The 144,179-nt window shown below is 43.0% G+C and overlaps 3 protein-coding genes and 1 long non-coding RNA gene across 11 annotated transcripts; 2 read left to right on the top strand and 2 right to left on the bottom strand.

The window, feature by feature from the left end:
• Nucleotides 1–9,334: 9,334 nt before the first annotated feature.
• On the top strand, nucleotides 9,335–33,461 carry LOC143767178 (uncharacterized). 2 transcript variants are annotated; one of them, XM_077255274.1, is made up of 5 exons: nucleotides 9,335–10,171; nucleotides 10,306–10,451; nucleotides 12,455–12,552; nucleotides 19,298–19,406; nucleotides 27,602–33,461. In XM_077255274.1, the coding sequence occupies exons 2-5, from the start codon at nucleotides 10,340–10,342 to the stop codon at nucleotides 28,714–28,716; spliced, it is 1,434 nt and encodes a 477-aa protein (XP_077111389.1). In that variant the 5' UTR covers nucleotides 9,335–10,171; nucleotides 10,306–10,339; the 3' UTR covers nucleotides 28,717–33,461. The 2 variants fall into 2 exon arrangements, with proteins under 2 accessions (XP_077111389.1, XP_077111390.1); XM_077255275.1 differs by having other exon boundaries at nucleotides 9,348–9,462.
• A 29,413-nt stretch (nucleotides 33,462–62,874) lies between these two features.
• On the bottom strand, nucleotides 62,875–95,790 carry LOC143767158 (uncharacterized). Of its 4 annotated transcripts, none has more exons than XM_077255216.1 (9): nucleotides 95,743–95,790; nucleotides 70,085–70,208; nucleotides 69,514–69,699; nucleotides 69,315–69,438; nucleotides 69,132–69,208; nucleotides 68,906–69,014; nucleotides 65,880–65,974; nucleotides 65,623–65,731; nucleotides 62,875–64,512 (listed from the first exon to the last, which is right to left on the bottom strand). In XM_077255216.1, exons 2-9 carry the CDS (start codon nucleotides 70,190–70,192, stop codon nucleotides 63,500–63,502), a joined length of 1,821 nt encoding a protein of 606 aa, XP_077111331.1. In that variant the 5' UTR covers nucleotides 70,193–70,208; nucleotides 95,743–95,790; the 3' UTR covers nucleotides 62,875–63,499. The 4 variants fall into 4 exon arrangements, with proteins under 4 accessions (XP_077111331.1, XP_077111330.1, XP_077111332.1 ...); XM_077255215.1 differs by having other exon boundaries at nucleotides 95,753–95,776; XM_077255217.1 differs by having other exon boundaries at nucleotides 62,875–64,509; nucleotides 95,753–95,776.
• A 2,744-nt stretch (nucleotides 95,791–98,534) lies between these two features.
• Nucleotides 98,535–137,864, bottom strand: LOC143767193 (uncharacterized). Of its 2 annotated transcripts, XR_013213682.1 has the most exons (4): nucleotides 134,432–137,864; nucleotides 133,928–133,988; nucleotides 98,944–99,099; nucleotides 98,535–98,838 (listed from the first exon to the last, which is right to left on the bottom strand). It is a non-coding gene; the product is annotated as an uncharacterized LOC143767193 (long non-coding RNA). The 2 variants fall into 2 exon arrangements; XR_013213681.1 differs by having other exon boundaries at nucleotides 133,928–137,864.
• On the top strand, nucleotides 100,329–125,067 carry LOC143767166 (uncharacterized). 3 transcript variants are annotated; one of them, XM_077255245.1, is made up of 6 exons: nucleotides 100,329–100,435; nucleotides 102,632–102,782; nucleotides 102,860–103,042; nucleotides 103,128–103,248; nucleotides 117,339–118,502; nucleotides 121,809–125,067. In XM_077255245.1, the coding sequence occupies exons 2-6, from the start codon at nucleotides 102,705–102,707 to the stop codon at nucleotides 121,823–121,825; spliced, it is 1,563 nt and encodes a 520-aa protein (XP_077111360.1). In that variant the 5' UTR covers nucleotides 100,329–100,435; nucleotides 102,632–102,704; the 3' UTR covers nucleotides 121,826–125,067. The 3 variants fall into 3 exon arrangements, with proteins under 3 accessions (XP_077111360.1, XP_077111357.1, XP_077111358.1); XM_077255242.1 differs by lacking the exon at nucleotides 121,809–125,067 and having other exon boundaries at nucleotides 117,339–121,799; XM_077255243.1 differs by lacking the exon at nucleotides 121,809–125,067 and having other exon boundaries at nucleotides 100,331–100,435; nucleotides 102,668–102,782; nucleotides 117,339–121,799.
• Nucleotides 137,865–144,179: the final 6,315 nt, after the last annotated feature.

The following is a 144,179-nucleotide window of genomic DNA, read 5'->3' as shown; positions in this document are numbered from 1 at the left end:
TGCTGACTGACTAAATACTTTTTTGCCCCACTGTATAATGCTGCATAAAAGTTGATCATTGCCCCATAAGATACTCCATAGAAACATTTGCCACATATAATGCTGCATATAGGTTGATTATGGCACCATAAGATGCTCCATAGAAAATATGCCACGTTATGCTGCATAAAAGTTGATTACGGCCCCATAAGATGCTCCATAGAAAATTTGCCCCATATAATGCTGCATAAAAGTTGATTATGGCCCCACATAAGATGCTCCATAGAAAATATGCCACATATAATGCCCATCATATCAGTCTAGTTTATGCTGATATGATTGCCATACTGTATATCTGCTGCAATAAAAAAAATGACATACTCACCTCTCATCGCTGTCCGCTGCTCCTCAGCGTTGCCGTCTCTCTGCAGTGACTGTTCCGGCAGAGGGCGCACACTAACCACGTTATCGCGTCCTCTGGCTGTAACGTTCAGGTCAGACGGCGTGATAACGTGGTTAGGGGTGATCAGGGCGGCGGTGGAATGGGGACAGGTGAATCGCAAGTGCCGGGCACAGGCACATGGCCCACATAGCGCGCCGGTGTCCTCGCCTGCTCAGGACCCCGACACTTGTCCCGGAGCCAACGCCGACTGCGAGCCCTGTCAGCAGCCACCGGAATACTTACCAAGGCTGCAGGGGAGCGTGGACATGTTCCAGAGATGCCGGGGACCTCCGCACTGGGACCGTGACTCGTGTACAAGACGAGGGGGTCTTTTTCAGCCTAAAAAAGGTGCTGAAAAACTCTGCTTATACACAAGTATATACAGTAATTTAAAAAAAACGTGTGGGGTCCCCCCATTATTGACAACCAGCCTTGCTAAAGCTCACAGCTGGGGTCTGGTATTCTCAGGCTGGTAAGGGGCCATTGATATACACTGTGTGCAGAATTATTAGGCAAATTGTATTTTGATCACATGATACTTTTTATACATGTTGTCCTACGCCAAGCTGTTCAGGGTTGAGAGCCAACTACCAATTAAGTAAGTAAATCATGTGATGTGCATCTCTGTAATAAGGAGGGGCGTTGTCTAATGACATCAAAACCCTATATAAGGTGTGCTTAATTATTAGGCAACTTCCTTTCCTTTGGCAAAATGGGTCAGAAGAGAGATTTGACGTGCTCTGAAAAGTTCAAAATTGTGAGATGTCTTGCAGAGGGATGCAGCAGTCTTGAAATTGTCAAACTTTTGAAGCGTGATCACCGAACAATCAAGCGCTTCATGGCAAATAGCGAACAGGGTCGCAAGAAGCGTGTTGGGCAAAAACGGCGCAAAATAACTGTCCATGAATTGAGGAAAATCAAGCGTGAAGCTGCCAAGATGCCATTTGCCACCAGTTTTGCCATATTTCAGAGCTGCAACGTTACTGGAGTAATAAAAAGGACAAGGTGTGTGATACTCAGGATTATGGCCAAGGTAAGAAAGGCTGAAAAACTACCACATTTGAACAAGAAACACAAGATAAAATGTCAAGACTGGGCCAAGAAATATCTTAAGACTGACTTTTCAAAGGTTTTGTGGACTGATGAAACGAGAGTGACTGTTGATGGGCCAGAGGCTGGATCAGTAAAGGGCAGAGAGCTCCACTCCGACTCAGAAGGTGGAGGTGGGGTACTGGTATGGACTGGTATCATCAAAGATGAACTTGTGGGACCTTTTCGGGTTGAGGATGCAGTGAAGCTCAACTCCCAGACCTACTGCCAGTTTCTGGAAGACAACTTCTTCAAGCAGTGGTACAGGAAGAAGTCAGTATCGTTCAAGAAAAACATGATTTTCATGCAGGACAATGCTCCATCACATGCCTCCAACTACTCCACAGCATGGCTGGCCAGTGAAGGTCTCAAAGAAGATAAAATAATGACATGGCACCTTTGTTCACCTGATCTGAACCCCATAGAGAACATGTTGTCCCTCATAAAATGTGAGATCTACAGGGAGGGAAAACAGTCCACCTCTCGGAACAGTGTCTGGGAGGCTGTGGTGGCTGCTGCACGCAATGTTGATCGTAAACAGATCAAGCAACTGACAGAATCTATGGATGGAAGGCTGTTGAGTGTCATCCTAAAGAAAGGTGGCAATACTGATCACTAATTTTTGTTTTGTTTTGTTTTTGCATGTCAGAAATGTTTATTTCTAAATTTTGTGCAGTTATATTGGTTTACCTGGTGAAAATAAACAAGTGAGATGGGAATATATTTGTTTTTTATTAAGTTGCCTAATAATTCTGCACAGTAATAGTTACCTGCACAAACAGATATCCTCCTAAGATAGCCAAATCTAAAAAAAAAAACACTCCAACTTCCAAAAATATTAAGCTTTGATATTTATGAGTCTTTTGGGTTGAGTGAGAACATAGTTGTTGATCAATAATAAAATAATCCTCTAAAATACAACTTGCCAAATAATTCTGCACACAGTGTAGGCCCCCCAGCCTAAAAATAGCAGCCTGAAGCTGCCCTGAAATGGCGCATCTATTAGATGCGCCAATTCTGGCGCTCTGCAAGCTGGGTAATTAGAGGTTAATGTCACCTTACTATTGTAAGGTGACATTACGCCGGCTTAGTAATGGAGATGCGTCAATAAGACACCTATCCATTACTAATCTTATAGTAGTTAAAGGGTTAAATAAACACACATGCAGAAAAAAATCTTTAAATAAAACACCACACAGTTTTGCAATCTTTTTATTGTTCTGCCATTCCAAGAGAAGCCATCGATCTTCTGAAATAAAAAGTAAAAGTATACTCCATGACCTGTCATCCAATATAACTAGTGTCACATGCAGTATCTGGGGGAGATAAAGCTTACAACTGGGAGTGCTGCTAATGTGACCACCCCCGGCTGTAAGCGACTGGGGAATGAATAATACGCAGTGGGCGCAGGCTCAGTAACTAGCGGTGACGTCACTGAGCCTGCGCTCCCTCACAACCTGATTTGAGGTAACCTCTGGACTGTGGGAAACTGCCGGGGAAGAGGATACCGCAGCAAGTGTATCTATTCTGTCCATTCTATCAATCTATCTATTCTGTCAATCTATATTCATCATATCTATCTACAGGAAGTTGTTTTTTTTTTCCTCTGTGTGCATTCAACTTTATTGGCATCCACAAAGAGAAAAAAACGCACCAAAAAATGAACCTAAACCTGCGTTTTTGGAGCAGCTTCTCTCCTGCCAAGATGATCAGGGAAGATTGGAGGTGGGTCAGGACTTCGCTCCTGTAACGTTTGCCAGCACTCCTGTCTCATGCTACCTTCACTCCGATCCCATGCTGCAGCGCTGCTCACCGACACATACTGCTTGTCTTGGCTGGATGGAGCAGGGGCACCCCCCTAATCATATATTGGTACTCCGCCTGGACTGAGCTTATTACAGATAGAACGACGTGACACACATCTAGTGGAGTGAAGGAAAGGGACGAGCAGCATAAAGCATGAAAGTGGCAAAAGCAGGTAATATATACATTATATATAACACATTATATTACAAAGCGGTTTATATTAGTTACAGTGAAGGAAATTAGTATTTGATCCCTTGCTGATTTTGTAAGTTTGCCCACTGACAAAGACATGAGCAGTCTATAATTTTAAGGGTAGGTTAATTTTAACATGGAGAGATAGAATATCAAAAATAAAATCCATAAAAGCACATTGTATAAATAATATAAATTTGCATTTTGCAGTGAGAAATAAGTATTTGATCCCTCTGGCAAACAAGACTTAATACTTGGCGGCAAAACCCTTGTTCGCAAACACAGCAGTCAGACGGTTTTTGTAGTCGATGAGGTTTGTGCACGTCAGAGAAATTTTGGTCCACTTCTCTTTGCAGACCATCTCTAAATCATTAAAGGAAATCTGTCACCCCAAATTTGCCTATAAGCTAAGGCCTCCGGCATTATCTACAGCATTCTGTAATAGATAACCTGCAAGATAAAAACGCGTTATATTATACTCACCCAGGGGCGTTCCTGGTTCGGTTCGGGTCTGATGGGTGTCGCGGTCCGGTGCCTCCCATCTTCATACAATGACGTCCTCTTCTTTTCTTCCTGCCGCTGCTGCTGCAAAGGCGTACGTTATCTGTCCTGTTGAGGGCAGAGCAAAGTACTGCAGTGCGCAGGCGTCGGGTCTCTCTGACCTTTCCCGGCACCTGCGCACTGCAGTACTTTGCTTTGTCAGTGGGCAAACTTACAAAATCAGCACGGGATCAAACACTTATTTCCCCTATTGTAGCTAGATTATATGCGACTCCCCTATGCTTTATCAGATAATACGTAGTGATGATTTGCGGCTGTTAGACAACCTGAATACATGTGGGGGTTGCCTGTTTGTTAGGGAATCCCCACATGTATGAAAGCTAACAGCCGCAAATCATGCAGCTGCAATGACACAAACATAATCTCCGAGAACGCCATAAATAATTGGAGACCATCCGAGCGTGCTCAGAAAACCGGAGTAACGAGCACACTCGCTCATCACTAATAGTACGCAATGTGGGGTTAATATCACCACATTCAAATAACCTCTACATCTCTTCTCACTGTGGATTCACACTAGATATAATTGATTATAGTTGAAACGCTAATAGTGTATTAGATAATAAATCTGCAGTGTTAATTAGTGTACACGACACTGAACATGAATGAGCCAGCGGGCAGTGTGAGGCTAATGCCCCAGCTGATTAACAATATATAAGTAACCACGGTCCAGACCTGCTGGACAATTGAATTCAGCAGGTATTAATATATACCGATATTGGCTGGGGGCATTTCCAAAGTATGGGTGCTGCCCCTTTAAGAATCGAGGAGACCGCGTGCACTAGGTGTGCCACCTGGAGACCTGCGCAGGCACAGGAAGCCATGCAAGTGAAACATGGAAAGCGACCACTGGAGTGGCAGGAGAATTAAAGTAAGACCTGTCACCAAGTAACAAGAGTACTTTTTTTTTTTATTGTTCTATTGCTCCTGAGTATGTTTAAAAAACAAAAAAATCTGACAGACACTCTGTTCTAGAGATATGGGCCTTTTATTTAATGCTAATTTGATGGTCTTTTCTAAGGGGTGTTGCTCACAGGACACTCTGGGGGCGTGTCTTTAGGCTCTTCTACATAATTACTCTATTAGCCACACCTCTTTAGAAAAGAGCATAGAAATTACAACTAAATGACAAAGTCTGTATCTCTAGACCTGTTTGGCGGATTAAAAAGAAAATCAAAATACTCAGGGGAGCATCATGGATAAAATAAGAGCAAAAATGGGACACTTTATGACCTGGTGACAAGTGCGTATACTGCATGCTACTACAAGTACCTTCAAATCAGGTGCGCATGTAGTAGACAAAATAGAGCAGAACAGTTTGATATATAGGCGGATGTGATGTAATACTAAATCTACCACTGGGTGGTCTTCAGGATGATTTTCATTCCATATTGATTTTTACTTTATTGAAGAGCAGGTAAAGCTTTATAACATTTTCTTTTATATTTTACTGCTCTTTTAAATGACAGATTGGTGGAGGTGCCAGGCACTGAGACCCCCTCCCTGATTGCGCAAACATCCCTTCATCTCCCTCATGAGGTGCACCATCTTCTATGGATTCAATAGAAAGCACTGACTTTGTAGCCCTTCACTTTCTGTTGAATCTGCACTCTTCTCTGTGTGTATACTCAGGCAGGAGCTTTGCGCTCTTGTTGACTGAGCTGTGCACATCTGGTGGGAAAGGGTCAAGTGATCAGTGAGGGTCACAGTACCCAGCCCCCCACTGACCTGTTTCACTGCATGAGCTTTTGTTTTAGACATTGTGTTATTTTGGTAGCACGGCTATGAGGTACATATAATTTACTCTGTGATTTTATAGATTTTTGTAAGAAAATTTTTTTTTTACAATCCACTACAAATACCCTGATAATTTACCTCTCCAGGTTATCGCCCTCATCTAGACACCTAATATGTATAGGTTTTTGCTTTTTTAAGCATGAAATAAAATGTATTTTTAAAAAACAAAGGGAACACTTAAACAACAAAATACAACTCCAAGTAAATCAAACTTCTGTGAAATCAAACTGTCCACTTAGGAAGCAACACTTATTGACAATCAATGTCACATGCTGTTGTGCAAATGGAATAGACAGCAGATGGAAGTTATTGGCAATTATCAAGACACACTCAATATAGGAGTGGTTCTGCAGGTGGGGACCACAGACCACATATCAGTACCAATGCTTTCTGAGTTTCTGGCTGATGTTTTGGTCACTTTTGAATGTTAGTTGTGCTTTCACATGGTAGCATGAGACGGACTCTACAACCCACACAAGTGGCTCAGGTAGTGCAGCTCATCCAGGATGGCACATCAATGCGAGCTGTGGCAAGGTTTCCTGTGTCTGTCAGCGTAGTGTCCAGAGGCTGGAGGCGCTACCAGGAGACAGGCCAGTACACCAGGAGACATGGAGGGGGCCTTAGGAGGGCAACAACCCAGTGGCAGGACCGCTACTTCAGCCTTTGTGCAAGGAGGAACAGGAGGAGCAATGCCAGAGCCCTGCAAAATGACCTCCAGCAGGCCACAAATGTGCATGTGTCTGCACGAACGGTTAGAAACCGACTCCATGAGGATGGTCTGAAGTACCCGTCGTCCACAGAAGGAGGTTGTGCTCACAGCCCAACACCATGCAGGATGCTTGGCATTTGCCACAGATCACCAGGATTGGAAAATTCACCACTGGCGCCCTGTGCTCTTCACAGATGAACGCAGGTTCACACAGAGCACGTGACAGACGTGACAGAGTCTGGAAATGCCGTGGAGAGCGATTTCCTGCTTGCAACATCCTTCAGCATGACCGCTTTGGCAGTGGGTCAGTAATGGTGTGGGGTGACATTTCTTTGGAGAGCCGCACAGCCCTCCATGTGCTCGCCAGAGGTAGCCTGACTGCCATTAGGTACCGAGATGAGATCCTCAGATCCCTTGTGAGACCATATGCTGGTGCGGTTGGCCCTGGGTTCCTCCTAATGCAGGACAATACCAGACCTCATGTGGCTGGAGTGTCAGCAGTTCCTGCAAGATGAAGGCATTGAAGCTATGGACTGGCCCGCCCGATCCCCAGATCTGAATCCAATTGAGCACATCTGGGACATCATGTCACGTTGCACCACAGACTGTGCAGGAGTTGGCAGATGCTTTAGTCCAGGTCTGGGAGATCCCTCAGGAGACCATCCGTCGCCTCATCAGGAGCATGCCTAGGCATTGTACAGTAGGGCGGACATACAGGCACGTGGAGGCCACACACAATACTGAGCATCTTTTCCTTGTCATGAGGCATTTCCACCGAAGTTGGATCAGCCTGTAATTTGATTTTCCACTTTGATTTTGAGTATCATTCCAACTCCAGACCTCCATGGGATATTCATTTTGATTTACATTGATCATTTTTATGTTATACTGTTCTGAACACATTCCACTATGCAATGAATAAAAATTTGCAACTGGAATATTTCATTCAGAGATATCTAGGATGTGGGATTTTAGTATTCCCTTTATTCCTTTATTTTTTTGAGGTGTGTGTGTGTGTATATATATATATATATATATATATATATATATATAATTTTTTTGTTCCCCAAGAGATCAGTGCACGTTGGATAATCATAAGAGCCTCCGCTACAGTGGAAAGGCAATGGTAGAGCTGATCTGGGTCTGCTAGTACTGAGCAGCTCTGCCATTCTGTAAGGGTATGTTTCCACCGTCAGTATTGGCAGCGCTTTGGATGCAGCTCCGTCCAAAGCGCTGCCGGCTTTTGTACGCGTGGTGATTCTGCATGTGTTCATTGAACCGTGCGGAATCACCGAATCCTATACATTGGGCTGCGAAATTTATGTAGCGGAGTCTGCGCATCTCCGCAAGATAAATTGACATGCTGCAGTCTAGAAAGATGCACCGCATGTGCATATATGCAGGGAAGCCACAGGCGTCACTGCACATATAGCAGAGATGGGATTTCATAAAATCCCCTCCACTATGCTGTAACATCTGGCCACTGCGGATTGGACGCTGCGGCTGTACACAGCATCCAAGCCGCAGCGAATACTGAACGTGGAAACATAGCCTTAGGCACCGGGCGTTCATGTGTTTGCAGCTCTAATGGAAGCACTGGTGGAGCAGAAGCTTCTAGACACTACATAGCACTCATTGATCGCTGTGTAGCTGGCAAAATAGTGTCCCTAAAGTCTGGAAACCTAAGGAATGCTCATTAACTATAATAGAACCACATGTGTACTATATCCAAGGTCGACGGCTTTGTCAGACAGCCATAGAGTGGCCCTGGTCCTGCTAGATTGCAGGAACTTTCACCTTGCACTAGAGATGAGCAGCACGGTGGCTCAGTGGTTAGAACTGCAGCCTTGCAGCGCTGGAATCCTGGGTTCAAATCCCACCAAGGACAACATCTGCAAGCAGTTTGTAAGTTCTCTCGTGTTTGCGTGGGTTTCCTCCCATATTCCGAAGACATACTGATAGGGAATTTAGATTGTGAGCTCCATCGGGGACAGTGATGATAATGTGTGCAAACTGTAAAGCGCTGCGGAATATGTTAGCACTATATAAAAATAAAAATTATTATTAAGCAGATCAATTTGCGGAACTCTGGTCCAGGTCCATGCACATGACGCATAGATGACGTGATTCCTGCATCGGGGACAGTGGAAAACAAGAGATTCGGGGCCTCCTGTGTAGCCGCCAGGCACCACTGTCCTGGACACTGCATCAGCGACTTGCAAATCAATTCACCCTGCAACATAAATTTACAATGGTGCGAGGTTAAAGCTCAGGACCAAGAGTTGAAAACCAATATTAGGCAGGAAAGTACCAATACAGCCATTCTGACATGAATTTGAAAAGTAAATACACTGGTCTCATCAGGTCTACATTGGAAGCACTTTGCATAGTGGAATTCTGGGTTAGACCCTCTGTAACCCCACGGGCACTAAGTATAAACCCTTCTGCTAGTCAACGGATGCTTGGAAACCCCCAATCTGGTAAATGATCCATTAGCATACATTTCTGCAACACTTTTGTTGGGTATCAACTGGATAAATTATGATAATTATAGGATAACTACATCACAGATGTCCATATAGCAAAACCCCATAAGAGGGGCCCCTGAGGTTTCCTGCAACTCTCTTGTCGCACAGGTACCTTTCTCCTAGATACCAATCATTTTTACATGTTGTACATCTAAAAAGTCATGCGTTTCAAAGGGTCCAGAAGCTGCCGCTTGGGACTTCCTGTTTGCGTGTCAAAAGGCGGAAGTGACGTACTACAATGCGACGAAAGCCGAGAGTGTGCGCCGCACTCGGAAGCTGCTCGTTGCTCATGTGATGAGGCTTTCTCGGATCCCTGCTCGTCTCCTGCAGCCGGTGTCCTCCGGTCTGGAGTCGGCTCCGTACGTGACTCCGCCAGCAGCCGCCGAACACGTCACGTCCCTCCTGCACACAGACATCCGCCTCCTTCCTGTGACTCCTCCCTTCAGGGATGCCCACTTCCCCTAGTCATCCTTGTAGGGAGCCACCATTGTCGCCTGACTCCTCGGCGTGCATACATCTGCCATGGGCTATGCCTTGTACTTTCTCCCCCCCATGCTTCACCTGTCAGTGGCTATGGTCAGATGCATGGGTCTATCATATTTCATCTGATGGAGGAGAACCATCCATTACTAATACATGAGCATTAATAAAGGGCCTGTAACACTAAATCCTCGCTGTGTAATGGACTCACTGTTAGGATTTCACGCTGTGTGACAATCCCGCTGCGCGTCACGTGGCTGCTCATGTGCACTCTGCATACAGACAATAGTGCGACAGTCGCTTTTTATTTAATTTCTCTCAATTAACAAATCTGACCAGCACCTCCTATCAGAATGAAGCAAGTGTGAACAGGTGCAACTTCGACATATGCAAACCAAAAAGTGCCGCAACCACTCAGCTAAGATGTAGACAAAGGTTCAGACCACTGAGAGAAGTGGAGGAGAACACGGTCCGTACGTGATCAGCAGTGTGCAGATTGGTTGTGAGCGCCCTGACTGTGAAACATTGGTATCCTAACAGCCAGCACGTAACACTTCGGATTCAGCATGTTATAGTCCCTCAGAAAATGTATGCATGAGCTGGACAATCCATGTAACAATTACCTGTACATACTACCAGGACAGTGATTGGAGCAGATAGGTTTCTCCACTAAAGGTTCTAGAAAAATAACATACTTTCACTCATGTTTGTATCACTTACAGAGACGGAGCCGAGCATTTCTAACAGAAAGTGATAATGGAGAACCAGCGGGGCGAGAACCAGACTGACATCAAACACGAAGAGTTAGAAGATGATGAGATCTGTGTGAAGCTTGTCCAGGAATTTAAAGAAGAGGATCAGTCTTCAGGTATCTGCAGAGGAGTGTTGGTCTCTGTGTAATCTCTGTAATTGGTCTCCTCGAAGAAGTCGTAGCCAAACTATCATATTAGAATCAGTATGTTAGCCACTGAAAGGGGTTGTCCGGGCTTTTTTCCTATTCTGTGTGTGCTGCAGAATGCTGACAGTGTGTAATATACTCCTTGTCAGCATTCTGCACTGTTGCCCAGATACCACACTTCGGGATGTAACCAGGTCTCTCCTGATTCTGGATGAGCTGGTCAAACCCTGTCTACAGTTTTCCTGGCTTGCAGATATATATTATAATTAGTGATGAGTGAGTGTACTCGTTGCTCGGGTGGTCTCCGAGTATTTGTTAGTGCTCGGAGATTTAGTTTTCATCACGGCAGCTGAATGATTTACAGCTATTAGCCAGGCTGAGTACATGTGACGGTTGCCTGTTTGCTAGGTAATCCCCACATGCAATCAAGCTGGATAATAGCTGTAAATCATGCTGCTGAGGCAAAGAAAACTTAATCTCCGAGCAGTCATAAATACTTGGGAGGTCACCCGAGCGTGCTCGGAAAAACCCGAGCAACGAGTACACTCGCTCATCACTAATTATAATGTAATGACGTTACACAAAGGCTTGACACACAAATCTGCAATCATTCTATGTGACTGTAGATTGCCGAATTGTGACAGCGTGCTGTATACAAGCTGTCAGGACTCCCCAGAGTGAACAGGCGTTCACGTGGTCGCATGTATGCAATTTGCATACTTGCAGTTACATTTCATCTAGATGTGCTCAATTTCTCTCAATGGAAGTGTATTGAGAAAAGTTAGGTACATTTATCCAGCACGAGACTGCAAGTATGTACATCGCATACACAGCTCTGGCAAAAATGAAGAGACCACCATATCAATACACTGTCATGGCCAGCCAGCCCAGTCTCCAGACCTGAACCCCATTGAAAGCCTTTGGCTTGTAATCAAGAGGAAGATGGATAGTCACAAGCCATCAAACAAAGAAGAACTGCTTACATTTATGTACCAGGAGTGGCATAAGGTCACCCAAAAGCTGTGTGAAAATATGGTGGAAAGCATGCAAAGACGCATGAAAGCTGTGATTAAAAATCATGGTTATTCCACAAAGTATTGATTTCTGAACTCAAAATAAATGTTTTATTTATTATTACTTTTGTCAGATTCAAGTTATTTCTGTAACCATTGTGGGTTTTTCTGTCATTAAACGAGCGATACCAACAATTTTGACCACGTGTGTATATACTGTAAATGTCTGACATTCATTTTCAGTCCATTTCAGGCTTTGGCTAAGAACGCTGTCACTAAAGCTACAGCATTTTTCCCCAAAACTGTGTGTAGCACCACCTGTAAAATGACTGTCCAGTCCATAGATCAAAATGTATACTAGCTAGTTCAGTGTTTCTCTAACTCCAGTCCTCGCGGACCCCAACAGATCGTGTTTTCAGGATTTCCTTAGCATTACACAGATGATGGAATTATTAATGAGGCATCAGAAACTGCCACAGGTTCTGTCACCTGTACAATACTGAGGGAATCCTGAAAATCTGATGTGTTGGGCTCCGCGAGGACTAGGGTTTGGGAAACACTGAGCTAGCTCCTATATGAAAGCCGGTCTGTTATTTTTTGTTCCTCAGATCTGGCTTCTTTTTTTGCTCTGCTCTGTTGGTTTGAGCTGGGATTTCTGATGCCAGGTTAGATATGGTGTCACTAGGTAGTCTATGGTAGTCTGTAGCACACCTCCTGCCTTACTGTTGGATCAGGCTGCTGCTCCCTTTCTCCTTTCTCTGTAGGGGGGAGTCTGGAGGGGCACTTATTAATTTACAAGGAAAGTGATTTCTAAAACAAACACATTACTATGAACAGTGTTTTCAACTGAAGTTGTCTGTATCAAAATCACTGACCCTCTGACATGTCCGAGCCAAAGTATAACCTGAGAGCAAATATGGTGGTAGCTTTGTTTAGTATCTGTATGTGTGTTCCCTACAGATGGATCCAGTAACAGTGATACACCAGAGAGGTGCTCAAGTCCTAATTATTCCTGGGATAGTCCAGATGAAGATGATGATACCCTACCGGATCCACAGGTAGATGGTACCGAAGTCTTGTAGCAAGTAAAGTAAATTCACCACTCTATTGAAGAGGTATTTGAGTCTTAAAGATATTGTCCACAAGATAGGTGATAACTTGCTGATCGCTGGGACCCACACTGATTGGGGAATTTGCAGTATATCACAAAAGTGAGTACACCCCTCACCTTTTTGTAAACATTTTATTATATCTTTTCATGGGACAACACTGAAGATATGACACTTTGATACAATGTACAGTAGTCAGTGTACAGCTTGTATAACAGTGTAAATGTGGTGCCATGTAAATAACTCAACACACTGCCATTAATGTCTAAACTGCTGGCAACAAAAGTGAGTACACCCCTACATGAGAATGGCCAAATTGGCCATATTCTCTCCCCGGTGTCATGTCACTCATTAGTGTTACAAGGTCTCAGGTGTGAATGGGGAGCAGGTGTGTGAAATTTGGTGTTTTCGCACTCATACTCTCATAATGGTCACAGGAAATTTAACATGGCACCTCATGATAAAGAACTCTCTGAATATCTGAAAAAAATAAATGTTGCTCAGCGTCATATCCAGAGGTTGTCTTTTCAAAATAGACGTATGAGTGCTGCCAGCATTGCTAAAGAGGTTATAGGGGTGGGGGGTCAGCCTGGTAGTGCTCAGACAATATGCCACACACTGCATGAAATTGGTCTGCATGGCTGTCGTCCCAGAAAGAAGCCTCTTCTAAAGATAATGGACAAGAAAGCCCTGTGTCTGATGAGACCAAGATAAAATTATTTGGTTCAGATAGTGTCAAGTGTGCGTGGCAGCAACCAAGTGAGGAGTACAGAGACAAGTGTGTCTCACCTACAGTAAAGCATGGTGGTGGGAGTATCATGGTTTGGGGCTGCATGAGCGCTGCCGGCTGTGGGGAGCTACAGTTCATTGAGGAAACCATGAATGCCAACATGTAGTGTGACATACTGAAGCAGAGCATGATTCCCTCTCTTCAGAAACTTGGCAGTATTCCAAAATGATAATGACCCTAAACTCACCTCCAAGATGACCACTGCCTTGGTAAAGAAACTGATGGTAAAGGTGCTGGATTGGCCAATCATGTCTTCAGACCTGAACACTATTGAGCATCTGTAGGGCATCCTCAAACGTAAGATGGAAGATCGCAAGGTCTCTTGACATCCACCAGCTCCGTGATTTCTTCATGCTGGAGTGGAAGAGGATTCCAGTGAGAACCTGTGAAGCTCTAGTGAACTCCATGCCCAAGAGACTTAAGGCCAAGCTTGAAAATAATGGTGGCCACAAAAACATTGACACTTCAGGCACAGTTTGGCCACTTTCACTTAGGGGTGTACTCACTTTTATTGCCAGCAGTTTAGACATGAATGGCTGTGTGTTGTTATTTAGAGGACACCAAATTTACACTTTTATACAAGCTGCGCACTGACTACTGTGCATTGTGTCAAAGTGTCATCTTTAGTGTTGTCCCATGAAATTATATAATAAAATAGTTTAAAACATGTGAGGGACATACTCACTGTTGTGTGATACTGTATTTCCCTGTTACAAAATGACGCAGCAGGGTAGATACCCAGCTACCGCGCCATTCATTTGGCACCCTCATGTAGAATGAATGGAGCGTAAGCCGCACATGCACATTGCCATTCTAACGGTGATAAAAGTTCCCAGTTCTTCCGTGCAGGTCCCAGTGGTCAGATCTATGGGGGACAGGTGATAACTTGTTGTCACTGTACAACCCCTTTAAGGCCCCAAGACAAATTAGACTAAAGTCTTTGCCATGAGCCGACAATATAATGTGTATGATGGCCTCACAACCCCCCACCAGATGATGTTGGGCAGAGATGGATTGGGCTTGCTTAGTTTCAAAAACCTCAAAAAAATTGATACAAAGTAGGGAAAAATTATAAACTGTGTAACATGTAATCCCCTTAAAAGAATAACTTTTATTGTTGCAAAGACTTTAAAAATACCAATTCCCGGTGAAACAACAGAAAAAAAACACAAAAAAGGATCCAAAATGTGCACCTATTCCTAGCATATATCCCTACGCTTTCTTACTGTCCCTTCCTGGCAGTGGAGGTTGGCACCCTGATAGAAGCGATTTTGGCGCCCCCACTCAACGGCGGCTGACCCTAGCTCACCCTAATGAATGACTAATATACTAAAGGTGGGAAAACAATAAGCGTATAAAAGAAATGAAGTAAAGCATAAAGAAGAGCAGGTTAAGGTGCACAAATAAATCCCAATGTATTGTCCTATATCAAATGATTGTATAGATATTGCACATGAGTACTGTTATAAGCATGTAGCTAATTAGCTCAAAAATTCAAACTACTAATCACAGGTGTAAAAATGTACCCACCCTTATTTGGGACTGCAGATAAATACCAAAAAAAAGGACAATGGTAACACGGGGAGGTAAAAATTACCTACTTATTGAAAGTCTGGTTCAAAAATAGTATTAGACTGTACAGAGTACACGGTACTGACCTGACTGCATTTCAAGAAATAACAGGTTTACAGTACAGTGAAGGCATGGTTATAGCCCAAAGCCATACACTTGAAAGTTAATTACTCAAAATATGGATACCTGATGTCAGGGCACCTGTATCTATACATGACTGGTTCTTACATTGGTGCCTCCTGAGGAACCGTACTTCGGGGAAACGCGTCGAGGCGATGACATGGGAGCTAAGTGTTTTTTTGGGGCCATCACCCTTTCTTTGCTGTCCTTGAAACCTGATATTGATATTTGGACTGTATATTGCTGATATGTGTTATCATGAGGTATCCATATTTTGAGTAATTAACTTTCAAGTGTATGGCTTTGGGCTATAACCATGCCTTCACTGTACTGTAAACCTGTTATTTCTTGAAATGCAGTCAGGTCAGTACCGTGTACTCTGTACAGTCTAATACTATTTTTGAACCAGACTTTCAATAAGTAGGTAATTTTTACCTCCCCGTGTTACCATTGTCCTTTTTGTTTGGTATTTATCTGCAGTCCCAAATAAGGGTGGGTACATTTTTACACCTGTGATTAGTAGTTTGAATTTTTGAGCTAATTAGCTACATGCTTATAACAGTACTCATGTGCAATATCTATACAATCATTTGATATAGGACAATACATTGGGATTTATTTGTGCACCTTAACCTGCTCTTCTTTATGCTTTACTTCATTTCTTTTATACGCTTATTGTTTTCCCACCTTTAGTATATTAGTCATTCATTAGGGTGAGCTAGGGTCAGCCGCCGTTGAGTGGGGGCGCCAAAATCGCTTCTATCAGGGTGCCAACCTCCACTGCCAGGAAGGGACAGTAAGAAAGCGTAGGGATATATGCTAGGAATAGGTGCACATTTTGGATCCTTTTTTGTGTTTTTTTCTGTTGTTTCACCGGGAATTGGTATTTTTAAAGTCTTTGCAACAATAAAAGTTATTCTTTTAAGGGGATTACATGTTACACAGCTTGCTTAGTTTCAGCAGCCTTTTGCTGTCCCTGGAGATAAGCGAGAGAATATAGGAGCCAGGGATTCGGGAGGGTAGTTGTCGCCAAGTGATCTTTCGGCCAGCAGTTATCTAATGTATATGGGGTGTTTAGAGAGGATCTGTTCAAATGAGGGTATTTTACTAATTGCCTGTGATACTAAAACAAAATAAGATGATGGCTAAAAAGCCATGGCCAGCTCACCGATCCTTGCAGGCGCACGGAGCTTCGTCTCGGATCCAGACGAGGGATAATTACAAAGTAGAAACAGAAGGTGCTCCAGCTCCAATAAAAGAGATTCTTTATTAATGGTTAAAATCCAGTGACATAATAAATCCTTGCTGTAATACAAATGTGGGGGTACAGAGCCCATGCAACGTGTTTCGATCGCTGCCGATCTTAATCAATGCATCAATACATTTGTATTACAGCAAGGATTTATTATGTCACTGGATTTTAACCATTAATAAAGAATCTCTTTTATTGGAGCTGGAGCACCTTCTGTTTCTACTTTGTGCCTGTGATACTGTTTGATGGAACAGCTTTCATCAGATGTCACCTTTTTCCGTAGCCCTGTCTGAATTTGTCCTAAGTGAGGTCTCTCTATAAATCAGCGCAATTTATGATGATTGGATGAGAAAGATTATCTGATAAGCTCCATAACTTCTTTTTGAGAAGAAAGTCATGGAGCCTTTAAACTGATCCTTTGACCAGCATTTTTAGAGGATTTTTAACATAGCAGGACTTCTGGAAGCCGTCCAATGGGTTGTGCTGGTGGTATATGCACTAGTTTAAAAAGAATAAAAGGTTTGCTCTACCCAGTTATTTAAAAAAATGGCTTACAGTGGTCTAGAATAACAAGGATTAGCACTCACTTTACCAATCTGCATCCCTGGTCCATCCCCACCCACGTCTTTTTTCACCTGGGCTTAGTGATGTTGTGCCAACTGCTGCTGCCAACATTGGCTGAAGAGCGGCAGGAGATTGGTAAAGTAAGTATTACTCCTTTTGCTATTTGAGACTATTGTATATTGTTTCTTAACCCCTTCATGACATGCGCCGTACTGGTGCTGCGCATGTCATGTCTCCCCGTTTGATGTAGGCTCCGGCGCTGAGCCCACATCAAAGTCGCGACATGTCAGTTTTGTACAGCTGACATGTGCGCGCAATAGCGGCAGGTGGAATTGCGATCCACCCGCCGCTATTAACCTGTTAAATGCCGCTGTCAAATGCTGACAGCGGCATTTAACTACCGCTTCCGGCCATCTGACTGGAAATGAGTGCATCGCCGACCCCCGTCACATGATCGGGGGTCAGCGATGCGTTGGCATGACAACCTGAGGTCTCCTTGAGACCTCTATGGTTGTTAATGTGGGCTTGCTGTCAGCGCCACCTTGTGGTCGGTGCTCATAGCAAGCCTGTAATTCAGCTATATAGGAGCGATCTGTTGAGCCGATTAGGCTATGCCAGCTTCTAGTCTCCCATGGAGGCTATTGAAGCATGGCAAAAGTTTAAAAAAAAGTTTTGAAAAATATAAAAAAAATAATAAAAGTTTAAATCACTCAGCTTTCGCCCCATTCAAAATAAAACAAACAAAAAAAATCAAACCTACACATATTAGGTATCGCTGTGTTCAGAATCGCCCGATCTATCAATTAAAAAAAAGGATTAACCTGATCGCTAAACGGCATAGCGAGAAAAAAAATTGAAACCCCAGAATTACGTTTTTTTGGTCGCCGCGACATTGCATGAACATGCAATAACCGGCGATTAAAAGAGGATATCTGCACAAAAGTGGCATCGTTAAAAACGCGAGCTCGGCGTGCAAAAAATAAGCCCTCATCTGACCCGAGATCCCGAAAAATGGAGACGCTACGGGTATCGGAAAATGGCGCAATTTTTTTTTTCTTAGCAAAGTTTGGAATTTTCTTTCACCACTTAGATAAAAAAATAACCTAAACATGTTAGGTGTCTATGAACTCGTAATGACCTGGAGAATCAATCATAATGGCAGGTCAGTTTCAGCATTAAGTGAACCTAGCAAAAAAGCTAAACAAAAAACAAGTGTGGGATGGCACTTTTTTTTGCAATTTCACCACACTTGGAATTTTTTCCCGTTTTCTAGTACAAGACAAGGTAAATCCAATGATGTTCAAAAGTATAACTCGTCCCGCCAAAAATGGGCCCTCACATGGCCAAATTGATGGAAAAATAAAAAAGTTATGGCTCTGGGAAGGAGGGGAGCGGAAAACAAAAGCGAAAAAGGGCTGCGTCTTGAAGGGGTTAAAGAAAAAAAAAGTTTCTTTATTTTTGATAAACCCCCTTCCTCTTGTATATCAGATGCCACAGTTGTCATCTGTCCAAAACCTCTCACATAACTTAGAGCTCAGAAATTACACCCCCTTCCCCCAACCACATCAGTGTCCAATACAATTGCCAATTTTGCCACATTCATAGAGTTCAAAGAGAACCTGTCAGGAAAATGTTACTGCTCCATCTTGTGGTATGGCTGTGGCTATGTGCACACGTTCAGGATTTTTCGCGTTTTTTCAGCAGTTTTCTGCGGGAAAATTTTTTGTGCACATGATGCGTTTTTCTCCGCGAAAAAAACGCATCGCGGTAAAAAACGCATCATGTTCATTAATTTTGCGGATTTTTTGCGTTTTTTACCACTATTTTATGCATTGGGAAAAAAATGCACAAAAACGCGCAAAAAATGCGTCAAAAACGCCCAAAAAAGTCCGGTTTTGTTCAGGAAAATTCTGCAGAAAATCCTGACGTGTGCACATAGGCTGTGTCGTCCGATGTGCCAGCGCTGAGATGTCAAAGCTTTAAAGCCACATGCACGTTAGTTTGGAAGTGCATTGGGGCATATCTTCAGATTGTTGGACACATCCCTCAAAGCACTTCCAGACTAATTTGTATGTGGATTGAAAGCTTTTATTTTCGCACTACTGACACATTGGAGTATTATAAAAGAGGCGTCATTTTCTATTGCTGTACTAACAGCTGTATAGGCATACCACTAGCTTCAGTACTAAGATCATCCTACCAGAGTATTTGCCCCATAAATGTACATGGGATATCGACAGGCTATGCTATAAAGACTTAATAGCTCTGGGACCCTCACCTATGGAGATAAGCCATAAATGTTGTTTCTGAATACCTATGTTAGCCTTTCGGATTGTGGAACAAATTCTAAGCATGTATTCTAGGACTAATTTTCTGTCGTTTCTGTGTCTTCTTAGGGTGAAGACTTGGTTATTGTTAAAATAGAAAATATAGATGATGATGAAGAATACACAAGGGGAGATCTGTTATGGAATGAAGGAGAAAATCATTCCGATATAAACACAGGTGAGCCAAAGCAAACCGCAGGAAATATCCCTATGTGCATAGATCATACCGATACCGATTTATGAAATACATAATGTTCACCTTCTCTTACAACTGTCATCACTGCACAACATCATACTGTCTTCATAATGATTTGTGGGCTAAACAGTCTTATTTACAGATTGTTCTGATGTCTTTGGCTCAGAGCATTGTCTAGACTACTTAAGCACATCAGCGCTCAAACACTGTAAGGTGTAAGGTCTATTTTTTTCTTTTATAACATTTAGTACATTTCATGTTTTTTTGCAAGCTAGACTTTAAGGGTGATCTCTGGGACTTGGTAAAAAAAATGTACCTAAGCACTAGCAGGCATGTAATTGCAGACAGACCGCTCCTGCTGGCTATTTTGTTGCCTCTGCTAACGTCACTTCCACAGAATGGCGGCTTCTTTTCCTCCCTGTTCTGTCAATGGGTTGGGACTGCCGACGTCATCCTGATGGACAGCCGGCTCCCCCAGTTAAGCAGCAGGGAGTCTGGTCAATCAGAATGACATCAGCAGTCCCACCCTGTCAACAGAGCAGAAAAGAAGCCAGCCCTCTGTCAATGTGACTTCAGCACAGGCAACAAATTCACCAGCAGGAGCGGTCTGTGATGTCTCTGTGCCAGCGAAGAATGCCGCCAGGCACAACAGACAGGTAGGTAGCAAGTACCTGCCTGTTAGTGCTTAGGCACGTTTTGTTTTACAAAGTCCTGGATATCCCCTTTAAGTGTAAAGGGAATGAGTGCAAATCAGGTAATATAGGAAACTGTTTTTTTAGGTGTTTAATCCAACTGGATTCTCCAACACTGCTACAGGAAGGTAAACTAGAAACCGGAATATAGACGGTAGATGCCTAGGACATGCCCAGAGCATATTGATAATGGGAAATAAAGGATCTCATATACGTTAGATAAAAATTTGACAGACCTGCCAATTTAAGCATGTTTATTCTACCATCTAGTGTGTATAGGGGTCTCCTGACTGCCCCCTGATAGTTGGAGGGTTAATAATTATTGGATAGATGGAATTCAGTCCCCTGATTCTTTTATTCGACAGGGAGATAACTTTCTGCTAGATCATCCTGCCAGCTGCTTTCTCATAGAGATCACAGGGACACTTGGCTGAGCATTTCTGTTTTTTGGGACAGTCGGGAGAGATGGCTGCAACTGAATGATGGTTCTTCTGACTGCTAGCTAATGTGTATGGTGGGCTTAAATCCTAACTTGAAGGGATTATTGCACTTGTGTACATGCTCTGATAGAATTTGTTTGCACAGTTATATTCTCCACTGAATTTTGTATGCTTGGGTACAGTAGAGAGTTAATTTACATTTACCGAGGCCCTAATACTATTCATACAACACGAAGCAGTAATATGTTTTCTGGTATTAGACCTGATCCTTATTTTAATCAGCAAAAAGAAAATACCATTTATATTCAAGTATAAGCCGACCCGAGTATAAGCCGACCCCCCTAATTTTGCCACAAAAAACTGTGAAAACTTAATGACTCGAGTATAAGCCTAGAGTGGAAAATGCAGCAGCTACCGGTAAATGTCAAAAATAAAAGTAGATACGGTACCAATAAAAGTAAAATTAATTGAAACATCAGTAGGTTAAGTGTTTTTGAATATCCATATTGAATCAGGAGCCCCATATACAGGTCCTTCTCAAAAAATTAGCATATAGTGTTAAATTTCATTATTTACCATAATGTAATGATTACAATTAAACTTTCATATATTATAGATTCATTATCCACCAACTGAAATTTGTCAGGTCTTTTATTGTTTTAATACTGATGATTTTGGCATACAACTCCTGATAACCCAAAAAACCTGTCTCAATAAATTAGCATATTTGACCCGGCCAATCAAATAAAAGTGTTTTTTAATAACAAACAAAAAAACCATCAAATAATAATGTTCAGTTATGCACTCAATACTTGGTCGGGAATCCTTTGGCAGAAATGACTGCTTCAATGCGGCGTGGCATGGAGGCAATCAGCCTGTGACACTGCTGAGATGTTATGGAGGCCCAGGATGCTTCAATAGCGGCCTTAAGTTCATCCAGAGTGTTGGGTCTTGCGTCTCTCAACTTTCTCTTCACAATATCCCACAGATTCTCTATGGGGTTCAGGTCAGGAGAGTTGGCAGGCCAATTGAGCACAGTAATACCATGGTCAGTAAACCATTTACCAGTGGTTTTGGCACTGTGAGCAGGTGCCAGGTCGTGCTGAAAAATGAAATCTTCATCTCCATAAAGCATTTCAGCCGATGGAAGCATGAAGTGCTCCAAAATCTCCTGATAGCTAGCTGCATTGACCCTGCCCTTGATGAAACACAGTGGACCAACACCAGCAGCTGACATGGCACCCCACACCATCACTGACTGTGGGTACTTGACACTGGACTTCAGGCATTTTGGCATTTCCTTCTCCCCAGTCTTCCTCCAGACTCTGGCACCTTGATTTCCGAATGACATGCAAAATTTGCTTTCATCAGAAAAAAGTACTTGGGACCACTTAGCAACAGTCCAGTGCTGCTTCTCTGTAGCCCAGGTCAGGCGCTTCTGCCGCTGTTTATGGTTCAAAAGTGGCTTTACCTGGGGAATGCGGCACCTGTAGCCCATTTCCTGCACACGCCAGACTCAGTCCACTGCTTCCTCAGGTTCCCCAAGGTCTGGAATCGGTCTTTCTCCACAATCTTCCTCAGGGTCCGGTCACCTCTTCTCGTTGTACAGCGTTTTCTGCCACATTGTTTCCTTCCAACAGACTTACCATTGAGGTGCCTTGATACAGCACTCTGGGAACAGCCTATTTGTTGAGAAATTTCTTTCTGGGTCTTACCCTCTTGCTTGAGGGTGTCAATGATGGCCTTCTTGACATCTGTCAGGTCGCTAGTCTTACCCATGATGGGGGTTTGGAGTAATGAACCAGGCAGGGAGTTTTTAAAAGCCTCAGGTATCTTTTGCATGTGTTTAGAGTTAATTAGTTGATTCAGAAGATTAGGGTAATAGGTCGTTTAGAGAACCTTTTCTTGATATGCTAATTTATTGAGACAGGTTTTTTGGGTTATCAGGAGTTGTATGCCAAAATCATCAGTATTAAAACAATAAAAGACCTGACAAATTTCAGTTGGTGGATAATGAATCTATAATATATGAAAGTTTAATTGTAATCATTACATTATGGTAAATAATGAAATTTAACACTATATGCTAATTTTTTGAGAAGGACCTGTAATGCTCCATACAGTTCATGATGGGCCCATAAGATGCTCCATACAAAATGCGCCCCATATAATGCTCCATATTAAAATATGCCCCATATAATGCTGCACAAAGGTTAATAATGGCCCCATAAGATGCTCCACATATTATGGCCCAATAAGATGCTCCGCACATTATACCCCATGAGATACTCCACACATTATGCCCCATAAGATGCTCCATACATTATGGCCCCATAAGATGCTCCATACATTGAGGCCCCATTAGATGCTTCATACATTGTGGCCCCATAAGATGCTCCACACATTATGGCCCCATGAGATGCTCCATACATTGAGGCCCCATTAGATGCTCCATACAATGTGGCCCCATGAGATGCTCTATACATTGTGGCCCCATACGATGCTCCATACATTATGCCCCATTAGATGCTCCACACATTTGCCCCATTTGCTGTTGCTGCGATTAAAATAAAAAAAATCACATACTCACCTCTCTTTGCTCAGGCCCCCGGCACTTGCGATAGTCACCTTCCTCGTTCCACGCGTCACTCTGTCTTCCATCCTCTGCACTGACTGTTCAGGCAGAGGGCGGCGCACACACTAATCACGTCATCGCGCCCTCTGACCTGAACAGTAAGTGCACAGGATGGAAGACAGAGCAGTGCGCAGCGGTGGAACGAGGAAGGTGACTATCGCGCAATGCTCACCCCCCCATTATACTCACCTGCTCCCGGCGCGGTCCCTGGCAGCGTCTCACTGTCAGATGGTCTCCGGGAGCCGGCGGCATCTTCCTGTGTTCAGCGGTCACGTACCGCTCATTACAGTAATGAATATGCGTGCATATTCATTACTTTAACCCCTTTCTGACCTCGGACGGGATAGTACGTCCGAGATCAGAAGCCCCTCTTTGATGCGGGCTCCGGCGGTGACCCGCATCAAAGCCGGGACATGTCAGCTGTTTTGAACAGCTGACATGTGCCTGCAGTAGGCGCGGGCAGAATCGCGATCTGCCCGCGCCTATTAACTAGTTAAATGCCGCTGTCAAACACAGACAGCGGCCTTTAACTACCGCATCCGGCCGGGCGGCCGGAAATGACGGCATCGCCGACCCCCGTCACATGATCGGAGGTCGGCGATGCTTCAGTATTGTAACCATAGAGGTCCTTAAGACCTCTATGGTTACAGATCCCTGGCAGCTGTGAGCGCCACCCTGTGGTCGGCGCTCACAGCACACCTGATTTTCTGCTACATAGCAGCGAACAGCAAATCGCTGCTATGTAGCAGAGGTGATCGGGTTGTGCCTGCTTCTAGCCTCCCATGGAGGCTATTGAACCATGGCAAAAGTTTAAAAAAAAAGTAAAAAAAATGTGAAAAAAATATAAAACTTTAAATCACCCCCCTTTCGCCCCAATCAAAATAAATCAATAAAAAAAAAAAATCAAACCTACACATATTTGGTATCGCCGCGTTCAGAATCGCCCGATCTATCAATAAAAAAAAGCATTATCCTGATCGCTAAACAGCGTAGCGAGAAAAAAATTAGAAACGCCAGAATTACGTTTTTTTGGTCGCCGCGACATTGCATTAAAATGCAATAATGGGCGATCAAAAGAACGTATCTGCACCAAAATGCTATCATTAAAAACACCAGCTCGGCACGCAAAAAATAAGCCCTCAACTGACCCCAGATCATGAAAAATGGAGACGCTACGAGTATCGGAAAATGGCGCAATTTTTTTTTTTTTTTTTTAGCAAAGTTTGGAATTTTTTTTCACCACTTAGGTAAAAAAGAACCTAGTCATGTTAGGTGTCTATGAACTCGTACTGACCTGGAGAATCATAATGGCAGGTTAGTTTTAGCATTTGGTGAACCTAGCAAAAAAGCCAAACAAAAAACAAGTGTGGGACTGCACTTTTTTTGCAATTTCACCGCACTTGGAATTTTTTTCCTGTTTTCTAGTACACGACATGCTAAAACCAATGATGTCGTTCAAAAGTACAACTCGTCCCGCAAAACATAAGCCTTCACATGGCCAAATTGACGGAATAATAAAAAAGTTATGGCTCTGGGAAGGAGGGGAGTGAAAAACGAACACGGAAAAACGAAAAATCCCAAGGTCATGAAGGGGTTAGTGAGCGCTACCACGTGACCGCTGAACACAGGAAGAGCTGCCCAGAGACCATGGGACATGCAGGGACAGCGCCAGGAGCAGGTAAGTATGTCACCGCGCCGCTCCCCCTCACCCGCCGACCCCCCCCGCCGACACTGACTCGAGTATAAGCCGAGAGGGTCACTTTCAGCCCAAAAAAGTGGGCTGAAAATCTCGGCTTATACTCGAGTATAAACGGTACTTCACAGATAGACCAAAGTATGCATAAAATAACATTTGATTGAATACAATATAAACGCATGATATGTAGTGATGAGCGAATATACTCGTTACTCGAGATTTCCCTAGCAACCAGGCAACCCCCACGTGTACTTATGCTGGCTAACAGATGTAAATCATTCAGCTGCGGCAAGAAAAACTAAAACTCCGAGCACTAAAAAATACTCGGAGGACACCTGAGCGTGCTCGAGAAATCTCGAGTAACGAGTTTATTCGCTCATCACTAATGATATGTATATTAAAAACAAGGCAAGCCACAGATGGAAACCATTGGTGGAAACCCGGACCAGATGACAAATACACAATGTGAGGAGAAAATGGTAAGGGTTCATACTGCGTTTTTGGCGTCTGTTAGACGGACTACGTTACACCGCGGCATAAGGCGGTGTAACGCAGTCCGTTAACGCCGCCATTGAGTCCAATGTCGGACGCATCGCTAGCGCATGCCCAAAATGGGCGTGCGCTAGCGATGTGTTGTCATTGAGTGACGGACCCTGGGACACGGGCTGCAGCGTTTCCGGGTCCGTCACTGCTAGCGCAGATAGAGCATCTGCTAGCTCTATCTGCGCTAGCGCAATGTCATGTTGGTACTTGCGTTAACAGCAGCCCGTTAACGCATGTGTTAGAACGGGCTGCTGTTAACGCAATGTGAACCTAGCCTAAGTAGCAAAAGTAAAAGAGGCAGACAAGATAGCACAATGCACCATATATAGGAAAAGGGGAAATATAATATCTGGTAGATGAAGGAAAACTGGGTATGGGTGAGAAATACAGTTATCAATAATTAAACATAGTGTTTGAACTGCTCAAACATATCCAAGAGTAGTAAGAGGTAGTGGTAGGTAGTAGTAACATAGCTTGACAGCTGCCAAGTGAAGTAGTTTAAATAGACAAAAAGTCACATGTGCCAATAAAGTGCATAGTGCCAAATCAAATACCTTGGGTACAACATAAAGCTCACATATGAGTAGAGCCAACCAATCATAGAGGGAATTGTGTGAGTCCTATTAGGGAAATAAATACCGAATGCCGCCGTAAACATCCCTATGCGGCGGTATCCGGTACTTGATTCTCTAATGGGAATCACACAATTCCCTCTGTGATTGGTTGGCTGTACCTTAAATAGCCACCTGACCAGCGACAAACCTCCCCTAGATGAAGCAGTCATTGCGCAACGTACTTCGGGTGTGGTGAACGCTCGAACTAGTGGCACCTACTTAGGTAACAACTGAGGGATCAGTGACCTGTCAGCAGCCTGCATTATGAATACCTAATCAGAGCACCACATGAAGACCCCCCCACAGGCCGCCCCGGAGCACGAGAATATCATTAACTCAACACTGAAAAAAAAAAGATTACACAACAACCACAAGACGGATTTCATCACCCAAGGTGTCATTGTAATCAGTATGATGGCACCGACCTGACACTGTGTGTAGGTTACTGTGCGCAATCCTGCTGACAAGTTCCCTTTAAGTCTACTTTCACACTAGCGTCGGGCTCGGCCCGTCGCGGTGCGTCGGGCCGAGGTTCCCGACGCTAGCGTTGTCTCCGCCGCACAACGGGGGCAGCGGATGCATTTTTCCAGCGCATCCGCTGCCCCATTGTGAGGTGCGGGGAAGTGCGGGGAAGTGCGGGGAGGTGGGGGCGGAGTTCCGGCCGCGCATGCGCGGTCGGAAAAAGCGGACCGTCAGGAGCAAAAAACGTTACATGTAACGTTTTTTGCTCCCGACAGTCCGCCACAGCACGGCGCAACCGTCGCACGACGGTTGCGACGTGTGTCATTGCGTCGCAAATGCGTCGATAATGTTAGTCAATGCAGAAAAAACGCATCCTGCAAGCACTTTTGCAGGATGCGTTTTTTCGGCAAAACGACGCATTTAATGCAGTTAACGCCAGTGTGAAAGTAGCCTAAGTCAGTTTTTCTGTGTCTGTGGTTTACTGTTGCATATTTTATAGAACATAAACACAGGATCTTATGATTCTGATGATCCACCAAGATGGATATAGTAAACTAGCACACAAACAACTTCTAATCAGTTAAAGGGCTAATCTCAAGTTTGAATCCCCTATCCAAGGAATATGGAATAACTTTGTGATTGCTGCAGGTCCGACCGCTATGGCCTCCACTCGTCCAGAGAACCAAGGCCCTGAAGAGCGCTGACTGGTTGGTGGTTAATCATGCATACTGTCTTTCTATTCTCTATTAATGGGAGTGCTTGAGATAGCTTAGCGTTATCTTTGGCATTCCCATTACAATAAATGTGCATGATCAACCATTGAAGTGAATAGGAGCTGGGCCACAGTCACTGCACAGTTTATTGGGATATACTTTTTTGACTCTGTACAATATTCATCTTTGGCCAATGCTGGATGATCTAATATTGATGACCTAATCTAAGCATAGGTCATCAATATCTAAATACTGAACAATCCCTTTAAATTAACTCTCATCGGGTTTATTTATTGCAGTAGTGATCATAAATGAAAAGTACAAGACATTCTTTCTTTTTGTTATGTTTCTGCCATGTTTTGTGTTTATTTAATATCTTCAGGTGAACATGATGATATCTCCGAACAAAACTCGCGTTTGTATCATGATCCTGAAGATGACGACCTCAGACAATATTCTCCAGTGGAACATTCCTTTATCCATACACCACCAGATCTGAACTTGGATATTATTACATATAACATTGATGATGACAAAATATATCCTTGCTGTGAATGTGGGAAAAGATTCAAGCAGAAATCACACCTTCTCCGCCATCAGTTAATTCACACTGGAGAAAAGCCATTTTCTTGTCCTGATTGTGGAAAATCTTTTCCACAGAAAGCTAAACTTATTTTACATCAGAGAACTCACACAGGGGAGAAGCCTTTCCCTTGTCTTGTGTGCGGGAAATGTTTCACAATTAAGTCCAATCTTGATGCTCATCAGATCGTCCACACAGGAGAAAAGCCTTTCCCTTGTTTAGAATGTGGGAAATGCTTTACTAAGAAGTCCAATCTCATCAGTCACCAGCGGATTCACACGGGTGAGCAGCCATTTTCATGTTCAGAATGCGGGAAAAGTTTTACCCAGAAAACTGCACTTCTCAAACACCAGAGAATCCACACGGGCGAGCTGCCATTCTTCTGTTCTCATTGTGGGAAATATTTCAGAAATAAATCGAATCTTGATAATCACTTGAAGGTGCACACCGGTGAGCACCCTTATTCCTGTTCGGAATGTGGAAAAGGCTTTGTCCAAAGAGCTAAACTTGTCCAACATGTCAGAGTCCACACAGGGGAAAAGCCGTTCACTTGTTTAGTGTGTGGTAAGTGCTTCACAATGAAATCAAGCCTTGATGTGCACCAGGAGGTTCACAATGGTCAAGATACACTGTCTTGTCCTGACTGCGGCAAATATTTCAAACGCAAATCTAACCTTCTAATTCACCAGAGAATGCACACTGGCAAAGAGCTCTTCTCCTGTATGGATTGTGGAAAGGGTTTTACACGCAAAGAGACTCTTGCTAAACATCAAAGGACTCACACAGGCGAGAGGCCGTTTCCTTGCCCAGAATGTGGCCGGTGCTTCACTCAAAAGTCTCACCTCATCAAACATCAGCAACTTCACTTGTATCCAAACACCGGAGAGTCAAGCGAGTCTGCGAGTGAGAAATAGTGTCATCCGCAGATCCATTACTTTGTTCACACCTTCCGCTTTCACCTAGACTCCTTATTGATTTCTCATTTCTTAATGGTGCCATGATATGAGTTGTTTCTTTAATGAAATATACTGTTACTAGTGGGAAGTTCACATGCAACAGATTGACAATTGAATAACTTATATACGCTCACCTTGTGTAGGAGATGATTACAGATTGACTGTCATTTTATTTATTTAAAATTAATAGTACACATGAAAAATAAGAAACTTTGTGCTAATAAGATATATTACAATCTGTTTCTTTCTCTTCCTGAACTGATCATTCATCCTCAATTTACAAGTAAAATCTGTCTTCAGTGAATGCAGACTTTCTATGACGAACTGTAACTATTGTTTCAGGAGAACTTACAGCAGAATGTCTGTGCCTCTACCTCTTCCTCCACCTCTGTCTTCATCTAGCTTCTCCTCCTCTGTGTCTTTAGCTCTGCCTTCATCCTCATCTGTCTGTATCTAGCTTATCCCCCTCCATGTCAGTGTCTACCTCCTCCCCATCTGTCTGCCTGTAGATCCTCCCCATCTGTCTGCCGCTAGTTCCTCCCCGCTTGTATTTGCTTCTAGCTCTCCCCAGCTGTCTCTTCCTCTATCTTGCTGTCTGTCTGTGTCTGCATGCAACTCCTCCTCTGTCGTTCTGCCTCTAGCTCTTCCTCCTCCATGTCAGTGTCTGCCTCTAGCTCCTCCCCTTCCATGTATTTGCCTTTAGCTCCTCCCTGTCTATATCTTTCTTCCTCTAGCTCCCACCCTGTGTGTCTCCCTCTTGCTCCTCCCCTTTTGTGTTTGCCTCTAGTGCCTTCCCTTTTGTATTTGCCTCTGGTTCCTCCCCATCTATGTCTGTGTCTTCCTCTAGCTTCCTCTCTGTGTTTACCTCTAGCTCCTCCCCCTCCATGTCAGTGTTTGCCTCTAGCTCCTCCCTTTCCATGTCTTTGTCTCTAGCTCCTCCCCATCTATATCTTTTTCCTCTAGCTCCCACCCTCTTTGTCTGCCTCTAGCTCCTCACCCTCTGTCTTTCTGCCTCTAGCTCCACTCATCCACGGCAGTGTCTGCCTCTAGCTCCTCCGCTTTGTATTTGTCATCAATCTAGCTCCTCCCTCTTTGTCTTGCACCTTCTGTGGATCTTGTTCCTCCTCCCTCCTTTCTCCATAGCATTTTAAAAGGCAGATTTTATCCATGTATTGAGAATGAAAGATCAGTCCAGATGGAGAAAGAAATAGAATTCTCTGGTAAGAAATATTACAAAGTTTCTTATTTTCTTGTGTATTATTGATTTATGAAATAAAAATTTAAACCGATGGTTACTCTTTAAGTGTATGAAAATAGTTGTCATTACATTTGTGAACACAGGGCAAGATATGTTATGTCATTACAAGAAGAGCTAAGCCAAGCTAGCCTTTCCTTGCTTCTCTGGCTGTTGAGGAGGTAATTGGGAAAAAAGCCAGAGAATATGTGAACATTATATCTTAAAGAACATCTCGAATGTATCCAGAACCTGAGCACAAGCTCAAACACATGTGACGTGAGGAAGGACAAGCCTCAGGCTGTGCGAGAGAACATCTCACAGAGTTCATAAGAGCAGTAGCACATACAGTCTCACGAAGTTAGAATGTCATCAAAAAGTTAATTTATTTCAGTTCTTCAATACAAAAAGTGGAACTCATATATAGAGTCATTACAAACAGGGTGATCTATTTCAGGTGTTTATTTCTGTTAATGTTGATGATTATAGCTTACAGCCAATGAAATCCCAAAAGTCATTATCTCGGTAAATTAGAATGAACTAAAAATACCTGCAAAGGCTTCCTAAGATTTTAAAAAGGTCTCTTAGTCTGTTTCAGTAGGCTCCACAATAATGGGGAAGACTGCTGACATGACAGATGTAATTGACACACTCCACAAGGAGGGTAAGCCACAAAAGGTCATTGCCAAAGAAGCTGGCTGTTCACAGAGTGCTGTATCCAAGCATATTAATGGACATTTGAGTGGAAGGAAAAAGTGTGGTAGAAAAGGTTGCACAAGCAACCTGAATAACTGCAGCCTTGGAAGGATTGTTAAGAAAGGTCCATTCAAAATTTTTGGGGAAATTCACAAGGAGTGGACTGCTGCTGGAGTCATTGCTTTAAGAGCCACCACACACAGACGTGTCCAGGACATGGGCTGCAAGTGTCGCATTCCTTGTGTCAAGCCACTCATGACCAATAGACAGCTCCAGATGCATCTTACCTGGGCCAAGGAGAAAGAGAACTGGACTGTTGCTCAGTGGTCCAAGGTGTTGTTTTTAGATGAAGTAAAATTTGCATTTCGGAAATCAATGTCCCAGAGTCTAGAGGAAGAGTGGAGAGGCACACAATCCAAGCTGCTTGAGGGCTAGTGTTAAGTTTCCACAATCAGTGATGGTTTGGGGAGCCATGACATCTGCTGGTGTAGGTCCACTGTGTTTTATCAAGACCAAAATCAGTGCAGCCGTCTACCAGGAACTTTTAGAGCACTTCATGCTTCCCTCTGCCAACAAGTTTTTTGGAGATGGAAATTTCATTCTCCAGCAGGACTTGACACCTGTTCACACTGCCAAAATTACCAATGCCTGGTTTAAAAACAACAGTGGCCAGAAAACTCGCCTGACCTTAACCCCAAAGAGATTCTATGGGGTATTGTCAAGAGAAAGATGAGAGACACCAGACCCAACAATGCTGACAAGCTGAAGACTGCTATCAAAGTAACCTGGGCTTCCATAACACCTCAGCAGTGCCACAAGCTGATTGCCTCCATGCTACGCTGCATTGATGCAGTAGTTGATGCAAAAGGAGCCCCGACCAAGTATTGAGTGTATTTATTAAACATACATTTCAGTAGGCCAACATTTCGGATTTTAAAATCATTTTCAAGCTGGTGTTATAAAGTATTCTAATTTGCTAAGATAATGACTTTTGGGTTTTCATTGGCTGTAAGTCATAAATAATCATTAACATTAACAGAGATAAACACTTGAAATAGATCACTCTGTTTGTAATGACTCTATATGAGTTTCATATTTTGTATTGAAGAAATTAAATAAATTAACTTTTTGATGATAATCTGATTTTGTGGGAAGCACCTGTACATGCACTCTGACAAAACGACATGTCCCACAGCAGCGTGCGTCTTTTCCCTCCTCACAACTTTGATGTGTTTGCCTCTGCTCTGTTTCTGAATACAGCTATGATGTTATATCGGCCTTGATATAGTAGAAGAAAGTGCAACAAGATAAAAGAGCATGCCAAAGCTCAACACATTTTGAACGTACAGTTTTTTTTTCGTAGTGAGCTGTTTTTTCTCTTTTTCATGTTGGTCATGACATGCACACATTTTCTCCAATCAGGCAGTTTTTTCCATTTACCTTACCTCCCTCATATATAAGCCAAAGGCAAAAGTAGGCCTTGCAAAGGTCCATGGTGGATGGATTCTATATTTACTAATGTGTCAACAACCAATCCTTCACATAAGACAAGCATATATAAATGACTGAAAGTATTTGTCAGCATGTTTTTAATAATGTGTTTTTTTATTTATTTTCCTGAAAACACTTTTCCAGAAAAATTTTAATTTTCAAGGGGTTAACCACAGAATAACTCTCTCTGTACGCTAGAAATGCCCACTCAGACAACATTTGCTAAGTGGACATTTATGGCTATTTAAAAATAATTCTATTCCTGTAGATAAACCCCTATATAAATTTTATTGAAATTTGTATTGTATATACCGTATTTTCAGACTATAAGATGCACCTTACCATAAGACGCACCCAAGGTATAGACAGCAGAAATAGGAAAAACATTTTTCTTATTAGTTAAAACTTCCCTAGCACTGTAAAATAGAGAGGTCATTATAACTAATTTTTAAGCGCTGGGGTAGATTAGGGAAGTAATACATCTATTGTTATTGCCTCACTTCAGTTTGTATTATGCACACATGGCTCTGGTACATATGCATATATAGACGCACAGCTCTGCTACATGCACATTTACAGACACACACAGCTCCGCTACATGTATATTTGCTTACAGATATGTTCGCCGTGCAATGCTCCTCTGGGAAATTAAATATGCAAATTGCCTCTTCTGAGAATTTGCATATTTAATTTCCCAGAGGAGCATTGCACAGCGAATAAGCCTCCTTACCTTGACAAGCCAGATGGTATGTCACTCTCCATAAGGAGAAACGTTACCCCTTAGACCCCAGTCCAGAGCCTCTCACCTAGCCAAATCAGTTCTCATGCTTCGCACTGACGAGGGCCAACAGCCCGAAACACCGTCTCTGCGAATTGAGATACTGATTTGGCTTTTATCCTAAGTCATATTGCACAACTCGTTAAAGGGTTGATTGTGACTTGTAGGATCGCTACTTCCAACAGGTGGCGCTATAGAGTTAAGTCCTCTCTTTCTCAGAAGAGGCAATTTGCATGCTTACAGATAGACACTCACTATACATTACCACTTCTTGCATTTCCTGAACAGAGGCTGCAGAAGGACGCAGCGTCTGCATTCTCCTCCATCACAGGAAGCTGCCTCTAGACTATAAGATGCGTTTTAACAAGAGTTTTTCTTGTTTAAATGTGCATTTTATTGTCTGAAAAATACAATATTTTGTCATATTAGAGATTTATGCCATGTAATTTATATTCTTATTTTTTGTTATTTTGAAAAGGTTAATTAAACTTAAAAATCTGTGGATTTTATTGAATAATTTATTGTATGTGAAAAAATATATTAGAGGTTGAGTCAAGATGTTTTAGTGAAAGTGGTTCTCTGGGAATAGGAAAAAAAATAACTAAAGGAAATGTCATTATAAATAAGTTCCTAAATACATTTAATTAGCAAATCACACTTGTTTTGCCTAAGGAGGTAATCAGTATAGTTATATAATAGCTGCCATCTTGTTAAACTGACAGAAACCTGCCCTACAATGTTCGTACAAGGGCCTGTGAGCATCTGCAGGAAAAGCCCCGCCGCTGTGACATAGAGATACTTACCATATTTTGCGGATTAAGATGCACCGGACTATAAAACGAACCCCAAATTTTGGGGTGGAAAATAGAAAAAAGGTTTTTTTTAAATAAAATAGTGGTGCATCTTATAATCCATTTTAAAGGTAGCTTACTTGAGGGGGCGGCAGAGCACGGTTGTTGCTTTAAGAGGCTGGCTGCAGCAGAAGTGCGGCAATGCTGCAGTGCCTGGGCACTCATTCGATGCTGGCGCCTGTGAGTGGAGTCCCATTTCCCATTCAGTTCCCTGCGGTCGGCTTTGGGCAAATGGCCGCCGGAGCTGGTGCATGCGCAGATTGATGTCTCATTAGGCTGGACTTTACAGGAGCAATAAAAAGGCAGTCATTAAGGCCATCAGCAGCACCACAGCCTGCTAAAAGTACAGGAACCCAAAGTGGAACGTATTCCCCTCCCCTAGTTAGAAAAAGGTGAAGAAAAAAGTGAATCGCACTTGCTTGCATTTTAAAAACGTCATTATTGGGAAAAGAATTTAAAAAATAAAAAAGTATACATTTTACATCATCACTTCCTCAACAATAATACTAACATGTCACATAACCCATAATACCGGTGAGCGGTATAAAAAATAATTGTAATAAAACAGAAAGCCAGAATTGCTGTTTTTCTGGTCAGCTCGCCTTTTAAAAAAATTTGAAAGCTATCAAAACGTCACTTGAAACCCAAAATTATATCAATAAAAGATGCAGTTTGTCACAAAAAAAATGCCCTCACACAGCTCGATCAACAACAAAAAACATTATGGCTTTTAGAATATGGCAACTAAAAAAACAACTTATTTTTTCATAAATGGATTTTACCTTAAATATAAAATAATATATAAATAAACTATACATATCTGGTAGATGTTTGCAATGTCCCAATATACAAAAATAATAAATTACTTATCACGCTCAAGAAAGCCTGAATTGCTGTTTTAGTCACAGTGCCTCACCAAGAAAAAGAAACAGAATAAGTATATGTGCACACATGGAGTATTTGCAGCAGATTTTTCATCCTCCCCCGCCCAGGAGCTGTGGTATGATCAGACCATGTCCCTGTACGTCAGACACAGCCATTACACAGTACACAGCAGGGGCACATTTATAAGATTATCTCAGCACAGGAAAACATTTTAACACATCCAATTGTGCAACTTATTTTTATTTCAAAATCTATTAATTAAAATGTACTTTTGTTCCTGGGACAACCCATTTTAAGACTTGCTTCACATTTATTCTGTGCCGTATGCTGAGCACTTAAATTGGGGTTTATGTTTAAATCTCTGAAAGAAGTGATTCAGGCAGAACTGTTTTTGAGGCAGAATGAAGAAATCAACAACAGTTCAAGAGCTGCTTTCATTTCCTGTTAAATTGTTCTTCATGAGATACACAGTGGTGAGAAAAAGTTTTTGCCCTCTTCCTGATTTCCTATTATTTTGCATGTTTGTCACACTTAATGTTTCAGATCCTTAAACAAATTTAACCCCCAAGGGTGGTTTGCACGTTAATGACCGAGCCAATTTTTACAATTCTGACCACTGTCCCTTTATGAGGTTATAACTCTGGAACGCTTCAACGGATCCTGATGATTCTGACATTGTTTTCTCGGGACATATTGTACTTCATGGTAGTGGTAAAATTTCTTTGCTATTACGTGCGTTTATTTGTGAAAAAAACTGAAATTTGCCCTTAAATCACAGAGATGTCACACAAAATATCTAATAAGTAACATTTCCCACATGTTTACTTTACATCAGCACAATTTTGGAACCAAAATTTTTTTAGTTAGGGAGTTATAAGGATTAAAAGTTGACCAGCAATTTCTCATTTTTACAACACCATATTTTTTTAGGGACCACATCACATTTGAAGTCATTTTGAGGGGTCTATGATAGAAGATACCCAAAAGCAACACTATTCTAAAAACTGCACCCCTCAAGGTGCTTAAAACCACATTCAAGAAGTTTATTAACCCTTCAGGTGTTTCACAGGAATTTTTGGAATGTTTAAAAAAAAAATTAACATTTAACTTTTTTTCACAAAAAATTCACTTCAGATCATAGTAACATTGTTACATAGTTATTAAGGTTGAAGGAAGACTTTAAGTCCATCTAGTTCAACCCATAGCCTAACCTAACATGCCCTAACATATTGATCCAGGGGAAGGCAAAAAAAAACCCCATGTGGCAAAATCTGGCATGTCTGGGGAAAACAGACTAGTTCCCTGGATCAACGCCCTATCAAGGAATCTAGTGTATATACCCTGTAACATTATACTTTTCCAGAAAGGCATCCAGTCCCCTCTTAAATTTAAGTAATGAATCACTCATTACAACATCATACGGCAGAGAGTTCCAAAGTCTCACTGCTCTTACAGTGAAGAATCCGCGTCTGTTATTATGCTTAACCCCTTCACGACCGTGGGATTTTTTGTTTTTCCGTGTTCGTTTTTCACTCCCCTCCTTCCCAGAGCCATAACTTTTTATTTTTCCGTCAATTTGGCCATGTGAGGGCTTATTTTTTGCGGGACGAGTTGTACTTTTGAACAAGATCATTGGTTTTACCATGTCGTGTACTAGAAAACGGGAAAAAAATTCCAAGTGCGGTGAAATTGCAAAAAAAGTGCAATCCCACACTTGTTTTTTGCTTGGCTTTTTTGCTAGGTTCACTAAATGCTAAAACTGACCTGCCATTATGATTCTCCAGGTCAGTACGAGCTCATAGACACCTAACATGACTAGGTTATTTTTTACCTAAGTGGTGAAAAAAATTCCAAACTTTTCTAAAAAAAAAAAAAAAAATTGCACCATTTTCCGATACTCGTAGGGTCTCCATTTTTCATGATCTGGGGTCGGTTGAGGGCTTATTTTTTGCGTGCCGAGCTGGCGTTTTTAATGATTCTAATTCGGTGCAGATACGTTCTTTTGATCGCCCGTTATTGCATTTTAATGCAATGTCGCAGCGACCAAAAAAAACGTAATTCTGGCGTTTCGATTTTTTTCTCGTTACGCCGTTTAGCGATCAGGTTAATGCTTTTTTTTTATTGATAGATCGGGTGATTCTGAACGTGGCGATACCAAATATGTGTAGATTTGATTTTTTTTTATTGATTTATTTTGATTGGGGCGAAAGGGGGGTGATTTAAACTTTTATATTTTTTTCACATTTTTTTAACTTTTGCCATGCTTCAATAGCCTCCATGGGAGGCTAAAAGCAGGCACAGCATGATCGCCTCTGCTACATAGCAGCGATCTGCTGTTCGCTGCTATGTAGTAGAAAATCAGGTGTGCTGTGAGCGCCGACCACAGGGTGGCGCTCACAGCTACCGGCGATCAGTAACCATAGAGGTCTCAAGGAGAGGTCTCAAAGAGGTTACAATGGAGAAGCATCGCCGACCTCCGATCATGTGACGGGGGTCGGCGATGCCGTCATTTCCGGCCGCCCGGCCGGATGCGGTAGTTAAATGCCGCTGTTTGACAGCGGCATTTAACTAGTTAATAGCGGCGGGTGAATCGCGATTTCACCCGCCGCTATTGCGGGCACATGTCAGCTGTTCAAAACAGCTGACATGTCCCGGCTTTGATGCGGGCTCACCGCGGAGCCCTGCATCAAAGCAGGGGAGCTGACATCGGACGTACTATCCCGTCCGATGTCAGTAAGGGGTTAAACCTTTCCTCCAGACGTAGAGGATGCCCCCTTGTCCCTGTCTCAGGTCTATGATTAAAAAGATCATCAGAAAGGTCTTTGTACTGTCCCCTCCTATATTTATACATTAACATAAGATCACTTAATCTTAATTTTTCCAAACTAAATAGCCCCAAGTGTAATAACCTATCTTGGTATTGCAGACCCCCCAGTCCTCTAATAACCTTGGTCGCTCTTCTCTGCACCCGCTCTAGTTCAGCTATGGCTTTCTTATACACCGGAGACCAGAACTGTGCACAGTATTCTAAGTGTGGTCGAACTAGTGACTTGTATAGAGGTAAAATGTTCTCATGTGCATCTATGCCTCTTTTAATGCATCCCATTATTTGCCTTTGTAGCAGCTGCCTGACACTGGCCACTAAATGTGAGTTTGTCATCCACCCATACTCCCAGGTCTTTTTCATTGACGGTTTTGCCCAGAGTTTTAGAATTAAGCACATAGTTATTCATCTTATTACTTCTACCCAAGTGCATGACCTTACATTTATCCTCATTAAAGCTCATTTGCCATTTATCAGCCCAAGCTTCTAGTTTACATAAATCATCCTGTAATATTAAATTGTCCTCCTCTGTATTGATTACCCTGCAGAGTTTAGTGTCATCTGCAAATATTGAAATTCTACTCTGTATGCCCCCTACAAGGTCATCTAATATATAAAGCTGAATGTGTGTGTATGTCTGGGATTGGCATCTGCACCGTCGCAGCTACAGCCACAAAATTTTGCACAGTCACACGTCTGGACCCCGAGAGCGTCATAGGCTATGTTGTGAGGCAAAATTTTAACCCTGCGCGTTCCAATTCACCAAACAATTTTGCCGCTATCTACATAATGGAGAAAAAGTGAAAGGAAAAGTGTTGGAGGCAAATTGACAGCTGCCAGATGTGAACAAGGGGGACTTAAAAGAGTGAGAGCGATGGCGCCAAAGAGTATATACCGTACAGTTGCTAAGGTGGGGCCCCGACATGGGATACTCACCACACACGGGGATATGAACACACATACAAAATGCGCCACACACTACTACGTGCTTGAACACATATACCACCCTCAGCACACATTTCACCACACATACACCAACCTCGCCACATAAAAGTCGAAACACAAAAGTCGCCGCTCAAAACTCGCCACGCGCAAAACTCACCACATGCAAAACTAGGCTCACGCAAAACTCGCCACACGTGCAAAACTCACCGCATGGAAGACTCGCCACACGCAAAATATGCACACGCGGAAAAATTGCCACATGCATAAAAGTTGCAACACATGCACAAAAGTTGCAACACATGCAAAAGTTGCCTCACACAAAACTTGCACATACTCAAAACGCACCACACATAAAACTCGCCACGCGCAAAACTCGCCATGCGCAAAACTTGCTGCACACAACTTGCTATACTAACCTGTCACATGCAACTCGACACACAAAAAGTTGCTACACGCATGTCGCCACACAAAACCCATCTCACAAAAGTCGCTACATGCATGTCGCCACTCAACACACACAACTTGACGCATGAAACTCACCCTAAAACACACACAAGTCTGGTATTATCCTTCAAAAATAAAAATCTGATTAATAAGCAGACAAACTACAAGAGCAACAAATGTACTATATGGGAAATACGGCAGCTGTCAGTCACATGACCTGTCTATTATGTGTGAGCTAATATATACTGCCAGAGGGGAGGGCTTCCTGTTGGCTGGGGATTTATCAGGCTGCCAATTTGGCTTACAAATACTGAGGGAAAAATACTGAGCAAATAACGTGTGAACGAGGTCTAATACAGGAGGAGATGACATACAGGTATATACTATATACAGGAGGAGATGACACAGGTATATACTATATAAAAGAGATGACACATAGGTATATAGAGGAGATGACATACAGCAGGTATATACTATATACAGGGGAGAAGACATACAGGTATATACTATATACAGGAGATGACATACAAGTATATACTATATATAGGAGGAGATGACATACAGGTATATAGTATATACAGAAGAGATGACATACAGGTATATACTATATACAGGAGATGACACAGGTATATACAGGAGATGACATACATCAGGTATATACTATTTACAGGGGAGATGACATACAGGTATATACTATATACAGGATATGACATACAGGTGTATACTATATATAAGAGAGATGACAAACATGTATATACTGGGGAAAATGAGAGGTGTGAAGTGAAAATGAGAGGTGTGAGGGAAAATAGTGGAGTGATCGGAAAATGACAGATGTGAGGTCGAAATGACAAGTGTTGGGGAATGAGAGGAGTGAGGGGGGAATGAGAGGTGTAAGGGAGAAAATGAGAGATGTGAGGGGGAAAATGAGAGGCGTGATGGGAAAATAAGAGAAGTGAGGTGCTATAACTAACCACAGATATTTACTATGCCCAGGCAACGCCGGGCTCTTCAGCTAGTTAATAAATATTTTGAAAAGAGGGCCCAATACTGACCCCTCTGTCCCCTGACAGATCCAATTTGTTTTATTTTACCAAGGGTAACAGGAGAAATTGGACCTCAAAAGTTGTTGTACAATTTGTCTTGAGTACACCAATACCCCATATGTGGGGGTAAGCCACTGTTTGGGCGCATTGCAGAGCTCAGAAAGGAAGGAGCGCCATTTGACTTTTCAATACAAAATTGACTGGAATTGAGAAAGGACCCATGTCTCGTTTGGAGAGCCCCTGATGTGCCTAAACAGTGGAAACCCCCCAAAAGTGACCCCATTTTGGAAAGTAGACCCCCTAAGGAACTTATCTAGATGTGTGGTGAGTACTTTGAACCCCCAAGTGCTTCACAGAAGTTTAAAATGTAGAGCCTTAAAAATAAAAAATCTTATTTTTTTCACAAAAATGATTTTTCGCCCCCAATTTTTCATTTTCCCAAAGGTAACAGGAGAAATTGGACACCAAATGTTGTTGTGCAATTTGTCCTGAGTACTCTGATACCCCATATGTGGGGGTAAGCCACTGTTTGAGCGCATTGCAGAGCTCAGAAGGGAAGGAGCGCCGTTTGACTTTTCAATGCAAAATTGGCTGGAATTGAGATAGGACGCCATGTCTCGTTTGGAGAGCCCCTGATGTGCCTAAACAGTGGAAACCCCACAAAAGTGACTCCACTTTGGAAACTAGACCCCCTAAGGAAATTATCTAGATGTGTGGTGAGCACTTTGAACCCCTAAGTGCTTCACATAAGTTTGTAATGTAGAGCCGTGAAAATTAAAAAAATCATTTTTTTCCACAAAAATGATCTTTTAGCCCCCAATTTTGGATTTTCCAGAATTGGATGGAATTGAGATCGGACGTCATGTTGCGCTTGCAGAGCCCCTGGTGTGCCTAAACAGTGGAAACCTAATTCTAACTCCAACCCTTGTCCCAACACACCCCTAACCCTAATCCCAACCCTAACCACACCCCTAACACCAACACACCCCTAATCCCAACCCTAACCACACCTCTAACCCGAACACACCCCTAATCCCAACCCCAACACACCTCTAACCCCAACACACCCCTAACCCTAATCCCAACCCTAACCATACCCCTAACCCTGACACACCCCTAACCCAACCATAAACGTAATCCAAACCCTATCCCCAACCCTAGCTTTAGCCCCAACCCTAACTTTAGCCCCAACCCTAATGGGAAAATGGAAATAAATACTTTTTTTTATTTTATTATTTTCCTCTAACTAAGGCGGTGATAAAGGGGGGTTTGAGTTACTATTTATAGTGGGTTTTTATGTTTGGCAGCTTTCACACACTAAAAGACGCTTTTTATTGCCAAAGATATTTTTTGCGTTACCACATTCTGAGAGCTATAATTTATCATATTTTGGTCCACAGAGTCATGTGAGGTCTTGTTTTTTGCGGGACGAGTTGACGTTTTTATTGGTACCATTTTTGGGCACATGACTTTTTTTATCACTTTTTATTCCAATTTTTGTTAAGCAGAATGAACAAAAACCAGCAATTCGTGAATTTCTTTTGGGGGGGCGTTTATACCGTTCAGTGTATGGTAAAATTGATAAAGCAGTTTTATTCTTCGGGTCAGTACGATTACAGCGATACCTCATTTATATTTTTTTTATGTTTTGCCGCTTTTATACAATAAAAACTTTTATAGAAAAAAATAATTTGTGGATCGCTTTATTCTGAGGGCTATAACTTTTTTATTTTTTTGCTGATGATGCTGTATGGCGGCTCGTTTTTTGCGGGACAAGATGACGTTTTCGGTGGTTCCATGTTTATTCATATCCGTCTTTTTGATCGCGTGTTATTCCACTTTTTGTTCAGCGGTATGATGATAAAGCATTGTATTTTGCCTTTTTTTTACTGTGTCTACTGAAGGGGTTAAATAGTGGGACAGTTTTATAGGTCGGGTCGTTACGGACGCGGCGATACTAAATATGTGTACTTTTATTGTTTTTTTTTATATTTACATAAAGAAATGTTTTTATTGGAACTATATATATATATATTTTTTTTATTTAGGTTTTTTTTTTTTTTTTACACATGTAAATATTTTTTTTTTAACTTTTTTACTTTGTCCCAGGGGTGGGACATCATGGTATACTGTCAGATCACTGATCTGACACTTTGCACAGCACTGTGTCAGATCAGCGATTTCACAGGCAGTGCTGCAGGTGCTTGCAAGCCACCTCCCTGCAGGAACCGGAAGGCCCCCCGCGACCATCTTGCATCCGGGGCCTGCAGGAAGGAGGATGGAGGCGACGCTTGGAACAACGTAACCACATCGCGTTGTTCCGAGGGTCTCAGGGAAGCACGCAGGGAGCCCCCTCCCTGCACGATGCTTCCCTATGCCGCCAGAACGCTGCGATCATGTTTGATCGCAGTGTTCCGGGGGTTAGTGTGCCAGGAGTGGTCCGTGACCGCTCCTGGCACATAGTGCCGGATGTCAGCTGTAATAATCAGCTGACACCCGGCCGCACTCCCCCCATGAGCGCAGCCGATCACCTATGATGTACTATCCCGTCCCTGGGAATTAAGTCCCAGGTCACCTCTACAGGATAGTACGTCTAATGGCAGAAATGGGTTAAATATTAGACACAGGCAAGACAAGTAAACACAAAATGCAGTTTTTAAATGAAGGTCTTTATTTTTAAGGGAATAAGAAATCCAAACCTATAGAGCCTTGTGTGAAAAAGTGATTGTCCCCCTCCCCCCCTTAAAACATACATTAGCAGTGGTTTATCATATCTTTGGGAAGGTGAATTCAAATTCCCTAGCCTCATTTAGGCCTGATTATTGCCACACCTGTTCTCAATCAAGAAATCACTTAAATATGACCTGCCTGACAGAGTGAAGTAGACCGAAAGATCCTCAAAAGCTAGACATCATGCCGTGACCCAAAGACATTCCGAAACTAATGAGGAACAAAGTTAATTGAGATCTATAAGCCTGGAAAAGGTTATAAAGCCATTTCTAAAGCTTTGGGATGCAAATAAACCACAGTGAGGGCATTATTATTATATACCAGTTTTTATACCAGTTTTATATTTTAGATTTGTTTCTCCAAACAAATAAAGTAATAAACTGGTATATAATATGGAGATCTGTCAATGTCATTTCCTGTTTGAATACTATATAAAACAACACTCTAGGTCTAAGACGCACACCATACTGTGACTTAAAACAAGTAGTTCAAAACACGTCAGTCTGGTGCCTACCCAGGGACATGCAATTTTGGTAGGGAAGATTATGCAATGCTAATCTTCCCTACCAAGCTGTCTTCATTTCCTGCTGCCGACACAGGCCTTCATGTCACTGCACTACCGGAGGACTTCAGTTTATGGGTGAGCTGGATACCCATTTTTTCTATGTGATTACACTTTATGTTGGCAATCATCCAAATTTATTTTTTAAACTAAATATTTAAACAATGTTATAAAAATGGATCCCCCTTTGTCTGGGGAGAAGGACTTTTTCAACTCAAATAATCAAACCAGACTACAAAAAGACGCTAAACTTTTTTCCACTACTGGCATTTATATCCCTAATGACCAACACAATATAAAAGAATCCATGAAGAATCTTGAAAAACAAATGACAATCAGATTAAGAACCTGGTGCGATTCGACAACTTTGCAAACATATATGGATAAATCTATGATCCCACAAGGATTATGTTTAAAAAAAATTACCAACTCTGATATATACTGTAATGATGAATTTCTTACTGAGTGGTATGGAATTCTTAGTGACTGTTCAATTAAACTGATGAATTTGATTGTCAAACATGAGAAATGTAAAATGGAAACTAACATAAAAGAAAAGGAGAGCCATCTTACAGATCATGTCAACTCAGAATTTTATATAGCTTCAAAAATAAGATTAATGAAAACTTGCGCAAGTTAGAAGATATACCGTATATACTCGAGTATAAGCCGACCCGAGTATAAGCCGACCCCCCTAATTTTGCCACAAAAAACTGGGAAAACTTATTGACTCGAGTATAAGCCTAGGGTGGAAAATGCAGCAGCTACCGGTAAATTTCAAAAATAAAAATAGATGCTCCATACCGTTCATTATGGCCCCATAGCTGTGCCATATAGTGCTCTGCACCATTCATTATTGCCCCATAGCTGTATCATAGAAAGCTGTGCCATATAGTGCTCTGCACCGTTCATTATTGCCCCATAGCTGTGCCATATAGTGCTCTGCACCATTCATTATTGCCCCATAGCTGTGCCATATAGTGCTCTGCACCGTTCATTATTGCCCCATAGCTGTGCCATATAGTGCTCTGCACCGTTCATAATTGCCCCATAGCTGTGCCATATAGTGCTCTGCACCGTTCATTATTTCCCCATAGCTGTACCATATAGTGCTCTGCGCCGTTCATTATTTCCCCATAGCTGTGCCATATAGTGCTCTGCACCGTTCATTATTGCCCCATAGCTGTGCCATATAGTGCTCTGCACCGTTCATTATTGCCCCATAGGATGTGCCATAGAAAGCTGTGCTGCTGCTGCTGCAATAAAAATAATAAAACACATACTCACCTCTCTTGCTTGCAGCTCCTCAGCGTCCCGTCCCGGCGTCTCTCCGCACTGACTGATCAGGCAGAGGGCGGCGCGCACACTATATGCGTCATCGCGCCCTCTGACCTGCACAGTCAGTGCGGAGAGAGAGACGCTGGGAAGACAGAGCGGCGCCCGGCGTGTGGAACGCGGACAGGTAAATATGACATACTTACCTGCTCCCGGCGTCCCGCTCCTTCCCCCGGACAGCTGGTCTTCGGTGCTGCAGCCTCTTCCTCTGTCAGCGGTCACCGTTACCGCTGATTAGAGAAATGAATAGGCGGCTCCGCCCCTATGGGAGTGGAGTCCATATTCATTTCTCTAATGAGCGGTCCCACGTGACCGCTGAACAGGGGAAGAGCTGCAGCACCCGGAGACCGTGGGACGGGCAGGGGGAGCGCCAGGAGCCCTGGAAGCAGGTAAGTATACCTCAGCGCCCTCTCCCCCGCCGACCGTGACTCGAGTATAAGCCGAGAGGGGCACTTTCAGCCCCAAAATTTGGGCTGAAAATCTCGGCTTATACTCGAGTATATACGGTAGCATCTATAAAACAAACAAAATTCAAGAGAGATTTGCAAGATTATGCAAACAATGTTGTTTGTAATTGGTACCTATATAAAAAAACCACTGGAAGCCCTAAATCTATTATAAAAAATACAGAAAAAAGTCGATACAAACAAAAACATAATAACTGACGAGTCAGTTTCACGTCTTCAATGGAGTCCACAGATGGCAACATTGATTCATCTGATTGTGAAGTGGAAAGCGTTGTACCACCCACTATAAACTCTACAAAATCAAAAAACGATGCAACTTTTATTCCTCCAAAAATGTCTTAATAACAAAAAAGGTATCAAAGAGAGCAGGGAGAAAGCACAAGAAAACAAACACACAATTACCTAACATGGCAGAAGAAGTAAATCATGAAGATCTTTCTATAGTACATTTCTCAGAAAGCTTTTTAAGCTGGTCAGAGGTTGAAGTCTTAAAAAAAGGATTAAAATTTGCACCCACAAAAAAATTAAACTTAAAAAATTTGAACTACTTCCAACTATAATGGATGTCAACAAATTCGGTTAATTGCTTAAAAACATTTTTTTACACAGTGAAGATTCTGAAAATAAAAATTAAAGTAAAAACTATATACCGTATTTTTTTGACTATAACAGGCACTTTTTTCCTCCACAAATGTAGAGGAAAATGTGGGGTGCGTCCTATAGTCCGGATGTACCTGCTCTGGCTGTGGATAGGGAGGTGGGGGAGCGGGAGCAGCGGGTCACAGGAGGCATGAGCCGATGGCTTCGGCATATTCATGTGCCTGCTGCTAAAGAGAAATTAATATTCACATGGGAGTGGAAAGCAGTGAACATTCATTTTTCTTTAATAGCAGACCAGATACGCTGTTAGCCGCATCAGCCGGCTTCCTGTCGGGCGTTCACGTGTGCCCGCTACTTAAAGAAATGAATATTCACTGCTCTCCACTTCTTTAGGAGTGGAATGTGTCAATATTCATTCCCTTTAATAGTGGGCACACGTGAACGCATGGCAGCTGCAGAAGCCGGCAGCTGCGGCTAACACTGTGCCCGCTATTAAAGAGCAATAAATATTCACTGCTCTCCACGCACATAGTCCCGTAGTATTCTGGCAGCTGTTCTCGGCTTGTAAGGAGCTCATGATGTCACTGTTATGCACTGCTTACAAGCATAAATCAGCTGCTGGCATCCGAAAAGGAAGGTGAGAGGGAGCGCAGGGAAGGTAAGTAGGATGGCTTATGTTTTTTTTTTAAAGTTTTTCTGATGGGGCCATGCATACTAGAATGGGGATGGAGGCCAATCATACCAGGATAAGGATGGAGTCATACATACCAGGACGGAGATGGGGGCATACCGGGTTAGGGATGAGGGGTACCATGCCTACCAGGAAAGGGATGAGGGAACGATGCATACCAGGATATGGATGAGGAGGCCATGCATACTAGGATAGGGTTGAGGAGACCTTGTATACCAGAATACGGTTGAGGGGGCCATGTATGCCAGAATAGGGTTGAGGAGGCCATGTATACCATGATAGGGATGAGGGGGCCATGCATAACAGGATAGCGATGAGGGGGACCAAGCCCACCAGGATAAGGATGAGGGGGACAGTGCCTACCAGGATGGGGACGAGGAGGCCATGCATACCAGGATAGGAATGAGGGGGCCATGCATATTATGATATGATTAAGATAAGAATGAAGAGGCTATGCATACCAGGATTGGGATGAGGCGGCCATGCATACCAGGGTAAGGATGAGGGGGCCATGCATTCCAGGGTAGGGATGAGGGGGCCATGTATTCCAGGGTAGGGATGAGAGGGCCATGGATACCAGGGTTGGGATGAGGGTCCATGAATACCAGGGTAGGGATGAAGGGGGCATGAGTAACAGGATAGGAATGAGGGGACCATATATATCAGGTTAGGGGATATTAGTACAGGATTGACCACATTTTTTGCTTCAATTTTTTTTCTAATTTCCTCCTCTAAAACCTAGGTGTGTCTTACGGTCTGCTGCGACTTATAATACGAAAAATATGGTAAGTGTCATAGTAGACCAGGCCAGAGGTGTATCTAGGGTTTATGGCACCCGGGGCAATAATTCATTTTGGCCCCCCAGGACATATGCCCCCCCAAGGACATATGCCCCCCCCAAGGACATATGCCCCCCGTCAGCACCATCATTGCCCTCTCCTCCCCCACCATCCCCATCATTGCCCTCTCCTCCTCCACCATCCCCATCATTGCCCGCTCCCTGTCAGCCCCATCATTGCCCTCTCCTCCTCCACCATCCGCATCATTGCTCTCTCCCAGTCAGCCCCATCATTGCCCTCTCCTCCTCCACCATCCCCATCATTGCTCTCTCCCAGTCAGCCCCATCATTGCCCTCTCCTCCACCATCCGCATCATTGCTCTCTCCCCGTCAGCCCCATCATTGCCCTCTCCTCCCCCCCACGCACACAACCATTCACTTCTCTGCACATTCCCCTGCAGCGCGATACACACACACATTCACACATACACACACACACACACATTCACACACACACATTCATATACACACACACATTCACACACACACATTCACGTACACACACATTCATACACACATTTACATACACACATTCACATACACACATACATTCACATACACACACACATTCACATACACACACACATTCACATACACACACACACATTCACACACACACACATTCACATACACACACATTCATACACACATTCACATACACACACACATTCACATACATTCATACACACATTCACATACACACATTCACATACACACACACATTCACATACACACACACCTCTCACCTCTCCTCGCGCTGCATCTCATCGCCTTCCTCTGACGCAGCCGGCCGCTGAATGATGACGTCATCCAGCGGCGCGTCTGTGTGAGAGGAAGCAAGATGAAGCAGGAAGACAGATCGCTGGGCAGCGGAGCTGCAGGGATTTCTCCCTGCCCCCCGCAGCCACTCTGCAGGGGCTCCCCTCCACCTCTGCACACGTTGGGAGCCGGCTGTCAGCTTGACACTCGGCACAGAGAACAGCTGACTCCCAGACTGGGGGCGGCAGAATGCAGCCGCCGGGGGAGACACTGCGGACCGCCGAATTAGGCGGCCCGACTGCGCCCCCCTGCCGGCTCCGCCCGGGGCACATGCCCTGGCTGCCCCCCCTGGATACGCCACTGGACCAGGCGCTCCAAGAGTTTAGAGATGAAGGGGAGATGGTCTGTAGTTATTTGTGCAGGATGGGTCAAGAGAGGGGTTTTTTAATAATGGAGTAATGATAGTGTTTGAAGGAGGAGGGCAAGATACCAGAAAAAAGGAGAGATTGAAGATTTTAGTTAGGTGAGTAGTGACGAATAGTGAGAGAAATTGGAGTAGTTGTGAGGGAATGGGGTCAGTAGTGCATGTAGTAGGGCAAGAAGAAGAGAGGAGCCTCTAGACTATATAATGAGCCCTTTATAATGCTCCATACAGTATAGAATGGGCCCCATAGAGTATAATGAGCCTCATATTTTGCTCCATACAGTTTAATGAATCCCATATAATGCTCCATACAGTATATGATGGGTCCCATATATTGCTCCATACAGAATGGGCCCCATATAATGCTCCATACAGAATTAACCCCTTCATGACCTTTGGATTTTCTATTTTTCCGTGTTCGTTTTTCGCTCCCCTCCTTCCCAGAGCCATAACTTTTTTATTTTTCCGTCAATAAGGCTAGGTTCACATTGCGTTAGTGGGTGATCGCTAACGGACAGCGTTGCACGGCGAAAATGTTGCAATTAACGCCGTGCAACGGGTCCGTTAGCGCACCCATTGACAGCAATGTAAATTTCGCCTGCAGCGCATCACTAGCGTGTGCCTTTTTCGGCTCGCGCTAGCGATGTGCCGTTCTTTTGTAGCGCGCCTCGGACGCTGCTTGCAGCGTCCGCGGCGTGCCTGAGGTCCGTTCCCCGCTCTCGCAGATCAGGGATCTGCGAGAGCGGGGACGTTAGCGCGACCCCTAAACGCGGCCCCTACAAAAACATTGCGTTAGCGCAATCCGCTAGCGCTAACGCTAAACGGATTGCCCTAACGCAATGTGAACCTAGCCTATGGCCATGTGAGGGCTTATTTGTTGCGAAACAAGTTGTACTTTTGAACGACATCATTGGTTTTAGCATGTCGTGTACTAGAAAACAGGAAAAAAATTCCAAGTGTGGTGAAATTGCAAAAAAAGTGCAATCCCACACTTGTTTTTTGTTTGGCTTTTTTGCCAGGTTCACTAAAACTGACCTGCCACTATGATTCTTCAGGTCATTACGAGTTCATAGACACCTAACATTACTAGGTTATTTTTTATCTAAGTGGTGAAAAAAAATTCCAAACTTTGCTAAAAAAAAAAAAAAAAATTGCGCCATTTTCCGATACCCGTAGCGTCTCCATTTTTCATGACCTGGGGTCAGTTGAGGGCTTATTTTTTGCGTGCCAAGCTGGCGTTTTTAATGATACCATTTTGTTGCAGATATGTTCTTTTGATCGCCCGTTATTGAATTTTAATGCAATGTTGCGGCGACCAAAAAAACGTAATTCTGGCGTTTCTAATTTTTTTAACGCTACTCTGTTCAGCGATCAGGTTAATGCTTTTTTTTATTGATAGATCGGGCGATTCTGAACGCGGCGATACCAAATATGTGTAGGTTTGATTTTTTTTTATTGATTTATTTTGAATGGGGCGAAAGGGGGGTGATTTAAATTTTTATATTTATTTCATTTTTTTTTTTATTTATTTTATTTTTTCTACTTTTGCCATGCTTCAATAGCCTCCATGGGAGGCTAGATGCTGGCACAACTCGATCGCCTCTGCTACACAGCAGCGATCATCAGATCGCTGCTATGCAGCAGAAATGCAGGGGTGCTATGAGCACTGACCACAGGGTGGCGCTCACAGCTACCGGCGATCAGTAACCATAGAGGTCTCAAGGACCTCTACGGTTACTCTGCAGAAGCATTGCTGACCCCCGATCATGTGACGGGGGTCAGAGATGGGCCGGAAGCGCCGGTTACATGCCGCTGTCAGCGTTTGACAGCGGCATTTAACTAGTTAATAGCGGCGACTGAATCGCGATTTCACCCGCCGCTATTGCGGGCACATGTCAGCTGTTCAAAACAGCTGACATGTCCCGGCTTTGATGCGGGCTCACCGCCGGAGCCCGCATGAAAGAGGGGGATCTGACCTCGGACGTACTATCCCGTCCGAGGTCAGAAAGGGGTTAAAGAACCCCTTTAATTTGATAATGACCAAGCACTTTAAAATTAGCAGCTTTCATAATGGGTTTTTAACCCCATAAATCCAACAAGTGTAAATTTATGTAGTAGAACTAAAGCTCCTGCTACTTAGCAGGAGCAGGTTGGCTTACAGACCCCGAGAGGAGGTGAGTTGTTTATCCCAGCTTCTTTTCTCTCTTTTGATGGAAACATAGCACTTTAAGGGCTTGTGCACATGTTGTAGATTTGGTGTGTTTTTGGTGCTCTGTTGCCTGAAGCAATCCCGATGCCAGCTGTCACGACTCAGTTATCAAGTAACCCAGGACCAGGGGGCTCCTGCCCTGCACCTAATGTTAGGGGGCGCTCTAGCTCACCCTGTTCCTCGCATTACTTCTGAAGGTGAAGACGCTGAGGCCACGTACCTTGTCTTATCTCCTGAATCTGCCCTCCAGCTGTTCCCTTCCCCCACCCAGGGAAGAGGGAACCAGCTATGCACTGCAGTACAACAATCGGACGACAAGGCAACACGAACAAGGGCAACTGAAAGTACCAGGCATACAAATATTCACTCACATATAACAGTGGTGTTCTGCCTTCCTCCACGTAGGATGCTGTGTGGATTCCAACATACGGCTAAACCTTCATCCACATCCCAGTAAACAGACTGTGTTGATGCTTAAGTCTTATTTATTAGGGTGATGATAACATAAACTATAACGTTGAACAACAATGGTGGATAGTATTCATAGTAGATGATCGAATAGTGAATGATGTTGATGTACAAAGTGGATGTTCAGTGAATAATCATAGTGGATGACTGGTGAAAAATGTAAAGAATAACAGCATATCAGTATATGCACATACAGGGTGCAATCACATAAATAACTGGGACACTACAGCAAGAATTATACAGAGTGCAATACACAGTAATTCTAGCAGCACTGCCCTATTCTATACAAAGATGCATCTATCTACATGCAAGCTGCAGAGCATAAATTTGCCTAACTACATCAGACTATAGGAGCTGCATTGCATAAGGCTCAGATACTAACACAAACATAAGATGCATTTAACCCTTTATAAACGTACCGAGATCCGTTAGGACAGGGGTAGGAAAGTGAGACAGGAGCACGTGTGCCTCCCTTCAGACCTGAGGAGAAATGGCTACTGAAGCTTGTCTTCCACAAGAAGAATGAGGGCGGAACTTACCCAGAAGACATTGCTCTTCTGAGGGAAGAGTTGGTAAACAACATGAAAAGTAGGCAACTGATGACCTCCAGTGGCCACAACTTGAATAACATGATAATTAACTTTCTGCACATTAAGATGGGCAGAACACTCCCCGCTTGGTGTCAACAGATGCCACAATTAGGTTCTTTTGGGGAAAATAATAATACAAGCTCGGTAACGGGCCTGAGGAACAGTTTGTTCTCCCCAAGCTTGCACACTCTGACCTCTACTTTCCGCACTTTCCCATCTTTGCTGGGAAGGGTCTTGACGACTAGGCCGAGTGGCCACTCGTTCCGATGCGACTGACTGTCTTTGACGAGTACAACATCGCCAGATTGAATATTTGGGCGGTCTTTCTGCCACTTTGTCCTGGTTTGCAGAGTGGAGAGATACTGTTTCCTCCATCTATCCCAGAAGACGTTGGACACGCTTTGTACTTGCCTCCATTGACGTCTGTAGAGGTCTTTGTCATTGAACTCTCCGAGTGGAGCTTTCGGGACACAGGTTTTCTGTGTGAGTAACATTGCAGGAGTAAGGATGGATGGATCTCCAGAATCACTAGAAAGTGCTGTCAGTGGCCTGGCATTCATGATGGCTGAGACCTCTGCCAAGAACGTGGTTAAACTCTCTTGTGTAAGTCTGGTGTTAGCTTGCAAGAAGATAGAGTCTAGTATTTTGCTTGCTATCCCTATCATCCTTTCCCACGCACCTCCCATGTGCGAAGAGTGTGGTAGATTGAAAGTCCAGGTACATCCTTGCTCGCCTAGATACCTTTCCACATTAGCGATGTCCAGATTGGAAGGGATTTGGAGTTCTCTTGCCGCTCCGACGAAATTCGTACCTCGGTCAGAACGAATATGCTTCACAGGGCCTCTGATTGCGATGAAGCGTCGAAGTGCGTTTATAAAACTTGATGTGTCCATCGATGGATTCGATTACCTCGATATGAACGGCTCTGATGGACAGACACGTGAATAGAACTGCCCAACACTTTGCTTCTGTAAGTATTTTCCTAGTCCGTCGTGTAGCCACAGACCAAGGACCGAATACATCTAGTCCAACGTTGGTGAAGGGGGGTTCAGTACTGAGTCTGTCGGGTGGAAGATTGGCCATCTTCGGATTTTGGAATGTACCCCGGAGTTTGCGACACGTAACACAGTCGTAGATGAGTTTGCTCACTTTCTCTTTGCTCCAACTATCCATAGTCCAGCCGCCCGTAGGTTTCCTTCAGTAAACAAACGGCCTTGGTGTCTCACTAAGACATGATGATGTTGAATTAGCAGGGTTGTTACGTGATGACGTCCAGGAATTATTACCGGGTGCTTCTCTGAAACTTCTACGGCCACCGACTCTCAGCAGCCCATCCTGATCGACAATCGGATCGAGCTTCCTCAGCCCACTGACTTCAGGAATGGGTTGTCCCTTGTTGAGGTTGTCTATTTCTCTGCCATAGGTTTCTCTTTGTACAACACGAAGTATTATAACCTTGGCTCTTTCCAGGTCGGGAGCAGTAAACGCAAACCTGCAGTGATGCCAACCTTTACAAGGTCTCGGGCTATCAGGTAGTGTTGACTTGTAGGACTGGGTTACATGAAATAGACAAGCTATATCTCGAACAAGTGTCTTCCAGGTGGAGAACCTGCTGAACCGGTGAGATTCGAGGTGACAGCTTGAAGTCTCTGTATGTAGAGCAGACACTTGAGGTCGGATCTCTTCATCGGTGTCTGGACCCACTAGTTCGAAAGTATCAGGCCTGCTGATGTGGGGCATCGAACGGTACAAAGAGGGAGGACCTGTGAACCATGTAGTGTCCTTCAGATAACTGGGTGCAACGGATCTAGTCGCGTGGTCCGCAGGATTGTGGTGATTGTGTAGTGCCACTGATTAGGGCCGGTGGATCTTCTTATCCGAAGTACCCGGTTGCTGACATAGACGTAGAAGCGTCGTGTCTCGTTACAGATGTACCCCAGTACCACCTTGCTATCGGTGTAGAACTCTGCATCCTTGATCTTCAGACTCATCGCATCCGAGATCAGTTCGGCCAACTCAACTGCAAGGACAGCAGCACAGAGTTCCAGTCTGGGTATCGTGTGTTCACGAAGTTGCGCCAATTTTGTCCGGCTCATAACGAACCCGATATGGCACTGTCCACTTACGTCTATGGTTTTGAGGTATGCTACTGCTGCAATCGCTTTGACTGATGCATCACAGAAAATACAAAGTCTTTGCATTTTGACCTCTGTGGATGGCACAGGAGCATACGGTCGTTTCACACGAAGGTTGGTCAGGGCTTCAAGAGACTTTCTCCACTCTGCCCACAGGTCAGCATTTTCTGCTGGAAGTGGATCATCCCAATCAGTAGTGTCTTGGGTGAAGTCCCTGAGCATCAGCTTTCCTTGGATAGTTACTGGAGCTACAAATCCCAAGGGGTCATATAAACTGTTCACGAAGGAAAGAACTCCTCTGCGTGTGAAGGGTTTCTCATCCTTGCTGATCTGAAAGGTGAAGGCGTCTGTCTTCAGTTCCCACAGCAATCCAAGGCTCCGCTGCATGGGAAGGGAGTCAATGCTGAGGTCTAAATCCTTTAGATCGCTGGAATAGTCTTCAGAGGGAAAGGCTTCCATCAACTCTCGGCTGTTGGAGGAAATCTTGTGTAACCTTAGGTTAGACTGAGCGAGCATGTCACAAGTCCTTTTTAGTAGACTGATTGCGGCCTCACTTGTCGGTGTGGACTTCAAACAGTCATCCACGTAGAAATCCTCTTCCACGAAGGACTTGATGTCCGAGCCATACTCTTCTTCACCCTTTTTGGCAGAATGTCGGAGGCCGTAGATTGTGACTGCTGGGGAAGGGCTGTTCCCAAAGATGTGTACCCGCATCCGGTACTCTGCGATGTCTTTGTCTGGGTCGTTGTCACGGTACCAGAAGAACCTCAAGTAGTTTCTGTGTTCCTCTTTGACGAGAAAACAGTGGAACATCTGTTGTATGTCAGCCATAAATGCCACTGAATCTCTACGAAAACAGAGTAATACTTCCAGAAGTCTGTTGTTGAGGTCTGGGCCCGACAGTAAGACGTCATTCAATGAAACATCTTCGCATTTGGCGCTTGAGTCGAATACCACTCTAATTTGACCTGGCTTCTTAGGATGGTACACTCCGAAGATGGGCAGGTACCAACACTCCTCTGAGTGTCGAAGTGCAGGTGCAATCTCTGCGTGGTTGTTCTGGAATATCTTTCCCATGAAAGTAAAGAAATGTTCCCTCATCTCAGGTGACTTCTGAAGCTTGTGTCTTAGGGAGATGAATCTGCTGTAGACCAATTCCCTGTTGTTGGGTAGGCGTCTCCTCTGAGGTCGAAATGGTAGAGGTGCGACCCAACTGTTCGACGTATCCTTGACTATTTGTTCATCCATGATGTCCAAGAACATCTTGTCTTCTATAGACATCGCTACCTTGTTGTCTTCCTTCGTCCTGTGGAAGACTGTACATCCTATGTGGTCTTGTTCACCTTCACAGGCGTGGTCTTCATTGATAGGAACTGAGAAAGGGCAAGGTAGGGGAATGCTGCTCGGTAGTTCCTTTACCAGCAGACTATTGTGACACGGCTGGAAGAGAGATGGACGTCCATTTTCTAGTGTGCTGGTAAGCATACTGTTGACTGAGACCGGCTTGTGTGCTCCTCCTAGGCAGACATCTCCTACAATGACCCATCCAAGGTCTTGCCTCTGGGCGTATGGAGCATTCCGGGAGCCGTTGATGTATTCTCTAGTCTTGTGGACTCGTAGTATATCTCTTCCCAGAAGTAAAGCTATTGGGGCTTCTGGTTCCAACTCAGGTATCAGGTGGGCTATACGCTTCAGGTGGGGGTGATATGTTGCCACCTCTGGTGAAGGTATCTCCGACCTGTTGTCAGAAATCTGGTTGCACTCCAGGATGGTCGGTAGTGACAGGCAGGTCTGGCCATCTATGAACTCTACTTTGTATCCGGTTGCTTTCCTCCCCGCCGTCTCGACGGTACCTGAACATGTCCTAAGGGAGTAGGGAGAACCGAGCCCTACAATGTTGAAGGTGTCAAAGAAGATGGACCTGGCTAAAGACCTATTACTTTGGTCATCCAGGATTGCATATATCTTGAGCGCTTTGTCTCTGTGGCCTGCTGGATCGACTCGGACAAGGCAGATTTTTGAACAGGATCTTCCTCCTGTGAGTCCCTTACAGATCTCCGTACATTGAGCGATAACCGCAGGGGTGTCTTCGTCGGTGTTCTTCTGCTTCTCATCGTGCTCCTCTGCCTGTGACAACACTCGTGAAGGTGGTCCAGGGTGCAAGGCTGTATTGTGATCCGTGCTGCTGCATTCTGCACATTTCACGCTAGCTTCACAGTTTCTGGCGAGGTGAGAGGTTGTCGCACAGCATTTGAAGCAGATGTTGTTTTCCTTGAGGAAACCTTTGCGATCCTCTAAAGTCTTCTCCCTGAAGGCTCTGCACTTTAGTAGAGGATGTGGTTTCCTGTGTAGAGGACACTGCTTACTGACATCCTGAGGTTTGCTCTCTTCCGTAGGGGGCTTAGTTGTCTTGTGAGGAGGACCTGTGGAATCAATATTAGTTTTATGGACTGCCACGGGTGTCTTACTGGGTTTGACACCAGGGGTAGTGGAACATGACAGAGTGAAATCAAAACTAGGGTCAATATCTGATCTTGGCTTGCTGGGTGACAAACTCAACAAATACAGTAAAAGGAGGGAATGGTACATTATGAATTTGTTTATACCGTGAACCATGTATAATCCAACTTTCTTGAAGATTGTAAGGAAGTTTTTGTACTATTGGATTGACACCCCTAGCAGTGTCTAAGAATGTCAATCCGGGCAAGTGACCTTCCTTCTGAGCGACCTGTAACTCTATCAATAAATCACTCAATTCTCTAAGCCTTTGATAACCTTTGGGCCCTATCTTAGGGAAATCATCAATTCTTTTGAATAAAGCATTCTCTATTACTTCTACGGACCCATAGCATTCATCAAGTCTTTCCCACACTTTACGTAGACCTATGTGTGGGTGTTCTATGTTAATGTCTCTTAGTCTTTTAGCATGCTCGACCGATTCAGTTCCAAGCCACTTTACCAGGAGATCTAACTCCTCACTACTAGAAAGGTCCAGTCCCTGAATGGCGTTCTGGAACGAAGCTTGCCATGACCTATAGATTTCGGCTTTGTCAGTGAACTTTACAAGTCCTTTTGTTACCAGTTCTCGGCGGGCAAAGAACTTTGCCAAGTCTATGGTGGCTTGATCAGTGTTGGTACGAGCCAGTATGTTATAGTCATGTCTAGTGTGTGGTGCATCACCATACCTGTGAGACGCTCTTGGCTTCGGACAGTCTGCATAGTACCTTTCTGGTGAAGAAGATGTCTCTTTAAGGTGAGGTGGGAGCTGTACCTTCTTCTCAGTGGAACGGTAGCTGTGGTCGACATCTCTGTGCTGGACGTCTTCTTGTTTGTAGTAGCGAAGTTCGGGGTTGGATCGATGATAATCGGTGTAGGCTGATCGATGTAGTCTGTCGAGGGTGTTGTCCATGCTGGAGTGTCGATGGACGTACTCTGCAACGCGCTGAGCTGGATCTTGCTGCTCTAGATCTGTTCCAAGAACGTTGCTGCGTCTCTCATAATCAGGATCCTTCATGGCTTCCAAGTACTCTGCCTTAGCTATTGCAGCTGCTGTCTCTTTGTCTGCCATAAGTCTTTCTAGAGACACTTGCAGGCGTGTACTTTCTGCCTCTTGCTCTGCCCGCAAACGTGCGGTTTCGGCTTGCAGTTTGTTCTGCCTGCAAACGTGCATTTTCTGCTTCATGCTCTGCTTGTCTCAGCTTTAGATGCATTTCTTTCTCGGCGAAGGAGGAGCTCGCTTTGGCTGCTTCAGCTTCAGCACGGGCGACAGCAGCCAGCTCTGCTAATGATGACCTGCTAGAGCTTGCTCGTGATCTCGTCTTGAGTGAGGATGTGCTGTTTTGAGACATTGTGCGCTTAGCTGCGTACTGCTGAGTGTTTTGGCGGGAAACTGAGTCTATGTGCGGTGGGCTTCCGCGTGGCGGGAAAGATGTAGCTCTTCTTGGCGGGCTGCAGTAAGTTCTGCGGCTGCATGGCTGCTGCTGTGATACCCGAATGCGGAGCAGTGTGGGTGTTAGCGGTTCCGTACAGTCTGATCAACTACAGCCTGCGACCGGCTATCAGTTTCACTGAAGGCAGCTAATCTGTTCTTACTTTACAATCACCGCCTGCGACTGGCAGTCTCGTTTTTCACTGTTCTGCCTTCCTCCACGTAGGATGCTGTGTGGATTCCAACATACGGCTAAACCTTCATCCACATCCCAGTAAACAGACTGTGTTGATGCTTAAGTCTTATTTATTAGGGTGATGATAACATAAACTATAACGTTGAACAACAATGGTGGATAGTATTCATAGTAGATGATCGAATAGTGAATGATGTTGATGTACAAAGTGGATGTTCAGTGAATAATCATAGTGGATGACTGGTGAAAAACTGTAAAGAATAACAGCATATCAGTATATGCACTGTTATGGTTCTGGTGGTAAGAACCCATGAACTGACCTGATAGGTAAACCAAAAAATAGGACAAGCTCTGGGAATGTGGGAACTTTACTGACCGCAATCCTGATCCTATCAACACACACTATAGGCAGCCGTGGAGCGTTCCTAACTCGGCCTAGACGCCTCTGCACAGCCTGAGAAACTAGCTACCCCTAGAGAGAAACAAAGCCTCACTTGCCTCAGAGAAATTTTCCCCAAAGTAAGAGCAGCCCCCACAAATAATGACGGTGAGTTAAGAGGAAAACACAAACATAGAAATGAAAATAGGTTTTAGCAAATGAGGCCCGCTAATAACTAAATAGTCAGAGGATAGCAAGGAATCTGTGCGGTCAGTATAAAATGCTACAAAAATTATCCACGCAGAGAATACAAAAAGACCCCCACACAGACTCACGATGTGAGGGGCGCAACTCCGCACCCCAGAGCTTCCAGCTAGCAATCAAATAGCATATAAGCAAGCTGGACTGAACTCATCAGCAAAAATAGACTAGCATAAACTTAGCTTCTCCACGGGGAGACAGGTCACAAGGGAAGTCCCAGAGAGATCTGAACCAGTACTGAATACAACGACAGCAGGCGACAAGTAAAGGTCCAGGTGGAGTTAAATAGGCAGCAAGCCTAGCAGGAAACGAGGCAGCTGGAGCCCAGCTACAGACCAGCTGTAACACTCAAAGCCACCAGAGGGAGCCCATGAACAGAACTCACAAAGTACCACTCACGACCACAGGAGGGAGCCGGAGAACGGAATTCACAACAATGCACATACAGGGTGCAATCACATAAATAACTGGGACATTACAGCAAGAATTATACAGAGTGCATTACACAGTAATTCTAGCAGCACTGCCCTATTCTATACAAAGATGCATCTATCTACATGCAAGTATAGGAAAAATCAGCCGCACTCAATTGGTTGAAAGTTCAGCAAACTGTGTAGTTTCTTTATTAACATATACAATAAACATCACCAGGTGCTTTTTTAGGAGGTAAATGGGTGGCGGACTATTCAATTCGGGTAACGTTTCGACCCCAGCGGGTCTTTATCAAAACCTCACTTGTGCCAAAGAGGTAGAGGAGAGGAGAAAGAGCCGAGTTCCCATAGGGCAGCTCTGGTGCAGTTGTGTGGAAGCGCGTCCGCCTGGTGGGTGATCTATCTACATGCAAGCTGCAGAGCATAAATCTGCCTAACTACATCAGACTATAGGAGCTGCATAAGGCTCAGATACTAACACAAACATAAGATGCATTTAACCCTTTATAAACGTACCGAGATCCGTTAGGACAGGGGTAGGAAAGTAAGTGAGACAGGAGCACATGTGCCTCCCTTCAGACCTGAGGAGAAATGGCTACTGAAGCTTGTCTTCCACAAGAAGAATGAGGGCGGAACTTACCCAGAAGACATTGCTCTTCTGAGGGAAGAGTTGGTAAACAACATGAAAAGTAGGCAACTGATGACCTCCAGTGGCCACAACTTGAATAACATGATAATTAACTTTCTGCACATTAAGATGGGCAGAACAAGTGGAATGCATCTGGAAGTGGAGGATGGGAAAAAACAAAGTAGGAGAAGGAAAAGGAGTTATCACACTTACAAACCCAAGCAACAGTCACAGATAAATCCAGCAAATGCCTTCTCATATAACTACCAAACACCTCTCCTCCAAGCCATGCAGCATAAGCAACCTCTGACTATGTGTGTCAGTCAGGAACCAGATTATATAGGGGATAGGATTGGCTAACTGTACTCAGCTGAGAGCCCTAGCTCCTAGAGCTCCCAACATGGCTGATTAACCCCCTGTACTGCCCCCAAAAAATTGACACTGTTTAAAACGAAGGTGAAGTACTTCTTTTAAGGGCAGGAGTTGGAGCAATCGGACGCTGCGGTCTCTGGCTCCTCTCTGTTGTGGTAACTCCGTGACACCAGCAAAGTGAATGAGAAACCTGAAGTGTCATGCACATGTTGAGTATTTTTGACTTGCAAATTTGGTGCAGAAAATAATCTGCAGTATGTCAATTTTGTGTATTTTTGCCTGCGTTTTTCACTATTGATCTCACTCAGTAAAAAAACGCAGGGCAAAATCACATCGAAAACGCGCGTTTGTGCAGCTGTGTTTTTCCTGCCTAGACATGCAGAAATGGTGAAGAAATTTCTGCATCCAGTTACTCAACGTGTGAACATAGCCTTAGAGTCATATCTTGTCAGTAGCTCATGGTTCTATTGGGCCCAGTGGTCATATGACCAAAAACAGCAAGAAATGTAACAAAATCCAAACAGTCGTTATGTCCCAAAAAATGACATTATCATTTTTTTTTAATAGAAAATATATTTTATTAAACAACGAATTACATAAAACAAAAACACTTTACATATTAGGTATCCACACGTCTAAAATTTAGCTCAACAGATTATTAAGTATTAAATATGCACAGTAAAAAATAAATAATAAAGGCTTTTCTATATTTACACCACAAAAAAAATATATACATTACACAGTAATATATTTATCTCCCAAAATAATAGAATTACTCCCACATAAAGCAATGCCTCATACAGACCCATTAGTGAAAAGAATGTATGGTTTCTAAATATTGGGAAGACAAAAAAAATATACATTAAGGGCCTTTCAGGCCTGGATTTTGAATACGAACACTTTACTCATCTTCAAAAAATAGAAAAATAAACAAACCCCTTTGATTACTTCATTTTTCAGATTTAAACCTGCACAACACTGGATACCAATAGATAGTGTGTAACCTGTGCATCCAACATTGAAACTCTATGGCCCCGATTCATCAAGACCGGCGATATTCAAGTCAGTCTTGATGAGGGGTGGTGTTGAAGACCAAGGCTTCTAATCCATTAAGAGGTGCACACCTTTTAATTAATCAGTCAGGGACTAGAGTAAGATTTTTGGCATAAGGAACGCCACAGCTTGTCGTGAATTAGACAAGCTGTGGCATCATGTCCCCCAGCAACAAGCCTGTTCCGCCCCAGCTTTCCCCATTTTGGCAGAGCTGGGTGAAATTGTGTTTAAGTCATGTCTGGCAGGCTCACTGGAGCAAAGGCTAAAAGGAAACAATATAGTTATATTCTCCCTGCAGCAGCTGACTTCCAGTCACTGGGGCAATACTGAGAGCTGTTATAATCACCGCTCACTATATAGTGAGAGCTCTGTAATCACTCCCAGACACCATTGAGAGCCAACTCTGCAGGGGGTTTGTGTGCAGTGTGTGTGCAGAGCAGGCTGTCAAAGTAAAAACCCAAGATAAAAGACATAAGAAAATACCATGCAGTAAATAATAAAATAGCAATAGTGCATGAAAATAATATAGGGTGCTTAGCTAATATAATGTTGATCAAAAAACATTAAAAGGACTGACACTCAGCTGATGGACACCCAGCCACTCCAAACTACATGAGTGTAATGTCCAGCTCAAAAAAAAAAGCTGGCTGTCCGTTAGCCAGGTCTCAGTCCTTCTCAGCCCTCATTCACATGTACATCACTTGACAAATCGTAAGGTTTTAATACTAGAGGTTAGGACCGTCCCGAATAAGGTCACTATGACGTGGTGGGATGGCTTTTACGGTTTTTTTTTTTAAATCAAAATTATGTTAACCCCTTTCTGCCAGCTGACGGAATAGTACGTCAGCTGGCAGATCCCCTGCTTTAAGGTGGGCTCCGGCGGTGAGCCCACCTTAAAGCCGCGACATGTCAGCTGTTTTGTACAGCTGACATGTGCGCGCAATGAGCGCGAGCGGAATCGCGATCCGCCCGCGGCCATTAACTAGTTAAATGCCGCCGTCAAGCGCTGACAGCGGCATTTAACTAGCGCTCCCGGCCGCGCGGCCGGGGGTGCTCGCACTGCTGACCCCGTCACATGATCGGGGGTCAGCGGTGCATTGCCATACCAACCAGAGGTCTCCTTGAGACCTCTATGGTTGTTGATGGCCGATTGCTTTGAGCGCCACCCTGTGGTCGGCGCTCAAAGTACACCTGCCTTTCTGCTACATAGAGGTGATCTGTATTTCACCTCTATGTAGCAGAGCCGATCGTGTAGTGCATGCTTCTAGCCTCCTATGGAGGCTATTGAAGCATGCCAAAATTAAGAAAAAAAAAGTGTTTAAAAATATAAAAAAAATAAAAAATATATAAAAGTTCAAATCACCCCCCTTTCGCCCCAATCAAAATAAAACAATTAGAAAAAAATTAAACCTACACATATTTGGTATCGCCGTGTTCAGAATCGCCCGATCTATCAATAAAAACAAAGGATTAACCTGACCGCTAAATGGCGTAGCGAGAAAAAAAATCAAAACGCCAAAATTACGTTTTTTTGGTCGCCGTGACATTGCATTAAAATGCAATAACGGGCGATCAAAAGAATGTATCTACACCAAAATGGTATCATTAAAAACGCCAGCTCAGCACGCAAAAAATAAGCCCTCACCCGACCCCAGATTATGAAAATTGGAGACGCTACGGGTGTAGGAAAATCGCACAATTTTTTTTTTTTTTTTTTTTTTTTTTTTTAAGCAAACTTTGTAATTTTTTTTAACCACTTAGATAAAAAAAAACCTAGACATGTTAGGTGTCTATGAACTCGTAATGACCTGGAGAATCATAATGGCAGGTTAATTTTAGCATTTGGTGAACCTAGCAAAAAAGCCAAACAAAAAACAAGTGTGAGATTGCACTTTTTTTGCAATTTCATCACACTTGGAATTTGTTTCCCGTTTTCTGTTACACGGCATGGTAAAACCAATGGTATCGTTCAAAAGTACATCTCGTCCCGCAAAAAATAAGCCCTCACGTGGCCATATTGACGGAAAAATTAAAAGTTATGGTTCTGGGAAGGAGGGGAGCGAAAAAGTGAAGGGGTTAACCATGTACTCTATATTATTTTCAAGCACTATTGTTATTTATTTGCTGCAGAATTTGCTTGTTATATTTTTATCTTGAATTTTGTCTGTTTAGTGGCCAGTGTGAACATGTGCCTACACACCAATTTATATTCCAGTTTATCTCTTTTGGTCTTTGTATCAAACTACTCTATAGTGAGAAGTGACTGTAACCACTCCATGCTCTGCCCCTATGAGTGGAAGCTAGAGGCCGCAGGGAGAATAAAACTTTATTTTCTCTTGGCAGCCACAGTCACATGTAATTTAAATGCTATTTACCTGCAGATTCCCAGTATATTTGCCAGTAAACAGCATTTCTGGAGGTGACATTTTTTCCATTAAGACCCACATATTCAGGAAAACAAACAAAACTAAATGAATTAGAATAATGTTTGTTTTTATTCTGTAATTATTTGTGCAAAAGTTGCATTTTTAAGAGAGATATGAACCCTATAATGATTTATAAGATGTGATTTCTGTCTAAAACTTTTCCCACATTCTGAACAAGAAAATGGTTTCTCACCCGTATGAATTCTTAGGTGTTTATTAAGTTGTGATTTCTCTATGAAACATTTCCCACAATGTGAGCATGAAAATGGCTTCTCATCTCTGTGAATTCTCTCATGTTTATTAAGGTTAGATTTCTTTTTGAAACTTTTCCCACATTCAGAACATGGAAACGGTTTCTCTCCTGTGTGTGTTCTCTTGTGGGTATTAAGACCTGACTTATTGTTAAAACATTTCCCACACTCCGAGCATGAAAATGGCTTATCTCCTGTGTGAGTTCTCTGATGCTGAACAAGGATTGACTTCTGGGTAAAACTCTTCCCACAAATAAAACATAAAAACGGCTTCTCTCCAGTATGAGTTCTTTGATGTTTAACAAGAACCGATTTCTGGGTAAAACATTTTCCACATTCAGTGCATGAATATGGTTTCTCCCCTGTATGAATTCGTTGGTGTTCAAGTAGAGCCGATTTCTGGGTAAAACATTTTTGACATTCCAGACATGAGAATGGCTTCTCCCCAGTGTGAATTCTCTGGTGTGTAACAAGATCTGACTTCTGGGTGAAACATTTCCCACAAGCAGAGCATGAAAATGGCCTTTCATCACTGTGAATCCTCTTGTGCATGGATAGATTAGAATTCTTTTTAAATTGTTTCCCACATTCAGAACATGGGAATATTTTACTCTCTTGATGGTCTGTACTTGGCTTTGAAATCTGAAATAACTCAGGAGAAGAAAACTCTGGATTGTATTGATCAACTGATAGGTCTTTGCTGTAGAGGACTGGGGGCATATTGGAAACAATGTGATCTACACAAGAGCCTTGTGTAATATGTTTTTTTTCTACTTTACCATCGGGAGATATAAGAAGGTGACTCTCCCAGGTGCAGTTGTAATCATCTGCTAAGAAAAATAAAGATTTATTATATTCTAAGACTGTACAATGCAGTAGATTTTTTAACATGTTTAATTGGGCTTCATTAGTGTGACCCTGATAGAAAGAATACAGTATGGGCAAAATTCTAAGAGAATCATGAGTTTGTATACTACAACTTTATGAGCCGCCAATATAGATTACATTTTTTTCTAATGTGTCCATACAAGCTTGTCAAGATTATCTCTATTCTTACGTCAGATAGTAGGTGGCCAGAAAACAAGAAGTATAGTATTTGAAAAAGGAGCACAACAGCTTAGCTTGCAAGCACATGATCACTCACCTACAAATTTGCCTTCCAAATGTAATGACCAAACTAAGAACAAACTCAAGTGAACGCCAGTTCCTCCAATCTATGACATTTACCTTTAGACACCATCTATTGCCTTAACCCTAATTGATACTGTACACATTACTTGAAAGTCATCAGAACTGGCCAACCATCCATTGTTTCTGTGTGAAATGTTAAAGGCCAATCATTCAAGTTTCAAGGATGATAGGCTGCTGTCAGACATGTTTGGCACAGCATTTCTCCCCATTCAGGATACATGAAAGCTCAGCCCAGGGTTGACACGTATGGAGGAATCAAGTGTGATAGCTGTCCACCAAATAAGAATTTGGTGGACAACGGTTTCATCGGCCTCCTCTCTGGGGTTCTGCTTCACTGAGTAGATATCTCTCCAAAGTATGCTCCCCTTTAACCGTGCCTTTATCCTCTGGTAATATGATAGACTTTTTCATTTTTTACTACAGAAGCTTTGTCAGGTTCTTTCTTCTTTCCTTTTAGAACCTGGGCAGTTTTACTGTACCTGAAACCATGTTTAGGAAATTATCTATAGAAAGTGTGCCATGTAGCACAAGCTCTTAACAGAAAACTACTTTCTCATTAATCAAGCAAACCAGCCTCTCCATCTCCATCCTCAACTCAAAAAATTACCCAACTATAATCAATAACTTAAATAACAATTTGTTTGTATAATATTTTCTTAATTTAACATAAATCCAACACTAATGTAAACGTATGACCTCCTTTTACTATAAACACAATATTTGTATATAGTTTAATGGTTGCTACTTACTTGGGCAAACATCTATAGGAACTTCATCCCCTGTACAAGACTGATGATCCCACACATACATTTGTTCTTCTACATCTGCATCATCTTTGCTGTTAGGCAGGCCGTTACACTGATTAAAAATGTAAAACAAACAACTAGCATGATAGGAGAATATGACATGCCAGAAAAATGCTTATGGATCTCTTATCATCTTAGTTTAAATAATACAATATATTAAAGGACTAGAGTTTCTTACAAAAACTCCACAGATGATATACCTGATTCTCCCACACGTTATTAATCTCTTCTGAAGAATGTTTGGAATAAAGAAGACTGGAGCTGCCTTCTGGCATGTTCCTCTTACAAGATACATCTGTAAGAAAAGCACATACATGGTAATGAAATATTCACAGATACAAGTCAGACATTTATGGAGATGCCCATGAATATGCTATAAATAAGTAGAATACCTCTAATAATAGTAATAATATTCATAAAGCACCTACGCATAAGAATAAGAGGATGCAGTAGAGTCGAATCAGACATTACATAGTAAGAAACTGCATATTGTGGTAGGTTGGATGTGTGCCAGAGAGTACAGTCCTGTAGGAGAAGAAGCGCCAAGTGTAAAAGAAAATGAAATTAAATTATGTGAGGTTATTCTTTCACCTTACTGTTTTGTGCAATAAGCGGGCACTACTTCACTGTACGTAAGCAAAGTGGAAGACAAAAATGAGTGAGGAGATTTAGGGAGGTACAATACTGAGGATGGCTTTGTGGGTGAAAAGAATACATTTTTCCAAGTTTTTATTTGTATCTTTTAGGCTATGTGCCCACATTCCGGATAGTATGCAGAATTTTCCTGATAAAATCAGGACTCCCTTCGAAGGAAATCCGCTTGCATTTTTTTCCGTTTTTATCGCGTTTTTGTCACGTATTTATCATGGATTTTTAGCGTTTTTTGACAAAGGTCCACATACAATTCTATAGTGGCAAAACCGCCAATTTTCCGCAAAATTAATGAACATGCTGTGTTTTTTTCCGCAATGCTTTTCCGCTGTGGAAAAAAATGCAGCAAGGGAACAAAAATTGCGGAATGCATTAAAATAATGGGATACTTAACCCCTTCATGACCTTGGGATTTTTCGTTTTTCCGTTTTCGTTTTTCACTCCCCTCCTTCACAGAGCCATAACTTTTTTATTTTTCCGTCAATTTGGCCATGTGAGGGCTTATTTTTTGCGGGACGAGTTGTACTTTTGAACGACATCATTGGTTTTACCATGTCGTGTACTAGAAAACGGGAAAAAAAATTCCAAGTGCAGTGAAATTGCAAAAAAAGTGCAATCCCACACTTGTTTTTTGCTTGCCTATTTTGCTAGGTTCACTAAATGCTAAAACTGACCTGCCATTATGATTCTTCAGGTCAGTACGAGTTCATAGACACCTCACATGTCTAGGTTATGTTTTACCTAAGTGGTGAAAAAAAATTCCAAACTTTGCAAAAAAAAAAAAAAATTGCGCCATTTTCCGATACTCGTAGCATCTCCATTTTTCGTGATCTGGGGTCAGGTGACGGCTTATTTTTTTGCGTGCCGAGCTGGCGTTTTTAATTATAGCATTTTGGTGCAGATACGTTCTTTTGATCGCCCGTTATTGCATTTTAATGCAATGTCGCGGCGACCAAAAAAACGTATTTCTGGCGTTTCGATTTTTTTTCTCATTACGCCATTTAGCGATCAGGTTAATGCTTTTTTTTTATTGATAGATCGGGCGATTCTGAACGCGGCGATACCAAATATGTGTAGGTTTGATTTTTTTTTATTGATTTATTTTGATTGGGGCGAAAGGGGGGTGATTTAAACTTTTATGTTTTTTTATTTTTTTCACATTTTTAAAAACTTTTTTTTTTCACTTTTGCCATGCTTCTATAGCCTCCATGGGAGGCTAGAACAGGCACAGCCCGATCGGCTCTGCTACATAACAGCGATCATCAGATCGCTGTTATGTAGGAGAATTGCAGGTGTGCTGTGAGCGCCGACCACAGGGTGGCGCTCACAGCCACCGGCGATCAGTAACCATAGAGGTCTCAAGGACCTCTATGGTTACCATTCAGAAGCATCGCCGACCCCCGATCATGTGACGGGGGTCGGCGATGACGTCATATCCGGCCGCACGGCCGGATGCGGAAGTTAAATGCCGCTGTCTGCGTTTGACAGCGGCATTTAACTAGTTAATAGGCGCGGGCAGATCGCAATTCTGCCCGCGCCTATTGCGGGCACATGTCAGCTGTTCAAAACAGCTGACATGTCCCGCCTTTGATGCGGGCTCACCGCGGAGCCCTGCATCAAAGCAGGGGAGCTGACCTCGGACGGTATAGTACGTCCGAGGTCAGTAAGGGGTTAATGTAAGCGGTTTTTAAGCATTTCTGCAGTGGAAAACCGACACAAAAACGCTAAAAATCCTGAACGTGGGCACATAGCCTTAATGAGCAAACAAACAACATTTAATAAACAAGACACACATTGTTGACATTTTTTTATACATGAAATATTAAGCATGTGCAGAACTGTCAATTACAGAAAATAAGGTGAAACATATATTATGTTGCTCTGCGAAGTGTCCTAGTATCCATTTTTCAATAGGGCAACACAAGGCCGCATGTTGCTCTTACTACAGTGCTGTAAGTAGCATGTGTGTACTAAAAATTCTGCTATGGCCTGCAGCGTCTCTGTACTTGTCTCCTATCAAGCACATCTGGCACGTCATTGTTGGGTAATTACACAGGAGCTGTCAGCAGTGGATTTTGATGATTTGCCCAAGTGCATTCAGCATGGCAGTACATTCCTCAGACAACCATTAATAACCTCACTGACAGCATGACAAGTCGTGTCACGGCAAGGATTTCTGCCTGTGGCACTCATTTTTTATACTGAATAAATCAAGATGTTTTGAAAGTGTTGGTTCCATTTTTCATCACTTGCAAATCAATAACATGTCTCAAACAAACAAGCCCTCATATAGCTGTATCAATCAAAACATTTAAATACTAAGGTTTCTGAAATGCAAAAATTATAAAATAGAAAAAAAATTACTTTTTCTTAACAGCACAGAATAGGCAAGCCCGTAAGGGGTTAAAATGATTCACATTTTGGATCAATATTTAAATAAAAAAGAGATAGAAAAAAACTTGCAACCTGGGTGTAAGGTGTGTACAAGGTTGGTTGAAATAACAGATATGGTATTATGAAAAAAAGATGAAACCCCTTACAGTCGCTCGTACTCTAATAGCTGTCAAGTACTCACCGGGAATAATATCTACAGCATCTTCCTCCTCCTTACAAAGCAGATCACCCCATACATGCCCTTCATCTTCTACGATTGATTCGGTTTTAGCATTAGTCAGATATTTACACTGATTAAAAAGGTAAAACAAACACACAATTCAGAAAACAGTTGAACCAAACAGGCAAACCAATAAAATAATAAAAAAAGTATATATAGCATTTGGTGGGATCCAGGCTCTATGTACCTGTTGATTTTCTGGAAAATCCTGTGGATAGAACGGACTGACACATTTCTGTGGTGCATTTCCCTTACTTGTTTCATCTGTAGCAAAAAGACATGACATACCGTTATTGAAAACATTGTTCACATGTGATGATGACTACTTCACTATCTTCTCTCTCCCGTGTAACCAAAAGTCTCCTCTTACATGTTGAAGAGAGGGGGTGATGATTGTCAACCATGATGTCCTCGTACAGATCCTTGTGTCCTTCTATGTAGTTCCACTCCTCCATAGAGAAATAGACGGTGACATCCTGACACCTTATAGGAACCTGACACATAATGATCCATCACCATCCAAAAACACTATAGCTTATGTTACTGCATAATGTCCCAGAGCTCCTCACCTCTCCAGTCAGCAGCTCAATGATTTTGTTGCTGAGTTCAAGGATCTTCGCCTCATTGTTTCGCTCAAATATTACAGAGCGGGGTGTAGGCACTGGAATAGGACTCCTGCTACGACATTTTGTTACAGGAGCCTGATTTTTGGTTGCCAAATATTCATCAGATATCTTCCTCACTATTGTGTAATCCTGTATAATTGAGAAATGCACCATCACCACAATGCACAAATTCAGAATGCCTCAGCCACCTATTGGTACTAGTAACAGAGGTAATCATAATGCACTGACAATTCATAGAATCCCCCACCTCCCTGGTCATGTCCCAGGGATTGTTCAATGTTTTACTAAATTGGGTCTATCATCTGTCATCCCCATTGATCAGCAGATCTGGCAGATCTAAACAGTGTACAGAGCAGAACAGTTCAGCTCTGCACACTATTTAGTGGTGACTTCAAAGTATGGCTCATCAGCTCTCATTCAAATGAATAGTACAGGTCATTAATATTATTAGCATAGAAAACAGCATCGGTACAGATATGAGTGATGTCTTATGACAATTTCCAAAATTCTTTACCTCGCCAGAAACCAAATGGATGATTTCGAGTGTAAGTTTTAATATCTTTTCAGACATCATATTTCTTTCCTTGTCCACAGATGTTGGGTCAGTCGGGAAAGGGACCATTATCTCGTGGAGGATCCTACGTGTAAACAGTGAATGAAAAAAAAAGTTTTGACAGGATGTCCCACATTTAAAGGGTGATCCGATACCTACAATACCCTTTATAAATACCTATATTTAAACCCTTATATATACTTACATAATTAAATTCCCTACACTTACTAAATTCCCTAGACTTCTCTCATAGGAAATGTCAAAGGAAGTAAAGTTAAAAAAAAACACATGTAGGAAATAGCAGGGCAGGGAGAAGTGAAGGGAATTTAATAATAAAGCTACAAGTGCTTCTCACTAAATTAGCATTTCATCAAAAATGTATTTCAGTTCTTCAATACAAAAAGTGAAATTCCTATATTATATAGAGTCATTACAAACAGAGTGATGTATTTCAAGTGTTTATTTCTGTTAATGTTCATAATTATGGCTTACAGCCAATGAAAACCCAAAAGTCATTATCTCAATCAGAATAATTAACTAAAAATACCTGCAAAGGCTTCCTAAGCGTTTATAAAGGTCCCTTAGTCTGTTTCAGTAGGCTCCACAATCATGAGGAAGACTGCTGACTTGACAAGGAGGGTAAGCCACAAAACATCATTGCTAAAAAAGCTGACTGTTCACAGAGTGCTGTATCCAAGCATATTAATGGAAAGTTGAGTGAAAATAAAAAGTGTGGTAGAAAAAGGTGCACAAGCAGCCAGGATAACCGCAGCCTTGAAAGGATTAAGAAAAGGCCATTCAAAAATTTGGGGGAGATTCACAAGGAGTGGACTGCTGCTGGAATCATTGCTTCAAGAGCCACCACACACAGACGTATCCAGGACATGGGCTAAAAGTGTCACATTCCTTGTGTCAGGCAACTCATGACTAATAGACAACGCCAGAAGCATCTTACCTGGGCCAAGGGGAAAAAGAACTGGACTTCCGCTCAGTGGTCCAAGGTGTTGTTTTCAGATTAAAGTAAATTTTGCATTTCATTTGGAAATCAAGGTCCCAGAGTCTGAAGGAAGAGTGGAGAGGCCCACAACCCAAGCTGTTTGAGATCTAGTGTGAAGTTTCCACAATCAGTGATGGTTTGGGGAGCCATGTCATCTGCTGGTGTTAGGTCCACTGTGTTTTATCAAGACCAAAGTCAGCACAGCCATCTACCAGAAAATTTTAAGAGCACTTCATGCTTCCCTCTGCCGTCAAGCTTTTTGGAGATGGAAATGTAATTCTCCAGGAGGACTTGGCACCTGTCCACACTGCCAAAAGTACCAATACCTGGTTTATAAACAACAGTATCACTGTGCTTGATTGGCCAGCAAACTCGCCTGACCTTAATCCTATAATCTACGGGGTATTGTCAAGATGAAGATGAGATACACCAGACCCAACAATGCAGACGAGCTGAAGGCTGTTATCAAAGCAACCTGGGCTTCCATAACACCTCAGCAGTGCCACAGGCTGATCACCTCTATGCCACGCCGTATTGAGTGCATTTACTGAACATACATTTCAGTAGACCAACATTTCAGATTTTAAAATCATTTTTCAAGCTGATGTTATAAAGTATTCTAATTGACTGAGATAATGACTTTTGGGTTTTCATTGGCTGTAAAGCCATAATTATCAACATTAACAGAAATAAACACTTGAAATAGATCACTCTGTTTGTAATGACTCCATATAATATATGAGTTTCACTTTTTGTATTGAAGAACTGAAATAAATTAACTTTTTGACAATATTCTAATTTTATGAGAAGCACCTGTAAATACAAAAGTGGTTCGGGCTTAAAGGGAATTTGTCACTACATTTGATGTATCTAAACTATTAATATGGGCATACAGGTTATAAACTGCTGAAAACAGTCCTCCATGTGTGTCTCATATCAGATGCCTTGTTTTTTTTTAATGAAATCATCTTTTATCACTTTATATAAATGACCTCTTCCACGCTCTGGGGAGGATGCTGCCTGGAAGATATCTCTGCCTCCAGAGCTTATTTTAACCCCTTAGTGACCAGGCCAAATTTTTATAAATCTGACGTGTCACTTTATGTAGTAATAACTCTGGAATGCTTCAATATATCCTATTGATATTTAGATTGTTTTATATTGTATTATTCTTTGAATGATTATCTCTTTAATCCAGATAGTCATACCACACAAAAACATTAATAAATGACATTTCCCTCATGTCTGCTTTATGTCAGCACCATTTGTAAAATGTTTTATTTTTTTTTTGTTTCAATAAATTTTATTCGATTTTTTAACATTTAACAGATCAAGAAAAACCTTCCCACGCAGGGGAGGTCAGCACACTTTAAACATTCAAAGAAGAAATTGTAAAACGATCCAAATCTGTACATATAAAGACAGGACAGTAATAAAGGGGAACAAACACTAGGTGGGGGGGTACTGCCTTTCCACAGCATAATAATATAATGAAATAGTAGAAAAAAAAATTGTGTATATCTATTAAGATTCCTTAATTGTTCATCCAATCCTGTACTTATCACAGTTATAATTTTATGAGCGTGGAAACATGTAGAAAAAAACCCCTATGAATTGCCTGCGAAAGGAGAGATTGGTTATCAGAGATTATAGAGCAAACTGATCGATGGGGACGTCTGTCCATGCCTTTCTCTTGTATGGGAAATAGTTCTCATGGCGATAGCGTGAGAGCTTGAGTCAGGCAAACGTTAGGGTCCAGGTCCAGCCAGGGGGTCCATATTTGAAAGAATGCATTCCAATTGTCTTTCCTAGTTGCTTGAATACGCTTGTATAGCAGAGGATACAGAGAGTGATGTGGTTCTCCACTTGGAAGCTATATGTATTTTAGTTGCCCTACACAGTAAACTCATCAGTCTATGCGAGTTCTTAGAAAATCCAGGATGCTTAGATCCTAATAAAAAAACAGATGGGTCAAGTTGGATTACTTTATTGAACATTTTTTCAGCTGCAAGTTTTATTTCTTGCCAAAGAGCGGAGACTACTGGGCAGCTCCACCATATATGCTTCATGTCGCCTGGGGTGTTACAGCCTCTAAAACATACATCAGATATATGGGGATAGATGGCATGAAGTTTTGTAGGAACCTGATAGGTTCTATGAAGGACTTTAATGGATTCCACCAGAGAAACCTGATGGCTGCCCCTTGATACATTATCACAACATCGACGCCACTCATCTAGTGACATTTCAAGTCCCAGGTCTTCCTCCCACTGCTTCATACACTTTAATTTGTCCTCGCCCTGTAAAGCATTAATTATAGAATATATTAAAGAAATTGTCCCTCTACCTAAGGGATCATTCACACATTTTTGTTCAAAGCCTGATATAGAGAAGGGGGTTCCGTTCGATAGATTCTGTTTGGCAAAATTGAAAATTTGATTCATACGAAAGGCTTCTCTAAGTGGTGGGTTATGTTTCCGAGTGAATTCTTGCATGATTAATAATATGTTAAATGGGGTACATAGATGTTTTATCGCAGTTATACCATTTAGTATCCACCAAGAGTAAGGGCGGGGATCTAGACCTGGCAAAAACATTGGATTGTTAAATAGGTATTGTAATGGGGTGAATTTAGACTGGAGTCCATGTTTAAATCTTTCTTTCCTCCAGAGGATTAATGAGTGAGCGGCGAAAGGCGCTCTGATGGAAATGTCTCGTGGGAGTTTCTCTATGGTCCATAGTAGGCCTGATAATGAGTTTAATGAGATAATGAGGGTTTTAATAGGTGTGATTCTAGATAAACCCATCTAGGTTTGTTATTAGTTGAGCAAACTTTAGTTAACTGAGCAATTTGGGCCGATTTAAAGTAGGCTATAAAGTTAGGTAAGGATAATCCTCCTATTTTTCTATGTATAAACATTGTTTTCTGCTTAATTCTCGGTTTCTTTCCCTGCCATATGAACTTTGAAATTATGGTATGTATATCGCGAAAAACTTTAGAGGATATCGGGATAGGAAGGGAACGAAATAAGTATAAGAATCGTGGAAGGGATACCATCTTTATGGCGTTTAATCTCCCTAACCAAGACAGTGCCATTGAAGACCATCTGGTCACATCTTTCCGAAAGTTCTGAATAAATGGGATATAGTTCCATTTATATAGAGTTGATTTATTGGTCGTGATATTTATTCCTAAATAAATCAAAAAGTGTTCTTTTTTGTGAACCCAAACCGAGAGATCAGGCCCAATTGTACCTCTTCAGGATTATTTATGAATAAAGCTTCTGACTTTTCAACATTGATTTTAAGGCCTGAAATTAATTCAAAATCGTGGAGTAACGAAAACAGATTGGGAAGAGTAGTGTGCGGACTGGTAATGGTCAGGAGAAGGTCATCCGCAAAAAGACTAACTTTATACTGGTTTCCGAGGTCGACGGGGCCTAATATGTTGGGATTATTCCTTACAGCTTCAGCTAAAGGTTCCATAGCCAAGGCAAATAATGCTGGTGATAAAGGGCATCCCTGCCTGGTTCCTCTCTGTATGTTTATTGGGAGAGGTTGTGTTGAGGGGAGCTTGAGGTTATGCGGTCAGATTGTCATATAGTAAATGAAGACATGAAAGTAGCTTGTGGGGAATACCGAATTTGGATAAGACTTTAAAAAGGTATGACCAGGATACTGTGTCGAAGGCTTTTTCGATATCTAGTGCTAGTAGTATAGTCGATTTTTGTGAATTATGTGCTGAATGAATAATGTTTAGATTTCTTCTTAGGTTGTCCGGCCCTTGCCTCATAGGAATGAAACCTACCTGGTCTCTTTGTATTAGTGAGGGGAGTATCTTGTTAATTCTGTCGGTGATAATTGATGTGAATATTTTAAGATCAACGTTTAGAAGTGAAATGGGCCTGTAATTTTTAGTTAATAAATGATCTCTTTTCGGCTTGGGGATCACAGTCACGTGCGCAGTATAGAATTCGGGGGGCATCTGAGATCCATTTAAAAGGGCATTGCAGAAATTTTTTATGTGGGGCGTGAGTGATTCATTACATTTTTTATAATAAAGAGCCGTGAGGCCATCAGGTCCGGGCGCCTTACCAGTCTTCAAATTTTTGATTATTGATTTTATTTCCTCCTCAGATATTTCTGTTTGAAGTTGTTGGGATGTGGGTTCATTGATCTTGGGAAGCGGTAGGTTTTGTAAAAAGGATTGTAGGAGGTGTGGAGGGGGAGATTGTGGAGAGGAGTAAAGCTTTTGATAGTAGTCATGGAATTCCTTATAAATAATTTCAGGATGTGCTGAGACGCGACCTTTAGCATCTTTAATTGATGGGATATTGTTTAATAGTTCCTTCATCCTTAATTGTCGTGCCAGCATTCTACTTGGCTTATTTGCCTGCCTATAAAAGGTGGCCCTGGTCCAGGCTAAGGCCCTTTCCGTTCTGTTGGTGAGGGTGGCATTTAATTGTAATTTGGTATCATGTATCTGTTTAATTAAGTTCAAGTTTCAACAGCTTGTTTTTTAGTTTATTTTGGAGTTCTGATCTATTTTTCTTTTTATTCGCTGCTAGTTTAAGGAAAGTACCAGTAATGTATTATTTATGGGCTAGTCACACGTTTCCTGGGGACGAATCTTCATTAACATTAGATTGGAAATAGAATTTTAACTCCTCATTAATTTGAGCAGTGACCATAGGGTCCATAATGAGGGATTCATTTAGTCGCCAGCGAAACAGTTGTGATGTTGTTATGTTGAATTTAAACACAGAAAGAACTGCGTCATGGTCGGACCATGAAGATGGGATGTGGCGTGAGAATAAGACAGCTGGAAGCGAGTTTGCTGTGGTTAAATGTAGATCAATTCTTCAGTATGACTTGTGTACTGAGGAAAAGCATGTGTAGCCTCTTGCCGACTCATTAGTCTCCCTCCACATGTCTACCAGTCTATTTTCGTTCATCAAGCGAAGGATTTTTTTTCTATCAGCCTTGGTAATATCTGACCGTTTTAAAGCACTGCTGTCTAAGTGTGGATTTAGGGTGAAGTTAAAATCTCCACACCATATCAAATGATGGTATGGGATTGAGGATATTTTAGACAGAATTAATTTAACCCCTTTACCCCCAAGGGTGGTTTGCACGTTAACGACCAGGCCAATTTTTACAATTCTGACCACTGTCCCTTTATGAGGTTATAACTCTGGAAAGCTTCAACGGATCCCGGTGATTCTGACATTGTTTTCTCGTGACATATTGTACTTCTTGATAGTGGTAAAATTTATTTGATATTACCTCCGTTTATTTGTGAAAAAAAACGGAAATTTGGCGAAAATTTTGAAAATTTCGCAATTTTCCAACTTTGAATTTTTATGCAATTAAATCACAGAGATGTCACACAAAATACTTAATAAGTAACATTTCCCACATGTCTACATCAGCACAATTTTGGAACCAAAATGTTTTTATGTTAGGGAGTTATAAGGGTTAAAAGTTGACCAGCAATTTCTCATTTTTACAACACCATTTTTTTTTAGGGACCACATCTCATTTGAAGTCATTTTGAGGGGTCTATATGATAGAATATAACCAAGTGTGACACCATTTTAAAAACTGCACCCCTCAAGGTGCTCAAAACCACATTCAAGAAGTTTATTAACCCTTCAGGTGTTTCACAGGAATTTTTGGAATGTTTAAATAAAAATGAACATTTAACTTTTTTCTTTTGGGGGAGGCGTTTATACCGTTCCGCGTTTGGTAAAATGGATAAAGCAGTTTTATTCTTCGGGTCAGTACAATTACAGCGATACCTCATTTATATCATTTTTTTATGTTTTGGCGCTTTTATACGATAAAAACTATTTTATATTAAAAAAAATTATTTTTGCATCGCTTTATTCTGAGGACTATAACTTTTTTATTTTTTCTTTGATGACGCTGTATGGCGGCTCGTTTTTTGCGGGACAAGATGACGTTTTCAGCGGTACCATGGTTATTTATATCCGTCTTTTTGATCGCGTGTTATTCCACTTTCTGTTTGGTGGTATGATAATAAAGCGTTGTTTTTTGCCTCGTTTTTTTTTTTTTACGGTGTTCACTGAAGGGGTTAACTAGTGGGACAGTTTTATAGGTCAGGTCGTTACGGATGCGGCGATACTAAATATGTGTACTTTTATTGTTTTTTTTTTATTTAGACAAAGAAATGTATTTATAGGAACTATATTTTTTTTTTGGGGGGGGGGGGGGGGGGGGGAATTTTTTTTTTTTTACACATGTGAATATTTTTTTTTACACTATAACATTGCCCCAGTAGAGGTGGGCATCATGTTATAGTGTAAGATCGCTGATCTGACACTTTGCTGTGCACTGTGTCAGATCAGCGATCTGACGTGCACTCCTGGAGGCTTTGAAGCCACCTCCCTGCAGGACCCGGATGCAGCCCCGTGGCCATTTTGGATCCGGGCCTGCTGCAGGGAGGAGGAGGTAAGAGACCCTCGGAGCAACGCGATCACATCGCGTTGCTCAGGGGGTCTCAGGGAAGCACGCAGGGAGCCCCTTCCCTGCGCGATGCTTCCCTATACCGCCAGGGGTTAATGTGCCGGGGGCGGTCCGTGACCGCTCCTGGCACATAGTGCCGGATGTCAGCTGCGATAGTCAGCTGACACCCGGCCGCGATCGGCCGCGCTCCCCCCGTGAGCGCGGCTGATCGCATATGACGTACTATCCCGTGGGTGGTCATACGGGCCCACCCCACCTCGACGGGATAGTACGTCTAATGTCAGAAGGGGGTTAAAAACCAAAATTTGGGTATTAGCGGGCAGGTATCTATTCACTATGCAAATATTTTGACCTTGTAAGGTGCCTTGTATAATTATAAACCTGCCCTCAGGATCCGAGTATGTGTTGCCTATCTGGAGTGGAAGACTATTTTTAAGAAATATGGCTACACCCCTAGTTTTACGTTCCCAAGATGCTAAAAAGAAACGCGTGAAATGGGAATCAAATATTTAGGGCTTGAAGACCTAGAGAAGTGAGTTTCTTGTAGACATATAATGTCGGGTTTTTGTTTATGGTAGTCTATAAAAGCCTTTCTACGTTTCAAAGGAGAGTTAAACCCTCGCACATTGAGGGAAATGACTCTACACATGGTAATATAACCAATTACTGCTAAACGACGAAAGGTCTTGGGGTTCCAACGCAATCTCTTCCTCAAAAGACCAGGACTGGTATTAACGCTAGCTATAAACATTTCTGTGGAGATACAGTAGGGAAGAGACATAACAGGAGGGGACAAAGACATAGAACAAACAATAAAAGATCAATTGGGTTAAAAACCCAAGTTGTATGGTGATTTGGGGCTCCATATTAACGGGAGAGGCTTGGTGGGAAGAGAAGAAGAGAGAAGGGAGGAATAAGTTAGGGCATATGGTATTTTACTCGGAATCTATAGCAGATATAAATATTAAAGACATTCCACCACCACTTGGGTCTGATAACTTAAGACCCAATGGTAAGATTATGAACCTTATTTTTTGCAAGAACCATTTGAAAAACATATTAATACTGATGTCATCAAATCCAGATAAATTCAAGTTGCAGATTACATAAAAATTATTCAAGTGACCCGTGTGTTCCGGCTCCTGGTTCTAGGAGCAGACTTTCAGTCTTTAGTTGGATGTGGTTTCGGCTGTGGTTGCTGTGGTATGGCTTCCAGTATTGGAATTCCAGCGTGTTCAAGAGTTTTCTTGCCGTCTTCCAATGATCGGCAAACAAAAAACTCATTGCCATATGAAAATGAGAGTGCAAAGGGAAAACCCCATCTGTACTTTACTTGTACTGCTTGAAGCACAGCGGTGACTGGTTTGAGGGCCCGTCTCCCAACCAGTGTAGCTGGAGAAATATCTGCATACAGACGAACTGAATTTGGTAAACCCGGCAGGGAGGCTAGTTCTCTGGTGGCAGCTAGGATAAGGTCTCTGGATTCATCGTGATGCATTTTGAAGACTACATCCCTAGGGTAATCTGCGGAGCGCGGTCTGCCCAGGGCCCTGTGTATCCTTGTGATGTGCAGCAAAGATGGGTCTATATCTGGCAGTAATGCCTTAAATAGTGCTGTAGCCGTGTCTTTAAGTGCCAGTATGGTTTCAGGGAGACCACGGATACGTATATTACTTCTGCGAGATCTAATCTCATAGTCTTCACATTTCAATTCAAGATCTGCAATACGTTCTTTGTGCTGCTTAATAGTCTCTTGATCCTCCTCTAGTGCCTCTGCTGTGGCATCCATTTTTTCCTCCAGGTTGGAGGTGCGTTGGACTATATCTTGCAACTGAGTGGTAATATTATGCATGGCTGAGGTGAGCTCAGCTCGGAAAGTCTCCTGAAGTGTTTTGACTAGCGCTGCTGTGGGGATAACAGCACCCTCAGCCGCGGCTAGTTCGTCAGGGCCTGCCTCGTTATCAAGTGGTGTGGAAGAGACCGATGGGGAAGAAGTTGCGGCGGCCATCTTTCCAGCTCCGCCGCTCACGAGGAGGTCGGCTATTGTGCGGCTTACCGGCTGACTCGCGCTTCCTTTCTTCGGCATGTCAGTCCGCACGGGTCCCGGAGGCAGGGACGGTCCGCTCAGGGTGAGTTTGCTGTGATTCCGGTATTCTGTGGGGTGATATCGGCAGGTCGGGCTGCGGAGCTCAGCAGAGAATGACTGACTCCGTCAAGGTCCGAGCATGCGCCCCATTTGTAAAATGTTTTATTTTGTTAGAATTTTAGGTTTAAAAAAGTAGCAGTAATTTTTTATTTTTTTTTAAAGGAAATTTACAAAACTTATTTTTTTGGAGACCTGTTCAATTTCGAAGTGACTTTGTGGGTCCTATATATTTGAAACCCTCAAAAGTGATTCCATGTTAAAAACCGCACCCCTCAACATATTCAAAATTGCTTTCAGGTAGTTTATTAACCCTTCAGGTGCCTTTCAGGAATTAATGCAAAGTTGCATGACAGGAATGAAAAAGTTTATTTTTACCATCTAAATTTTGATAACTTTTAAACAGGCCGCTTATAGCCGGCAGACTCTAAGGCCATTATTTGGCCATGAACTGCCATGGCAAATATCAGGACCACACAATCAACATCTTAGGGTGCCGATGGGGTTAATGAGAAAGCTCCCACACTCTGTTAACCATCTAGATGCCGTAGTCACTATTGACAGCAGCATTTACGGGGTTAAACAACCACAGTCGGTGGATTATGCAGCAAGTTGTCAGCTATAGTGTACTGCCGACAGTTGCTGGATTGTCACCTGAATGGGGATGCTTGTCTATCATATTGTAGGTCAGTAAAAAGACATATTGGTGGTCACTAAAGGGTTAAATATAAGGGTGAGTAACTAGTGTGATGTGTAATGGTTACCAGTGTAATGTGTGATGGCTGCTCTCTGTTCTCCTGATCTCACTGCAGAGCTGTGTGATTATACCTGACAGAGCTGAGAGCGCTGCAAAAAATGTGTTTGTAAGACGACAAAGTTCAGTCCTCTTCTGTGTTAGTTTCTTGTCTCACACTGGTAACTCCCCATTCATGTAAAATAAGCTCTGGGGGCAGAGTTATCTCCAGGCACCAACCGCCCCAAAGCCTGGAAGAGGTCATTTCTATAAAGTGTTAAAAGATGATTTCTCAGCAACAAGACATCTGATATGAGGGAGGACTGTTATCAGTATTCTATAACCTGTATGCACATAGTAATAGTTTAGATAGGTCAACTGTGGTGACAGATTCACCATAAAGATAGGAATTGGCCCACCCCTTTAATGCATGTTGCTACACAGAACTTGATGTGCATGTACTTGGAGACAGCTGTCACAGTAGTACCAAGCTGCTGTCCATTTACAGTATATACTAGTGCATGTATCCTTACAACACTCACAATAAAAATATCATCACTGTAGGAAAGCACAATGTCTTAAACAACAGGTGAAGGATGGTGAAAGGTGTGAACTCATAATCAATCAGATGACACTCATGTCACTCTAAGTCACTAAGCAATGTTCATATGTTACTAGAACAGTGAGATAATTCAGGATGCCAGAGAAATGTCCATGGGCCTGCATTGCCTCTCCATGTTTCTGTATACCACTACATGCCACAAGATGCTAAAGAGATGACTTGGCTTTTTTCTAGCATGATACTACAACCCCTGGCAAAAATTATGGACTCACCGGCCTTGGAGGATGTTAATTCAGTTGTTTAATTTTGTAGAAAAAAAGCAGATCACAAACATGGCACAAAACTAAAGTCATTTCAAATGGCAACTTTCTGGCTTTAAGAAACACTAAAAGAAATCAAGAACAAAATATGTGGTAATCACCTACTGTGTTTTTCCCGTTTTCGAGTACACGCCATGTGGAAACCAATGATGTCATTCAAAAGTATAACTCGTCCCGCAAGAAACAAGCCCTCACACAGCCATATTGACGGAAAAATTAAAAAGTTATGGCTCTGGGAGCGAAAAACGAAAACGCAAAATCGAAAAAAAGCTCAGGTCACGAAGGGGTTAAGGATCTGTATGGTGGTACTTTTTAGTCACTATGTGGTAGCATTATTATTATAGTGCCATTTATTCCATGGCGCTTTACATGTGAAAATGGGTATACATAACATGTGATCATATCATGTGATCATAGTATGTGATACTATTATTTGTCCCTTATATGTTGGTATTTTTGATTATATTAATCTTGGTATACTGGATTATTGGTACACTTGAGTGGCATTATTTGGTGACTGACCGTTTGTATTTTGTAAATGTGATACCCCCTATCAGCCATAATCCAACAAGTTGTAATAATTATAGATGATAACTCAGGAGACTCTTTGCGTGGAACAAGACAACTACAGGACACAGTTTTATAAGTGGTAAAGTCTATATTATCACACGGTGATTCAAACAGGTGCACAGAGAAACTCAAGTCCACAACACTTGGTGCAAATAATAAACGCAGCTTAGCAGTCTTCAGAGAAAAATGCAATCAAGCAGAAAGTCTATGAAGCACAGTTATTCTTGAGGATACTTGACACGAATAAATCCTTGTCTTAGTCCAGACACAGATAGATATGCTTATAGGCAGTTCAAATCATATCTCAGCTCAACCAGGGAGGCCTGGTTAATAGTCTCAGGTTATAGCAAAGCAGCAGCTTACATGTCCAGCAAATGCAGATGAAGTAAACACGAGCAGCAGATGAAAGAGGATTACTGGAAACTTGTGTATGCAGCAGGAACTCAGAGCAGAGTAGCAGGATCACCACACAGGTTCACAGGAGCAGGTGTATAGCCAGGGAGGGAGTAATCAGAGGTCAGGAGCTGGATGCAAGGCAGAATACTCTAGCACAGGCTGGGGTGGAGTTTCATAGCAGGAGACACAGTGCACATGAGACCAAAGACGCTATCTTGGAAGAGGGCAGTAATGCACAAAAGGTAAAAAATGTTCAGAGTCCTGACATTACTCCCTCCTTAGAAGCGGCCTCAGGACGATCCTCGACCTGGTTTCTCAGGGAATCTCTGATGAAAACGAGAAATCTTCTGTTGGGCATTGATGTTTTCCACAGGTTCCCAAGAGTCTTCCTCAGGGGGATATCCCTGCCATCTTATCAGATATTGGAGCCGATTTCTGCGAATCCTGGAATCAATAATTTCCTCCACCACAAATTGTTCTTGCCCATCAATCACCACAGGCTACGGAGGTGGCACAACACATCCCTGGAAGGTATTAGGAGACATAGGCTTTAGTAAAGATATATGAAAAACTGGGTGTACCTTCATTGTCCTAGGCAGCTTCAGCCGGCAGGCCACAGAGCTCACAATACCGTTGATCTTGAAAGGGCCAATGAATTTCTGTCCAAGTTTCTGTGAAGGAACGTTTAACTTCAGATTCTTAGTTGCTAACCACACGGAATCTCCTACCTTGAACATGGGTGCAGGTTTACGGAATCTATCAGCCGATCTCTTATAACGTTCTTGAGCTGTGGTCAGGGATTCCTTCAGAACCTCCAGATTTTGTCTCATCGCAGTCAGCCTTTCCTCCACTGCCGGAACCGGATAATTGATTGGAGACCTAGGTAAAATACACGGATGATAACCCAGATTGGCAAAGAAAGGTGTAAATTTAGTGGAGGCGCTCTGAGTATTATATGAAAATTCGGCTAACGGCAACAACTCCAACCAATCATCCTGGAGATGGCTGACATAGCATCTTAGATATTGTTCCAGCGTCTGGTTGGTACAGTCAGTCTGACAATTTGTCTGGGGATGGTAAGGAGAAGAGAGACAGACATTAATATTGAGTGCAGAGCAAAACCCCTTCCAGAATCTTGAAGTGAACTGTACTCCACGGTCAGAGATGATCTCATCCAGAACCCTGTGCAACCGAAAGACATTCTGTATAACCAAGTTCACTGTATCTTTAGCTGAGGGGAGGCCGGTGCACGGAACAAAATGAGCAGCTTTAGTCAGGTGATCAACTACCACCATGATTGTATTCATGCCCCCTGATGTAGGCAGCTCCACAATAAAGTCCATTGATATAGACCCCCAAGGGCGGGACGGAACCGGTAATGGTTGTAGAAGACCCGTAGGTGCCACATGAGGAGTCTTGTAATGGGCACATACCTCGCAAGAGAGAACATAGTCCTTGGTATCCTTCAGGCAAGTTGGCCACCAGAAGAATCGGCTCAGGAACTCTTGTGTCTTCTGTACCCCCCTGTGACGAGCCAACTTGGAGTCATGTACCAACTTGAGGATCTGCAGACGGACGACCTCCGGGACGTACATACGTCGATCTCTGAATCACATGCCACCCTTAAAGACAAGATTAATATCCACAGGTGGGTTGGCCAGAAATATATCACCTTCATAGGCCTCCCCGCACTCCTTCCACAAGTCCTGATCGTGGATAACTCCGATGAAATTGGCATCAGATAGAATGGTCTTGGACGGGGCTCCAGGTACGGAATCCGCAGCATGGATTCGGGATAAAGCATCAGCCTTCCCATTACGAGAACCTGGACGGTACGAGATAACAAAGTTAAATTGATTTAAAAATAAGTTCCATCGAGCCTGACGAGGAGAAAGACATCTAGCGGATCTAAGGAACTCTAAATTGCGATGGTCAGTTAGTACTATGATCTGTTGTGCAGCTCCTTGCAGATGATGCCTCCATTCTTTGAAAGCCGCAATAATAGCCAGCAATTCCTTGTCTCCCACGTTGTAATTCTTCTCTGCTGAGGTTAGTCTACGGGAAAAGAAAGCACAAGGATGTAGCAGACCCTTCTCTCCAGTTCTTTGGGAGAGAATAGCCCCCAAAGCATTATCAGAAGCGTCCACCTCCACAATGAAAGGTTGTGCTGGATCTGGGTGTATCAACAGTGGTGCTGATGTGAAACAGATCTTAAGCCGATCAAAAGCTTCTTGAGCCTGTGATGACCACTTAAAGGGCTTTTCCTTCTTTGTCAAGGAAGTAATGGGACGGACAATATCAGAAAAATTTTGAATGAAGCGTCTGTAGAAATTTGCAAAACCAATAAAACGTTGGACCTCCTTAACGTTCTTGGGTACCGGCCAGTCAAGGATAGCCTGAATCTTACCAGATTCCATGTTCAGCCCCTGGGGTGAGATGATATAACCTAAGAACTGTATCTCAGAACGATGGAACTCGCATTTCTCCGGCTTAATATACAGATGGTTCTCTTTCAGACGTCTTAAAACAGTTTTGACATGTTCTTCATGTTCCTGTAGAGAGTCACAAAAGATCAGTATATCGTCCAAATAGATCACTACAAACTGGTCCAACAAATCTCTGAAAATGTCATTATCAAGGTGTTGAAATGTTGCAGGGGCGTTACAAAGCCCGAAGGGCATCACAAGAGATTCAAAGTGTCCATACCGGCATCTGAATGCTGTCTTCCACTCATCCCCTGGACGAATACGCACCAAATTATAAGCCCCACGAAGATCCAGTTTAGGGAACACCTTAGCATGACGGACTCTTTCCAGTAATTCGGGAATCAGAGGCAAAGGGTAACGGTTTCGTAGGTTACCTTATTGAGTTCTCGATAGTCAACACAGGGTCTCAGGGTCCCATCCTTCTTCTTTACAAAAAAGATAGGTGCCCCTGCTGGTGAGGAAGAAGGACGTATGAAGCCTTTGGCCAGATTTTCATCAATATAATCTTTTAAGGCTTGAAGCTCACGTGCCGCCAAAGGGTATACGTTACCAAAAGGAATGGCTGCCCCGGGAAGCAGCTCAATGGGACAGTCATAATGCCTGTGTGGAGGAAGCTGTTCTGCATTCTTCTTGTCACAGAGGTCAGAGAACTCTTTATAAGCTGGAGATAAAGAAAATACCTGTACATGTGGTTCCGTAGTCGTGGACTCAGGGACAGCTTCTGTTAACGCTGAGTTGCTCCTTGTTGGGAAGATAATCTCCTTGGTCTCCCAGTTGATAATTGGGTTCTGAGAACGCAACCAAGGAATGCCTAAAATCACAGGAAAATGAGAAGAAATTAGCAAGAAAGAAAGTTGCTCCTGATGATTAGGCTCCAACAAAATTTCAAGGGGTACGGTCTCCTGATCCACAGGCCCAGATATTAAAGGTGACCCATCCACTGTTTCCCTGGTAATTGGAGAGGCTCTTTGAAGAATTTTAATACCATGTTCCTTGGCAAATGCGATATCCATGAAATTGCCACCTGCACGAGAGTCAATCATAGCTGAACTGGAAATCCACTGTCCTGAACACAGGATCTTAATAGGGAGAGAACAGTGAGAGTTCTTTTCCTTCAGCTCCTTGGGGGGTGAAGTCATAGAAAGTGAATGGAATACAGCGTTTAAAGGCAGGCTACATTCAGAGATGTCAGATTCATCATCACAGTTGTCATACTCCCCTATTGCTGCTAGCACCTTGTTAGGCCGTCTAGGACACTTAGGACAATTGATCAAGAAGTGGTCAGACTGGCCGCAGTAGAAACATAGACTTTCATGAAGGCGATAATCCCGGCGCTCATTGATCTCGCGCCTCTGAACGGAATCAATTTGCATGGGCACCTCCTCCACCTCCCGTGAGGTTTTACCTGCAGGCTCTTTGGAAGGAAGGGAAAAGTTAGAAACACGGTTATATGCAGCAAATTTCTCTTGCCTACGCTCAGTAAGGCGAATGTCTATGCGCACACAATGCTGTATAAATGTCTCTAGCTCTTGTGGTGACTCAGAGCGGGCTAGTTCATCTTTTACAATACTAGACAGACCCCTTTTAAAAATAGGCAATTGTGCATAACTGTCCCAATTGGTATCTACCGCCAATCTCCTGAATTCAGTGGCATACTCAATAACAGAACGTTTAGCCTGGCGTAAAGACAACAAAGCAGATTCAGCGGTTGCACGGCAATTAGGGTCATCAAACATTAATGCCATAGTGGCCAAGAAATCATCCAAGTCATTTAACCGTGGGTCACGAGACTCAATCATCGGATTCGCCCAGGCGAGTGCTCGTGAGGTAAGTAGCATTATTACACACAATACTTTGGATCTATCAGTAGGAAAACGGTCAGCATGCACATCAAAATATAGCATACACTGATTTACAAAGCCACGAAATTTGTCGCGATCACCATTAAATCTGAATGGGGGCAACTTAGGTGGGCTAGCTGGTGGCGGTTGCCCAGAGGGTAAAGTCACTTGTGCAGCTATTTGCGTGCTTATGTCCTGAAAAGCCCGCCCATACTGGGACTCTATGCCAGCAAGTTTGTTTTCCTGGGCTGCCATGCGGTTGCTCAAGTCCTGCAAAGTCAGTCCAAACACTTGTTGATTGAGTTCAAAGCTTCCAAACTTCTTTTGCAGACCTTCCACATCTTTCTGCAGTGATCTAATTATGGAAAACACCTGCTCTAATCTGCTTTCTGCAGTCATTGTTCCAGCAGTCTCCTTTTTTTTTTTTTAGGCTAGAGTATCCTGTAATAATTATAGGGGATAACTCAGGAGACTCTTTGCATGGAACAAGACAACTACAGGACACAGTTTTATAAGTGGTAAAATCTATATTATCACACGGTGATTCAAACAGGTGCAGAGAGAAACTCAAGTCCACAACACTTGGTGCAAATAATAAACGCAGCTTAGCAGTCTTCAGAGAAAAATGCAATCAAGCAGAAAGTCTATGAAGCACAGTTATTCTTGAGGATACTTGACACGAATAAATCCTTGTCTTAGTCCAGACACAGATAGATATGCTTATAGGCAGTTCAAATCATATCTTAGCTCAACCAGGGAGGCCTGGTTAATAGTCTCAGGTTAAAGCAAAGCAGCAGCTTACATGTCCAGCAAATGTGTCACGGGGAGACTAGGTGGGCAAGAGCTAATAACCCGGGCCCCTGCAATTTCCCTCAGACTAGGGAAATCCTGACTGACCCTCTACCTAGAGTTTACACTGATGGTGTGCATGTCTAGGCCTCGACCCTCGCCCTGTCTCCTGTTTCAACCCTAGGCTGAAACCACCGCCCACCACCCAGTGAAAAGATCATACACCAATACCCACAGTTAGAACAGACAAGGATAACGGAAAATATACACCACGCCGCAGTCACTCAGGAATACACTATAAATGTGCAGGGCAAAATAAATACAAATATAGGAAGGAGTAAATAAGACAAAGGGAAATACACCACCAGCAACGATACTCCAACTACTAGCTCACCACTCCAGACCGAGATAACAACGCGCAAGACAGAAGCTATAATTGGTGACGCCCAATGTTCAGGAGAACTATTTAAAGGCAATGGGCATGGCCCAGCCTCCAATCCGAGCATCAGGTAAATTAACCCCGGACCAGCTAGATAAAATCTAGCCGACGCCAATGAGCACATAGTGGTCAAAAGCGGAATTACCGCTGTCTGTCGAACAACCTGGTCTGAACAGCGTCCGACATGACAGTAACCCGCCTTCTACGAGGGACCCCAGGGCCCTCACGGCTTATAGGACCCGGCTTGTCCGGATGGCGACGGTGAAAAAACCTGACCAGCCGATCCGCATGAATGTCCGAGGCTGGTACCCAGGACCTCTCCTCAGGCCCATAACCACGCCAGTGTACCAAGTACTGTAAAGTGCGGCGCACTACACGAGAGTCAACCACCTTGGAGACTTCAAATTCCAAGTTACCATCCACCAAGACTGGAGGTGGCATAGGCGCCGTGTCCACAGAACCCACCACCTTCTTTAAAAGAGGCCTGTGGAACACGTGTATCTTATACAACGTAGGAAGCTCCAATCGGTACGCTACTGTGTTAATGACGGCGGTGACCCTAAATGGACCAATAAACCGTGGACCCAATTTAAGGGATGGTATTTTGAGTCTTATGTTTTTTGTGGATAACCACACCCAGTCATCCGCACTCAGGTCCGGACCTGGCACACGCCTACTGTCAGCCACACGTTTGTACCTAGCACCCACACTCAACAGGCGCTGTTTAACTCTCCTCCAGATTGATGACAATTGTGCTCCTAACTGGTCGTCCTCCGGAACGCCGGAAGGGCCCCTCTGACTCAAAGTACAAAATTGAGGATGTAGCCCGTAAACACAAAAAAACGGAGATTCCCCAGACGACTCCTGACGGTGATTATTGATGGCAAACTCAGCCAAAGGAAGGAAGGTAGACCACTCCTCCTGGTTATCAGAGACAAAGCAGCGTAAGTACTGTTCCAAATTTTGGTTCATACGCTCAGTCTGACCATTTGACTGAGGATGAAACGCCGAAGAATGAGACAACTTGATCCCCAGCCGTGAGCAAAATGCTTTCCAAAATTTTTCCACAAACTGAGTACCCCTATCAGACACGATGTCAGACGGAACCCCATGAAGTCTGACCACCTCCTGCACAAATACCTGAGCCAGAGTCTTAGCGTTAGGCAACGAAGGCAAAGACACAAAGTGCGACATTTTTGAAAACCGATCAACAATCACCAAGATGACCGTGTTCCCAGCTGAGGAGGGCAAATCAGTGATGAAATCCATGGAGATTTCCATCCATGGCTTACTAGGTACCTCAAGAGGAAGTAGTGTGCCAACAGGACGGGAGCGGGGAGTCTTAGCCCTAGCGCACGTGGTACAAGCTGACACGTATGAGACCACGTCCTGTCAGATCTTGGGCCACCAAAACCGACGTGACACCAACTCCAAGGTACCTCTAACCCCTGGGTGACCAGCCAGGACAGCATCATGATGTTCCGCCAAAACCTTTAAGCGGAGATGAAGCGGTACAAAAGATTTGTTGATGGGAAGCTCAGATGGTACCTCCTCCTGAGCCTCGGCAATCTCAGCCTCAACCTCGGTAGTGAGAGCCGAAACCACAACACCCTTTTGGAGGATGGGTACTGGATCTTCCCGAGGTTCTTCCCCCGGAAAACACCTGGACAGAGCATCCGCCTTAGTGTTTTTAGACCCCGGTCTGTAAGTGACCACAAAATTGAACCGCATGAAAAACAATGCCCAGCGAGCCTGCCTGGGGGACAGACGCTTGGCTGACTCCAAATACAGCAGATTCTTATGATCGGTAATAACAGTAACCTGATGTACCGACCCCTCCAAGAAGTGTCGCCATTCCTCAAAGGCCAACTTGATTGCCAACAACTCCCTGTTGCCGATATCGTAGTTACGTTCGGCGGACGACAGTTTCTTGGAAAAATAGGCGCATGGACGAAAATCACCCAAAGATGAGCCTTGTGATAGTACCGCCCCCACACCAACCTCAGACGCATCGACTTCCACAACAAAAGGTTTTGATACGTCTGGCTGCACAAGAATGGGGGCTGAAACAAAACTGTTCTTAAGAAATTCAAATGCGCGCACAGCAGCCTCAGGCCAAACGGAGAAATTGGTACCCTTTTTATTCATGTCAGTTAGCGGTTTAGCAATGATGGAAAAATCCTTGATTAATTTCCTATAGTAGTTAGAAAACCGAAGGAACCGCTGAAGTGCTTTCAGGTTATCAGGCCGTTCCCAATGCAGCACCGCTTGCACCTTAGCGGCGTCCATTTTAAAACCAGAAGCAGACACAATATAACCCAAGAAAGGCAACTCTTGAACAGAAAATACACATTTCTCAAGTTTAGCATACAGCTTATTCTCTCTGAGAAGCTGTAACACCTGCCTGACATGATCTAAATGAGTATCACGGTCGCAAGAATATATGAGAATGTCATCTAGGTACACGATAACGAATTTCCCCAAAACATGCGAAAACACATCATTAATGAAATGTTGGAACACTGCAGGTGCGTTAGTCAACCCAAATGGCATCACCAAATTTTCAAAATGACCCTCAGGGGTATTAAAAGCCGTCTTCCACTCATCACCTTGACGGACTCTTATGAGGTTGTACGCCCCCCTGAGGTCAAGCTTGGTAAACCACTTAGCACCTGCCACCTGGTTGAACAAATCTGGTATTAGTGGCATAGGGTATGGGTCACGAACCGTAATCTGGTTCAATTCCCTGAAATCCAAACACGGGCGTAATCCGCCATCTTTCTTCTTCACGAAGAAGAACCCTGCTGCCACAGGCGAGGATGAAGGCCTGATGTGCCCTTTGCTCAAACTTTCAGCAATGTAATCCTTTAATGCTTGTCTCTCCGGACCGGAGATGTTAAACATCCCTGCTTTAGGCAATTTGGCCCCTGGTTTAAATCTGATAGTACAGTCATAGGGGCGATGTGGCGGCAACTCTGAACAACCCATCTCAGAGAACACATCCACAAAATCCAGAAGTGACTCCGGAACGCTTGAAGTCACAGCAGACACACATGTGGCCAGGCAATTCTCCTGGCAGAATTCGCTCCACTGAATTATGTCCTGAGTTTTCCAGTCAATTACCGGGTTGTGCATAGACAACCATGGAAAACCCAAAACCACCTGAGCAGGAAGATTCCTGAGCACCTTACATGTAACCTGCTCGGAATGTAGAACCCCAATGTGGAGTTTCACCTCAGCCACAAACTCAGTAATCTCCCCCTGAGAGAGAGGAGCAGCATTGATGGTGACCACGCGGATAGGATGAGGCAGTTTTTCAATCCTAAAACCTGCTGTGCGCGCAAACTCCTCATCAATGAGATTTGTGGCTGAACCACTATCCACAAACACAGTAATTGGAAGCTCACTGCCAGCGATTATAACCTTAGCAGGGAGCATGCATTGAGAAACCACCATGGAGGATATACATAAGCTCAGATTGGTCTCCTCCACACCCTCTGAGCTTAGAAGTTTTCCGCCGTTGCGTTTTTCTTAGACAGTAGAGGACAGATGTTAATAAAATGACCAGTCTTACTGCAGTAAAAACAGGCTCCCTGCTTCCTGAGCTCAGGGGCTCGACGCTTCACATGTGACACCCCTGCGATTTGCATAGGCTCCGTGGGCTCACCTGCAGCAACCACACGTGAACCTAAACCCTCTCCCATAGGCGGTGTCTCATGCTCCCCCTGACGCAAACGGCGATCAATGTGGACAACCAGACTCATAGCGGAATCTAGAGAAGTAGGAGTCTCGTACATCAGAAGGGCTTATTTAACCCTTCCAGAAACCCCATGAATAAGTTGACTCCGCAGCGCTTGATAATTCCACTGTGTATCGATTGCCCAGCGACGAAATTCAGAACAGTAATCCTCTGCTACTCGCTCCCCCTGGCGAATAGTGCGTATCTTAGATTCTGCTAGAGCCATTCTGTCTGGCTCATCGTAAATATTTCCAAGAAAGGAAAAAAAACTCTCCAAAGAGTCAAATGCAGCAGAATCAGATGGCAAAGAAAACGCCCATGCTTGGGGATCCCCGCTTAACAATGACAACACCAGGCCCACACGCTGAGCCTCATTACCTGAGGAGATCGGGCGCATACGGAAATATAGTTTGCAAGCTTCACGAAAAGAAACAAATTTACTGCGTTCCCCAGCAAATTTTTCAGGCAAAGGAAACTTAGGCTCAGCAACTCTACCTGTCGCTCCAGCTTGCACATTAGATACTGCTAGTCCCTGTTGCTGTACTGCCCCCCTCAACTCAGTGACCTGTAGGGACAGCGCCTCCAACTGGCGGGTTATGGAAGTCATGGGATCCATGACAAAACAAAAAAAAGGAAACCCCCTTATTTTATTTATTTATTTTTTTAAAGGCCGATTATAAAGTCACGGGGAGACTAGGTGGGCAAGAGCTAATAACCCGGGCCCCTGCAATTTCCCTCAGACTAGGGAAATCCTGACTGACCCTCTACCTAGAGTTTACACTGATGGTGTGCATGTCTAGGCCTCGACCCTCGCCCTGTCTCCTGTTTCAACCCTAGGCTGAAACCACCGCCCACCACCCAGTGAAAAGATCATACACCAATACCCACAGTTAGAACAGACAAGGATAACGGAAAATATACACCACGCCGCAGTCACTCAGGAATACACTATAAATGCGCAGGGCAAAATAAATACAAATATAGGAAGGAGTAAATAAGACAAAGGGAAATACACCGCCAGCAACAATACTCCAACTACTAGCTCACCACTCCAGACCGAGATAACAACGTGCAAGATAGAAGCTATAATTGGCGACGCCCAATGATCAGGAGAACTATTTAAAGGCAATGGGCATGGCCCAGCCTCCAATCCGAGCATCAGGTAAATTAACCCCGGACCAGCTAGATAAAATCTAGCCGACGCCAATGAGCACATAGTGGTCAAAAGTGGAATTACCGCTGTCTGTCGAACGACCTGGTCTGAACAGCGTCTGACATGACAAAATGCAGATGAAGTAAACATGAGCAGCAGATTTGTGTATGCAGCAGGAACTCAGAGCAGAGTAGCAGGATCACCACACAGGTTCACAGGAGCAGGTGTATAGCCAGGGAGTAATCAGAGGTCAGGAGCTGGATGCAAGGCAGAATACTCTAGCACAGGCTGAAGGCTGGGGTGGAGTTTTATAGCAGGAGGCACAGTGCACATGAGACCAAATACGCCATCTTGGAAGAGGGCAGTAATGCACAAAAGGTAAAAAATGTTCAGAGTCCTGACACAAGTGCAGCACCATATTTCACACTTACCACACAGGAAATAGGCTTGTTGTCACGGGTTTACTACGACAGAGAGGAGCCAGAAGACCGCAGCGTCTGATTTCTCATTCTCCTGCACTGATTACAAGCACTTCACCTTCATATTAAATAGTGCAGTGCAGGGCTTAATCTGCTCAGTTGAGAGCTCCTGGAACATTAAGGCTCCCAGCTGTGCTCTGTTAGCCACTCCGATTTCCTATATGGGTCCTGGCTAGCACTCATTGTCAGAGTTAACTTATGCAGCATGGCTGGAGGCTGTTGTTGGTTATTATAGAAGGCAGTCAGTGGATTTATTTGTGACTGTTGCTAGTTTTTGAGTGTGTGATAATTCCCTTTCTTCTCCTACTTTGGTTTAACCCCATCCTTCACTCCCCTGTGCATTTTGTTACCCCTGTTCGTATTACCTTGTTAGTCTGGTTGGTGTACTATGGTACACTACTACTCCCCTCTTCCCTGGGTGAGGAAAGGGTAAAGACTAAGCACAGATTCAGGAGCTAAAGCAAAGTAAGTGGCCCCGATGTCTTCACCATCAGAAGTAGCATTAAGAACAGGGAAGGAGCCCCTGGTACCGGGACACACGACAATAGAGTCGTGACACTTGTGTGCTTTCAAAGCTACAAACCTCCTGCCTTAAAAATAAGGTCTAGTACAAATAGGTAACTAAAACTAAAGACGAACATTGGGTTGCATATTGTTATACTAGTCAAGGCTTAAGGCCCCGTCTCACATAGCGAGATCGCTAGCGAGATCGCTGCTGAGTCACAAGTTTTGTGACGCAACAGCGACCTCAGTAGCGATCTCGCTATGTGTGACACGTACCAGCGATCAGGCCCCTGCTGTGAGATCGCTGGTCGTGTCAGAATGGCCTGGACCTTTTTTTGGTCGTTGAGGTCCCGCTGACATCGCTGAATCGGTGTGTGTGACACCGATCCAGCGATGTCTTCACTGGTAACCAGGGTAAACATCGGGTTACTAAGCGCAGGGCCGCGCTTAGTAACCCGATGTTTACCCTGGTTACCAAAAAAAACAAACAGTACATACTCGCCTTTCGGTGTCCGTCAGGTCCCTTGCCGTCCGCTTCCTGCTCTGAGTGCCGCCGTACAGTGAGAGCGCAGCACAGCAGTGACGTCACCGCTGCGCTCTGCTCTCACTGTACGGCGGCTCAGTCAGAGCAGGAAGCAGACGGCAAGGGACCTGACGGACACCGAAAGGCGAGTATGTACTGTTTGTTTTTTTTGGTAACCAGGGTAAACATCGGATTACTAAGCGCGGCCCTGCGCTTAGTAACCCGATGTTTACCCTGGTTACCCGGGTGCTGCAGGGGGACTTCGGCATCGTTGAAGACAGTTTCAACGATGCCGAAGTCGTTCCCCTGATCGTTGGTCGCTGGAGAGAGCTGTCTGTGTGACAGCTCCCCAGCGACTTACCAACGATCACGGCCAGGTCGTATCGCTGGTCGTGATCGTTGGTAAGTCGCTATGTGAGACGGGGGCTTTAGTCTTTAGAGTAGATATGGTGGTGTCAAGAAGTCATGTAGAGTATTGTGTAGGTTCACGTACAACCTCCCCTTGCCATCCCTCAAGTGTTTCAAGGGATCAGACATTCACATAGGTCATTTGGTAATATTATGGCAGGCAATCAAACTTCTATAAATAATAACATATGCAGATCTGGATAAATACTTGAAATGGAAAGCAGGATATCAGGCATGAGGAGTGGCTAGCACATTCAAGCATATGCACGGGGAGCTCAGCAAGCTTCAGGCCGGGGTCACACTAGCAGTATTTGGTCAGTATTTTACATCAGTATTTGTAGCCAAAACCAGGAGTGGGTGATAAATGCAGAAGTGGTGCATATGTTTCTATTATACTTTTCCTCTAATTGTTCCAGTCCTGGTTTTGGCTACAAATATTGATGTAAAATACTGACCAAATACTGATAGTGTGACCCCGACCTCATAGTACAAGAACTGCTACACTGTATATTACACAAATATATAACACTGATGACATAGAATAACGTAATGAACAAGTAAAGCAATGCCAGCATCTAAAAAGCCACAGATGCACCTTATGAATGTGTGTGTATATAACACACATATAAATATATCACCAACACACACACACACACACACACACACACACACACACATATATATATATATATATATATATATATATATATATATAAATAAAACACACACATCACAAACACATGCACACATATCACAGACACATATAACACATTATATATCACAAACACGTATAACACACATACACACACATATACTGTATATAAGATCACACACATATATATATACACACACACACATTTCGCCTTTCCAAACAAAAGGGTAAATGTGTATGTATAGCCGTATGCCTGCCTATATATAAGCATATAGATGACACATGACTCCATACACAGCTCCTACAGGCACACATATAGCTATAGGAGCACCAGGTACGCTGCCTATCCTCCCTACATATGTGACAACGAGCAGAACACGTCCCCACATCACTAACTTGTCTGCACCTTCTGATCCCACCGGCTGAAGGACCTTTGATGATGTCACAGTCATGTGATCAGTCACACAGGAGGAATGAAGCCCTGGATAAGGCTAAAAGACAGGAAATAGCTTGAGCGGAGGGCCCCCTAGTGGTGAAGTTTAGTACACCTCAGACACTAGTTCCTAGCTTCTCACTTTATACGGAACTTACCCAGATGTTAGCGGATGGTCACAAGTGCTTAGCACTCTGGAGTAGAGGCAGCGTTGGACTGGAGCACCTTGGGCCCACCAGAGAAAATCCTTCCTGGGGCCCACTGTGTAGCTACATAGAAATAAATACAAGACCGCCAATTGTGTGCTAAAACACGCTAATATTGTGACGCAATATAAGAACACAATAGTTCACGTTTATCAAAAATGGCGTCATTTTAGCCAAATCTTTTGTGCTCTTCAGCTCCACCATTCCATATTTATCAAATGTCGCCCCAATGATACATTTGGTGCAAATTATGTCAGCGCAACATTTTAAGCACGGCAGTACACTTGTCAAAGTTAAAAAAAGAGCTGGCGTCCAGCATGTCAAACGTTGCATAATTATATAATTTTGTACAAATTGCAACTTTTTATGCATATTGCTTCCCAATTTACATGACACCCAGGGAGGCTATACGTACCATGGGTATTCTAAGGTAGTTCCATACTTGGGTACTGCCCTTGTTAGGGCGGGAGTCTCTCACAGTGGGCACGACAGGGAAGTCAGACCCCATTATTCTCCCCCCTATTTGCTCTCGCATACCTTCGGTCTTACAAGCGTGAGATGGATCTCAGAAACTAAGAAGTAACAACTTGGTGAGACCTGTATCCATTTTTTTATGTGCACTGGTGTTATTTGAGCACTTTATATTTATGTATATTTGTCTGTGGCCAAAGGAGTTTTAATATTGTAAAAGCTAAGTTTTATATATAAGTTGACTATGCTGGTTTGGCCACTGCCAAACCGGTCATGCTGAAGGATGTTGCAGGAAGCAGATCGCTCTCCACGGCATCTCCAGACTCTGTCACGTCTGTCACATGTGCTTAGTGTGAACCTGCTTTCATCTGTGAAGAGCACAGGGCGCCAGTGGTGAATTTGCCAATTCTGGTGTTCTGTGGCAAATGCCAAGCGTCCTGCACGGTGTTGGGCTGTGAGCACAACCCCCATCTGTGGATGTCGGGCACTCAGACCATCCTCATGGAGTCGGTTTCTAACCATTTGTGCAGACACATGCACATTTGTGGCCTCCTGGAGGTCATTTTGCAGGGCTCTGGCAGTGCTCCTCCTGTTCCTCCTTGCACAAAGGCTGAAGTTGCGGTCCTGCTGCTGGGTTGTGGCCCTCCTACGCCCCCTGCACGTCTCCTGGTGTACTGGCCTATTTCCTGGTAGCGCCTCCAGCCTCTGGACACTACGCTGACAGACACAGCAAACCTTCTTGCCACAGCTCGCATTGATGCGCCATCCTGGATGAGCTGCACTACCTGAGCCACTTGTGTGTGTTGTAGAGTTTGTCTCATGCTACCACGAGTGTGAAAGCACAACCAACATTCAAAAGTGACCAAAACATCAGTCAGAAAGCATTGGTACTGAGATGTGGTCTGTGGTCCCCACCTGCAGAACCACTCCATTATTGAGTGTGTCTTGATAATTGCCAATAATTTCCATCTGTTGTCCATTCCATTTGCACAACAGCATGTGAAATTGATTGTCAGACAGTGTTGCTTCGTAAGTGCACAGTTTGATTTCACAAAAGATTCATTTACTTGGAGTTATATTTTGTTGTTTAAATGTGCCCTTTATTTTTTTGAGCAGTGTACTACTTCTGGATCACATTAATTCTTCTCATCAAAATACCAAAGTTGAGTGCCAAGTTTCATTATATTATAACTGGTTTGGTACCCTACTTGTGCACCTACACAGTTGTGCCACGGTTTCTCTCATTTTACATCTTTGGTGCCAACTGTGCAGTATGGAGAGGAAGTTATGATCATGTGGAGATGGTTTGATGATGACACTTGGTCATTTATTACAAATTCAAGGCAAATTATACGGCATGCATGCCACAGCACTCTGCAACAACAGAGCATAATAACTACTTTTGCACTTAGTGAGACTTTCATTTGTGTTGCAACAGGACAATGACCTAAAAGACCTCAAGGTTATGCAACGAAGGAGTGGGATCGAAGGAGAGCTGCATCAGATGGCATGATGTCCACAATCACCAACTTTAACCCAATAGAGTTAATAAACCGCAGAGTGAAGGCAAAGCATCCATCAAGTGCTCAGCACCGATGGGAACTCCTTCAAGATAGTTGGAAGCGAATCTAGGGGACTACCTGATGGAGCTGCCCGAAAGAATTCCAAGGTGTGTAAAGCCATCAGAGTAAAATAGGTTGGGAACTTTAAGGAATCAAAGGTTTAAAGCTTTACTTGTGATTTGTTTTATTTGCCCCTTGCTAGATATCATCTGCATAAGTGAAGGTAGTTGGCATACTCACCAATCACCGTTGTTTCCCAGTTTCAGCGGTGCTCCATCTTTTGCAGCACCACATGCCCACTTTTGTAACCTGTCGGATCACTGTTACTAATTCAAAGTCTATGGGACTCAAAACAAGACTTTCTAGCCTTGTTCCGAGTCTCAAGACTTGAACTGAAAATTCAAAAAGTGACCTCGCATCCACATAGCAATCACTGAGTGATTTATCAGGTCACAAAATAAGTCACATGGTGCCGCAAAGGACGGCAGCGTTGAGGAAACTGGTAGAAGACGGAGACCCTACTACTAATTTCATGACATTAGTCATAGGCTACTCTAACAAAGGGAAAAAAAAACACTAGCTTGGTTCTTCAACACACATTCTGGTTTGTTTCACAAGTGTTTATTTACTGTTTGCTTCCCTATGTGTTCCCTTATAGTTTTGCGGCCTTCAGTCTGAATCTACAATGTACACATTCATAAAAAAAACAAAAGCATCAATAGGTGAGGTCAAACTTTTAACTTGTATTGTACCTCCTGCGAATCCATCTATTCATCCATAGCTTTCCATAGTGATTATGCCCATCACTGCTGACAAATTCCTTTTAATATAAATAATGTCATGTTACGGTGATTGAATATTTCCAGTTCCCTCCCTGTTTTATTAATGAGGAAATCACATAATTTTCAGAAACTCAGAATCCTACCTCTCCAATCACCAGGTAGATGATCTCTAGGGTAAGATTTAGTATTTTGCCTGCAATCTTGTTCCTTTCTATATCCATCTTGTGCTGACTGTGCAAGAAAAGCACCATTGTCCTGCAATGGGGAACACTACTGGGTGGAAACTGTACTGTGGAATCCTGTGGAAATAGGATAGAACAATAACCATCAAACATGGAAAAATATCCCATCTATATTAATGAGTTATCGGATAACACTCAGTGGTGGCATCATGGCTTCACATTGCATATAATGTACTCATCTATGCAGCCACTATCTCACAGCACAGTTCTCAGGTCTTCTGGCTCAGACGACATCTCCAGGGAGACTCTTTCCCTAACGCCACATATGATAGACGCATCAGTCAAAGACCCCAGAATGAGCAAATGTGTACCCCTCTGCATGATAGCATGCCTGTGAAGAACAAACTCTGCAAATACTGTACATATTACAATTCTCCAGAAGTCTAAGGTGTTGTCGGGTGAAAACAAGTAATCATCTGTAGGTGTCCAATAAACGGACCCTACAGATTGGCAGAAACTTTTATTCTGATTACAAGATGGTGCAGCAGGTCAGTCGCTGTCGCTCCATTTATTCTGAGTGGGACTGTTGCAAAAACCTGAGGGTGACGCTCAGCAGCCCCATAGGGAATGAACTGACTGGTTGTTGAGCATGTGTATTGCTGTTCTATTCTAACAGGGATAAAAGTTCCCTGATCTATTGGCTAACGAGGGTCCGAGCGGTGGGATAAGCGCTGATCAGCAAGTTATCACCTACACTGTGGATGGGACAGAACAACCCCATTAGTTCTCGATAAAGTCCTCCAAATCTAAGAAGACTATAAACCCAGCGCCCCGAGCAGCCCACCTTCTGTGTCCGCCGGTCGCCCAGGACCACTGTTCTTAGTGGCAATGTCACTAGGAGGTTATGTCGCTGAGAGATCGTAGCCTTGGCATTCACATGGGCCAAATGAAGAGACAACCAGAGGAGCAAGATCAAAATAAGAGGGTCCCTCACAAATTCTGCTGGTGTGGACATGTCTGGTATATGGGAACTGAGTGACAGGAAAAAAAGACAGCAGATGCCAGAGGGTAGGAGCTTAGAGTTCTGTCCCCCACTAAAATGATAAGGTAACCCTAAAGGGGGGCTCCAGCAGCATGTTTCGTCCAGACCATATTTACACTCCAACCCAGGGAGAACATAGCAGAAGCAGTATAAGGAATACTATCCAGATACAAATGGCAGCCTAGTGACACCCCGCAGCTAAGCACACAGCTGGGGAGTATGGGCGGAAGTCACAGTGCCAGGAAATCACGTGGTAATGAAAAGCCGGAAACTAAGCGGGACTTAGCTCAGGTGGAACGCATGGGTGAAGCGCACAATCAGGAAGTGATAAGTGCCGCGACATAAACTTCCGGCCAGGAAGCATGCTGAGACTGAGAGACGTCATTATTGATGGGAGCGGAGTCGCGCCAGGTAATGGTGTTCTGTGTGGTCCAGCGGAGGGGGCGGCTGTCACGGGTGGTCGCCAGATAGTATGTGTGCTGTTCTGCCTCAGTAATGTGCTCTTATTGCTGCACAGCGCTCATGGTCGTTACTGGAGCATTTAGAATGTTTGTCATCTTTACACCCAGGACTGGATGCAGTTTCTTGGCTTAGAATGGCCATTGTTAGGGCAAGTAGGTCTGTGAGACCATAAAGAAAAGTCCTCTGTGCAGCGCCCATCTTGCCCCGTCTGCATTATAGGACACCGGTTTAAGAAGAAAAATCTCCGGGTGCAGTTTCTTATTAACAACGAACTCACTCTCCCCAGGTCCATGGTTGAGCCTTGGTCTCTGTTCCCGAGTCTGTTATAGTCTGCAGCGCTGACGCCATGTCAGCAGCCAATCGGTGAGCCCAACGGCCGCGCCGGTGTAGACTGTGCTCACTGATTGGCTGCAGACAATAATAAACCTCAGGAGCAGCGATGAAGACCCAACACTGGGCCTGGGGACGGTGAATAGAGCAAGCTTGTCGTTATAGCAAACTGCCCACGGGCTGGGATTTAATGACAGCGGGTAACGCCTATTGAGGTGTCCATTCTCCTGAGACAGAAGTCAGCAAAGACAGATATCGCCCATACACATGAATGCTGGACTCGGCCAAGCATACGTGTGTGGCGGGTGTTGTTTGTAAGCAGGCATTTCTTGCAGCAGAGAAGGAGCAGGCATTGTAATTCACAATTCTCGTGATGTTCACAAAGCCCAGGTTTAATAATGGGGCTAGGAACATTGTAAAGGCACAGTATTAAAGGAGTGTCGGGTGAAAATGCGTTATCTCCTTGGCACAGGATAGGTGATAACTTATTGATCAGTGGGGTCCGATCAGCATAAGGGTATGTGCACATGCTGCGGATCTGCAGCGTTTCTGCAGCTGCGGATCCGCAGCAGTTTCCCATGAGTTTACAGTACAATGTAAACCTATGGGAAACAAAATCCGCAGTGCACATGCTGCGGAAAAAAACGCTCGGAAACGCAGCGGTTTATTTTCCGCAGCATGTGAATTCTTTGTGTGGATTCCGCTGCGGGTTTCCACCTGCTCCAATAGAAATCTGCAGGTGAAAACCCGCAGAGGAAACCGCAAAAGAAACCTAGCCTAAGGCTAAGTGCACACGCTGCGGATTCCAATGCGGAATTTTCCACAGCGGATTTGAGACATCCGCAATAAAAAACCACTGCGGATTTATCGCAGTTTCTTTTGCGGTTTCCTCTGCGGGTTTTCACCTGCAGATTTCTATTGGAGCAGGTGGAAACCCGCAGCGGAATCCGCACAAAGAATTCACATGCTGCGGAAAATAAACCGCTGCGTTTCCGCGCATTTTTTTCCACAGCATGTGCACTGCGGATTTTGTTTCCCATAGGTTTACATTGTACTGTAAACTCATGGGAAACTGCTGCGGATCCGCAGCTGCAGGAACGCTGCGGATCCGCAGCAAAATCTGCAGCGTGTGCACATACCCTAACAGTGAACTCTTACCCCAGCACATGCACAACCTGTGCTCCAGTCATTCCAGGGTGGGGGATGTACCATTTGTGCGGCCGCCAAGGAACCCAAGAGGTAAGGGGGGGCTCACCTACGCCTTCAAAGCAGTTTAGATTGTGCCTTATAGTGAGTTATTTGACTGCAGGCCCCTTTAAAGTTTTATCACAAAATGACTGATGGCAATAGCAGAAAAGGCCTTAATGACTTTTTGCCCCAGTCCTTTGTTTCTTTCACTTTTTCTGTAGACGTGGTCTTAGTGCCGCCCCAGTCTCTCCAAATGCTGCCCCTTCTTTACTGATGGAAGTGGATGATGTCTCTGTCATCCACACAGTGCTAGATGTTTTGCACCTGCAGAGTGGAATTTGAGGCCAGCAGAGTTCAAGGGGTTGTCACTATTAGGACAACACCTTCATGATCAGAGTGTTTGACCCTGTATAAATAGATATTGAGAAGAACTTTTATAGCGCATGCAAAATCTATTATAATAAGGCATGTAAGATGGGTGTGATGTATGCTAAAGGTGTAATTAGTCAGGGATATGATGTCTTCTCCAGGACCATGTACTAATAAGAATTAGCTTTCTGGAAGAGGAGGCCATTGTCGGCCATTATGAGGATGTTAGTGTTTGAATTGTGCTGTCAATCTTTGTAGATAGAAAGGTCCTCTAAATGTGAAATTTACCATCAGCGTGAAGAGTGCCGAAAATCTTTAATGACATTTGAAGATGGACAAAGGCAGACGCCACTTGACTAAAAAAATCTTAAATCTCACTTTGGAGATCATCTACTTGCTGACTGGAGAGGTGAGGAATATAAATATTGCAACAATTATCACAGTAAGGGAACGTCAAACAACTCTGATGTTTGTCCTTTTATTTAGGATTATGGACCCTTGAAGAAGTCTGGTCTCTGCACAACACCCAAAAACTCTCCCAGTATATTGGGAGGCGGCAAGACTGAAAACCCTACCACCATGCCATTACCTCATTCAAAGTTTCATAGAGAGCAGGAGAACATGATTCTGGACCTCACAAATCAAATCATTAAACTTCTGACTGATGAGGTGAGCGCTGCTCTGAATATTGGTCAAAAAATACATAAATCCCCAATAGAAAGTGTACGGATTATAATGTATCCCTGTGTGTCAGGTTCCTGTGAGATGTCAGGACGTCACTGTCTATTTCTCCATGGAGGAGTGGGAGTATTTGGAAAACCATAAGGACCTTTACAAGGATATTATGGAGACTCATGAGCCCATCACACCACTTGGTAAGATGAAGTTCCACCATCATCCTGGGCGCGGTGTTAGGAAATCATCTGTGTACAGTGTTGGGGTGAATTTTGTGTAATGTTTGATTTCTTCTGTCATTATCTCATTGTAAATCAATTAGAATTCATTGTTTTGCATCAACACATTTAGCTTGAGAAACACCAAGATAAAATTGGGTTTGGCGGCACAACAGAATAATTGTTTATGGTCGACCCAGATTGTTGGGATTTAGATGACTGTTTGTTTAGCTGGACATGTTCATTAAGAGTTGACTTGACAGTAGTATGACTGCAAACTGTTTAATTCAGGATGAAAGCCTATCAACATTAAAGGGAACCTGTTACCAGGTTTTCCAAGTATAAAATATGGCCACCACCTTATAGTCCATTTACAAGTATTCTAATAAGCTATATGTAAGTCCCCAATTCCCTCTGCATAGTATTAAAAAAAACAAAAACAAAACCTTTTAATTATACCCCATATTGTGAGGTCCGGGGTGTCGCTGGCTTCGGCGCCTCCTCTCTCAGCGTCCTCCTACCGGTTTCATGTAGATGACGCACCCTACGTCATCCACTTAGTGTCCCCCAATTGCACTCCTGCACAGACGTACTTCCCTATGCCCTCAGCAGCACAGAGCAAAGTACTGTAATGATCATGTCCCAGCTTTACATCTGGGTCATTGGCACCATTTGGCTTCTTCTGTTTCATGCACATTACAGTACTTTGATCTGCACTCACTAGGGTAGAACGAAGTACGCAGGAGTAGGAGTGAGATTGGTGGACACTGGAATTAGGTAGGACATGTCATCCATATGAAGCAGGGTAGTAGGACAGTGATTGCGACAAGAAAGGAGGTGCCGAAGCAGTAAAAGGTATTCTTTATGCTATGCAAAGTGGATTGGATACTTGCATACAGCTTACTAGAATACTATAAAAGAGGCTTTAAAGGTGGTGGCTGTACTTCATATAGGAAAATCCTGGTGACAGGTTCCCTTTAATACACTGACTCCTGTATACCCTATTAAAGGGGTTGTCCACTACTTGGAAAACCCCCTTAAATGCTGTAGTCCCCTGAGTAAAGCAAGGAAAGCTTTATACTCTGCTCCAGCACCATCGCTGTTGTAGCATTGTTGAAGCCTGGTCTGCAAAACACAAGTCATAGGCTGTAGCGCTCAGGTGACATAAGTCAGTGGCCACTAATGGATTCTGCTTTATTCATACTTCCCTCAGATGATACTCGGACGTCTGGGGCAATTATGAGCACTGCAGCTTGTTAGCAGCCACAGACTCGCATGAAACAACATCATGATGACCTTTTTAGTTTATTTGGGGCACCACTGCATTTAAGGAGTTTTCCAAGTAGTGGTCAACCCTTTTTTTTTTTTTTTTTGCATTATTTTATCAGACCCTTGTTTACTAAAGTGTTGCTTATGAAGCGTTTGTTTTTCCATTTTTTTTTTTGTACTATATTTCTGTATAAGCATAGCTTCAATGTTTGGGAATTGAGGCATTTTCTTTTGATGTAGCACAAGGGACTACATTAAGAATAGCCATTCCACACTTAGGAAAAGACAGCCAAATAAGTTGGTCCACAGCAAAACTTGTAGAAAGTCTTACAAAATTCTCTATGGGCCGATTCATCAAGATCGGCATTGTACACATCAGTCTTAATGATGAGGATGCAGTAGTAAGATGCAAGTAATTCCTTAAAGGGACTCTGTCACCTGAATTTGGAGGGAACAATTTTCAGCCATAGGGGCGGGGTTTTCGGGTGTTTGATTCACCCTTTCCTTACCCGCTGGCTGCATGCTGGCTGCAATATTGGATTGAAGTTCATTCTCTGTCCTTCGTAGTACATGCCTGCACGAGGCAATCTTGCCTTACGCAGGCGTGTACTGTGGAGGACAGAGAATAAACTTCAATCCAATATTGCAGCTAGCATGCAGCCAGCGGGTAAGGAAAGGGTGAATCAAACACCCGAAAACCCCGCCTCTATGGCTGAAAATTGTTCCCTCCAAATTCAGGTGACAGAGTCCCTTTAAGACTGGCATGCCACTTGATGAATTAAACATATCCTACAAGTACCGTGCGCTTCCACCATAGATGTTACTGCAGTCAGAGAGTGGAATACGTTTTTGGCTAAAGTTGTATGATTAAAATGGCCTTACTTTTCATGAATTAGATGGGCAGGCATAGCCGCACCCCTTCCTGCCCACTTTTGTGAAGCTGGATGAGATTATCGTGATAACGACAAAAGTTGCATAATTCTTGTACAACTACCCAGTTGCACAAAAATTTTGCGACTTTGGGTTCGTGCACACAATCAGTTACAGTGCCTTGCGAAAGTATTCGGCCCCCTGGAACTTTTCAACCTTTTCCCACATATCATGCTTCAAACATAAAGATACCAAACGTAAATTTTTGGTGAAGAATCAACAACATGTGGAACACAATTGTGAAGTTGAACGAAATGTATTGGTTATTTAAAATTTCTGTGGAAATTCAAAAACTGAAAAGTGGGGCGTGGAATATTATTCAGCCCCTTTACTTTCAGTGCAGCAAACTCACTCCAGAAGTTCATTGTGGATCTCTGAATGATCCAATGTTGTCCTAAATGCCTAATGATGATAAATATAATCCACCTGTGTGTAGTCAAGTCTCCGTACAAATGCACCTTCTCTGTGATAGTCTCAAGGTTCTGTTTGAAGCACAGAGAGCATCATGAAGACCAAGGAACACAACAGGCAGGTCCGTGATACTGTTAAGGAGAAGTTTAAAGCTGGATTTGGATACAAAATGATTTCCAAAACTTTAAACATCCCAAGGAGCACTATGCAAGCGATCATATTGAAATAGGAGTATCATACCACTGCATATCTACCAAGACCCAGCCGTCCCTCTAAACTTTCATCTCAAACAAGGAGAAGACTGATCAGAGATGCAGCCAAGAGGCCCATGATCACTCTGGATCAACTGCAGAGATCTACAGCTGAGGTGGGACAGTCTTTCCATAGGAAAGCAATCAGTCATACACTGCACAAATCTGGCCTTTATGGAAGAGTGGCAAGAAGAAAGCCATTTCTCAAAGATATCCATAAAAAGTGTCATTTAAAGTTTGCAACAAGCCACCTGGAAGACACATCAAACATGTGGAAGAAGGTGCTCTGGTCAGATAAATCAAAATCAAACTTTTTGGCAATAATGCCAAACGATATGTTTGGTGTAAAGGCAACACAGCTCATCACCCTGAACACACCATCCCCACTGTCAAACGTGGTGGCAGCATCGTGGTTTGGGCCTGCTTTTCTTCAGCAGGGACTGGGAAGATGGTTAAAATTGATGGGAAGATGGATGGAGCCAAATACAGGAGCATTCTTGAAGAAAACCTGTTGGAGTCTGCAAAAGACCTGAGGCTGGGACGGAAATTTGTCTTCCAACAAGACAATGATCCCAAACATAAAGCAAAATCTACAATGGAATGGTTCACAAATAAATGTATCCAGGTGTTTGAATGGCAAAGTCAAAATCCAGACCTCAATCCAATCGATAATCTGTGGAAAGAGCTGAAAATTGCTGTTCACAAACGATCTCCATCAAACCTCACTGAGCTCGAGCTGTTTGCCAAAGAAGAATGGGCAAGAATTTCAGTCTCTCGATGTACAAAACTGATAGAGACATACCCCAAGCGACTTGCAGCTGTAATCGCAGCAAAAGGTGGCGCAACAAAGTATTAGGTTAAAGGGACCGAATAATATTGCATGCCCCACTTTTCAGTTTTTGAATTTCCACAAAAATTTTAAATAAATAATAAATTTTGTTCAACTTCACAATTGTGTTCCACTTGTTGTTGATTCTGCACCAAAGATTTCCATTTGGTATCTTTGTTTGAAGCATGATATGTGGGAAAAGGTTGAAAAGTTCCAGGGAGATGAATACTTTCGCAAGGCACTGTCAATCGGACCAGTGATATCTGTGGTTTTTACAGATGGCACTCATTCATAAAATCCTATAGGACGGTGTACATGTCCGATTTATTTTTTTTTTCTCTCCATCTTCCAGAAAAACTGATGCCACTCTGATCAGAATCTGGTCAGAATAATCGGGCCGTTTTTTTTTGTTTGTTTGTTTTTTTTCAGATGGAGAGATTGGTCTTGTGTCCCAACCTTTAAGGTGTGTTGCACCAGAAAACTGTCATAAAAACCTGAAAGGGAACCTGTCACCAGTTTTTCCTTGTGTCAACTAAAACTATCATCTTATTCAACGCCTGTGCTGCATTCAATAAATGGTTATATATCCCCCTGTATACCCACCAAAAATCTTTTAGTTCTCCCGCACTGTATGTTAACCCCTTAGTGACGGAGCCAAATTTTTTAAATCTGACCAGTGTCACTTTGTGGTAATAACTCTGCAAAGCTTCAACAAATCCCAGTGATTTTGAGACTGTTTTTTCGTGACAAATTATACTTTATGATAATGGTAAATTTAGATCAATATGTTTTGTGCTTATTTATAAAAAATAACAAAAATTTTAGAAAAATGTTAAAAAATTAGCAATTTTCTAAATTTGAATGATTATCCCTTTAATCCAGATGGTCCTACCACAGCAAACCATTAATAAATAACATTTCCCACATGTCGGCTTTACATCAGCACCATTTTTAAAATGTTATTTTATTTTGTTAGCATTTTAGGAGGTTTAAAAATGTAGCAGCAATTTTTAATTTTTTCAAGGAAATTTACAAAATTTATTTTTTTTAGGGACTTATCCATGTTTGAAGTGACTTTAGGGGTCCCATATATTGGGAAACCCCCAAACGGGATACCATTTTAAAAACAGCACCCCTAGACATATTGAAAACTGCTGTCAGATAGTTTATTAACCCTTCAGGTGCTTTACAGGAATTAATGCAAAGTGGTATGACAGAAATGAAAATGTGTATTTTTACCACCTAAATGCCTCTAACTTCTGAACAGATTACTAGAGCTGTTAGACTGTAAGGCCGCTATTTGGTCGTGAATTGCCATCGCAAACATCAGGACCACAAAATAATGATCTGAGGGCACCAGTTTGGATAAAGAGGAAACCCCTACACTCTGTTAACCATTTATAATGATGTAGTCACTATTGACAGCAGCATCTAAGGGGTTAAACAGATATGGACGGTGCAAACACTGATTGTGGCTGATGCAGCAAGTTGTCAGCTATAGTGTACAGCTGACAGCTGCTGGATTGTCACCTGTATGGGGAGGCTATTCCCTTATATCTTAGGTCAGTTAAAAGACGTATTGGCTGTCACTAAGGGGTTAATCCTATTGGTCCAGTTCTGGGCTCTCTATCACTCATCCCGGCTGCTGCTTAGCGTGGGGAGCCAGGGGGTTATATAACTTATGACAGATTCTGTTTAAAGGGAACCAATCTGTAGAATCAACCCTCCTAAGCCGTCTATATAGGCATGTAGGTCATAGGAAGCTGAATAAAATGATACAATGATCTCTGCAATCCAATGTCTTATTCAGGAGAGATGTATGTTTTTCTTATATATAAATGAGCTGTTCAGGACTGTGGGCCAAACACTGATCTGCATGAGAATCTGCCAATAGAACTTATTTTTAATTAACCCCTTGAAGACCCTGCCCTTTTTCGTTTTTGCGTTATCAGTTTTTGCTCCCCCTTTTTCCCAGAGCCATACCTTTTTTATTTTTCCGTCAATATGGCCGTGTGAAGGTTTGTTTTTTGTGGGATAAGTTGTGCTTTTGAATGACACCATTGGTTTTACCATGTCGTGTACTCAAAAGTGGGAAAAAAATTCCAAGTGTGGTGAAATTGTAAAAAAAAGTGCAATTCCACAAAGATTTTTTTAACCATGTTCACTAAATGCTAAAACTGACCTGTCATAATGATTCTCCAGGTCTTTACGAGTTCATAGACACCAAACATGTTTAGGTTCTTTTAAGTGGTGAAAAAAATCCAAAGTTTGTTAAACAATACGCCATTTTCCGAGACTCATAGCGTCTCCATTTTTCGTGATATCGGGTTGGGTGAGGGCTTATTTTTTTGCCTGCTGAGCTGACGTTTTTATTGATACCATTTTGGTGCAGATATGATCTTTTGATTGTCCGATATTGCATTTGAATGCAATGTCGCGGCGACCAAAAAACGTGATTCTGGGATTTTGACTTTTTTTTTTTTTTCTCTCTACACCGTTTAGCAATCAGGTTAATCCTTTTTTTTTTTATTGATAGATCGGGCGATTCTGAACGCGGCGATACCAAATATGTGTAAGTTTTATTTTTTTTTTATTTTTTTTTTTATTTTGAAGGGGGATGATTTGAACTTTTATTTTTAAAAACTTTTATTTTTGGCATGCTTCAAGGGGTAGGAAGCGACCTCGGCTGTACTAGTACGGCAGAGGTTGTGAAGAGGTTAAAGAGGGTGTTACATGTGTGAGAATCCTAAAATGTTAGAGTTGGAACGCACCTCCAGGGTCATCGTGTCAAACCCCCTGATCAATGTGGGATTCACTAAATCATTTCCGACATATGTCTGGCCAGCCTCTGAAGAATTCCATTGAAGGAGAACGTGCCACTCATAATTAATACAGAACAGTAGAACTAAACTTTGTCTCATAACAAACATGTTAGCAACAGGGCTGTGGAGTCGGAGTCCATTTTGGTGGTGTTGGAGTCGGTATAAAATAGTCCGACTCCTAAAATATACAATAAATTGGGTACAGTGGTTCAGTGCGGGATGTGCTGTAAATGTTTTCATAAGAATTTTGGAAAGTTATGAAATGTCCTATAAATGTCCGTTCTGTCCCTGACCTCGGCTTTTAGTTGAGATGAATCTGTGCTGCACTTTATGTACATGCTTAATAGTGAGGGGGTGCTGTGGGGTCAAAGGTTTTTCCTTACAGACTCCACAGCCCTGGTTAGCAACGGCAGCTATCACAGCTCTGCTATATTACAACAATATTGCAACTCTGTCTGAGTTGGAAGCTGAAAGGAACTTGTAGATGTCAGTGATAATCACACACATTTTAGCAGTGAGAGCAGCCATTACATATTACATTGGTAATCCCTCTTTTATTTACAGTATAAAGGTTTGGACAACCCTGGTCAAAATTACTTTTATTGTGAAAAGTTAAGCAAGTTGAAGATGAAATAATCGCTAAAAGGCTTACAATTAAAGATTGCACACTTCCTTTGTATTTTAAAAATTACAAAAAGGAAAATGGACTGATGCAAAAGTTGTGGTACCCTGCATGGTTATTACTAACACCCCATTTTCAAAGTATCACAGCTTGTAAAAGCTTTTTGTGTCCAGAAAAGTCTTTCAATTCTTGTTTGAGGGATTTTCATCCATTCTTCCTTGGAAAATTCTTCCAGTTCTGTGAGATTCCTAGGTTGCATAGTGCATACACTGCTATTTTGAGATCTCGCCATAGATTTTCATTTCAATGCTGTTCAGATCAGGGGATGGTGAGGGCCATTGTAAAACCTTCAGCTTGCGCCTTTTTGAGGTAGTCAATTGTGGATTTTGATGTGTGTTTAGGATCATTATCCAATTGTAGAAACCATCCTCTTTTTAACTTTAGCTTTTTTACAGATGGTGTTATGTTTGCATCAAGAGTTTGTTTAAATTTCACTGAATCTATTCTTCCTTTTACCCGTGAAATGTTCCCTGTGCCAAAGCGGAATTGATCCAGCTCCATGCTCAATGGTTGGGGAGATGTTCTTTTCCTTAAATTCTGTGCCCTTTTTTTTTCTCCACACATACCTTTTTATCATTGTGGCCAAAGAGTTCTATTTTAACCTCATCAGTCCGCAGATCCTATTTCCAAAATGCATCAGGCTTGTTTAGATGTTATTTTTTCCATACTTTTGATGCTGAATTTTATCGTGATGAGGCAGGAGAGGTTTTCTTCCCATGTCTCTTGTATGAACACCATATATGTGCAGTTGTCTCTGAAAAGTAGAACAATTTACCACAAATCCAGAGTATGCTAAATATTTTTGAAGATCTTTTGCAGTCAAGCAGGGGTCCTGATTTGCCTCTGGCAGCTCTCACTGAAATTTTGCTTGGTCTTCCAGACCTTATTTTGTCCTCCCACTGTTCCTGTTAATGGCCATTTGTTAATTACATTTCAAACTGAGGAAAGGGCAACTTGAAAAAACATTGCTATCTTCTTATAACCTTCTCCTGCTTTTGGGGCCTTCGTCATTTTCAGAGTGCTAGGCAGCTGCTTAGAAGAATCTATGGCTGATTTTTTTTTTTTTTTTTTTTTTTTTTACATCAGGTTAGAGGAGGCTGGTTTTTTATAAAGCTGTGAAATTTGCATCACCTGGAAAATGTAAAAAATGAAAAAAAAAAAATATATATATATATTATTGGGAAGATCAATTATAAACCTTAGAAACAAGGCTTTCTTTGAATACCTTGCGTTTCCAAATGTACTTGTGTGCGGCGCTATTGCTGTCCACTCAGCCGCATCACATGACCCCAGGGTGCAGCTGCCTCTGACGTCTCGTCAACATCCTGAACTGGAAGCTGACCCGACATCACCCTGGCTGGACCAAGTCTCCCTGATTTCACTGGGCTGTGGGTAGAGCTTCACCGCACATCACAGCCCAGCATCGCTCGCATTTTCTCCTGCACTGCTTTCGTTAACAGAGCGCAGCAATCCTACGCGATGCTGGGCTGTGACGTGCGATGAAGCTCTGCCCATAGCCCAGTGAATCAGGGAGACTTGGTCCTGCCACAGGGATGCCGAGTCAGCTTCCAGTTCCGTAGGTTGAGGTGACATCACCGGACATCAGAGGCAGCTGCACCCTGGGGTCATGTGATGGGGATGAGTGGACAGCAGTAGCGCCGCTCACAGGAACATTTGGAAACACAAGGTATTTGAAGAAAACCTTATTTCCAAAGTTTATATCGATCTTCCCATTACACATTGTAGTGGACAATCTCTTTAACTGTTTTAGAATAACAGTGATTTTGACCAGGGGTGCCCAAACTTTTATATGCCACTGTATCTCTTGAGACAGATTCTCGGGGAGAGCTATGTCCAGCCTATAGTCCTGAACAGCTCATTTACATATAAGAAAAATGTGAATTTCTCTGAAATAAGACATTGGATCCCATATATGAAAACATCATATTATTCACTGTCCTATGACCTATAGGTCCATATAAACCGCTTAGGAGGATTGATCCTACTGACAGATTGCCTTTAACCCCTTCATGACCCAGCCTATTTTGACCTTAGTGACCTGGCTATTTTTTGCAATTCTGACCAGTGTCCCTTTATGAGGTAATAACTTAGGAACGCTTCAACGGATCCTAGCAATTCTGAGATTGTTTTTCGTGTCATATTGGGCTTCATGTTAGTAGTAAATTTAGGTCGATAATTTTTGTGTTTATTTGTGAAAAAATCGGAAATTTTGTGAAAATTTTGAATTTTTATTCTGTTGAACAAGAGTTATGTGACACAAAATAGTTAATAAATAACATTTCCCACATGTCTACTTTACATCAGCACAATTTTGGAAAGAAATTTTTTTTTTTGCTAGGAAGTTATAAGGGTTAAAATTTGACCAGTGATTTCTCATTTTTACAACAAAATTTACAAAACCATTTTTATTAGGGACCACCTCACATTTGAAGTTAGTTTGAGGGGTCTATATGGCTGAAAATACCCAAAAGTGACACCATTCTAAAAACTGCACCCCTCAAGGTGCTCAAAACCACATACAAGAAGTTTATTAACCCTTCAGGTGCTTCACAGCAGCAGAAGCAACATGGAACAAAATGATCTTTTAGCAACAATTTTTTTTATTTTCCCAAGGGTAAAAGGAGAAACTGGACCCTGAAAGTTATTGTACAATTTGTCCTGAGTACGCCGATACCCCATATGTGGGGGGGAACCACTATTTGGGCGCATGACAGGGCTTGGAAGGGAAGGAGCGCCATTTGACTTTTTGAATGAAAAATTGGCTCCAATCTTTAGCGGACACCATGTCGCGTTTGGAGAGCCCCTGTGTGCCTAAACACTGGAGCTCCCACACAAGTGACCCCATTTTGGAAACTAGACCCCCCAAGGAACTGATCTAGATGCATAGTGAGCACTTTGAAAACCCAGGTGCTTCAGAAATTGATCCGTAAAAATGAAAAAGTACTTTTTTTTTTTTTTTCCACAAAAAATTTCTTTTAGCCTCAATTTTTTTCATTTTCACATGGTCAACAGGATAAAATGGATCCTAAAATTTGTTGGGCAATTTGTCCTGAGTACAGCGATACCTCACATGTGGGGGTAAACCACTGTTTGGGCGCACGGCAGGGCTCGGAAGGAAAGGAGCACCATTTGACTTTTTGAATGAAAAATTAGCTCCAGTCGTTAGCGGACACCATGTCGCGTTTGGAGAGCCCCTGTGTGCCTAAACATTAGAGCTCCCCCACAAGTGACCCCATTTTGGAAACTAGACCTCCCAAGGAACTAATCTAGATGTGTGATGAGCACTTTCAACCCCCAGGTGCTTCACAGAAGTTTATAACGCAGAGCCGTGCAAATGAAAAATCATTTTTCTTTCCTCAAAAATTATTTTTTAGCCCGCAATTTTTTATTTTTACACGGGTAACAGGAGATATTGGACCCCAAAAGTTGTTGTCCAGTTTGTCCTGAGTATGCCGATATCCCATATGTGGGGGTAAACCACTGTTTGGGCACACGTCAGGGCTCGGAAGGGAAGTAGTGACGTTTTGGAATGCAGACTTTGATGGAATAGTCTGCGGGCGTCATGTTACTTTTGCAGAGCCCCTGATGTGCCTAAACAGAAGAAACCCCCCACAAGTGACCCCATTTTGGAAACTAGACACCCCCCCCCCCCCCCAAGGAACTTATCTAGATGTGTGGTGAGCACTTTGAACCCCCAAGTTCTTCACAGAAGTTTATAACGCAGAGCCGTGCAAATAAAAAAATCATTTTTCTTTCCTCAAAATTTTTTTTTAGCCCGCAATTTTTTGGTAACAGGAGAAATTAGACCCCCAAAGTTGTTGTACAATTTTTCCTGAGTACGTTTATGCCCCATATGTTTGGGTAAACCACTGTTTGGGCGCACGTCGGGGCTCGGAAGGGAGGGAGCACCATTTAACTTTTTGAACGCAAAATTGGCTGGAATCAATGGTGGCGCCATGTCTCGTTGGGAGACCCCTGATGTGCCTAAACAGTGGAAACCCCTCAATTCTAACTCCAACACTAACCACAACACACCCCTACCCTAATCCCAACTCTAGCCATAACCCTAATCACATCCCTAACCACAACCCTAACCCCAACACACCCCTAACCCTAATCCCAACCCTAACCACAAGCCTAACCCCAACACACCCCTAATCTTAACCCTATTTCCAACCCTAAGGCTATATGCCCACGTTGTGGATTAGTGTGAGGATTTTTCCGCACAGTTTTTGAAAAATCCGCAGGTAAAACGCACTGCGTTTTACTTGCGGATTTCCAGTGTTTTTTGTGCGGATTTCACCTGCGGATTCCTATTGAGGAACAGGTGTAAAACACTGTGGAATCCGCACAAAGAATTGACATGCTGCGGAAAATACAACGCAGCATTTCCGCGCGGTATTTTCTGCACCATGGGTACAGCGGATTGGTGTTCCATACATTTACATGGTACTTTAAACATGATGGAAAACTGCTATGAATCTGAAGTGGCCAATCCGCTGCGGATCCACAGCCAAATCCGCAACGTGTGCATATCGCCCAATTCTAACCCTAGTTGCAACCCTAACCCTAGTTGTAACCCTAGCCCCGGTTGTAACCCTAGCCCCAGTTGTAACCCTAACCCTAGTTCTAACCCTAGTGGAAAAATTAAAGTAAATATATTTTTTAATTTTATTATTGTACCTACCAATGGGGGTGATAAAGGGGGGTTTATTTATTATTTTTTTTATTTTGATTGCTGTGATAGGTTCTATCACCGATCAAAATGTACCTGGAATGAATCTGCTGGCCGGCAGATTCGGCGGGCGCACTGCGCATGCGCCCACCATTTTGGAAGATGGCGCCCATGCAGAAGACGGATGGACTCCGGGAGGGACACCGGTGGTCGGTAAGTATGCGGGGGTGGGATGGGACAGTGGGGGGTGAGATCGGACTGCGTTGGGAGTGGACAGGAGGACGGTGGGGAGCGGAGCACAGGACGGGGCGGTGGATCGGTGGCGGGGGCAGATCGCCGTCTCCAGCCATGGCCGATGATATTATATCCTACAACATAATACGGAGCATATAATCCCGAAACCATAACTAATAAAAGTAACAAGTTTATTAATATAAACACAAAATGTATACAGACTTAATAGACAAGGTACAAACAGAGCGCGTATATGGGGGACAAGAAACACTGAAATCGCACCACGGGTACAGTTTAACAAAGCACTGAGAACATGCCTGCAAAAATGCTTGTATAAAGAGCGATATCAACAGAAAGTGCATAGTGCTTAGTAAAGTGCAGCAGTGCATGTTCCCAGTGGGGCCATGTCAATAACAAATTATATTAACCTAAGATAGGAAGGGAGAAGATAATGAGGCCATGTTAACCTCACCCATAACGTCAGTGCCAGTGTCAGTCCAGCAGCCCCAAATATTGCAGCATCGGCCATGGCTGGATTGGAATATTTCACCAATTTTCATGGGTGAAATATTACGATTGCTCTGATTGAAAGTTAAAGTGAAACGTCACTTTCAACAGCCAATCAGAGCGATCGTAGCCACGGGGGGCGAAGCCACCCCCCTGGGCTGAAGTACCACTCCCCCTGTCCCTGCAGGTCTGGTGAAATTACAGTTAACTCTTTCACCCGGCCTGCAGGGACGCGATCATTCTATGACACATCATATGCGTCACATGTCGGATTGGCACCAACTTTCATGACGCATACGCTGTGTCACAAGTTGGGAAGGGGTTAATGAATCTGGTCCTATTTCTTTACTTGCCTAAGGTTGTGCAATGTCTGCACATTTGGAAAGGGACATTGCGAATCAGACAAACTATACTACATTTCTAATTGAAGGTACTTGCTAATATTAATTTATTATTAGGATTACACCTACTGCATATTGGGATAGGATCTTGGACATGGGAATACCCTTTTAAGGAGCAGGATGAAAAGTGTTACTTCTGTGATTCTTTGCATGGGAGTTAGCTGAAAGCAAAATCAGTCAGTCACTGTTTTACTTTTGTTAAGGTGCTTTCACACTGCGCTTTGTCACACGTTCTTTGGTCATGTTGAGGCTCGTGTTCAAAAGGGCCCATCCTCACAAAACGGGATGCAGGCGCATGTGCCGATGGAGCCATAGACTATAATGGTAGACACAAAGTGAACGTGTGCTATAATGTTCATCATTTTCGGGCGTATATGCCTACTGGAGACTACAGACACTCAGTTGTAGCAGACTGCGTCTATGTGTCCGTCTCTGGTAAGTGTATATGCCTGAGCCTGAAAATGATGCACAACGGAGGACACGCTGACTCTGTCACCTTTTTATAGTCTATGGCCACCTAGGCGCATACGCCTGAATCCTGTTTTGCAGGGTGTTCGGACGTAAGCTCCAATGGGACCAATAAATGTGTGACAGCGCAGAAAGTAGTCTTATCTATCTTCGCTTCTGCTTCCTACTGATCCGAGGGGTGCGACAATAATTTACTACATGCAACATAATTGACATTTTTTTTTGCCTCTTAAACAATACATATTGCATATTTGATTCCTTCCACTCTAGAGGGTCCAAACTCTCCCAGTATGGTATACATTAGAGACGGTGAATAGGCTTAGGCCTGTTGAATTTTAACATACCAGATTCTTTGTTCTCATGTGGGGAATCAACTGCTGCCAAAAGTCTTTGGCACCGGTTCATACATTTCGGAAAACGCGTACATGTTTGGCAGATTTGAGCTTACACGTTTCTAGGGATATTGAGAGGAATTACTAACTGATATGGTAGCAAATATCTAGGGTCTTCAGCCACCTTTCAACTTTAGTATGTAGACTTTAATCTATTAAGTATTTTATTTCTACCAACAGAATTAACAGAGTCTGTGATCATACCTCAAGGGGTACCAAGTCCATCATCTGAAATGAGTATTTATACAAATTCTACACTGCACTATCCAGTTGCCAGCATTAAAGAAGAACCTCTTCCATTTGATGAAGGAAAGCTCAAAGTGTCTCATTCTAACACAGCCTTGGAAAGTACACAAGACCCAACTACTCCTAATAATAAGGGCTCCTTACAAGAGGACACAGAAGGACACTCCTTAGACCCTTACTCTGTTAAAACAAATGAACAACAATTAGCATCTTTTACAAAGTTGCCAGCCTTCTGGGCGAAAGAAGATATCACAAACTCTTCCACTAGTCCAAACGTAGCTCAGACAACATACAAGTCATCTTCCACGAAGAAGGGCACTCTGTGTTTGGATAGAGGAAATCTTACAGTCCAGAAAGTTTTTAGTCTCACAGATCCTACTCGACAGTTGTCCTCTTTAAATCTGAAGGGCTCGTGTGGAGTGCACCCATCTGCGGCTTTTTACAATGAACATCTTCCTGATCCAATCGAGGAACATAAAGTGAAGGAGAAACCACATTTGTGCATAACGTGTGGAAAATATTTTAGATGTTTTTCAGAACTCCTTTCACATCAGAGATGCCACACAGGGGAGAAACCTTATATGTGCTTTTTGTGTGGGAAGGCATTCTCCCTAAAACGAAATCTCTTAAGCCACATAAGGTTTCACAGTGGTGACAAACCATTTAGTTGCTCGCAGTGTGGAAAGAGTTTTATAAGCAATTCCCATCTTATTGAACATCAGAGAATTCATACAGGCGAAAAGCCGTTTTCTTGTACAGAATGTGGAAAATGCTTTATCACCAAGTCCGATCTTATCCGGCATCACAAAATTCACGTGGTAGACAGACCATATCCATGCTCGGAATGCGGGAAGAGTTTTAAGCGTAACTCTGATCTTATTCGGCACTTGAGAATTCACACGGGAGAAAAGCCATATTCGTGTTTAGAATGTGGCAGGGCATTTACTCTTAAATCAAATCTTTCAGTTCATAAGAGGGTCCACACAGGAGAGAAACCTTATTCCTGTTCAGAGTGTAGGAAGTCGTTTGTCAGCAAATCCCAGCTTCTTATCCATCAAAAAAGCCACACAGAAGACAACCCCAGCTCTTTATCTGAAGGTGGGTCTAACCCCATTGTTGTCATACATCCAAACGGTTATTCAGAAGATCATGTTTCTTTGTACTGAAGACCGCGTATGCAGATCGTATTTCAAAGGCTTAAAATATAATGCTATACTATTTGACATACAAGATTTCTCCATACTGAGTGATCTGCTACGTTTTATTATGCAAAGTACCTTCTTTTAACTTGCTCAGATTTGTGGGTAGAAAATAATGGAAGTGTCTTCTGTAACAACAATACCACACCATTATGTGTTCTAGGGGGGCTTCCATGCTGAAGCATACTCATCCAAACAAAACCCCACCCAAATCCAGTGGCTGCATGATTTAGCTCATAATAATACCCACGTTTTTCTCTTGAAATTGTCCAGCCATTGGCAACTACCATGCAGCTGCAACAGTGTCGAAATTCATTCTTTGAGCTCACGCACTTGAAACTGTATAGCAGCCCTATTTTCTGGTCCCTGTTACAATTCCCTGCTCAATGGTGGGTCCCCTGACCTGAACTACGGTAACTCATAGGCATACGCAGGGCTGTTCCTTCAAGAAACCCGCAGCATTACAATGTACAATCGTGTGAGTAATCAATTAAGCTTCGCCTCTAAATTGACTATTTTGAATATCTTTTAAAAATATTTGGAAGCGACTTGACCACTGTACAGATTATTTGACTATTATGTTTGCATTGCTAAAAGATGCATTTGTAGTAATAATATGTGTAGTAATAAAAGTCTAAATATGTTACTATACAGTTAAAGTAGTTATAGCAGCAAAAAATGTCCTCACGTTGGCATCAATGTCCAAAAATCCCAAGCCATGTGACAAGGCTCGTTAAATAATAATAATAATCTTTATTTTTATATAGCGCTAACATATTCCGCAGCGCTTTACAGTTTTGCACACATTATCATCGCTGTCCCCGATGGGGCTCACAATCTAAATTCCCTATCAGTATGTCTTTGAAATGTGAGAGGAAACCGGAGGAAACCCATGCAAACACGGAGAGAACATAGAAACTGTTTGCAGATGTTGTCCTGGGTGGGATTAGAACCCAGGACTCCAGCGCTGCAAGGCTGTAGTGCTAACCACTGCATGTTGGCTCTTCTTGTTGTTCTCTTAAATGCCATAAACTACTAATACGAAGTATAGCGCCACAAGCATAAACCAGGTGCAAATTTTTCTGGAGTAACAAGGAGGAGCAAAGGGACTCCAGTCTAAAAATTTATGGGTGACCTAGATGACTGTGTGCCACTCCACTTTTCTTTGTTACGTAAACGTCATGCAAATAGTGAGGCATGGGCTAGCATTAATGAAACCAGTTTGGAGGCTGCACAGAATGGTATAGCGAGCCATATGTGGCCCCCAGGCCTTAGGTTGTGCACCTCTGATTTAGAACACTTATGAACTTGGAAGAACCTATTTAAAATCTGTTCCCCAATCATGTTTTTTATTCTGTCTTGCCATGTGTTACACAAAACTGCTTTTGTGAAAATCTCAATAACCGCATAGACATGTCAAACGAGTTGTCCGGTCCAAATTCATACTACACATTTGAACAAGAAGAAAAGCAAACTATACCAAATGTCATAGGTATAAACTATGGGCTAAATTGATTTATTCTGCAGTCACACTGTGTAACTGCAGACTTATAAATTCCCACAGCGTACGCATTATGCGCTGCGGGGATTCAGCAGTTTCTGACCCGTGGACTGCAGGGTATTGTATGAGTTATACATACTCCCGGCTAGGGCCCATCTACTGGGTGTGGCCTTGGTCAATATACCTGTAGGGTGCAGCTTCGCTCCATACAAGTGTATGGAAGCGAGGCTGAGCCCACTGGCCATGACTATGTATAACTTCTACATACCCTCCGGTCCCAGGTCAGAAACCAGCGAATTTCCCCCCCAGCGCACACACTGTGTCACATAGAGTGACTGCAGACTTATCAGTTTGGACCGGACAATCCCTTTAACATTATGTGAACATAGTCTAAACCTATGACATTTGGTATAGTTTTCTTTTTTTGCTTGTTCAAATGTGTTGTACCTCCATGTCAAGATCCAAAGTGTTCTCTTTTGCTTAGTTAAATAGATTGTTAGATACAAATGGTTCTGGGATGGGGTTAACCCCTTATTGACGCAGCCAATTCTGACCTTTAAAGGGAACATGTCACCTTTTGTAAAACGCAGTTTACCTGCATATGTAAGGTTAATCTGAAGGTAATAGCATTGCAATGTTGCCCCGGCACCTTAAGGTACGTGCACAAGTTGAGTATTTGCACCAAAAACATGTCTATTTAGAGGGATTGTGACTCGTTATCAGTGCAGAAAATTCTGTTGCAAATACTTGCCCTGTGCACATATCCTTAGAAATCCTTCTCATGTCCGTCCCTGTTTACAATATGTGTGGCATCCCTTTTTTCCCTTCCCCCATGACAGCACACCTGAGAGGAGGGATCCACCCAGTCAGGACAGGAAACCTACTGAAAATAAAAGGGTGGTACCTCTCCCTCGCTTCAGTTGGGTTTCCTGTCCTGACAGGGACCCTTGTGCTGAAAGACGGTGGTTGGAAGACTTTCTGTTTTTTATTTTTTTGCCCTCACCCACGCCTGTCCCCGGCACTGGAAGAACAGGTAGAGCACTTTTATGCCGGCCTTCAGGTGGTGGAAGCGCTCTCTGCGGTTCCTGTGGGCCTCGTCGTATGTGCAGGCGTGGGGCAGCATAGTCAGGGGTCCAGCTGCTCTTCTGTGGCTTCCGCTCTCCCTCCTCTGCTGGCGGTCTGTCGCTCCATGGCGAACTGTGCTTCCGGGTAGTACGCTGCTGGTGTCGCCCACGTGACAATCAGCGGTGTGCTCCGGATACAAGATGCCGGCGCCCAGGGCGAAAAACACCGGCCGGGGCGCAGGGGTTCTGGATGCGTCCCGGCAGGGTGGCAGTGGTGGGAGGGGCATACTTGGGCACTGGAAGAGGTGAAGGGTGCAGTGGATCCCTCATATAAGGAGGGATGACCACAGAAGAGACGCTCTTGTCCGAAGCTTCACCATGGAGGATATTGGACAGCAGCAGGAGCTCTCTCCAGGCTCTCTGCCTGGTCACCAGCGTACCAAGAGGAGTAGTCGCTTGATTGGCAGGAGTGGCAGCCGTCCTGACCGGAGGTCGCAGGACTCCTCAGTATCCAGGAGGGACGTTGTACGTACCCCTGATCAGCCTCTGAATCTGGTACCGTTGATTGACAGCAGGTGGTGAGTTATCTACGAGAATGTCACCTTTGTGGTAATAGGGTCATTTCCTGCTTAATCACCAGGGACCGCGGAAACCTAACGCCAAAACAAAGAATAAAGAATGTGCCCTTTGCAAAGCCCCACGGGCAGTTCAGTGGCAGAAGGATCTCTGCGCTAACTGTATACACACTAATGCAACCACCCGGCCCGGGCTATGTGAAATGCAGGCTTTTTATATTCATCAACCTACTCATGGATATCTCTTGAACAATACCCTCCAGACTTAACAAATTGCACCGCCAGGGAAAAAAAAATTCCTTGTCTAGAAGAGAATACCTACTGAATGCAACTGTCGTGAAAAAGGCCTGTTTGGCCAAAACGCGTTGACCCTCAAAGGTTGCTATTATGTCTTGAACTTTAATAAAATAAATCTTGTTTCCATTCAAAAGGAGCATGCAATTGATATTTATTCTATATAGTTTATGAGGGATCTCACCAATCCCCTCTATTGGCACCTCCATTAGTGAAATAAATCAGTGTGCACGCCAATATCTATTTTTCATGTATACATAAGACAATACGGGAAGAGAGCCCCGACTTTGTCACAAGCCTTAGGGCCATAATCGGGGCGGAAGTGAAAGGTTCCTTAAAGTTAGCCTTGAGAAAAGGAGGCAAAAAAAGCCGTGAACTGATCAGATTCTGAGGCCTCTCTATCAGGTGGAAAGTCTCATGGGGATTCCCCGTCTCCTCCCCCCCCATGCTGACTCCTCCTCAGACAGTGATATAGGAGGCCGGCCGTGCTTTCCAACTGAGGATATGGAGAGGCTGGTTAAAGCAGTCAGGTCTACAATGGGCCTAAAAGAGGCCTAGGTTCTTCGAGGACGTTATGTTCGGGGGGCCTAGAGGAAAAAAGGAAGCGCACCTTCCCTGTTAATACAAGGGTGAAAGCGCTTATAGAAAAAGAGTGGAAGAAGCCAGAGAGGTCTGGTAGCCTGCCTGCCTTCTTCCAAGAGAAGGTACCCTTTTGAGGAGGTCTCCGAATGTTGGAATAAGATCCCTAAAATTGATGGAGCAGTGGCTAGGTCCTCTAAGTTGTCCCTGCCTTTAGAGGACTCCGGCATGCTAAGAGACCCATTAGACAAAAAAGTAGATGGGTTCTTGAGGCACACCTGGGAGGCAGCTGCAGGGGGCTTGAAACCAGCGATAGCCGGGACGTGCACTGCCTGCTTCCTTATGATCTGGCTCCAACAAATTGAACAGCTGAGGAGTAAGATTCCAAGGGATGAGATCTTGGCCAACATGACTCTGGTGCAAGGGGCAACAGACTTCTTAGCAGACTCATCAGCGGACTCAGTAAGGTTGGCAGCTAGAGTAGCAGGCCTTTCGAATGCAGTCAGGCGCCCCTTGTGGCTAAAATGATGTCCGGGTGATTTGCCTTCAAAAAATAGACTATGTTCCATTCCATTTGACGTTCAGTTTCTGTTTGGACAGAAGCTGGAGGATATCTTGGAGAAGGCAGGAGACAAAAAGAAGGGACTTCCCCATTTTCCAGGCAAGACCAAGGGAGCCTTCTTTTTGGAGAAGGAAATTTAATAGAGGTCATGTCCCCCAGGGGAAAGGAAGAGCTGGGACTTCAAAGACAGAAAGGGGTGTGGTTACATGTTTAGAGGGCCCTATACATCATCAAAAAAGCCCCCATTGACCTAAAGTCAGAAGTAGGGAGGCTCTCAGTCCTGGGTCAACATCTCCCCCAGTGGTTGGGTGCTGAAGGTTATCAAAGACGGCTTAAGGATAGATATCATCAGTCCGACCCAACAAACTCTTGTGCTAACACCCAGCAGGAAATCTCCAGAGGAACAACTTGCCCTAGAGGCGGAGCTCTTGAGACTGGTGCAGAAACAGGTTTTACAGGAAGTCCTGAGGGAAGAAATAGGAAGGGTATTTTATTCTTCCCTCTTTTTTATACAAAAGCCTCATGGTTCTTGGAGAACTATTCTCAACCTAAGGAAGCTCAACCAGTGGGTGGTGAGTTACTCCTTCAAGATGGAGTCGATAAACACAGCTATAAAGATGTTGTTCCAGGACTGTTTCATGGCGGTCATAGACTTGAAAGATGCTTATTATTGTGTCATTCCACATCAAGTGGACCAGTTTTAAAAATCGTCCCCACTCGACCTCCGATTTTGCTGAAAATATATAAGGATGTACATGTATGTTTGAAAAGAGGTTCTCTAAATTTTTAGGGCCAGATCTCAAATACATTGGGCACTGTTGACCTTTCACTGGAGGTTCCACCAAGCCTGCGGCTTCAGCTAAGAGGATTTTGCAAACTTTGGCACATAGCCATTAGAGTTCTATACTGGCTATGATGCTGAAATTTGGCATACTAGCTCAACTTTTGCTGCTAAACACGATTAAATTATCACCGGCTATGACAAAACAATATTTCGGCCGCAATTTTGTGTCAAAGTAGCTTGAAAAACGCGTCGCATAAAATTTATGCCAAACTTTGCCCATATATAACTCAAGACCAAAAACCAATAGTACCTGGTGCTTTGCCCTGTACACCAAACATCTACATGACTTTGCATTGCTGCAATATCACGGTCAAAGCATATGTATTTGTGGAAATATTCACACCAACATATGATGAAAAACTTAAAAAAAACGAATTTTACTAATTTTTAGGTCAAATTTCTCAAAAAGGGTACCCCTAAAATATATTAATTCTGATATCATTAGAAAGAGCACATTTTCCTCTGCAAGGATCATTGTTTTGTTTTTTTTTGGTGTCTCAGTTTAAGAAATGAAAAATGCCACAGAACATGGTGTTATTTATTAATACGCAATGAAAGGTAACTTGTTGTGAATTCCGCTCTTGGGCTCCCTCCGGTGGTTATAAGTAGCATTTTTGTGAATTCTGCTCTTGGGCTCCCTCCTGTGGTTTTGAGTGGTATGGCTGCTTCTTGGATTTAGCATCAGCAGCTGTTCTCACTGATCGTCTTTCTGGCTCGGCTATATTAGTCTGGCCTTATTCCTAATTCAATGCCAGTTGTCAATTGTTGAGCTTGGAGTCATGGCTCTCTGAGGATTTCCCTGCCACTCTGACCATTTCAGCAAAGCTAAGTCCTTGCTTGTCTTTTTGCAGTTCACTTGTTGTGGACTTTGTTGTTTGGCATTTTCTATGTTTTGCTCATTTGTCCAGCTTATCAGTATGGATCTATTTAGCTAAGCTGGAAGCTCTGGGCAGCAGAGTTTGCCCTCCACACCTTTTAGTCAGGTGTGGAGATTTTTGCATTTCTCTGCAGTGGACTTTTTCTAGTTTTTATTACTGACCGCACAGTTTTCTGTTCTGTACTAATTCTGTCTAGCTAGTAGTGGCCTCCTTTGCTAAATCTTGTTTCATACTACGTATGTCATTTCCTTCTCCTCTCACAGTCATTATTTGTGGGGGGCTGTCCTATCCTTTGGGGATTTTCTCTGAGGCAAGATAGCTTTCCTGTTTCTACCTTTAGGGGTAGCTAGTTCTCCGGCTGTGACGAGGTGTCCAGGGAGTGACAGGAACATCCCACGGCTACTGCTAGTGTCTGTGTTAAGATTAGGAACTGCGGTCGGTATAGTTACCACCTGCTCAGAGCTAGTCGCATGTCGCTCCTTAATCACCAGACCATAACAGTAACTGCACTATTCAAACCCTTGCGTTGGTCCATGGTGGTTATACCACAACCAATTCCCTAAGAATTGGTATTATAATCCTATTAAGAATTGTAATAATGCTGTCTATCGAGAATTGGCAGCCCCATCGCCTAGGAGCCATGGCCGATAGCCGTGCAAGGCGAGCCTCGTGCAGTCTCTTTATCGCAGGTTCCGAAGCCTGAGGGTGGGTGTCTTTGCCTAGGATCCCAAGCCTAATATTGGGTATCTTTTGTTGGTTCCCAAGCCATAATGTTCAGTCTAAGTGGTCTGGAATTGTTGCTGAATTTGCAACATAATCGGTTCAGAGAAGCTGTATTGTCGGCCCATTGCTGTTGCAGCTGGTGCTGGAATTATTGCAATGATTGACTGCTCGGGAATCCAGCATGTATCATTTCTCACAGGCCAGTGAAAGAAGTTAGCTGGTCCATGAGGATGCATAAAATTTATTAATGCATCATGCTCGTCGACTGAAATTTCAGAAATATTTCCAATCCACCAGTTCCTATCGTAAATGCAGGCAATGTATTGCCCTGGCTGGAGGTTAGCAATTGGCACAAAAGGCATTTCTGATCTGACAGATCTATCTACATGGGCAATGAAAGATGATGGGTCATTTGACACCCTTGAAATGCAAATCTTTTTGTCATCAATTGGCACAAACTGGTGATTTTCTCTTGTTCCAGCAATTGTATGTCCATCTTTGAACCTTTCCTCTTGAACTACCCGTATTTCGTCAATTTTTTCTTTTGGAACAAAAAAAAACTTGATTCCATGCAGAAATCCTTATAAATTTTCATCAAAATCGGAGAAGGTCGAGTGGGGACCACTGGTCCACTTGACATGGAATGACCCTATTGTATCCCAATCCATTGGGATTATCAAAATTGTGTAAGGGTAGCTCTGTACGTCCAGAGACGGGTCAGGCACTACCGGTATTCAGCCCTTTCATCTGGTCTGTCTATAGCTCCAAGGGTGTTTACCAAGGTGATGACGGAGGTGATGTCGTACCTTCGCTCTCGGGACAGAATTATCCCGTACCTGGACGACTTCCTTATAGTGGGGAAATCAGAAGGTCACTGTGTAGATTAGGTGAAGGAAGTAACTAACCCTAAAAGAGCTAGGATGGGTGGTAAATACACTGAAGTCGAAGTTGGTACCAGAAAAGATCCAATACTTCCTTGGGTTGGTGCTGGACTCCGAGCGTCAGCTCTGCCTCCTGCTAGAGATCAAAATTGCCAAGCTTAGTGGTTTGGTATTGTCAGCAATACAGCAGCCCGCAGTGACATTAAGAAAGGCGATGTCCCTGCTAAGATCTCCTAACATCCTGCATACCGCCAGTAGGTTGGGCACAATTTCACCTGAGGCAGCTTCAATGGGAGGTCCCGTCGGCTCAGAGATCATTGAAAGGACATTTAGATGGAAGAGTACATCTTTCCTTGGCTGTAAGGTTCCCTGGCCTGGTGGACAGTAAGTGAACATTTGGCATCGGGGTCCAGTGGTTAAGACCGGTGCAGGACGTGATCACAACAGATGCGGGTGGTACGGGATGGGGAGCACATCTAAAGTCTCACTCAGTACAGGGAACCTGGTCTGCTCTAGAAAGAGATCAGGGTTTGAATGTAAAGGAGCTGTGGGCAGTGGAAAAGGCCTTAAGATACTTTCTCCCCTTTCTTCAAGGTCGCCATGCCCGGGTCATGTCTGACAATTGAGCAGTGGTGGCTTATATCAACCATCAGGGGGAACAAGATCCCATCTCTTATGGGGGTAGCCAGCATCCTGTTCCACCTAGCAGAACACCTGCTATCTCTCACAGCACTTCACATAAGGGGCATGGAAAACATGAAGGCAGACTTTCTGAGTCGCAGAAAACGAAGAGTGGGAATAGTCTCTAAACCCTCCAGTGTTCCAGCAAATAGTGCAGGCTTGGGGCAAGCCAGAGACTTATTTGCCACCTTACACAACAGGAATGTCAAGAACTTCTGCTCACTAGATCCAAGAGAAAATCCATTTGCGGTAGATGCCCTTCAAATACCTTGGAGGTTCACCATGGCCTACGTGGTTTCCCTGATAGCAATGATACCAGCAATGGTGTGGAAGATCAGGCGAGAGTAATTCTCATTGCTCCTTTTTGGCCGAGGAGACCATGGTTCTCCCTTCTAAGGCGGATGTCGGTTACTGATCCATGGATTCTACCAGAGATTCTGGACCTGCTTACCCAGGGACCAGTATGCCACTCTCAGGTGAAGGGCTTCCATCTGGCAGCATGGAATTTGAGAGGGCGGTAGATTTGCCAGGGGTTCTCTCCAGGGTTAGTCTCCACCCTGTTGAAGAGTAGGAAGCCAATTACATCAAAAATTTATGGTAGAACATGGAAGAAAATTCCTGGAATTTCTAGGTCAACCTTTGGGGGATGAAGCTCCAGTAGGGCCTATCCTAGAATTTCTACAGGAGGGATTGCAACTGGGGTTAGCAACTAATACTCTCAAGGTTCAAATTTCAGCCATGGGGGCGCCTTGCAGGCTCTGTCTATATGCCCCCCATACACACAGGTTTTTGAGGACCGAGTGATTCTAAGACCAGATTAGACCAGATTAGACCTATCTCCCCAAGGTAGTTCTTAAATTCCATAGGAGCCAGGAGATCACCTTGCCATCGTTGTGTACTAACCCTAGGAATCCCGGGGACGAAAAGTTCCATACTTTAGATGTGAGGAGGTCCATATTGCATTACATGTCTGTGACTAGTCAATGGAGGAAAGATCGGTCCCTATTCGTAGCCTTCCAGGGTACCGGAAAAGGGTATGGGGTATCCAAGAGTAAACGATGGATCAGGTAGGCCATCAGCTTGTTCTACTTCGCGAGTGGTGCTCCAGTTCCTGATGGCATCAAGGCTCACTCCACCAGAGCCATGGCTACATCCTGAGCAGAAAAGGCAGAGGTATTGATTAATCAGATATGTAAGGATGCTACCAGGTCCTCACCATGTTATAAAGAGGAGAACACCGGGAGTGTTTAAAAATTTGTATACAAAATTTATTGAAAACTGGAAAAATCAATAGAAAATACACATAAATGCAAAATGAGGACACCATGAAATGGCATCCAGTACTATGTCAATAACAATCACACATAAGTAGTATAGAAAAGAGGATCTGCCGCCACGAACCCCAGAACCAACCTACTGTCTCCTTCCCCATAACCCTGTAGAATGTAAGCCCGCAAGGGCAGGGTCCTCGCCCCTCTGTATCAGTCTGTCATTGTTAGTCTGTCTACTGTAAGTGATATCTGTAATCTGTATGTAACCCCTTCTCATGTACAGCACCATGGAATCAATGGTGCTATATAAATAAATAATAATAATAAATAATAATAACCATATTACCCATTAATTTAGCCCAATAATGATAAATCAAGCCAAGTCTGGCTACTCTGCAGGGCCTGGCTTAGGATCATAATGAGGTTCGGACCAACCCATGAAAAATCCCATGTGCAGTATCAAAATTAGGCCAACTGGCCTCCAAAACCCCCATAGGAATGTAACATGGGGATCCTCTTACCTAGTACTGGAGTCCAATGAACCGAGAAGTGCCACCCCGTTGCGCGTTTCGCTGCAGTAATGCTCGCTTTATCAAGGGGAGGTGTTCATTCACGTTCTAACAGGACCTTATATCCAAGAAGTCCCCAGGCATGTGTGCGTCACATGACCGGGTTGCTCATTGGCTGTGTGGCAGCAGCACATGCGCCCAACCCACCACAACCACCTGATCCGGCCAGGTCCCGAAGCAGCACGAGTGGAAGCACAGCGTTGCCATGACTCCACGTCGCAAGCCACGAATACCAAGCGGCCGAACCCAGGAGGGGCGGAAAAGGGAAGGCAAGCGGAAGCATGCGCACCACAGTCAAAAGGAGGGGATGGCACGGTTCTTATAAAGAACAATACCAAACAGTGGCGATACAATGGTTATACCCAATATGTATATACATTTAATTCATGAGACATTCTCCAAGTATAATCGTGTAAGGGTCAGTCTTACGCCACTTGTACGTAATAGTTCTAATTGATGACATGTCTTTCAGTATCCATCCCATTATTGCACCTCCATTCAAACAATTCAAAGGATTATGGTTAGAGGCCCGTTTCATGCAGAAAACTATATATATATATATATATATATATATATATATATATATATATATATATATATATATATATATATATATATATATATATATATATTATAAAGATTAAAATCTAATTAAAAATGATGAATGAAAACGCCATATATGAGGGAAAACAACAATAAATGTTAAATTATATTCTTATATTTTACAGGAATGGGGAAAATTCAGGGATTCATTAAGACCATTAGGTTTAATCGTTCCCAGGGAAACTATCAACTTTAACTCACGCTGAGTGAGTAGCTGCTTTATATTCCCTCCTGTTATACCAGTGTGAATCAGATCTATCCCCCTCACCTAAAACCCTTTTGGGTCACAATTATGAAAATTCCTAAAGTGTTTAGGGATAGTTTTTAATTTAGACATATCTACCACTGTCCTGGCCGCACCAATGTCCCGCACTTGTTCCCTCTTACTCTTAATTCCCTAGATGTTAAACCCACATATATAAGTGGGCAACTGAAAGTAGCCTAATATGACATTTTTGCTACTGCAAGAGATATGCCTTATTTGAAAATCCCTCTTGCCTCTTCTGAGCTGAAGAAAGTACTGTGCAGGACATTGGCGCAGGCAAGACAGTGGCCACAAGTATAGCATCCCTTCAAAGGTTGTGCCGAACCAAAAAGGCTGGTGGATGGTGCAGTAGCCCTAGCACTAGCCCTATGCGGAGTCATCAGCGGACGGTCAGACTGAAACGGGCCCAGAGAGGCCCACCAATGGTTTTTTTTAGGGTGGCTCTGATGTTGTCCCATTCGTGATTATACTCTGATATGAATCGAAGTGATTCATCAGTCTTGTCCTTGTTTTTCTTGTGGTATAGGAGATGGTTTGTGAAATCGATTTGGCCCTGTTATACCCGTACCGAACACACCGCTTGCTATAACCTCGATGCTCAAAACGTTCCATTAAATCACCTACCTGTCGTTAAAACATTTGATCAGTTGAGCAACTCCGCCTCATCCGGAGGAACTGTCCAACCGGGACGGCCCTAATCGTGGCTTGGCTGTGACCAGAGGTTGCTTGTACTAAGGAGTTCACTGCAGTTGTTTTACAAAATACATCTGTCTGAATGGATGAGTCTGTGCCCACCCTCAGGCAGATGTCTAAAAAATCAATTACACAAGGATCATATTTGTAAGTCAATTTGATATTGTACGAGTTCAAATTGAGCAGAGCCATAAAATCCCCAAGCTGCTGCTCCATTCCACGCCCCCCAAAAAAAAAATCAATGTAGCGTAGCCAACATAGCAAATGGTCGGCGGCCCCTGCTCCCACGTCTGCAAAAACCAACCTCTCCCAGTAACCCAGAAAGAGGTTAGCGTGCGCATGCCGCACCCATGGCTGCACCACGCTTCTGTTGAAAAAATGATCTTTAAACGTAAAAAAATTTATGCGTTAAAACGAATTGCAGCAGCTCGAGGATAAGCTCACATAACAGGCCGTCCAGGTCGGAGGCCCCCAGGAAGAAGCGGACAGCATGCAGGCCATCAGTGTGATCGATACAGGTATAAAGGGCCTCCACGTCTGCCGTCACAAGTAATGTTCCATTATCCACAAAGACCCCGTCAACCCTGGTCAGGACGTCCGTTGTGTCTTTAACAAATGATGGTAATGTTTCTACCAGTGTTTTAAGATAAAAATCTATAAATTTTACATATGGGGTCGCATACTCCCTGCATCCCCAACACAATGGGACGTCTCGGGGATGGGGGGGTTGACCGGGTCCTTGTGAACCTTTGGAAGCAAATAAAACTTGAGAACTTTAGAAAATTTAACCGTTAAGCCATCTAACACTTTTTTATTAATATGCTCTGTAAATAATTTTTTTTGGGATCAGGTAGGCCATTAGCTTGTTCTACTTCGCAAGTGGTGCTCCAGTTCCTGGTGGCATCAAGGCTCACTCCACCAGAGCCGTGGCTTAGTCCTGGGCAGAAAAGGCAGAGGTATCGATTGATCAGATATGTAAGGCCGCTACCTGGTCCTCACCATCTACTTTCTTTAAACACTATCGACTGGATCTGTCCTCCCCGGCTGACCTAACCTTTGGTAGAAGGGTGCTGCAAGTGGTGGTCCCTCCCTACGGTGTTTTCATTCTCCAAAAATCTCTCAGGTGTGCTGTCATCGGGGAAGGGAAAACACCAAGGTTACTTACCGGTAGCAGTTCTTTCCGGAACCCCTGACAGCACCCGTATATTCCCCCCCTTTTCACTCCTTTGGTGTGCACTATAGTTGGGTGCTTTATGTTGATATAATGTGATTGTTTTGCTGTGTAAACTAACCAGGTGGCCTCTCATGCTCTGTAAACCAACTGAAGCGAGGGAGAGGTACCACCCTTTTATTTTTAGTAGGTTTCCTGTCCTGACTGGGCGAATCCCCTCTCTCAGGTGTGCTGTCATGGGTTCCGGAAAAACCGGCTACCGTTAAGTAACCTTGGTGTTTCTCACAGATGCCACACATACCCATTATAACGTATGCTGCTATGCACATTCCGTGCTTTTACATGGACCGGGTGTCCGTTCAAGTCACAGAGGCGTCCGTTTTTTTTCCCGGCAGCACAGATAAAGGGAAAATACAAATGTGTTTTTCACGGACCCATAGACAGCACAAGGATGGCTCCCTGGGACTTGGATTGACCTCTTGCTCTGCACACTTACTGCAGAGCCGTCTGTTGGTCAAACTCCGGGGGTGATCTTACAGGCACCACTCCCAGTATAGAAAAATAAGTGCATTTTCTCCCAGTAGCTGCACTTTCACTAAGGTAACTCGGCAGAATTATAACTATTTACCTGCAGATTAACACTATATCTGCAGGTAAACTGCATTTTCCAAAGTGACAGGTTCTCTATAATGACCAGGCCAATTTTTACAATTCTGACCAGTGTCCCTTTATGTGGTAATAACTCTATAACGCTTCAACGGATCCCGGTGACAATGAGATTTTGTTTGCTTTTTGTGACATATTGTACTTTGTGAGTGTTATATTTAGGTTGATATGTGAAAAGATCTGAAATTGTATTCAAATTTTTGAAAATTAGCAACTTCCCAATTTTGAATGCTTAGATCTTTAAACCAGATAGTCCTACCACACACAATAGTTAATAAATAACATTTCACATTTGTCTACTCTGTGAGCATTATTTTTACAATTTTATTTAGTTACAATGTTAAAAGGGTTATAATTTAGCAGCAATTTTTCATTTTTGTCTATTAAATTTGCAAATCCTATTTTTTTTTTTTTTATAGACCTGTTCAGTTTTAAAGTGACTTTGAGGGGCCTATATATTAAACCCCCTCCCCAGAAGTTATACCATTTTTTAAACTACACCTCTCCAAATTATTCTAATCTGCTGTCAGAACATTTGTTATCCCTTCAGGCACTACACAGACATTAAGCCAAAGTGAAATTAAAAAATAAATGTAATTTTTAAATTTTTTTCCAACTAGATTTGTTGCTTTAGATGCTAATTTCATTTCCTCAAGTAGTAACCGGGACAATTGGACCATAAAATGCATTATGCCTTTTCTCCCAAATGTGGCAATATCCTATATGTGGTCAAATACTGCTGTTTAAGCACGTGGCAGGGCTCTGAATGGAAGAAGCGGTATTTGGAATAAAATGCTGTTTTTTGCCCTAAATTTGTAACTTTCATGAGGGGTTATGAGAAAATAATGGATCCCATAATTTTACTCAATTTTTCCCAAATGTAGTGATATTCCATAAGTAGTCAAAAGTTAACGTTTGGCTAAGTGGCAGGTCTCAAAAAGATAAGAGAGCACTATTTCAATTGTGAGTACAAATTTGGCTGAAATAGATTGTAGATGCCATGTTGTATTTCCAGAGCCCCTGAAATGCTAAAACTAGTGATGAGCGAATATACTCGTTACTCGAGATTTCTCGAGCACGCTCGGGTGACCTCCCAAGTATTTTTTAGTGCTCGGAGATTTCGTTTTCCTCCCCTCAGCTGAATGATTTACATCTGGTAGCCAGCTTGATTACATGTGGGGATTCCCTAGCAACCAGGCAACCCCCACATGTACTTATGCTGGCTATCAGATGTAAATCATTCAGCTGTGGCGATAAAAACTAAATCTCCGAGCACTAAAAATACTCGGAGGACACCCGAGCGTGCTGGAGAAATCTCGAGTAACGAGTATATTCGCTCATCACTAGCTAAAACACCAGAAACGCTCCATAAGTGAGTCCATTTTAGAATCTAGACCCTTCAAGAAATTTAGCTAGAGGTGTGTTGAGCATTTTGTATCTCACAGGTGCTTTGCAGAACGTAACATTTTAATAAAAGAAAAAAATATGAATAATTTCAGCTCACCACTATGACGGCCGTTTCAGACGCTCCAACACGGAAGTAGTTCAGTCCAGACTAAGCACCGCTATATCCAAGCAAAAAAAGGAGTGTATCCAGCGAGCGTAGAAGGAACAGTGATGTTTATGCAAAGCACTTTTCAATATTTAATTAATCCAAAAATGTTACATGTATAGAAAAATTTAACCCCTCACCGCCCTAAAACTACGCGTTTCAGCTGATGACTTTCAAGTTAACAACTTTGTGCCAATACATTGTGCCCAAGTAGTGCTCCTGTGGACACGCACACCATAAATAAAATGGGCTCTCCCCACTACCGCAATGCTATGTGTTAATGATAATTGCAGTTTAGGCACACTGTGGGGATCATCAGGGAAGGTGCATTTGCCAGATTTTATTTGGGCCTGGGGAAACTAGTAACGTGGAAACACTTTATATTTCTAATGACAGATGAAAGCCTTTAGTTGGGGCCATCATTAAATCACCCTCCCTAAAATGATAGGACATTACTTGTTTCAAGGGATACAGAAAACAGTCTGCTTAGTTTCCTGCATGACAACTGGAAGAAGGCTGTGATCTTCCCCTCTTCATAGGTATTCTGTTCTCTATTACAGATGTCATAAAGGACAATGCATTGTCTACAGAGACAGTGCAGGAGAAAGTGTGTATACTCAATATGGCCTCCTCTAGCAAATGCTGCTGCTCTGTAGTAGAAACGTGCAAGTACTCTAAGGTCATGAGGCCTTCCTCCTAATAAATTATGGTTCTGCAACTTATTTTCAGTACCTGTTTAAAAATCTCAACTCCCATAAAATAAAGACAGGAATTCCCATATCAGAAGAGCACTTGCTGTTCTAAGGGAGGAACTAGTGTAGCAGCGAGTCTGTTAAGGGGAATCTCCTTTGTCAGCCAATAAAAATGGTAGCAGTAAATGTTTTAAAAATTAAGGGGTTTCCATTATTTAAAAAAAAAAAGTTTTACCCCATCACTACCACTACAGTAGCTAGAAAAAAATGACTATGCTTACCACCTCCTCTGGCTGTCTGTTGCTGCTCCTGGACTGTGACAGATTGCAGCCAATCGCTGGTCTCTGCAGCTTGCATCGGCTACAATCAGTGGAGCCGCTGAGCCCAGTGATTGTCTGAAGTGGTCACATGTAGTGATGAGCGAGTGTACTCGTTGCTCGGGTTTTCCCGATAATGCTCGGGTGATCTCCCGAGTATTTATGACTGCTCGGAGATTTAGTTTTCATCGCGGCAGCTGAAAGATTTACAGCTAGTAGCCTGCTTGATTACATGCGGGGATTCCCTAGCAACCAGGCAACCCCCACATTTACTCAGCCTGGCTAGTAGCTGTAAATAATTTGTACAGAATTTGAAAACTAATGTCTCAAAAAAAAAAATTATAGGAGGGTGGAAATATAGATGTGTTCAGTACGGCAATGCAAGGTTGTCACCAAAACTACAGCATCCCAGACATCTCTTGCTCTCTTGTGAAAACGCATGCTCCATTTTTAGGAGCTTTACCCTGAACCCTTTGGTATTTTTGTATGTAGAGGCAGTGAAGAAGCCTGAACCAATGATGATGTTACTGGTAACTTTGTTTTTTTCCTTCCTTTTTTTTTTTTTATATCAAATGACTTCTTTTTCCAATAATTTTATTAAGAAATTTTAAATTTTAACAGGGAGGAGAAAGCAGGGTAGGGGAGGAAGGGAGGGTAAGGGATATGACTAAGGACAGAAAGCTCCCTGAACAACGGGAGAATAGCTATACATAATTAAATAATCAATCAAACATGTTTGTTAAAGAGATACAAACAAATAAACAAACAAATTTTGGCAGTTTATAATTTATATAACCAATGATGTAGTAAATGTGGATATGACATCAACATTTAGGAAAGAGTTCATTCCAGCGAGCCCATTTCGCTTCGTATTTTTGTAAATTGTTGTTTATAGATGCAAATTTAGCTTCGTATGCTCTATGTAGTGACAAAGAGTCAAGAATATCTTGCAAGGATGGCACTATTGTTGATTTCCATTTAGAAGCAATCAAGTTTTTAGTGACTAAAAAAAGATGAATAATGACCGGTCTAAGGGAATTTTGTATTTTAGTGATTTCAAGTGATAAGAGAGCCAAATGGGGTGAAAGGTCAAAATTCCCACCTATGATTTTAGAAACCAATTTCTCTATCTCACTCCATAAAGGGGTGACCTTGGGACAATCCCAGAACACGTGAAGCAGGTTCCCTCTCTGACCACAGTTTCTCCAGTAATTTGGTGAATGTTGGGTGCCAAAATGAGATAACCTCACCGGGGGTAGATACCATCTAGACAGAATCTTATAATAGGACTCTTTCAAAGACATGGAGATTGTTGCTCCGTATGTGTGGGATAGGGCCTCTTCCCATTCTTCAATTGAGAAGCCAGAGTGTAAATCTGTTTCCCATCTAGTCATGTATGGGGTCCTTACCATATCAGTGTCATCATTAATGTGGTCGTAAATGTATTTATGGCTCCAAAAGATGGGATGTCCAATATTAGATAAAAGGTTAATTGCCGCATCAGAGAAATATGTTTTTTTCTCTAGGAATCTTTGAATATTGTCTTTAATGATTTGATGTTCTGTAAAAGAGTGTGAGGGTATATTAAAATTGGTTTTCAATGAGGAGGAGAAGGAGAGAAATTTCTCCCCATCATGAATGTCTCTGATGAATCTTACCCCTGAGTCAGCCCATAATGAGCTAATACTTTGATTGTATAAGGAAAAAATGAATATGAGAGATAGGTTGCCCAAAGAACCAATTCTTTTGATACCCCTTTTTGGTTTTGAAAGCTTATGCCAAGCAGAACGAGTTGCGGAGAAAATGGGATTTGTCAAGGAGGAGGGGTATTTTTTTGTATTTGAAAGTTTATCAAGAACAATTTCACTGGGGGATTTGTTGAAGTTAAATGATGTCTCAAGATCGACCCAAATAGGTACCTCCCCTTTCGAACACCAGTGAACAGACTGTTTGACCAGATTAGTATAATAGTATGCCAAGATATTTGGGATACCCAGGCCTCCTCTATCTTTACCTTTGTGTAGAATATAAGTAGGGACTCTTGCCTTCTTATCTTTACATATAAAACGATTAATACTAACTTGTAGAGATTTAAGTTGGGTTGGAAGTATTGTTAATAGGGAGAGATCTAAGGATGAAGGCTATCTTGGGAAGGATGAAAGTTTTAACTATGAGGACTCTACCCCACCAGGACAGCTCTTTCCCACTATAATTATTGAATTCCAGAGTTATTTTTTTTGAGATTGACTCCAGGTTTGCAGTTACCAAAGATTCCAGATTCCCAGTAATTATAATTCCTAAGTAAGTGAAAATTTTTTCCGCCCATTCCCATGATGAAAGCTTTTTTACTTCTTCAATCTGGGTATCATTCAGAAAGAAGGGCATAATATAGGATTTTTTTTCATTGATTTTAAAATGTGAAATTTTTGAGAAAAGATTAAAGATCTTATTTACCTTTGAGATAGATTTTGCTGGGTTAGATAAAGACAAGATAACATCATCTGCAAAAAGTCCTATTTTACAGGTGGAATTTGCAAAATCGATACCTGAAATTTCTTTATCCTCTCTAATTTTCTGGGCCAAAGGCTCCATGGCCAATGCAAATAGCAGGGGTGAAAGAGGGCACCCCTGCCTGGTGCCATTTGAAACATTGAATGGGGAAGATAAATGATTGTTGGCATATATTCTTGCTGATGGACTGGAGTACAAGGCCGATATCTCTGACAAACACCGCGAATCAAAACCGAATTTTATTAAAACTTGTTTAAGGTAGCCCCAATTAAGGCGGTCAAATGCATTTTCCGTGTCAAGAGACACTATAACTGAGGGTACTCTTCCGGATCTGATCTTCTTTATTATATTGATCAGTTTCCTTGTCCCATCTGTGGCCTGTCTAGATTTGATGAATCCTATCTGATCCCGATTGATCAATCCTGGGAGAATGTCTCCGAGTCTGTTGGCCAAGATCTTAGAGTAAATCTTGACATCGGTGTTTATCAGAGATATGGGCCTGTAGTTTGCCATATGACCAAGATCTTCTTTTGGTTTGGGGATCAACACTATCGTGGCCTCCAACATTTCTCTAGGGAAGGCTCCCTCCTCCGATGCTACATTGAAAACATGCGTTAGGTGAGGTGCCAATAATTCTCCAAAGTTTTTGAAGTAGTCACTAGTAAAACCGTCAGGGCCTGGGGCTTTTTGAGAGTTTAAATTTTTGATTGTATCTAGAATTTCTTTTGGCGAAAAGGGGGCAGATAGAGTGGTTAGGTCCTTTTGATCAATGTTTGGAAGTCTAAGTGAGGCAAAGAAGGATTCTAAAATTTTATTATCTGGAATGGCCGTAGTATCATTTTGAGCAATATTATATAATTTAGAATAAAATTTACCGAATTCGTCGACTATTTTTTGAGGATGGGATAGAAAGTTGTTTTTCAAGGATAAAATCCTGTCAATTCTATTATAGATTCTTTTTCTTTTAATTCTGTTCATCATAAAATCTACTGGCTTGTTTAAGTATGCATAATTTTTGAATCTTGATGATTTGATAGCGTAATCATAGTGGGATAGTATTTTGGCTTTAAGCTGTTGTCTCAGGGCCATGATTTCTGATTGTATTATGTGAGATGGGAGAGAATTTTGCAACTGTGCTTCTTCTTTAATTTTTATCGAATTTTGAAGATTTTTAATTGTAGCCTCATTTAATCTTTTCTCCCTAGAGGAAATTTGAATCAAAACCCCCCTAAGGACCGCCTTGTGGGCGTTCCACAATATAAAAGGGTTAATGGAATCTGAATTATTCTCTTTAAAGAAATTCTTGATGGCGGATTTAATGGTTTTTTGATGGGACGGGTTAGAAAAAATTGATGATCTGCACTTCCAAAGGAATTGGTTCCTGGATCCTGTGCCTGATAGAAACTCACAAACAACTGGAGAATGGTCTGAGACTGTCCTGGGGATGATAGAGGTGGATCTAAATTTAGAGATGGAAAAAACGTCAGTCAACACTAAATCTATTCTAGAAGCCGACTGGTGGGCGTCAGAGAAATGTGTATATTCTACTGAGGTCGAGTAAAGACATCTGTATACATCGAACAATTCATTGGCAGATAACCAGTTATTCAAGGTTGGGGCCTTGTGTCTACTTTTAGTTGATGAGTCCAAGTGCCCATCCGGGACAATGTTAAAATCGCCCAGGATAAGCAGGAACCCTTTTTTGACCAATGAGATTTTTTTGATTAATCCGCCCATGAACCGCAGATGATTTTTATTGGGGGCATAGACATTAACAATAGTAAATTCTTGGTTGTTAATTTTGCATAATAAGATATGGTAATGGCCCTCTGGGTCTATTGTTTCATTCAAGAACTCAAAAGAAACCCCATTACCAATCATGGTTATGACTCCTGCTTTTTTCCTTGAGTTTGAAGATTCAAATATATGTGGGTATTTATTGATTGCGAAACTCGGGTGGTCATCTTTTTTGAATTTGGTCTCTTGGAGACAAACTATTTCCGATTTAAGTTTTGTCAGATCTTTTTTAATAGAGAATCTCTTTTGAGGGCTATTCAACCCTCTGACATTATATGTCACTCCTTTGATGCACATTATCAGAACTCAAACAACAACAACAATGGACAGCAAGATGGGTTTCTGGACCTTACAGTATTGAGGTAGTATAAAATGTGTTAAGGGGTAAATATAAATGAAACGATCTCACTTAAATTTTGCTTGTAATTGTAACACTGCCAAAACAAAACAATTGAACAAATCAAAATCGGTATAACAGAATAACAAAACCGAAACAATAAATACTACCAAAAATCAGGTTCTTTGGTAGAGGTCTTACAGAAAGACTCTTTTAATTTAGACGGGGAAAAGTTTGTGAAAAGAACTCCATCTTGAAATCCTCCGGTAAGGATGAAGATGAATCCTGAAAGGCTAGGAAATAATTATGAGTGCAACTACACAACATTAAAAATAATAGAACATTATTAGAACTATCAAAGAGTATCTAATCAAAGGACCCTAGAGAAAATTTGGACATCAGGTTTTACTCTGGCTGGTCAAGGAAGTGGAGGGGCCAAAACGAGCAGAGTCGTGCAGGGATGTAATGAAATTTAATCCCTCCTCTTTTGTAAATATGGGGATGGTTTTGCCCTTATAGAGGACAAGGAGTTTAAGGGGGAATCCCCATTTTATGGGATTTCCCGATCTCTGAGTGCAGTGGTGATTGGTTTGAATGTTTTCCTCCCTTCAATTGTCTCTTTTGACAAGTCTGCAAATAATTTCAAGTTTGAGAAAGGTTCAGGAAATTTTTTATTCTCTCTCAGATAATTCAAGATTGATTCTTTCACCTGAAAAAAATGAACACGGAGAATAGTATCCCTTGGGACCTCTTGGGGGATGTGAGATGGTTTAGGAAGCCTATGGATCCTGTCAATTGTGAGGTCTAAATCACTAAGGGATGGGACCGTTTTCTTGAATAATGCCTTTGCATAATCCATCAATTTATTGTTGGTAATACTTTCAGGAATACCCCTGATTTTAAGGTTGTTCCTTCTATTACGGTCCTCAATAACGGCTAATTTGAGTTTCAGTTTTTTAATTTCAAAACTCATATCATGGATGTCCTCCGATACATTTTTAGTGGATTTTTCCATCTTATCTAGTCTGACTTCATGTTGCTCTACTTTTTTGCTTATTTTATCAATGGCGTCACGGAACGCCGCAGTCTGACTTTCAAAATTAGAGTCAATGTTTTTTTTTATATCAACTTTCATATCGGCTGTCAAGCTGACTAGGAGGGACTCCATTCTTTTTTGCATTTTCTCCATTATTTCTTCTGATAACTGGTCAACAAAGGAGGTATGGGGTTCCTCAAATCTAACCCTAGATTTGACTGGGCCCAAATCTGGAGATGCGTCGGCATATTCCGCATCAGAAGTATCTGGGGAAGCAAATTTCCCTCCCCCTTGGCCTGGGCCCTTTCTTTTGACTGAAATAGAAAGATCCATATTTTCAGATGAAATGTCTAATTTTGGGAGATCCTCATATTCCAAACTTTTTCTTGGAGGATTAGATGATGCAGTTTTAGGGGGTTTATCTTTTTCCTCCCTATCCCGTGGGGATCTAAATCCCAAAGGGCTCAGTTTATTAATCTTATCCCTCTCTGGAATATACTTAGTAAGATTGCTTTTGTGAACTCTTTGAGGTAATGAGGATGTTATGGGATTTGTTTTTTTTACCTGAACCACTCATTTTCAGAACAAACAAAAGCAGTTAAGTAATTATGCAAACAAATCAAATTTGCTTTCAAAATGTGAAAGGCTATGGGTAGAAAAAGGATAATAAAATTAATTCCCCCAGATGGTCCAAAACTCAAGTATGGAACCTGTTTGTAGTGGCAATTTGTATGCTTTGAAATGGGGAACACCCAGATAGAGCAGCTGGACACTAGACTTCAATTAGAGACCAGTTTTGAGAGATAGTTATATCAGCAGCCTAATATCAACCACTAAAGACGGGAGTGATGTGTGTACTGTCACTTTAAGAAAGCCTTCTGCAAGTTTAGATAATATATATATTGTGGAGTAAATAGTGCCTATAGGGTGGGTGATTAATAACAGAATATATTGCAAAATGTCTTGCACACTCAGGGATTACACTTAATTCTCCAAGACCCCCTACAAAGAATGAGGGTTGATGTGACCTTCCAAATATAATTGCCGGGTCAGGGGAAGTAAAGGTGGGAATGTAACTTGAAAAGACCCCCCACAATTACCTTGTGTACAATAAACTATTGCAGCCCCCAATAAAAGATATTCATAAGTGTACCATTAGTGTTATATTATAAATTTCTAAGGTAACCCATAAATCTTATGGGCATCCGGTGCGCGAACCTGTGAACAGTTAAAATCTTCTGTTGAAGGAGGGAGACTGTTTAGCAAGCTGCAGCCGCAGCTGTGCGCGAAGGAGTCCCGGCCGCGTATTGATCTACAAAGAGACGCTCGTCAGCAGCAACTGCCGCTCAGTATCTCCGGCGAGTTCCCCGCTCGGTGCAACTCCCGGTGAGCGGTGCCGCTGGGAAGGTGCTGGTGAGAGCCTCCTGACTCCCACCCAGGATCGGTAAGTGCCGGATTGACCTCTGGAGTGCCGAGATGTAGCGGGGACAGCCGGCGGATGTGCCGCGGTTACCTCCGGTATTAATGGGGCTTGATCACGGCGGGTTCCCGGGCGGTGCTGTCACAGGGTGCTGGTCGGTGGGGGCCTCTCTTCACTCCCTTTGGGTGCGGTGTAAAGCTATGAGGAGTGTAGGCAGCGGCGGGGGGAGCCGCGGTGTAACTATAACTTTCTGCCGCCGCCGTACCTGCAATCAGGGTCCCTCAGGCTCCATCTCTTGATTTTTCTGGTGGGCTCAGAATAATCCTGATGGCACTGTAAAACTGTGGTCTTGCTCCGGATTCTCCACAAAGGGGGTCCCCTCTTGTTATCAATATCAATAGAGCTGCATCAGTATAAGATCAGACAGAAGAGTCCCTTGTGGCCTTAAAGCAACGGCCTTGAGAGGTCTCCTGTGGCTTTCTATAACAGCAGGCTTTTCCAGGGAAGGCTGTGCATTGTTCTTAGGGCTTTAGGTTTCTTCTGGCTAGAATCCCAATCGCAGATTCTGCCTTTTTTAGGGCCAAATGAGTTGTTTTTTCCTGAGTAGGCTTGTGTAGGCCTCGTGGTGGGCCCACAGGAGACCTGACCGTCCAGGTGTCAAAGTAACGGCCAAAAATGGATAGATTCTCAAAATGAGAGGCCCATATGATGCCCCATTAGTAGCCTGACAGGATACAGGCAGTTTTTCCTGTGGATGGCCTGAGATTAGCCGGATTAATGTAGATTTTGAGGATTTCCCTCAGGAGCACTAAGGATCTGCTGCCTACATGTGCAGGATCCAGGCCACGCCCCCATATCAAATGACTTCTTAGATTTTGGTTGAGAGTTCAATAAATGTCTGATCAGAGTGGATCAAATGTTATTAGATGAGGATAGATTTGCTCCAATCATTCTAACTTTAATCATTCTGTCCTAAAGAAGCTGTATAGGAAGTCCGCCTTGAAGTGGGACATTTGCAGCAACATGAACCCGGGTCATATTATTGCCATTGACTTGGTGATTTACAGATCCTCCAATCCACTAGTTTCCTAATTTTGTTACATAGTGATTACATTTATGCCTGTGGCTTGCATATGATTTATGTGGCAGTAAGGGTTTACTACCACGTGTGTTACTGTATTTATGTGCCCTGCCACCTGTATCTAAGAGTAGGATCAGAGAGTGCGGCGGCAATGCGGACAAAGCTCTGCCTATCCTCGGTGGGCCAATGGCCTCCCACTTGTGAAACAAAATCGTGTGACAATTGGCCATCACGGTCGGTGGTGTTGTGGCCACATCGTTTGGCCCTTACTTTAACTTGTGTATTTTTTATTGGCTTATTGTACACAACCTTTGTATCCCTGCATGTGTATTCGTCTATTTTGTGCTTGTTAATTGTTTTTTGTATAATAAAGTTTTCTATTTTTCTGTACCAACAGGTATATGAGTAGTCTCTATATATTTGTATCAATGTTCTGTATGGGTCAGATGATTATACAGTAGTGTTCAAAATAATAGCAGTCCAATATGACTAACCAGATTAATCACTGTTTTTGGTATAAATTATATCCCCACGTCAATTTACCAGTTGGTTCAGTAGACTGCATTCATGATCTGCATACTAATGAGTTTGTGTATTAGAATAATTAATTGAAAGGGGGTGTGTTCAAAATAATAGCAGTTAGGAGGTCAATTAGAGAGGTCAATCCTTCTGTGAAAAAACAGGTGTGAATCAGGTGGCCCTTATTTAAGAGTGAAGCCAGGACATGTTATACATACATTTCTCCTTGAAAGCCTGAGACCTTGTTCAGAAGAACAGTGTACTTTGATTAAAAAGTTGATAGGAGATGGTAAAACTTCTAAAGAAGTGCAGACAATGATCGGCTGTTCAGCTAAAATGATCTCCAAGGTTTTAAAATGGAAAGCCAAATTAGAGAGACATGGAAGAAAATGGAAGACTACCATTCAAATGGATGAAAGAATAGCCAGAATGGCAAAGGCTCAGCCAATGATCAGCTCCAAGATCAAGGACAATCTCAAGTTACTTGTGGGTAC

The sequence above is a fragment of the Ranitomeya variabilis genome, chromosome 4, assembly GCF_051348905.1.
Source record: "Ranitomeya variabilis isolate aRanVar5 chromosome 4, aRanVar5.hap1, whole genome shotgun sequence".
Lineage (NCBI taxonomy): Eukaryota > Metazoa > Chordata > Amphibia > Anura > Dendrobatidae > Ranitomeya > Ranitomeya variabilis.
This window is presented reverse-complemented; position numbering and strand designations above follow the sequence as displayed.

Excerpts from the sequence above, each read along its gene's own strand:
- LOC143767166 (XM_077255242.1), top strand. The coding sequence starts at position 102,705 with ATGGACAAAGGCAGACGCCACTTGACTAAAAAAATCTTAAATCTCACT. Across the intron at positions 102,783-102,859 it reads TCTACTTGCTGACTGGAGAG|GATTATGGACCCTTGAAGAA; the intron begins GTGAGGAATATA and ends CCTTTTATTTAG. Across the intron at positions 103,043-103,127 it reads TTAAACTTCTGACTGATGAG|GTTCCTGTGAGATGTCAGGA; the intron begins GTGAGCGCTGCT and ends CCTGTGTGTCAG.
- LOC143767178 (XM_077255274.1), top strand. The coding sequence starts at position 10,340 with ATGGAGAACCAGCGGGGCGAGAACCAGACTGACATCAAACACGAAGAG. Across the intron at positions 12,553-19,297 it reads ATACCCTACCGGATCCACAG|GGTGAAGACTTGGTTATTGT; the intron begins GTAGATGGTACC and ends GTGTCTTCTTAG. Across the intron at positions 19,407-27,601 it reads TCATTCCGATATAAACACAG|GTGAACATGATGATATCTCC; the intron begins GTGAGCCAAAGC and ends TAATATCTTCAG.
- LOC143767158 (XM_077255216.1), bottom strand. The coding sequence starts at position 70,192 with ATGGTCCCTTTCCCGACTGACCCAACATCTGTGGACAAGGAAAGAAAT. Across the intron at positions 65,732-65,879 it reads ATAACGTGTGGGAGAATCAG|TGTAACGGCCTGCCTAACAG; the intron begins GTATATCATCTG and ends ATTTTTAATCAG. Across the intron at positions 64,513-65,622 it reads TCCTATAGATGTTTGCCCAA|CAGATGATTACAACTGCACC; the intron begins GTAAGTAGCAAC and ends TATTTTTCTTAG.